The 103,267-nt window shown below is 45.3% G+C and overlaps 1 protein-coding gene across 1 annotated transcript; it reads left to right on the forward strand.

Moving 5' to 3' along the window:
- Nucleotides 1-7,152: 7,152 nt before the first annotated feature.
- On the forward strand, nt 7,153-93,856 carry TCIRG1 (T cell immune regulator 1, ATPase H+ transporting V0 subunit a3). Its single transcript, XM_030185597.1, is given in 22 exon segments — nt 7,153-7,256; nt 36,524-36,643; nt 37,228-37,306; nt 38,569-38,798; nt 39,822-39,916; nt 45,934-46,060; nt 47,996-48,078; nt 48,163-48,256; nt 48,732-48,803; nt 48,805-48,873; nt 48,876-48,947; nt 58,777-58,927; nt 59,401-59,540; nt 62,759-62,904; nt 63,130-63,214; nt 63,315-63,433; nt 74,440-74,656; nt 79,566-79,682; nt 87,212-87,388; nt 91,273-91,390; nt 91,485-91,653; nt 93,650-93,856. Coding segments are annotated over 21 exon segments (2,562 nt in total). The 5' UTR covers nt 7,153-7,256; nt 36,524-36,526; the 3' UTR covers nt 93,735-93,856.
- The last annotated feature ends 9,411 nt before the right edge of the window (nt 93,857-103,267 follow it).

The raw sequence follows: 103,267 nt of genomic DNA on the forward strand, positions 1-103,267 counted from the left end.
CGCCTGCACCCAGGGGCTCAACTCCTGGGGAAGGGTGGTCAAGCACAGGTGAAGTCTAGCTGTTCCTGTCAGAGTTCTGCCTTGCCTCTGGTGTGGGGTGGTTTTGCTTGCCGCTGCCGCTCCTCAGCAGTGGCCCAAGGGCTCATGAACCTAGTTTCTGCCTTGAAAACGTGACAATGGGTTTCCTTGCCTCTTCGCCGGGACGTCCTGCAAGGATGTCCTCAGGAAAACTTGGGCACCCCTTTCAATTATGCCCCTCAGTATGTCTTGGTTACCAAAACAGAGAAATTTGCAAGCATTCTGTAATTTTCCTTAGCTCTGAACATGAGTTCTAAGCCTAATAAAAAAGGGGGGGGGGGGTCTTTTACAGTGAAGCTGGAAGCTCATCTATGGGTGGACGCATTGCATAGAACCAGACTCCTGGTCAAACTCCGGCTTCGCTGAAAAAGGGGCTTTTCTCAGCTGATGTAAAAAGCCTGGATGATGTAAGGACCAGTGATGGACGTATGTATATTATAGCGTATTATTGCATCTTTTCCTGGTCAAGGAAATCCTAGCATTGCTTGGATGTAGGGACCAGTGATGTCATGATTGTTCATAGGTATTGTTTCTTTTCAGTTGTATTCATTGTGTATATAGCCATAGGCGGTCGGTGGCCCAATTGTCTGGGGAGGCTAAAGGGGGCGGGGTTAGGGGTGGGGCCATGGGCGGGGCTTACATCCATAATTGTCTGACAACACACAGAAAAAAAAAGTAAAAATAAAATAAAGTCACAATTAATACATTTTATTAAATTTAGATATTAGATATGAATCATATGTCAATGAATAAAGTGGTTGCTCAAAGCATATACTAACCACAATTGTTCAACTGCAAAACACTATGCAAAACTTTGTTCAAAACACACTCATAACCTTACTGTACCATAAATATTACACTGGTCAGAACCTAATACACCAATATACCACCCATACGGAAAATGCAGACCGTCAACAATATGAAACAAGGGATCATAATATCATGATACATGTAGAGCCAAAAAACACCCTTTTAGGGTGGCTAGTGTTCACAATGATGAGCTCCTTTTATTAACGACCATATGTAGATCCTTCAAGAGGCAGTGTGTCATGATTTAGGCTCTACACCCTTTCTGATATTTTGGTGCCACCTCAGTAAGGCCAACACACAAATCTCTCCACTGCAAAACACTATACACAAACTTGTGCAAAAACACACTCATAACCTTACCAAACCATAACAGCACTAATTCCAAGGACAGGACAAGCTACAACCTTATGCGTGGAAAGGCAGCACTATAATTACACCTGGCTCTAAAACACCAGTACAAAACCTAGTGAAACAAAACAAAAAGGGTTGCAAATACTACACGCTAGCAGAATACTGCATCTTGATCACACATGAAAAACACATGTCACAACAGATATGAAGGCAAAATACTGAACTGGAAAGTTACCTCAAGAAGTCAGACTCATCACAGACAGTTCCAGGGTCCCCCTCCCTACCTCCCTCCCTCCCAGACAGTTCCAGGGTCCCCCCCTCCCTCCCCAACAGGTCCAGGGTCCTCCTTCCCTCCCTCACAGACAGTTCCAGGGTCCCCCCTCCCTCCATCACAGACAGTTCCAGGGTCCCCCTCCCTCACAGACAGTTCCAGGGTCCCCCCCTCCCTCCCTCCATCACAAACAATTCCAGGGTCCCCCTCCCTCCTCCCTCCCAGACAGTTCCAGGGTCCCCCCTCCCTCGCTCCCTTCGAGTTCCAGGCTTCCTCCAAATTTTAAAGGTCATCTATCATACCTCTTGGTGTTAGAGCAGCAGTGAAAAGCATTGCAGGCTGCTGGGCTCTGTGCTTTAGTTGTTTTGCCTTCTCTCTTAGCTCTGGCCCGCCCTTGCGTAAACAGGAAATGAGGGCGGGCCAGAGCTGAGAGACAGAAGGCAAAATAAAGCACGGAGCCCAGCAGCCTGCAATGCTTTTCACTGCTGCTCTAACACCATGAGGTATGATAGATGACTGAGAGAGAGAGACGCTTGGGGCTTGCGGCTGGGGAGTCTTAGCCTCCCCAAGCCTCTTATACTGGGCGCCTATGTATATAGCTTAATCATTGTATATATCATTGTGTATTTTAGAACCTCTAATAAAAGTCTCATTTACCTAATATGAATCCAAAAGAATCCACAGTAATTACTGAGTAGTCTGTGTCAGTAATGCAGGCTGGACACCCTGGAACCTGTGTACTTTTATATTTGGAGGTGCAGAGGCAACATGAGTGGGAATCACTCCTGCCTCCCATCTTAAAAGTGTGCAGAAAGGTCCACAAGAGGGCAGAGGAGGGGGTCCACTAAGCCAATGGCTCTCATACCTGTCCTGGAGGACCTTCAGCCAATCAGATTTTCAGAATATCTCTAATGAATATGCATGCCCATCACCCCCCATTATATGCAAATTCTCTCATGCATATTCATTATACTTCCCCCTGAGTTTCCTTATTTCACTCTGATTAAAAAATATCTAAATGCCTCCTTAAAGTAACCACTCTTATATTAAGCTGCAAAATTATTTTATTCATATACTTATATTTAAATGCTTACAACAATTATATTTAAAATTGTCCTGAATCCTTACTGTCATTCACATGTATATTCATTAGGGATATCTGAAAATCTGACCCCTGGTTTTGTGCATTAACATAGAAAGAAAATGTATCTTATGTTGGATATTTTAGCATTCATGGAGATACTATCATCATATCCCCATCACATGTAGGTGTGGAAGAGCAAGTTAGACTTTGGGACAACACAGAATTATCTAAGGCATTGACACAAATCCTCTTGTTAGGATAAAGAAAATACCTCTTAGGAAACCTGGACTTGGTACAATAATGACTCTCAAGGTTGAAAGTGGAGGAAATTGCAAGATAGCTTTAGTAAGCTAGACTGCAAATTGCCCCAGGCTGTGTATTTGCAAACAGGGAGCTGGGCTAAAAAAGATATTTATTCTGGAATTATTAACGAGGCAGATAATAAACCCAGAGAACTATTTACTGGTGCTAAATATAGTATAGATTGGATTTATTTCTTTTACAGACCATTCTCTCCCAGAGAAGCTGCAAGATGTTTTAAAAAATAAAATCATGATACAAAATAAGAGCAATAAGAAACCAATAGTTAAATTTGTCTCAGAATACAATCAATTTGCGAGATTCTTCAGAGAACACATTTCCAATATTTGCATCAGTGGGTAATAAAATGCCTGCTCAAATGACCTTTAGTCAAACACATAATTCCAGGGGCAGCCTAGTGAGCCTATGGCTAACATGACCTGTGCTGTAAGTGTTACTGCTGGAAGGGCACTCTGACCCCATTACACCACTGGTCCCACACAGAATCATCATGCATGGCAGGGCCAGCAGTGCAGGAGGAACTAGCAGTTCTCCTAATGATCTCTCTATCACCTGCTGGCATGTGCTTTGTAGCAGCTGCACCTATACTGCAAACAAATGGCAGAATGGATCCTGCTCAGCTATGTGCATAGTTTTTTATTTTTTTTTTGGGGGGGGGGGGGGCAATACTCCTCCTAAACAAAGGAATCAGCATCAACACTATGGGCCTGAAGAAGATGCAGACATGTGGCGAGGCATTTTCAAAAGAGCGTCCAAGTCAGAATTGGGACGTCCCACTCACAACATCCAAAAAAAAAAAAAAACCAACTCATCCTCTTCACAGCCATTTTCAAACAGGAAAAACATTGGGGTTTCCTGTTCGAAATATGAAAGAATGTTCATAATGAACAGCCATTTTCGAAAATAAAATGTCCAAATCATGAACGCTAAAAAAACAGGGACAAGGACGTCTGTCTGGCAGCATTTGTACAAAAATGGCCACACAGACATCCCTGCAGAACAGAGGTGCAGCCTAGTGGTCAGTGCAGTGGACTTTAATCCAGGGCACCCAGGTTCATATTCCACTGCAACTCTGTTCTTTTAAATGGTGAACCTTCCAGAGACATCACCTCAGTAGCCCTCAGGCTTGCAGGTGTCTTTAATAATTAGGTATAGTAGGTATATCTCTGATTCTGGAGGGCTCACAATTTAAAGGTAAAAAAAAGAGCATTGAAGTGAGATTTGAACCTGCATCAGGGCCGGCGCAACCTGGTAAGCATGGCAGGGGGGCACCAACCTCTGGAGAGAAGACACAGAAAGGAGATGCACATGGATGGAGGGGAGGGGAGAAATGCTGGACATGGATGGAGGGAAGGGAATAGAGAGGAAGGAAATGCACATGGATGGAGGAGAGGGGAGATAAGAATTGTTGGACATGGATAGAGGGAGGGAAGAGAAAGGAAGTGAGATGAATATGGATGGGAGGAGAAATGCTGGTCAAGGATGGATGGGGCGAGAGGAAAAATGCTGGACATGGATGGAGGGGATGGAAGAGAGAGGAAGGAGATGCATATGCATGGAGATGAGAAAAAAGGAAGAGAGGAGAAAAACTGCACATGGATGGAAAAAAAATAGGCAAAAGCTGGATCCACTCTATACCTCCTCCAATCAAGTCTGCAGAGGACCCAGCTTTTACTTATGGATGTAGTACAAGAAATTAAGAAGAAATTAGGAAAGTAAAGAAATAAATGGAAAGGAAGCCCTGGAAACGGAGTTAAAAGAATAGATAGAGAACAGCAGAATCAGAGACTGTGACCAACATGATCAGAAAAACAAAGTCACCAGATAACAAAGGTAGAAAAAATAAATTTATTGTTAGTGTTTGGAATATTTCCAGTTTGAGAATTTACATCTGCTGTCTTATTTTGCACTGTATAGGAGGAAATGTGTTTCTGTTTTTCTGGTATTCATCTGCATGCAGAGTCTAGCTTCTTAGGCCAAGTGTCTGAATAAGCATAACTGTTTGTTAGATTCTGAGATTTTGATAACATATTGTGTTTCAGATTTGGCAAGACTGTTCTCTTAATTCCTGATCTGTGTGCTAATTTGGTTTGTGTCATTTTGAGTATACTGGAGCTGTAACAACTTACAGAAATTATTTAAAATGAAAAAAATCAGAAGTTATTTTTCTTCTCCTATACTGGTGTAATATTTTAAATGATACCTGTTTATATGCGCCATGGCTGGTAAAAGGGTGTGGCTACTGTAGGGGCAAAGCCATAGTGATCCCACCCCTACGGTTACCCATAATGAGTACCAGTACCTTTTTTCCTTCCCATTTAATTGCCGTAGTCACACCACTCCTTAAAAAACCTTCATTGGACCCTACCTGTCCTTCCAACTATCGCCCCATCTCCCTCCTCCCTTTCCTATCCAAGATACTTGAACGTGCTGTTCACAGCCGTTGCCTTGACTTTTTTTCATCTTCAACTATTCTTGATCCACTTCAATCTGGCTTTCGCCCCCTTCATTCAACTGAAACAGTGCTTGCTAAAGTCTCCAATGATCTGTTCCTGGCCAGATCCAAAGGACTCTATTCTATCCTCATCCTTCTCGATCTATCTGCTGCTTTTGACACTGTTGATCACAGCCTACTCCTTGATACGCTGTCCTCACTTGGATTTCAGGGCTCTGTTCTTTCCTGGTTGTCTTCTTTTCTCTCCCAGCATACCTTTAATGCATACTCTAGTGGATCCTCCTCTACTTCTATCCCACTGTCAGTTGGTGTACCTCAGGGATCTGTCCTGGGACCTCTTCTTTTCTCCATCTATACTTCTTCCCTTGGTACTCTGATCTCATCCCATGGTTTTCAGTATCATCTTTACGCTCATGACTCCCAGATCTACCTCTCCACACCAGACATCTCAGCCGAAATCCAGGCTAAAATATCAGCCTGCCTGTCTGACATTGCTGCCTGGATGTCTTACCGCGTTCAGACCTGGCGAGTGCTTTGTTACACACGCTCGCCGGCTCTGATTCTGGGGTGCAGGCAAACACAGGTGCTAGTCCGGCGCTAATGGCCTCTAGTGCTGGCATTTGCTTTTGATCATCTGGCCTAACAGACACTACTAGTATGAGGTCTTTGAAGAAAAATGTAAAGCGCAAAAAGTTGATCTGATTAACGACATTAGCTGCACATAGAGATCTTGCCTCAGGAATCAAAGCGAAGAGAGAGTTCTTTTTGAAGTTTAGTGCCAGGGCTCAAAATAAACCTCAGGAATTGCCATGTGGCCTAGTAAATAGGGGGGATTGTCATTAATTTTATTTTGTCAGGTGACACAGGTATTTGACCCATCTCACACTCTCATGTGGTAAGACCCTCTCCTCTGACACATTCAGGAAGCATGAGCAACTTAGAGAAGCGTGAGCACAGGGATACTCGTGCTCAAATGCTACTTTGTCCCTCCTCACTTCAGAGAAGGGCAGGACACAGCAGCACTTCAGCTTGGGCTTATACTTACAGGGCTTGTGCAGTGCTCACTCTTCTCTAAGTTGGGCCCAGGTGTAGGAGGTAGGAGTATTGGCAGAGGCCTGGAAATAGGGAGTGAAGAGGGGGGGAGATGCTTGATGTAGAGTGGGGTAGGGAAGAGCAGATAAAATAGTGTGCAACTGGGGGATGTAGGATTAGAGGAGGAAGGGATGATGGTAACAACCTGATGGGAAGGGGGGGGGGGGGGGTACAGAGAGGAAGGGGAGATGCTGCTGTCCACCTTGGGGCTGGGGGTATAGAGGGGAAATGGAAATGCTGGCCATGGAGGGGTGAGGTGCAGTAGACAGGGGAAAGGGAGATACCATGGAGGGGGAAAGAGAGATGCTGGCTGGGGAGGGTGAAAAAATTAAAACCGAAACTACAAATGACAATTTTACATCTGCCGTTACAGAATTTGTTATGCTACAAACTGAACCTCAACAAACTTTAAGGGAACTCATCCCACCACCTCCTCGCTGCCCCTGTCTCTGCAAGTCGTTCTTTGTAGCTCCCCATTCCTATTAATGATGTCCAGAGAGATTGTTAAAGCCAAGGGATACATAAAAAGAGAAAAAAAAACAACAGAAGCAGCAACCCCCCCCCCGAAATACGAGAAACGAACCACTTGGCTCAGCGCGAGGGAGTAGCCAGATTTGCGTAATGTGGGGCGGGGCTGGGAGGCGGCGCTGAGGGCGGAAGTAGGCGACGTGAGGAAGAGGCGGAGCGCGTGGCCCGTCCCGGCCCGGGTCTTCACGCGGCTTCACACGAGTGAGTGAGTGACTGTGCGCGAGCGAAGCGACTGCAGGTGTCCTCCTGCTCCCAGTACAGTGCAGGTAAGTATGCATCTCGGTCCTAAATTCCAAACCAGACTCCCCATCTCCTCTCACCGCTTTTTCCTCCTCCACAGTTTGTGTCTGTTGTTGTTTTACTTTCTGTTTGTAAATCTTCCCAGAGGGCACAGCCCGGATTTTTTGCGTTTTATAATATTTTGGCTTTTCTCGAGGGAATAAGGATTAAGAATGAAAAAAAAAAAGTGTTGTGCAACCTTTTTATTGTACCAATTTAATTGGTTTCTTGTACAACTAACAAGGCTGTTACACGGAAGGAAGCTAGTGAAGGAATGTATTAAGTTAGTTCAGTCGAAAGCACGTTAAATAGCTTGTTCTGTATCTTGTCCATTATTTCTGGGCAGCCGCATCACTTCAAGCACAGGTTTAGACTCTTGAAAAAGCAGAACTGAAAATGGCCTGATGCACGTTATTGTGTAAGAAAGGAAAAACAGACCCACATTCTACGGAATGATAAGTGCAGTGCGGTTACTCTGTGAGACTACTTGCAGATAAAGAAATCACAGGCAACAAAACAAGCTGAGACCTTTCTGTTAGACCACAGCTTATGACAGAGCCAGAAATTAGTGATGTGCATTCACAGAAATTCAAAAGATGAACCACCCTAAAAGGTGAGATTTATCGCTCGAAAGATTGAGGTTTGGAAGCCCACTGTGTCTTTTCATACTGTACATCCAGGATGGGATTTGTGATTTTTAACCTACTTATAAATGATCTGGAAATGGGAACACCACCAAATTGTTTAAACTTGCTAAATCACATACAGGTTGTGAAAAAGTTCAGATATCCAGTCTTCCATTCTCCCAAATGACAAATGAAATTTAATGTGGATGGGTGCAAAGTGAGGCATATAGAGAATAAACAGTTATCAATGCTAGGTGCCCCATTAGGAGACAAAACCCTACAAAAGGACTTGGTGTCATTGTGGACAAATGTAGTCTGGAAATGACTATTATGAGGGTGATAGAAACTGGGTGAAGGCTGGCAGGGTGGAGGGGTATATGGGAGAAAGAGACTGGGTGAAGGCTGGCAGTGGGGTGGGCTGTATGGGAGGAGACTGGGCAAAGGCTGGCGGCGGAGGGGGTGGTATGGGAGAAAGGGTGTTGAAGTTTGGCGGCGGGGGGTGGTATGGAAGAAAGAGACTGGGTGAAGGCTGGTGGGGGTGGTAAGGGAGAAAGGGTGGGTGAAGGTTGGCGGCGGGGTGGTCTGGGAGAAAGAGACTGGGTGAAGGCTGGTGGGGGTGGAGTGGTATGGGAGAAGGAGACTGGATGAAGGCTGGTGGCTGGAGGAGGGGGTGGTATGGGAGAAGAAGGCTGGTGGCGGGAGGAGGGGCTGGTATGGGAGGAGACTGGGTGAAGGTTGGCGGCGGGAGGAGGGGCTGGTATGGGAGAAGGAGACTGGGTGAAGGCGGGAGGAGGGGCTGGTATGAGAGGAGACTGGGTGAAGGCTGGCGGCGGGAGGAGGGGGTTGTATGAAAGAAGGAGACTGGGTGAAGGCTGGCGGCTGGAGGAGGGGCTGTTATGGGAGGAGACTGGGTGAAGGCTGGCGGCAGGAGGAGGGGCTGGTATGGGAGAAGGAGACTGGGTGAAGGCGGGAGGAGGGGGTGGTATGGGAGAAGGAGACTGGGTGAAGGCTGGCGGGGGATCGTATGGGCGAAAGAGTGTGTGAAGGCTAATGGCGAGGGGGTTGTATGGTAGAGGGTGAGTGAAGGCTGGCGGCGACGAGGGTTGTATGGGAAAAAGGGTGGCAGTGGGGGGGTTGTATGGGAGAAGGAGGGTGGGTGAAGGCTGGTGGTAGAGGGGTTGTATGGGAGAAAGACGGCGGGTGAAGGCTGGTGGGTGGTTGTATGGAAAAACAGAGAGCTTGACTTGTTGGTTCCCCGGGTGGGACAAAGAGGGTGGGTGAAGTCTGGCGCCGGGGCTGTTGTATGGGAGAAAGTTGGGGGGGGGGGGGAGGTTTGTATGGGAAAAGGAGGGTGGGTGAAGGCTGGCAGGGGTGATTGGGAGAAAGGGTAGGTGGGGGGTTTGTATTGGAGAAAGAGTGGGTGAAGGCTGGCGGGGGGGGGGTTGTATGGGAGAGACTGGCGGTGGGGGGGAGGTTGTATGGGAAAAAGTGGGTGAAGGCTAGTGGGGGGGGGGGGTTGTATGGGAAAAAGAGACAATATTCTCTTAATTTATCAAGAGGATGCTGTCACACAGCTGATAACTGCTTTGGGAACAGAGACTGCTGGCTTCTGCCATTGATTTGCCAAGGCACCTAAAGGGACTGATTTACTAAAGTTTCTTTGCCCATAGACAGAATAGGAATAGAGCCCCGTCTTTGGCTGTCTTCAAGTCCAAACTCAAAACCCATCTCTTTACCACTGCTTTTGACTCCTAACTCACTTGCCCTGTCCTTTTATCCTCACCTCTTTATTCCCTTACCCTTAATTGTTCTGTCTGTTACCTGTCTTATCTAGATTGTAAGCTCTATGAGCAGGGACTGTCTTTTTTGTCTATGGTGTACAGCGCTGCGTATGCCTTGTAGCGCTATAGAAATAAGTAGTAGTAGTAGTAAAGTATTTGCTTAAAAAGCTATATCCTCCCCCTGACTCTCCCCCCCCCCCCCCCCCCAAAAAAAAAAAAAAAAAATTTCATTGTGGACCGTGTTGGAGGGGTGGTGATGGAGGAGTGAGTGAGGTCTCAGCTGCTGTCTTCTAAGATTTTGGGCTGGCTTCTAGATTTAATAAAATTTTTAAAGCCTGTCAGAATGCCTCTGTATGTAAGTGGTGTGACTACACTTTGAGTATTGTAACCATTTCTGGTTGTTGCATCTAAAGATATAGTAGAATTAGAAAAGGTACAGAGGAGGGTGTCCAAACTATTTAAGGGGATGGAATAACTGTCATATGAGGAAAAGTTAAAGTGGTTGGGGCTCTTCAGCTTGGAGAAGAGATGGCCTGAGGAGAAAGATGGTAGGTAGAGTTCTATAAAATTCTGAGTGGAGGTAAATGCAACTTGATGGTTCATTCTTTTCCAATGGAGAAAATATTTTTCACTTGACACATAGTTAAGCTCTGGAATGCTTTGCTGGAGGCTGTGGTGAAAGCAGTTGGCTAGGTTTAAAAAAGGTTTTGGTCAAGTTTCTGCAGGAAAAGTCTAAAAAAACTGAAAATGAACCAAAATGTTTTGGCTGTGCACATGCATACCAGAAATGTATTGGTCTGATAAAAATGTGTTAACTTATTTGATGCTGCTATTTCCTGACTGATGTAAAAAAGGATAAATCAGTGCATGTCTGAGATTTGTAAGCACTCCAGTAGTGGAGGCTTGAGCCTTGTCTGTTGGTATTATGGACAAGTGGGCTAATCCATTTTTCACACTTGAGGTGTTTGGCCCAGTTGTCCATGTGGCCAGTGGAGACAGCTTGTTCAAAAATCCGTGAAATTAATTGGCTTTTAGCTTAGTCTACTTGTCCATAGGTAGATATTGATGTCTTCATAACCTATAGATCCAAAAGCTGGAAATTGGCAAAATTGAGGGTTAGCCCACTTGTCTGTAAGGCCATCCTTATATATTTACTAGTAAAAAAGGCCCGTTTCTGACACAAATGAAACGGGCGCTAGCAAGGTTTTCCTCATAGTGTGTATGTTTTGGAGCGTGTATGTGAGAGTGACTGTGTGAGAGAGAGAGAGAGAGAGTGAAAGTGTGAGTGTGTGTGTGAGAGAGAGAGTGAGTCTGGGTGTGTGTGTGTGTGTGAGAATGAGTGTGTGCAATTGCGTATGTGTGAGAGTGTGAGAGAGAGTGTGTTTCACACAGATACAGTGTGTGCGAGAGAGAGAGTGTGTGTGAGACACAGATTCTCTGTGAGACTGAGTGTATGAGACCAAGCGAGGTGTGTAAGCGACTGTGTGAACATAGAGAGTGAATGTGATACACTGTGAGACATAGTGTGTGAGAGTGAGAGCCAGAAAGACATTGTCTGTGAGAGAGAGAGTGTGTGTGTGTGACAGAGATACCTCCCTCCCTCCCTGTCTCTCTCTATGGTGTCAGGCCCCCCTCTCTCTCTGGTGTCTGAGATTGCCGCCACTGCACCTAAGCAATTGGTGTGCTGGAGGAGGGGGAGAGAGAGTGTGTGTGTGTGAGTGTGGGGGGACGTGTTGGAGGGGTTCAGCTTGGAAGAAGAGGGGTGTGGGGGGGGGGGGTTCAAGAAGAGCTGCCAGATGAGAGTGTGTGTGTGTGTGTGGGGGTTCAGGAAGCAATGCCAGATGAGAGAGAGAGAGAGTGTGTGTGTGTGTATGGGGTATCAGGAAGTGCTGCCAGATGAGAGAGAGAGTGTGTGTGTGGGGGGGGGGGGGGGGCAGGGGGGGTTCAGGAAGCGCTGCCAGATGAGAGAGAGAGACAGTGAGTGCGTGTGTGTGTATGGGGTTTCTGGAAGCGCTGCCAGATGATAGAGAGAGTGAGTGCGCGAGTGTGTGTGTGTGTATGGGGTTTCTGGAAGCGCTGCCAGATGAGAGAGAGAGAGTGAGTGCGTGTGTGTGTGTGTGTATGGGGTTTCTGGAAACGCTGCCAGATGAGAGAGAGTGTGTGTGTGTTTTGGGGGGTTCAGCTTGGAAGAAGAGGGGGTGTGGGTGGTTCAGAAGCGCTGCCAGATGAGTGAGTGTGTTGTGTGTGGGTAGGCGGTTTATCAAGCATTGCCAGATGAGTGAGTGTTTGTGTTTGGGGCGTGGGTTCAGGAAGCACTGGCAGATGAGAGAGAGAGAGTGTGTGTGTGTGTGTGTGTGGGGGGGGGGGGGGTGAGGAAGCGGGGCCAAATGAGAGTGAGTGAGTAAGTGTGTGTGTGTGTGGGGGGGGGGGGTTCAGGAACGGCTGCCAGATTAGTGAGTGACTGTGTGTGGGGGGGTGGCAGGGGTTTCAGGAAGCGCTGCCAGATGAGAGAGAGAGAGAGTGTGTGTGTGTGTGTACGGGGTTTTAGGAAGCGCTGCCAGATGAGACAGAGTGAGTGTGTGGAGGGGGAGTTCAGGAAGCGCTGGCAGATGAGATTTTGAGAGAGAGAGAGTGTGTATGTTGGAGGGTTGTGGGGGGTGTGTTGGGTGGTTCAGCTTTGAAGAAGAGGGGTGTGTGGGGGGGGGGGGGCTGGAAGCGCTGCCAGATGAATGAGTATGTGTGTGTGGGGGGGCGGTTTATCAAGCGTTTGCAGATGAGAGTGAGTTTGTGGGGGTGGGGGTGGTTCAGGAAGCGCTGCCAGATGAGAGAGTGTGTGTGTGTGTGTGTGGTGGTGGGGTGGTTCAGGAAGTGTGCCCAAATGAGAGTGAGTAAGTGTATGTGTGGGGGGTGGGGGGTTCAGGAACGGCTGCCAGATTAGTGAGTGACTGTGTGTAGGGGGGGCAGGGGTTTCAGGAAGCGCTGCCAGATGAGTGAGTGTATGTGTGTGTACGGGGTTTCAGGAAGCGCTGCCAGATGAGACAGTGTGTGTGGGGGGGAGGGGGGTTCAGGAAGCACTGGCAGATGAGATTTAGAGAGAGAGAGAGAGGGTGTGTTGGGGGGGGGGGGTTCAGCTTGGAAGAAGAGGGGTGTGTGGGGGGTCTGGAAGCGCTGCCAGATGTGTGTGTGTGTGTGTGGGGGGGTTATCAAACGTTTGCAGATGAGTGATTTTGTGTGTGTGTGTGGGGTGGGGGGGGGGGTTCAGGAAGCGCTGCCAGATGAGTGTGTGTGTGTGTGGTGGTGGTGGTGTTGGGGGGTTCAGGAAGTGTGGCCAAATGAGAATGTGTGTGTGTGGGGGGGGGGGGGGGGGGGTTTCAGGAACCGCTGCCAGGTGAGTGAATGTGGGGGGGGGGGGGGGTTCAGGAAGCGCTGCCAGATGAGAGAGTGAGTGAGTGTGTGGTGGGGAGGAGAGGGGGTTGGCAGATGAGTGTGGGGGGGGGGGGTTCAGGAAGCGCTGCCAGATGAGAGAGTGAGTGAGTGTGTGGTGGGGAGGAGAGGGGGTTGGCAGATGAGTGTGGGGGGGGGGGCAGGGTTTTCAGGAAAGCGCTGCCAGATGAGAGACTGTGAGTGTGTGTGTGTGTGTGTGTGGTGGGGGGGGGGGGGGTTAGGAAGTGTGGCCAAATGAGAGTGAGTAAGTGTGTGTGTTTGGGTGGGGGGTTCAGGAACCGCTGACAGATGAGTGTGTGTGGGGGGGGGGGGGCAGGGGTTTTCTGGAAGCGGTGCTTGAAGATGAGGGAAGGAAGTGCTGCCAGATTGCAGGGGTGTGTTCGTTGATTGCCGTCACTGCCTCCTCCGCGCGATGCAACCCCCCCCCCCCCCCCCCGCCATCCCACCCACCGTTGCGTAGTTTTGCTGGCGGGGGACCCAAATCCTGCCAGCAGAAGTCCTGTGTTGTCTGCTGACTCCGCGTGATCTTCGGCATTGCTAGCCTGTGCAGGGCGGGGTTCTGTGCGTCTGACGTCCTGCATGTGCAGGACGTCAGACGCACAGAAGCCCTGCCTGCAGAGGCTAGTAAATGCTGAAGATCACGCCGGAGTCTGAAGACAGGACTTGTGCTGGTGATGTTTCGGGTCCCCACCAGCAAAGCTACGCGACGGTGGGTGGCTTGGGGGGGGTGGCGCGGGGGGTGGGTGTTGCACCTCCAGCATTCTGTGTGCTGGGCTTCTTTTGTACTACTGAGCTTTGTGGTTGTTTTGGGGGGGGGGGTGGCGGTGCATGAGGGGGGCGGCGCGGGGGGTGGGTGTTGGACCTCGGACATTCTGTGGGCGGGGCTTCATTTGAACTCCGTAGCTTTCGGGTGGTTTGCGAGGTTGGTGGCCAGCGTTTCCTAGGCAGGGGGAGGAGTAGGGAAACACGTTCTGCGTGTTTCCCTACTCCTCCCCCTGCCTGGATGCGATCCCTTCTTTCAGTTTTCTTTAGGTTTTCCGCCCTCGACGTCATGACGTTTGATGCAAGGGCGGGGCAGCGAGTCATGGTCAGTGGCTTCACCACCATGAAGTTACGAAACCGTTCTGGGAGTCTGAGTGACTTCAGAACGTCGAGGGTGAGTTTTATTACATTAGATAGTTAATTCTTTTAAAAGAGCTGTGAGTGAAAGTACATTCATATGTGGAGCAGCATTTTAGAAAGAACATCCAAACCAGAATTGAGAAATCCAGGTCAGGGCGTCTCGGGTTCTTCTGGAATTTTACTTTTAAAGCTCTTTTATGGATGAGCATGGCAAACTTCAAACAGCTTTAGACATACCTTCTCAAGAAACCCAATGACTGTTCCATACGCACTAATAGTTATCTGGCCAACCACTGTAAACACAGCATCATACAAACTTGTAAATGTAATTGAATCCGTGTAATCTCTAACAACTGTTAAATGTAAGCCACATTGAACAGAAACTTGGTTTTGAATAATTGTGGGATAGTAAATACTGTATCTTACAACATTATCATAAGACTGTAATTGAAATAATGATTGGACACCAATCTTTTCTTGTTTTTCCCCTTCTGCTAGTACTTTAGAACAGGATTTGCCAACGTAGAAACTGTTCTGAAGTACACAGGGAAATGAATGTTTATGCACTGGTTATGTGCCACATGATTTTTTTCACAACACATGACAGTGGGAAGGTGGAGGTGGCTTGAGAAGAACCATGTACGCAGATTGGTTATAAATCACCAAAACACTTTATTCATGCAATAACGTGCAGCACCGGGTTTCAGCACAGAGTGCCTACCTGAGGGCTCAAGAGATATTAACGTGTCTGAAACAGAGTTTGAGAATAGTGATAGGAAATCACTTCAGTTAAACGTTGCTTCAATGAATGTGTAATCGTTTTTTTTTAGAAAGACCTTTGTAGTTGCGATGTGCCCTGTGGTAAATTGCAGTCTGACACTCTGCAACTCTTGGTTTAGTTTCTGTACTGCAGTTTACCACAGGCACATCACAACTACAAAGGTCTTTCTAAAAAAAACGATTACACGTTCATTGAAGCAGCGTTTAATTGAAGTGATTTCCTATCGCTATTCTCTGTTGTGGACGCGTTAACATCTCTTGACCCCTGAGGCAGGCACTCGGAGCGTGTTGGGTGTTGCATGTGTTATTGCACAAATAAAGTGGTTTAGTGATTTATGATCAATTTGCGTATCTGTTTTTTCTTGAGCCATCTCCACCTTCTCACTGTTGTGTGTTGTGCTGTGTTCTACGTGGGATTTCTTTTGTTTTTCTTCTCCCCACATGATTATTTTAGACATTTGTCTAAAGTAGATATTGATTGAACGGGTCAAAATGGGCACATAAGGAATTCATGTTGGGAACAGCAATATAAGCATTTATATGACTGAATATTAATATTTATCTTAGCTGGGGTTTTTTTTTAATTTCATAATTTTTCCAAAGTACATTCAAATCATTGTTACAAGAAACAAATACAGCCTACATCACGGGAGAATGAAGAACAATTTAAGTCAGAAAACAAAGGTTATTAGTTATTACTACCTACCTGGAGAAAATGATTTAAGGCATTATTATACTTAACCACACATATGATGATACCATTTAACTTTCCTATCTAATAAGTCTTTCCAAATGACCTGGTTCAAAGAAGATGTAATTAACTCCAGATAAAGTAATCAAATGTTTGGAGAAAAACATAAAAAAAAAAAAAAAAGTAACCCTTCAAAGGTATATCCCTAACTTTCAACTGAAGAAATTCCTTACATCTTAACTAAGTTGTTTCTATCTGTATTTTCCCTTCACAATAAAGATATCTTTGCTATGTTTGAAACGTAAATGGTTTTTCCCAGACTGGTCTCTGAGCCTGGTATCCCTTGCAAGTTTTGCTCTCGGGGAGACGCCAGTCCTGTTCCTCCAGTGGGGGAGCTGCTCGGTAGGAGCACTTCTGAAACCTAGATATCAGATGTAAATCCCCAAGTCAGTCTGTTAGGATGTACACATTCGTTCTTTTGAAATGGGGAATAAAAGTTCATTTTTGTAGGCCCACACTAGTTCTACCTAAAATACACCCAGACAATGCTCTCTTTGCAGTTTGAAGGTTGTTCAGTTCTATAACATGTAGATCCCAGCTTGGAAAAATTGGAAGAGCACTTTTTCAAAACTCACTCAGTCCATCAGCAGCAATTTTGAGAAAAAAAAAATTAGTGGCTTTTGGACTGAGTAAGTTTTGCATAGAATATTCAACACAGTCGTTAAAATACCTTGAACTTAGGGGCCCTTTTACTAAGCTGCGGTAAAAAGGTCCCTGCACTAGCGGCAGGAGCTGTTTTGCTGTGCTCTGAGGCCCTTTTTACTGCAGTTGGTAAAAAAGCCACAAAAGTACGTGACCCTGTAATACCTCTTACAGCATGGCCATGCAGGGGCCATTGAGGTGGCGGTAAGAGCTGCTTCAGTAACCTGGTGGTAACTGGGTAGTGCGCAGTGCGGCCCGATTACCACCGGTTGACCCCTACAGAAATATTTTTTTGAATACTTCCGCTAGTGCTGGAAATGCCACATGCTGGGGGTGTAACTGCCACCGGTGCCCGCATTGGGGCCTGTAGTAGCTCCCGACTGGTGCATGACTTGACCTACCATAAGCAAACATAAGCAACCCATCCATTTACTGGTTCATCTAATCATTAACAACAATGGCTCAGACATTACCTCCTACTACATAGTAACATAGTAGATGATGGCAGAAAAAGACCTGCACGGTCCATCCAGTCTGCCCAACAAGATAAACTCGTGTGTATACCTTACCTTGATTTGTACTTGCCTTTTTCAGGGCACAGACCATACAAGTCTGCCCAGCAGTATTGCCCACCTCCCAACCACCAGTCCCGCCTCCCATCACCGGCTCTGGCACGGACCGTATAAGTCTGCCCTCCACTATCCTCGCCTCCCAACCACCAACCTCTCTTCCCCCACCTGCTCCGCCACCCAATTCGGCTAAGCTTCTGAGGATCCATTCCTGCTGCACAGGATTCCTTTATGCACATCCCACCCTCCATGCTCTTCCCCTACCTCTTCTTCATCGCTCCACTTCCTTACCTATCCCTATCCTTTCTGTAATAAGGGGTTGAAATAGTAGTAAATAAAAATAATAAGATTTTTATTTATGTTTACTCACCTGGGGTTTCCGGGGCCGTGGTTGTGGGGTCCGTGGGAATCCGGAGCGTGTGGGCAGCGCTCCGGAGCTGAGATGTGACGTTTTTGGGGCCATGGTTGGTGCTGTGGGGGACTGCAGTCTTCAGGCCCATCGGGGCCGAGAGTAGGTGCGGCCGCGCTACGGGGCCGAGGGAGAGTCCTGAGGTAGGTGGTGGGCTGTTTTTAGAGGGGAGCCGGTGATATTGGTGGCGCGATCCTCGGGCTTGCTCCGGCAGTGTTTGGGTTCCTGGTCGGGACCGGAGCAAGGCCCGAGGAGAGGAGAGCCTGTAGGAAATAAAAAATAAAAAAATAAAAATGTTTTTGGGGCGTTGGCGCCGGCGAGAGGATAGAGGGAGGTTCTGCAGAAGCCCGGAGAATTAGGAGGGGCTGGCGGCATATTCGGGCCCATCGGGGCCGAATTTGTGGTTTGGGGGGGTTGTTTGGCCTGTTTCCGGGGCGCGAATTGGTGGCCAGCGCTGCTCCGGGACGGATGGAGCAGGAAGAAGAAAAAACGCGTCTGACGCGAGTAGCGCGTCAACGCGTATGGAGGATTTTAGAGGTAGGCCCAGAAGCCTGGGACGCGATTTTGAAGGCGAGTTCCAGGAGTTTTGGGGCGTTTCTGGGTGTTTTTTGGTTTGGACCTCCGTTTTTGCGAAACGGAGAGCGGGACCTGGAATTTTGGTGGTCATCATGTGTGGGGGACTTAAGGATACAGGTAAGGGGGTGTTTGGCCCCAAATTTTATTTTTTATATTATTTAAAATGTGATAATAGGTGCGGAGGGGCGTAGAATCTGAACGGTTTAACGGATTTGAATTCTGTTTTCAGATTGGTGTTCAGGGGGGGTTAGTTTAGGTAAATTCGGGGGGGGGGTGTAATTTTAAAATTGGGGTTTAAGGGGTTAATTCAATAGGGGGACATTTTGGGGTGCTTCGGGGGGGTTTAAATGGTCCGATTTTAATAATTTCGACGTATTATGTCCGAGAAGGGGTCTTTTAATTTTTGGATAGGTTTTTGGGGAGTTTTGGGTTTTCGGAGGGGTGTTATGGGGTAATGTTTGATTGTGGGGTGAGGAAAGGGTTAATTTGAATTCTAAAAATATAGGGATAATGGGGGAACTTATATTCGGCGGCATGGAAATTTTGAAGTTAATTGGGAAGGGTTTGGGGATAAAAAATTGGGGAAAATATATGTTTTTAATGATTTTTAATGGGTAAACAGTTGATTAAAATGGAGAATGGAATTTTTGTTAGGGGTTCCATGATGGACAGGTGGAGGAATTCCAAATCAAGTAGAGCAACTGATTGGTTGCCTGGACGGCGGAATGTCCAGGGAAGCTCCGTTGTCTAGGCAACGGCCGAGTGGGCAGTTGGGGAGAGAGCTTCTGAACACAGATGGAGAAGGGTGTGTGTGAAACAGCTGTGCGAAAGGAAGGCCTACAAAGTATGAAAATTGTTTAAATGACAAAGTTTAGTGAAAAAGTGAGTTTTATGGTGAAATGAAAGTGATTGAGAGGAAAACAATAAAAATTTTATGTATGGAAATTTAAATGAAAGTTGAGATAGGGGTTAAGTCTTGAGTGACTGGGGAGTGTACATGGGAAATTGAGAAGAGCTGTAAAGAAGAGTGGAGCTCTCTGTGAGACTAGGAAAAAAGTCAATTAGCATAGGAAATTTAGTCTAGGGTATTTGATTAATTTATTTTTATTATCTAGAATGGCCAGTGTATAATTTAAACCCTTCTATTAGGTATACAGAGAAAAAGTTAAGGAGTAAGGGTTTTCTCTTCAGTTACTTTGTTAAGGACAGGTGTAGGAGAAAGAAGAAAATCCTAAAAGAAAATACTTGACCATAAGAATACTGATCATATCAAGGGCCCCAACGGTTCAAGAAAGGTCAAAGAGCCAGCAAAGAACGAAGAAGACAACAGAGTATGGTAAAGAAAATAAAGGAAAAGAGATAAAAAGAAAATAAACTTAAACATACTTACCGTTATGTTGTATTGAGTGGAGTCCAGGACCTGAAAAACAAAAGTGAAGAAAAGTATCAATTCTTTGAGAAAAGAGAAAATGAAATAGAATTGCAAATAGATAAGAGACAAAGGAGAAACAAACGTTTGAATATTTATCTGATGTTTATAAAATGATGTTTTGTTAACGAATTGAAGAGACGATAACCTAGAAAATAGAAATTAAAGTAGTTATTTTAGGAATATATATATATTTGTTTATCTGACAAATAAATTGTTAAATTTTAAAGTTTATTGAGGGCTGGTTATTTGGTTTAGTAATTGTTGTACCTTATATTTTCCCTTGTTCTATCCTTATTTCCCTAAATTACCTCCTTTCCTATAACCTTTCCTGTATTTTGGGGTGGACACCGTCCTTTGGGAGTCAGACAGCCCGGATACAGGTCACTGACTACAGTTCGAGAGAAATTTTATTTGGAAATTGGGCGTGGTCTGCTCCTGAGGGGCGGAGTGCATAACATTTCTCTCATACATCTTCTATCCCATTTACCCTTGTTCATTTGTCCTGCCACATACCTCCTTTGTTGATTCAGATACTACAGAGCCTGCGATGAGCAGGAAAGCGCGGGATACAAATGTAATAAATGGTAATCTTACTGCTGGTTGGTAAAAGGGCCCCTTAGTCAGTTTTGGCCCAGGAATAAGCTACAGGAAAAGAATATTGCCTTGATGAATGAAATTAATCTCATAACTTAAAACTGACAAAAAAAAATGGACTGAGTGCATTTTGGAAAAGTGCTCTTCAATTGAGACTTTGTTTATGCCATATAAACATCTAACTGCCAGTTTATGTCCATCTAAAACCCGGATGGCACTTCTAAAATGAGCATCTTAATCACATTGTACTTGGATCAGGAATGACTGGTAGTTCTGGCCGCAAATTCTTTTAAAATATTTCTTTGGGCAGTTTAAATATCAATTGGAAGGGGGGGGGGCAGGAGAGGAGGAAGGGGATCGTGGTAGGATTAGTGGCAATTCATGATTTTTGCAGTAATTTTTCTGATTCAAAGGGAAATAGACGGGATGGAGTCAGTCCAGAGTGTGGCTTCTAGAATGGTCAGTGATCATTGTTAAGCATATGGGACAGACTTAAAGATCTAAATTGGGGGTGGGCAATCTGTGGCCCATAGGCTGAATGTGACTCATGAGACCATATGGAAGTATATACAGAAAACCTCATTACCAGAGTTTTGGGGACTTAAGTACTGTATTCCTGAAATATTATCAGAATAACTACTCTAGCAGTTTGTTTTCATTGCTTATAGTTAAGTTTTTACGTATTTATTTATCTATCACAGAAGGCCTGTGGAGCTCTGTGCATTTCCAGTTCCAACGTTACGTAATGTAGTAGCCCACCAGGGATTGTATAGACATTCATGCAGCCCTCCGTGTATAAGGGTTGCCCACTCCTGATCTAAATATACCCTTGAGGAAAGGAGAATAAGAGGAGATACAATAGACATTTTAAAATATCTCCAAGGTATAAGTGCACAAGAGGTAAGTCTCTCTAATTAGAAGTACGTAAGTGTTGCCATACTGGGACAGACCGAAGGTTCTTCAAGCCCAGTATCCTGTTTCCAAAAGTGGCCAATCCAGGTCACAAGTACTTGGCAAGCTCCCAAAACAGTACAATTTCTATGCTGCTTATCCTGGAAATAAGCAGTGGATTTTCCCAAGTCCGTTTTAATAATGGCTTATGGACTTTTCTTTTAGGAAGATATCCAACCTTTTTTAAACCCATCTAAGCTAACTGCTTTTACCATATTCTCTGGCAACGAATTTCAGAGTTTAATTACATGTTGAATGAAGAAATATTTTCTCAGATTCGTTTTAAATTTACTACTTTGTAGCCTCTGTGTTCCCCCCTAGTCCTAGTATTTTTGGAAAGAGTAAACAAGCGATTCACGTCTACCCATTCCACTCCACTCATTATTTTATATACCTCTATCATATCTTGCCTCAGCTGTCTTTTCTCCAAGCTGAAGAGCCCTAGCCATTTCAGCTTTTCCTCATAGGGAAGTTGTCCCATCCCTTTTATCATTTTAATTGCCCTTCTCTGTACCTTTTCTAATTCCACTATATCTTTTTTGAGATGCGGTGACCAGAATTGCACACAGTATTCAAGGTGCGGTCGCACCATGGAGCGATACAAAGGCATTATAACATCCTCGTTTTTATTTTCCATTCCTTTCCTAATAATATCTGACAATTGCTTTCTTTGCTGCCGCGTCACACTCAGCAGAGGGTTTCAAAGTATCGTCAACGATGACTCCTAGCTCCTTTTCCTGGTCATTGACTCCTAATATGGAACTTTGCATCACATAGTCATAGTTCATGTTCCTCTTTCTCAAATGTAGACTTGGGAGTAAACTAAGGAACTATATATTCAGAGGGAATGTGGTGGATGTGTGAAACAGCAGCTTAGTGAAGGTGGTGGGTCAAGGACAATATGCATGGGACAAACACAGAAGATCTCTGAAGGGATAGATTTAGCTCGTGTCTTTTCAATACTACATTCACATGCAGTGGGTATTTTCCTGTTTGCGCGTGGTTTACAATTTGTTTATACTTAAGGCAATGGAAGGTTAAATGACTTGTCCAAGATCACAAGGAACATTGGTGAAATTTTGAAATCTGGCTTCCCTGGTTCTCAGCCCACTGCTCTAGCTATTAGGCTTGTAAGAACATAAGAATATCCCTATTGGGTCAGTCAAATGGTCCATCTAGCCCAGTATTCTGCTTCCAACAGTGGCCAATCCAGGTCACAAGTACAGGGCAGGATCCCAAATAGTAGCAACATTCCATGCTACCAATCCCAGGGCAAGCTCTTAATAGCAGATTATTATATTCTTTTCCTCCAGGAACTTGTCTAAACTATTTTTAAACCTAGATACACTAAATGTTATCATCACATCCTTTGGCAACAAGTTCCAGAGCTTAACTGTTCTTTGAGTGAAAAAAAATACTTCCTCCTATTTGTTTTAAAAGTATTTCCATGTGATTTCATTGAGATGGTATGGATGAGCACACTTGATGGGTCATGTGGGTTTTATTTGTAATCATGTTCCATATATGTTTGATTTTAGCCCCCATCTTCAAGTCAGGATTCCTTCTTAGAAAGTCATATTTCCATGTGAGTCTGTTCCCTCAGTAATAGTTGTAATACTAAGGAAACTTAGTTTCTCCGAGGACAAGCAGGCTGCTTGTTCTCACGACTGGGTTGACGTCCGCGGCAGCCCCCACCAACCGGAAAAAGCTTCGCGGGACGGTCGGCACGCAGGGCACGCCCACCGCGCATGCGCGGCCGTCTTCCCGCCCGTGCTGCGACCGCTCCCGCCAGTTACTTTTTTCCCGCGACTGAGAGAGTCGTGTTTTTGCAACTCTCTCGTTTCAGCCGCCGGAATTTTCGACCGCGTTTACGCGGGTCGTCGCTCTTGGCCCTTTTGGCCTCTTCTTCTTTCAGTTTCGTTTGTTATCCAAAAAAAAAAAAAAAAAAAAAAAAAAAGAATTTTGCGCGTGTGGAGCACGCGCTCCTCCTTTTTCCCTCGCTTTCTAGCGGGGACGCCTCGTTGCGGCCTAGTGGCCGCTCGGTCGGTTTCAATTTTCGTGGTGTGATTTTAGCCACCATTGCCGACTTTGACTTCGCCGACGCGATTTTTCCGTCGATGTCCTCGAAGGTCCCGAGTGGATTTAAAAAGTGTGGTCGCTGCGGCCGGCCGATCTCGCAGACCGACACCCACGCTTGGTGCCTCCAGTGCCTCGGGCCGGAGCACAATCTCAAGTCGTGTGCTTTGTGTCTCGGTCTCCGGAAACGGACTCAGGTTGCGAGGCAAGTTCTGCGGGACCGTCTTTTTGGAACTTGCGCCGGCCCCTCGACGTCGACCTCGACGGCATCGGTATCGAAGGCCGGTTCTTCGGTACCGGTATCGATGCCCGAGACATCGGCACCGATGGCAGCGACCCCAGGAGAACAGGTCCCGTCGGCCCGCCGGTCCGCCGGCGAGAGTGGGGTAGAGAGACCGCGTGGGCAGTCGGCCCCGGTCACTCCCTCAACTCGTGAGCCACGGGACCGAACCCTGTCGGACCCGGTACCTCGAGACCGAGGGGGATCGACCTCCTCCTCCTCCATGCCCTCCGGCACCGGTGACGTGCACCGGAAGAAGGACAAGAAGCGCCGTCACCGGGAGCCCTCGGTGCCTGAGGAGGTGTCGACGCCGAAGCGTCATCACAGAGAGGAGAGATCTCCGTCGGTGGTGGAGGTACCGACGCGTCGGGGTTCCGGCACCTCGGTGCCGTCTCCTGGCCCCCAGCAGCTTCTGGCACCGACACCCTTGCCGGCCCCACCGCCTTTCTCGGCAGCGGGCCTGGACGAGTGCCTCAGAGCCATCCTTCCGGGGCTCCTGGAAGGGCTGATGCGCCAGGCTGTGCCGGCGCCGGGGGTGCTTGCGCCCTCGGCGCCGATGACTGTGGCGCCGGCGAGCTCTAGCCCGGCGCCGGGGCAGTCGACACCGCCGCCGCTTGCGGTGCCGGTCTCGACAGCCACGCAGGTGGAGTCCCCGTCGACGTCGATGGAGGGAGCTCCGTCCCCGCCGGCGCGGGAGTCCACCGCTCGACGACACCGAGGCCTCGGTGCCTCGACGTCGAGCCGGGCCCGGTACCGGACTCAGCTACATGAGCTAATGTCCGATACCGAGGATGAGGACTCGTGGGGGGAAGAGGAGGACCCGAGATATTTCTCCTCAGAGGAGTCTACGGGCCTTCCCTCGGACCCCACGCCGTCACCGGAGAGGAAGCTCTCACCTCCTGAGAGTCTCTCCTTTGCCTCCTTTGTGCGGGATATGTCTATAAGCATTCCCTTTCCCGTGGTCTCTGTGGAAGAGCCGAGGGCCGAGATGCTCGAGGTCCTCGACTATCCATCACCACCTAGAGAGTCCTCCACGGTACCGCTGCACAATGTCCTGAAGGAGACGCTGCTCCGGAACTGGGTGCGACCATTAACTAATCCCACCATTCCCAAGAAAGCAGAGTCCCAGTACAGGATCCACTCTGACCCAGAGCTCATGCGGCCCCAGTTGCCCCATGACTCAGCGGTCGTGGATTCTGCTCTCAAGAGGGCACGGAGTTCGAGGGATACCGCCTCGGCGCCCCCGGGGCGGGAGTCTCGCACTCTGGACTCATTTGGGAGGAAGGCCTACCAGTCCTCCATGCTCGTGACCCGCATCCAATCGTACCTGCTCTATATGAGCATCCACATGCGGACCAATGTGCAACAGCTGGCGGACCTGGTCGATAAGCTCCCGCCGGAGCAGTCCAGGCCTTATCAGGAGGTGGTCAGGCAGCTGAAGGCGTGCAGAAAGTTCCTGTCCAGGGGGATTTTTGACACCTGTGACGTGGCATCTCGTGCTGCGGCCCAAGGTATAGTGATGCGCAGGCTCTCATGGCTGCGTGCCTCTGACCTGGACAACCGCACCCAGCAGAGACTGGCCGACGTCCCTTGCCGGGGGGATAACATTTTCGGTGAGAAGGTCGAGCAGATGGTGGACCAACTGCATCAGCGGGAAACCGCTCTCGACAAGCTCTCCCACCGGGCGCCTTCAGCACCCGCCCCCACGGGTGGGCGTTTTTCCCGGGCACGGCAGGCTGCACCCTATTCTTTTGCAAAGCGTAGGTACAACCAGCCGGCCCGAAGGCCTCGTCAGGCACAGGGACAGCCCCAGCGCGCTCGTTCTCGTCAACAGCGTGCGCCTAAGCAGCCCCCTGCGCCTCCACAGCAAAAGCCGGGGACGGGCTTTTGACTGGATCCACGGGAACATAGCCGCCCTACAAGTGTCCGTACCGGACGATCTGCCGGTCGGAGGGAGGTTAAAATTTTTTCACCAAAGGTGGCCTCTCATAACCTCCGACCAGTGGGTTCTCCAAATAGTGCGGTGCGGATACGCCCTGAATTTGGCCTCCCTGCCTCCAAATTGTCCTCCAGGAGCTCAGTCTTTCAGCTCCCATCACAAGCAGGTACTTGCAGAGGAACTCTCCGCCCTTCTCAGCGCCAATGCGGTCGAGCCCGTACCACCCGGGCAGGAAGGGCAGGGATTCTATTCCAGGTACTTCCTTGTGGAAAAGAAAACAGGGGGGATGCGTCCCATCCTAGACCTGAGAGGCCTGAACAAATTCCTGGTCAAAGAAAAGTTCAGGATGCTTTCCTTGGGCACCCTTCTGCCAATGATTCAGAAAAACGATTGGCTATGTTCCCTGGATTTAAAGGACGCATACACTCACATCCCGATACTGCCAGCTCACAGACAGTATCTCAGATTCCGCCTGGGCGCACGGCACTTTCAGTATTGTGTGCTGCCCTTTGGGCTCGCCTCTGCCCCACGAGTGTTTACAAAGTGCCTCGTGGTGGTAGCGGCCTACCTACGCAAGCTGGGAGTGCACGTGTTCCCATATCTCGACGATTGGCTGGTCAAGAACACCTCGGAGGCAGGAGCCCTCCGGTCCATGCAGTGCACTATTCAACTTCTGGAGCTGCTGGGGTTTGTGATAAATTACCCAAAGTCCCATCTCCAGCCAACTCAGTCTCTGGAATTCATAGGAGCGCTGCTGAATTCCCAGACGGCTCAGGCCTACCTTCCCGAAGCGAGGGCCACCAATCTCTTGGCCCTGGCTTCGCAGACCAGAGCGTCTCAGCAGATCACAGCTCGGCAGATGTTGAGACTTCTGGGTCATATGGCCTCCACAGTTCATGTGACTCCCATGGCTCGTCTTCACATGAGATCTGCTCAATGGACCCTAGCTTCCCAGTGGTTCCAAGCCACCGGGAATCTAGAAGATGTCATCCGCCTCTCCACCAGTTGTCGCACTTCACTGCTCTGGTGGACCATCCGGACCAATTTGACCCTGGGACGTCCATTCCAAGTTCCGCAGCCCACGAAAGTGCTGACGACGGATGCATCTCGCCTGGGGTGGGGAGCCCATGTCGATGGGCTCCACACTCAGGGTCTGTGGTCCCTCCAGGAAAAGGATCTGCAGATCAACCTCCTGGAGCTCCGAGCGATCTGGAACGCACTGAAGGCTTTCAGAGATCGGCTGTCCTGTCAAATTATCCAAATTCGGACAGACAATCAGGTTGCAATGTATTACGTCAACAAGCAGGGGGGCACCGGATCTCGCCCCCTGTGCCAGGAGGCCGTCGGGATGTGGCGTTGGGCGTGTCGGTTCGGCATGCTCCTCCAAGCCACATACCTGGCAGGCGTAAACAACAGTCTGGCCGACAGACTGAGCAGAGTCATGCAACCGCACGAGTGGTCGCTCCATGCCAGAGTGGTACGCAAGATCTTCCGAGCGTGGGGCACCCCCTCGGTGGACCTTTTCGCCTCTCAGACCAACCACAAGCTGCCTCTGTTCTGTTCCAGACTTCAGGCACACGGCAGGCTAGCGTCGGATGCCTTTCTCCTCCATTGGGGGACCGGCCTCCTGTATGCTTATCCTCCCATACCTTTGGTGGGGAAGACCTTACTGAAGCTCAAGCAAGACCGCGGCACCATGATTCTGATAGCGCCCTTTTGGCCCCGTCAGATCTGGTTCCCTCTTCTTCTGGAGTTGTCCTCCGAAGAACCATGGAGATTGGAGTGTTTTCCGACTCTCATTTCGCAGAACGACGGAGCGTTGCTGCACCCCAACCTTCAGTCTCTGGCTCTCACGGCCTGGATGTTGAGGGCGTAGACTTCACTGCGTTGGGTCTGTCTGAGGGTGTCTCCCGGGTCTTGCTTGCCTCTAGGAAGGATTCCACTAAAAAGAGTTACTTTTTCAAGTGGAGGAGGTTTGTCGTGTGGTGTGAGAGCATGGCCCTAGAACCTCGTTCTTGCCCTGCACAGAACCTGCTTGAATACCTTCTGCACTTATCAGAGTCTGGCCTCAAGACCAACTCAGTAAGGTATCACCTTAGTGCGATTAGTGCTTACCATTATCGTGTGGAAGGTAAAGCCATCTCTGGAGAGCCTTTAGTCGTTCGATTCATGAGAGGCTTGCTTTTGTCAAAGCCCCCTATCAAGCCTCCTACTGTGTCATGGGATCTCAACGTCGTCCTCACCCAGCTGATGAAACCTCCTTTTGAGCCACTGAATACCTGCCATCTGAAGTACTTGACCTGGAAGGTCATTTTCCTGGTGGCAGTTACTTCCGCTCGTAGGGTCAGTGAGCTTCAAGCCCTAGTAGCTCATGCTCCATATACCAAATTTCATCACAACAGAGTAGTGCTCCGCACTCACCCAAAGTTCCTGCCGAAGGTGGTGTCGGAGTTCCATCTTAACCAGTCAATTGTCTTGCCAACATTCTTCCCCAGGCCGCATACCCGCCCTGCTGAACGTCAGTTGCACACATTGGACTGCAAGAGAGCATTGGCCTTCTACTTGGAGCGGACACAGCCCCACAGACAGTCCGCCCAATTGTTTATTTCTTTCGACCCTAACAGGCTAGGGGTCGCTGTCGGGAAACGCACCATCTCTAATTGGCTAGCAGATTGCATTTCCTTCACTTACGCCCAGGCTGGGCTGACTCTTGAGGGTCATGTCACGGCTCATAGTGTCAGAGCCATGGCAGCGTCGGTGGCCCACTTGAAGTCAGCCACTATTGAAGAGATCTGCAAGGCTGCGACGTGGTCATCTGTCCACACATTCACATCTCATTACTGCCTCCAGCAGGATACCCGACGCGACAGTCGGTTCGGGCAGTCGGTGCTGCAGAATCTGTTTGGGGTGTAAATCCAACTCCACCCTCCAGGACCCGAATTTATTCTGGTCAGGCTGCACTCTCAGTTAGTTGTTCTTCGTAGGTCAATTTCTGTTGTACCCTCGCCGTTGCGAGGTTCAATTGACCTGGGTTATTGTTTTGAGTGAGCCTGAGAGCTAGGGATACCCCAGTCGTGAGAACAAGCAGCCTGCTTGTCCTCGGAGAAAGGGTATGATACATACCTGTAGCAGTTGTTCTCCGAGGACAGCAGGCTGATTGTTCTCACCTTCCCTCCCTCCTCCCCTTTGGAGTTGTGTTTCATACTTTATTGCTTGTCATTCAACTGGCGGGAGCGGTCGCGCACGGGCGGGAAGACGGCCGCGCATGCGCGGTGGGCGTGCCCTGCGTGCCGACCGTCCCGCGAAGCTTTTTCCGGTTGGTGGGGGCTGCCGCGGACGTCAACCCAGTCGTGAGAACAATCAGCCTGCTGTCCTCGGAGAACAACTGCTACAGGTATGTATCATACCCTTGTTTCCAGTCTAAGCCTTGGGAGAAAATTAAATGTGAAATGTACTCCTTTCATATGTTACCATACTGGAAATATATATGCACACATTTTTCTGTGGCGTAGAAACCTATCTGGGCAAAATCTTCCAAAATGCAAAGAAAATAGCTTTGAAATGCTAGCGAGATTTTAATGTTTATGAATGAACTTTGGAGGATACCACAACAATGGAAAGATAAAAAGATGAGAGCAAAAGGCAGAGCACTGTTAACAAAGGATTTTATGTTGTTGAAAGGTGTGTGTCTTATGCATTTGGCACAACACATTAACTATTATCAGGAGCTTAAGAACTGCAGAATTTAAGCATATGTGGCTTTGCATATAAGTATAGAACACAGAGGCAGGGAAAAGCCATGTTGCCTATCCTGTTTACTCATCTGTGCTATCTGCTAAGCTCTAATCCTATCATCTTTACTGTCCCTTCTCCCATGCTTTCTTGAATTCACATACTGTCCTCATTCCCGCTGCTTCTGTGGAAGGCTGTTCTATACATCCACCACACTTTGTATCCCAGGATCCTCAGCTAACAGGAACAACAAACCAAATTGTTGGTGAAACTAGATTTTAAAAAATATTGGTTAACCATTTGGGAACAAATGGCCTGGCTGGTAACATCTCTGTGGTGAAGAAACTTCCAAATTTTGGGAGAGATTTAAAACCATCATCAACACTGTGGCATTTTCAGAAGTTCTACCTGTTCAGGGTATGGGAGAAGAGAGATTGCATTACACAACCAGCTTTAATATATGACTCCAAGCCTGGTGTATACAAGATGATTTTAGGTATATGGATGCTGGAACTAGAGGACAACGGAATTTCTGCATTGAGACCACAAAATTCAGGTTCGGGTTTCTGTCAAAAATGCCACTGCATTTTTGACTGAAACTCCCTCCACCCTGCAGAAAATGGGCTGTACTGCCCCCCCTCCCCCCCAGGCTACCTGACCACTCTGTAGGCCCTGCCTGAGTCTACCTTAACAAACCCTGATGGTCATCTCATGGTTTCCAGTATCATCTCTATGCTGATGACACCCAACTGTATCTCTCCACACCAGACATCACCGCGGAGACCCAGGCAAAGATATCGGCCTGCTTATCCGACATTGCTGCCTGGATGTCCAACTGCCACCTGAAACTGAACATGTCCAAGACCGAGCTTATCGTCTTTCCACCAAAACCCACTTCTCCTCTTCCTCCACTTTCTATCATAGTTGATAACACCCTCATCCTCCCCGTCTCATCTGTCCGCAACCTCGGAGTCATCTTTGACTCCTCTCTCTCCTTCTCTGTGCATATCCAGCAGATAGCCAAGACCTGTCGCTTCTTCCTCTTTAACATCAGCAAAATTTGCCCTTTCCTCTCTGAACACACCACCCAAACTCTCGTCAACGCTCTCATTACCTCTCGCCTGGACAACTGTAACTTACTCCTCACCGGCCTCCCACTTAGCCATCTATCCCCCCTTCAATCTGTTCAGAACTCTGCTGCATGTCTCATATTCCACCAGAACCGATATACTCATATCACCCCTCTCCTCAGGTCACTTCACTGGCTTCCGATCAGATACCGCATTCAATTCAAGCTTCTCCTTCTTACCTACAAATGCACTCAGTCTGCTGCTCCTCACTATCTTTCTACCCTCATCTCCCCTTACGTTCCTGCCCGTAACCTCCGTTCACAGGATAAATCCCTCCTCTCAGTACCCTTCTCCACCACCGCCAACTCCAGGCTCCGCTCATTCTGCCTCGCCTCACCCTATGCTTGGAATAACCTTCCTGAGCCCTTACGCCAAGTCCCCTCCCTGCCCGTCTTCAAGTCTTTGCTTAAAGTCCACCTCTTCAATGCTGTGTTCGGCACCTAACCCTTACCGTTCAGTGAATCCAGACTGCCCCAATTTGACTGCCCCTATCGGACCGACCATTCACTTATCTATTAGATTGTAAGCTCTTTGAGCAGGGACTGTCTCTCTTTGTTAAATTGTACAGCGCTGCGTAACCCTAGTAGCGCTCTAGAAATGTTAAGTAGTAGTAGTAGTATGGTCTAATGGCCTTTTTGGCAGGAACGGAGCTCACTTGTTTCTGTTTTCTGCTGCCACTCAATCAAGATGGCTGCCAAGTCTGCTGTGGGGGTCCTGGCAGCCATTTTAATATTGGCACCCATCATATGCAGGGTTTGTTAAGGTAGCCCTGGGTAATGATGGACTATGTCTTTTTATGGCAGAAAAAACTATCCTGTTAAAAATTCAAACAATATGTGGACAGTTCAAGTTTCAAGTTTATTAGGGATTTACAGTCCCGTCCATTGCATAGTACATCTGGGTGCTTGGTAATCTAAAAATGTTTGAAGAAGTGGAAGGGATAGTGGTAGATGGAATAAAAGAAGGTGAGGATATCACCCCCAGCAAAAGCATTATAGTAGTGACCTAAATAAGATTCCTCAGCAGGAAAGGGGAAGAGGAGACCCAAGTAAAAACAGTATGAAATACAAACAAGGCATCTAAAATTTGCTGGAAGGCTATATGAGCACATTCTAGGCAACAAAATTCCTAATCTGGAAGCCCTGATGGTAGAAGTGGACTTAGGACATTGTGGCCATTATGAGACTTATAAATGAAGGATTAGCCTAGTGGTTAGTGCAGTGACCTGAGAACCAGAGGAACTGGGTTTGATTCCCACTGCAGCTCCTTGTTACTCTGGGCAAGTCACTTTACCCTCCATTGCTTCAGTTGCAAAATATATATATTAGGTCTATACATCAATTAAAATGTTTATTCTAATGATGAATCGTGATTAAAAGTTTGAATCACATGGTTAATAGCATAAAGCATCCCCTCCCATTTCCTCCTGTAGAGTGTAATATAGGGCCGGTCCTAGGGTCTCTGGCGCCCCCTGCAGACTATGAGTTGGCGCGCGCCCCCCGCCCCCACATCTCCTTTCTCTCTTCTCCCACCCTGCCCCTGTCCAGCGATTCTCCTCCGCCCCCATCTACCTCCCATTTATGGCCATCTGCCCGCCCTCTTCTCCCCCCAACATCCCCCTTTTTCTTCCCTGCGTGGTTTGTCTTTTTTAATTTACCTCCGTCCCAGCAGCCGCGCCATTTGAAAGCCTTGCCCCATCTCTAGCCTTCCCTCCCTTCATGAGTTTGTTCCCTCAGAGTCCTACCCTTGAGGAAATGACATCAGAAGGCGGGACTTTTTGGAAAGAACTCACGAAGGGAGGGAAGGCTAGAGACGGGGCAGGGCTTTCAAATGATGCGGCTGCTGGGACGGAGGTAAATTAAAAAGATTTAAAGCCCCAAGGGCGGTGCGGTATGGCGCCGCAGCGGCGCCCTTGAAGGCAGGCGCCCCCCCTGCAGTGCTTACCCCGCTTATCGTGTTTGACCGGCCCTGGTGTAATATATAGACAGCATGGCCTAGTGGTTAGGGTGGTGGACTCTGGTCCTGGGGAACTGAGTTCGATTCCCACTTCAGGCACAGGCAGCTCTTCTGGGCAAGTCACTTAACCCTCCATTGTCCCAGGTACAAATAAGTACCTGTATATGTAAGCCACATTGAGCCTGCCATGAGTGGGAAAGCGTGGAGTACAAATGTAACAAAAAAATAAATAAATTCTCAAAACTGACATATTTCAATTATTAAACTACAACTAAAATAATTTATCTCACCTTTGTTGCCTGGTGATTTTATCTTTCTAATTATTTTGTTCACTTTCTCTGGTTCTGCTTCCCTGTGCTCTGAACTCTTTCCTGGACCTCCTGTCTATTCACTATTTTTCTTCCTTCACTTCTTGCCCTATATCCATCTTTCACATTCAACCTTATTCCATTATTCTTCCAGCTCAAACCCATCTTTTCCCCTTCTCTCCATGGACACCATCTCCTCCTGTCTCTCTTCTCCCCCCCCCCCCCCCCCCCCCATTGGCACAATCTCCTCCCTTCCATCCATCCTTCCATGATAACTTTCTGTATTCTTCTTTTTCCCACAGCGGTCCCCCTCATCTCACACTCACTGTCTCTCTCAAGTTCTTTTCCTGTTTTTCCCCGCTGTGGTCTGCATCTTTCTCTTCACCCGGCAGCAACTCACACAGCAGTGCCTTCTTGTGCCTCACCTGTCCGAACCTACTGTAAAAGGAAGTTCTGCCCCCTCTGATAGAACTTCCTTTACAAAGAGAGGCTTCGAGTGCGCAGAGGAGATGGGGCTGTCGGAGCATCGGAGACGTGAGGTCCTGGCAGAAAAAAAAAAGGCAGAGAGAGACTTGGTCAAATGCTGATTTAACTTGCGTTAAAAATTTTAACGCATTGGATGTACAGCCCTAATATGTATATAAACTGCTTTGATTGACAAATCCCATCCCTTTTCCCTAAAAATTCTTTAGGAAGGATAGAGAAAGCAGAAAATAGGAGGGGAAACTCTGTCAAAAACAATATTAAAGCAGCTGAAATGCAGAGGGTGTGGGGGAAAGAGGAAACGGAGTGAATTGTCTTTGAAAGAAGACATGGTACTTCCATCTTCACAGGTGTAGTCTGTATACAGATCTTTGACTCAGACTGAAGAACTGAGCAGGGATCTGATCAATGATATGAAAGTGGCAATGAAGAGAGAGGTGACAGTACTGGGCAACATGACTGTACCAGATGTGGTTTGGAGTACATACACCGTCCAGAAAAAAGTGAGCCCCTAAACATTTTACAGTAACAACCGCAAACCTGCACCGAATTAAAATTTTATGTGCACAAATTGACATCTATTTCAAACAATGTCGTATGGTTTTGTAGAAACCCACCTGAGATGTCAGATTTTAAATAACAGTACCGAAAAGCTAGAGTTTCTAACATAATGTCAATCTGAACAGTGCAAACATTTAAATCTGATCTTTTAGTGCCATATCCTTTTTCAGCTCTGAGTATTTTAATTAAAACTCAATCTTCTTTTGACGTTTTGTTTATCAATGCGCAATGACATCACAGAACATCAACGAATAAGTAGTTGTCATGTTGGAAACTGAGATTAGTGACAGCAGTTCGTAAAAATTAAAAATCTCTTAAACGGGTCTAGGGATTCTTATATAATTTGGCATTGGTGACGCAAATAGATGTCACTCTGTGCATGTGAAATTTAAATTAATTTGGTGCAGGTTTGAGGTTGTTATTGCAAAATGTTTAGGAGGCTTACTTTTTTTTTTTTCCCCGGAAACAGTGTATATACCATCTGCAAATCTGGAGAGAAGTAGAAAAGATCTTGGAGGCTTTAAAGGGATTTGCTCAGACAAATGATGGTGGATCCTACAAAGGGAAGCAGTGACCTGATCTAGTACTTTCAAATGAGGAAAGTGTCTCTAACTCTGGGCAGGTGCTTACTTGGGTGGCAGTGATAATCACAGTGTGGTCCAGCCACTCAGTTGTGGATTTTAAACATGCTGATTTCTGTAAAATGGAGAAGTACCTGAAGGGGGGCTGGCAGGATAGGAGAAGTGGAAACAATGTAGGGAAACCGAAAATGGCTTTTAAAAAGTCAACAGATTTCTTTGTTAAGAAATTAAATAAAAGCAAGAGAAAAAGGAAACAGATACAGCTCTTCAAAGAAGTGGCTGCAAATAAGGTGGCATTTGTGCAATACAGAATATCACAAGAATAGCTCAGAAAAGGATAAAGTTGAGAGAGGCAAAAATAAGGATGTCAAAATCACAAGAAAAATGGCCAAAGATGTAAAGGTTTTTTTTTTTTTTTTCCTGGTATACTGTGGAGAAAAGGAAGGAGTAGAGGAGTAACCTAGTGGTTAGTGCAGTGGACTTTGATCCTGGGGAACTGAGTTCGATTCCCACTGCCGCTCCTTGTGACTCTGGGCAAGTCACTTAACCCTCCATTGCCCCTGGTACAAAATAAGTACCTGAATATATGTAAACCACTTTGAATGTAGTTGCAAAAACCTCAGAAAGGTGGTATTTCAAGTCCCATTTCCCTTCCATTCCCAAAAGTGGAACTGTGATACCTGGATAAACTGAGGAACGATGTGTGGAGAGTGACAAGGAACAAGCAGAAATGCTTTAAAAAAAACCCTTTTGTTCATGGAAGAAAATCCTGGAGAAGTACTGCAGATGAGTGACAAAGGTATATATGGGAGCAGAGTAGATATTGCACGGTTCACAGAAGAGAGTTTATGAACAACTTGTAAAAGTAAAAATGGACAGAGTCATAGGGCAGATACATCCCAGGATACTAAAAGCTCTGAGAGGTTCTGGGGGGTTCCTTAAAGTCTAATGTATATTTTAGCTTCATACCATGGCGGCACATTCTGAGGGAGCACCACAGTCAGGCTTCTCAAAAGGCAGGCACGCAAGGCCAAATGTGCCTGGCACAAGACTGTTCCCTATGCCTTCCATTAAATCTCTACATTTCTTTCTGCCTGTGAAGGAATTGTGTATATATTACTACATCTTAAACAGAATCTCCATTCCCTCTTTCCAGATTCACACAGTTGTTTCCTTACCTTGTAAGTCCTGCAGTTCTGTTGCTTTGATATTATTTATAGTACTATGTCCCGCTTCTTACTGTGTCCTCAAAAAGATTATTGTCTGGAATAATTATGTTGCAGTTAGTGTTCCATGTACCACATCTCTGTAACTACCACTTAATCTAAGTATTCTTCCGTAATGACCTCTGGATTTAGGACTTTGTTCTCTATACCAGTGATTCCCAAACCTGTTCCTGGAGGCACCCCAGCCAGGCAGTTTTTCAGGATACCCACAAAAAAATATTCATATGAGAGATTTGTATCTGCATGAAGATCTCTCTCATAAATATTCATTGTAGATATCCTGAAAACCTGACTGGCTGGGGTGCCTCCAGGACCAGGTTTGGGAATCATTGCCCTATACTTTGGGCATTAGTATACACAGCTTTCCAGGTGGTGACTTCCCCCCTCCCCCCCCCTCATTTTCTCTACAACAGGGCTGTGGAGTCGGAAGCAATTTTGGGTGGAATCAAAGTCTGTAAAGAGTGTACCAACTCCAGCTTCAAAATAAAAGTACTAGTAAATATAAGTTAAATTTGCCAGTACATTAGATCCAGAACAAAATATTTAAAGCCTAATAGGAGTTGGGAGTCACACTGTAGAAAAATAGAAGTTGGAATTGAAGGTTTGGTGTACAAACTGCAGAGCCATTGATTTACTTATATGGGGGTTAGTCCACCAGTCCTAGGTAATCCTAGTCTGAAACTCAACATGCATTGAAGAGCCTATTAAATGAGGGATTGATTGTGTAGGAAGGGCATCCAGCACTGGAACAAGGTGACCAGGGGAGGTGGTAGAATCTTCACTGGAAGATGTTAAGAGCAGTTTAGGCAAACATCTGTGCACCTCAGTCCTGATCTGTAGAATTCACTGGCAGTGCAGTTTTGAGACACTGTATATAGTAATTTGTTGTCTTTTTAAACCCATGCTGTAGTGCAGGGTTGTGAGGGAGGCTTGTACCACTGATGGTTGTGTTAGGATATTTTAATGTTTTCTTTATATAAAATGTTTGTAAACTGTTTTGGTTTTCTTTATTAAGGAGGGTGGTAGAGAAAAAAAATGTGCTGCTGCCCTCCAGGGCTGTTTTTGGGGCAGAAGGTGGGAGCGGAGCTGATCACTTCCTGGAAGCCCCTCTAGTGAAACGGGGGATGTTACTAAAATAGAGGTTCAGGGCACCCACCTTGCACCATGTAGTTGTCCGTTTGCTTAACTCTAGTCCTGCTAGCTATACGGTGTGTGTTCTTTGTGGGGGGGGGGGCATCATGTTGGGGTGGGGAGTTCGTTGTGCTTCGTTCACTGATGCTGATAAAATTTGCTGTTTCCCTGCAGACCATGGGCTCGATGTTTCGGAGTGAAGAGGTATGTCTGGCCCAGCTCTTCCTGCAGGCAGGAGCTGCTTACGACTGCGTCAGTGAGCTCGGAGAGCTGGGACTGGTCGAGTTCAGAGACGTGAGTGCTTGTATTGTGTCCTTCCCGCTGTTAATCCCTTTGTGGTAATGTAGAATATGACAGCAGGTGGCCCATGTAGACTTCCCATTTTCTTTACAATTATACTGCACATCCTAATTTGCTGTTCTGTCTTACCTTCACTGTCCAACTGCTGAGGATCCTTTGTTCCGTGCTTGCTGTAGATTTTTTTAAAAAATCCTATCACTTTCATTGGAAGATTGTTCATACATCCCACACCCTTAGGTTGCTATTCTCTTGTGCATTCAGATTATTATATGTTTCCTAATGACAAATGGCTTACGTCATTCCCCACAGCACTTTCTGCTGGTAGAAACTGGAACTCCAAGAACCATGAGCTCTCCCACTATCATCATTTTTGCACTGTTCTCTATAGTGCCTCCTGTTGGGAGAAGCAGAGAATACAGGAGCTGTGAACTCCTCATAGCTGGTTCTCATTCACATTGCCTACAGCACCATCTCCTGGGTGTTCTATACAGTTCTCTTTAGTACTGCTTGCTGGGAAAGACTTGGACTGATGTGATCATTAAAGCACTATAATTGCATCCTCTTTTGTCTCTTTCCAGTTGAACCCAAATGTTAACGCCTTCCAGCGGAGATTTGTAGCTGACGTACGAAGATGTGAAGAGCTAGAGAAGACCTTCAGTAAGTGTCAGGGCTAAAACACAAACCCACATGTGGCTTGTAAAGTCCTAGAGCACAGGACTGGCCAGGCTGTGCAGAGCACTGGGTGGCACAGCTAGGATTAGATGCGCTGGGTTTACACTTTTCTTCTGGCCAGTTTGTACTTTTCAGTATGAGATAATGGCAGGATTCTGTTGACTTTATAAGTACTCGTGACATGTCTTAAATCAAACTAAGAAGTGATGGTTTAGACCAGGAGTTTCAACCCAGTCCTTGGAACACAACACAGATAATGTGGCTTGTGGGTTATCCTTGACTGAAAGATTGCCTTTACTGTGCACAAATTTATCTCATGCATATTAATTATGAATATGCTGAAAACCAGACTGTCTGGTTGTGTGCTGAGAACTGGGTTGATAATTGCTTATTTAGACCATACCACTGTTCTGTGGCTGACACCTGGTGTAAAAAAAAAAATGAACTCTGAGAGTAGTTACTGCTCTGTCTTATAGTCTGCTCAATTTCCAAATAAGGATTCCTGGCAGATTACATAAAAGAAACCTCATTAACACAGGGAAGAGGATAATAATTAAATACATACAGTCAATACAGAGTTCATCAAATTACCTCTCATTAGCAAACAGGTTACAGAATGGCTTGTGTCAGCCTAGAAAGATTTATGGAGCAGGATTCTACAGTTCTCCATCCTAGATCCAGTGTTTTTACTAATGGCTTGGGTGGTATATTTTAAATGCTCTTTATATTTTAAGTGGAGAGAGAATTTATGAGAAACCTGGAGGAAAGGATTAAAATTAGAAAGTTTCCTTCTCGTCCATGCCTGGACCAGTCCAGACAAGTGGGTTATGTCCCCCTGCCAGTAGATGGAGCCAGAGAAAACCAGTTCAGACATTACTTTACTCTCCTTATTGGGACTATTGCTGCCTTCATCTCCTCAGTATTTCTCTGGTTCCAGCAGATGGTGTAGACATGTGGCCTGGTGTAGCAACTATGAGTAGGCTGCTCCTGGGAAGGCTGTAGACCCAGATTCCTGTGGAGCATAGACAGTCTCGGGGACACTGCAGGCAACAGTCCTTTGGGTCTGAATTCCTTTCTATCTTGGGAACAGACTAGAGGGCTAGGAATGGTGGATGCTAGTCCACAGAGCCCAGGGGTACTAAATCTGATTGTGCCAGGTTTTGGCTGAAACCCGAGTGACAAATTTTGGCCGCAGATCTGGTTTCGTCCAAAACTGAAACCAAAACTTTTGCTTGTTTCTCATACAGCGTACTTGGATTTGGAGCTGCAGAAGGCTGGTAAGGAGGTGGAAGTGTTGGAGGAAAACCCCTTGGCTCCAGCACAAAAGGATTTGATGGCGATCCAGGAACAATCGGAGCGGTTGGCTCAGGAGCTGCGGGAAGTGAGCAGGAACCGTGAATCCATGCAAGGCCGTGTGCGGGAATTGCGAGAGTATGCGCACATCCTGCGGGAAGGACAGCGGTTCACTGGACAGCTGGTGAGTGAGGGGAAGGGGCAGGAAAAGGGGCTTCTTGTATTGAATGTCGAGAGGGAAAGACACTGAAGTACCTCAGGGCATGAGGTGAAGAAGCAATACAATAAATGGTAATGATGGAAGGGCAGCTGCACACCTGGATTGCAAAGGAGTTCACTTGATTTCTCCCTGTTCACTGGCGTAAAGTGAGAAATATTTTAACAGAAATAGCTGACAATTAAACTACTTGGACTCAATCAGTTCCAGCATGTCTTTCCGTGTATTGCTGACCCTGCATGATCTCCGGCTTTACCTCTCACTTCCTTCATGGCTGAGTAGTATCTGTGCCAGTCTTTGGCTTTCTTGAAAACCATGTTGCCTTCCTTTGATTCTCTTCCATTGTTGGTAGCAGCACACAGAGGGCAGGGCAGAATTAGGCTTTTGTGGGCCTCCCACTATAATATGAATACATTTTAAACCCCAGCCCTACGACATGTGAATATCAATACATTAGACTTTAACCTTCCTTCTGAAATAACCTCCTTCCTCATTCCCTTGTTCCTCCCGCCCCCCATAATCACTTTTTTCCCCTCTTTGATCCCTTCCAGTCATAGGAGTCAGCAGTCAGTGCTTTGTACCTGCTGCTGCCACTGCCTCTGCTTTCTTCTGCTGGTGAGTCCATCTGGTCTTGCCAGTTTGTGTGCCCTGTATGGGTTCCAGTTGCAGAGGAGCACCAAGGTTGGAGACAGCAGCAGGTAAAACATGCTGCTCTCCAGCTCCACCTGCTGACGGGAAGATAATAAACAGGGTTTAGGGAGCATACACAGATCTCCGAGGGTTGCAGTTGCTCTGGTTCACACCCATTCTGCCAGCAACTGAATTATCAGGACAAAATTCTAGCTTGAATACCTCTGAATTACATTTCTGACAGGACCCCTCCTGGTTTTTCTTTGCCCTAATCCTGCCCCCTAGAGTGTGTTTCGCAGTAAAACTTCCTCAGGGGGAGTTCTATTTGAAAAAATTTACAGTGGTTTTTCTTTTCCTCAGCCAGAGATGGGGTCACCTCGCCGGACCCGGGCCCCCACAGAGACAGACCCTCTATTGGATCCCTCTGTAGCTCAGCGCCTGGACCTCAAAGTGAAGTACGTGAGTTAGAGACAGGAGCCTTAAGGACTGTGGTGGAGGGACTGGGGTGTTTGCTACTGCTTCAGTGTGGGGGTAGGGGTGGGTCTGACTTTTTAATAATTAAAAAAAAGTCTATTGAAATTCCAAACAAAACATACTAAATATGAACAACATTACGCAGTGCACAAAATTCATAGCACAGGAGAGAAAAAAAAGCAAGAGTATGGTACAACTTTTATAACAGTTGCAAAATCCAACAAAGGGGATGTAGTGAAAAGGATCAACTGAACTCGCCTGTAGTCATTTAAAGAGGTTTTTCATATTAACCTTTCCACCCCCCACCCAGTAGGCTACAGGAACAAAAAGAGGGGCAAAGCATCAAATAAACAGCTCCATGTAAACACCCCATAAAAATAAATAACATGCAATAAAGTATAGAAGGGAACAGTGTGGATAAGAACGATGAGACACAAAGGGGAGCCATATCTTTCCCCATTTCGATAGGGTGCCTCCGCTTGGCAAACAGGTGCTCCATATCACATATGTACCAAAGTTTGATCAACATTGGTAGTGATATCATCTTCCAGTGGCTAGCTAATGTCAATTGAGCGGCATTCAAGGCACAATTCATGAAAGGCTACAGAGGAAATTGGAGGGTCATGGGATAGGAGGAAATGTCCTATTGTGGATTAAAAACTGGTTGAAGGATAGGAAACAGAGAGTGGGGTTAAATGGGCAGTATTCACAATGGAGAAGGGTAGTTAGTGGGGTTCCTCAGGGGTCTGTGCTAGGACCGCTGCTTTTTAATATATTTATAAATGATTTAGAGATGGGAGTAACTAGCGAGGTAATTAAATTTGCTGATGACACAAAGTTATTCAAAATTGTTAAATCGCGACAGGATTGTGAAAAATTACAAGAGGACCTTACGAGACTGGGAGACTGGGCGGCTAAATGGCAGATGACGTTTAATGTGAGCAAGTGCAAGGTGATGCATGTGGGAAAAAAGAACCCGAATTATAGCTACGTCATGCAAGGTTCCACGTTAGGAGTTACGGACCAAGAAAGGGATCTCGGTGTCGTCGTCGATAATACACTGAAACCTTCTGCTCAGTGTGCTGCTGCGGCTAGGAAAGCGAATAGAATGTTGGGTATTATTAGGAAAGGTATGGAAAACAGGTGTGAGGATGTTATAATGCCGTTGTATCGCTCCATGGTGCGACCGCACCTTGAGTATTGTGTTCAATTCTGGTCGCCGTATCTCAAGAAAGATATAGTAGAATTGGAAAAGGTGCAGAGAAGGGCGACTAAAATGATAGCGGGGATGGGACGACTTCCCTATGAAGAAAGATTAAGGAGGCTAGGGCTATTCAGCTTGGAGAAGAGACGGCTGAGGGGAGACATGATAGAGGTATATAAAATAATGAGTGGAGTGGAACAGGTGGATGTGAAGCGTCTGTTCACGCTTTCCAAAAATACTAGGACTAGGGGGCATGCGATGAAACTACAGTGTAGTAAATTTAAAACAAATCGGAGAAAATGTTTCTTCACCCAACGTGTAATTAAACTCTGGAATTCGTTGCCGGAGAAAGTGGTGAAGGCGGTTAGCTTAGCAGAGTTTAAAAAGGGGTTGGACGGTTTCCTAAAGGACAAGTCCATAAACTGCTACTAAATGGACTTGGGAAAAATCCACAATTCCAGGAATAACATGTATAGAATGTTTGTACGTTTGGGAAGCTTGCCAGGTGCCCTTGGCCTGAATTGGCCGCTGTCGTGGACAGGATGTTGGGCTCGATGGACCCTTGGTCTTTTCCCAGTATGGCATTACTTATGTACTTACATGTCCCGACAGGGGAGTCTGACATTTTTCACTGCCAGTAGATATGTTTTGACATATTTGTGCTCAAAGTAGCAAGCAACTGGTCAGAACTGGAAGCACATAAGGGCATGATGTGGGGAAGATCAGGAAGTGTTCTCTTTCCCCACAGAGAATGGTGAGTTTGGAATAATGAATATAATTGAACTGGAGCTAGAGGATTATAGAATGATTTTCCAGCAGATGCTTTTGTTCTTGTAACTTTTAAGTGGAAAGTTGAGGGCGAACTCTGCTCTCCCACAGTGCAAATCAAGCCTGTCTCCCCACTTTTCATTTGGTCTTTGGAAGGAATTGAACACTTACAGGGCAATTCTGTAATGAAGCACATGCAGTTACATGCATTTTTGCGCATGTAGGGGGCAGGGGCGTAGCCACGGGTGGGCCTGGGCGGGCCCAGGCCCACCCAGTTTTGGTTCAGGCCCACCCAGCAGTGGAGGCAGCGGAGCGGAGGGAGCAGGCTGAGCTCCGATCCCGCATCTGCCTCCCCAGCCCGCCACTGCCTCGCCCGCCCGCCGTACCTTTAAATATTACAGTTTTGCTGGAGTCGCGGGCAGCCGGCATTGAAGACATCGGCAGGCTTACGCCGGTTCCAGCACCCTTCCCTTCCCTCGTTGCAAGTCGGATGATGGCTCCGCCCTCTTCTGACGTATTTCCTGTTTCTATGAGGGCGGAGCCATCATCCGACTTGCAACGAGGGAAGGGAAGGCTGCTGGAACCGGCGTAAGCCTGCCGATGTCTTCAATGCCGGCTGCCTGCAACTCCAGCAAAACTATAATATTTAAAGGTACGGGGGGGGGGGGGGGGAGGAAGGAAACAGGGCAGACGGGAGAGGAGAGGAGGGTTGCTGCACATGGTGGAAGAAGGGGAGAGGAGAGGGCAGGGGAGAGGAGGGTTGCTGGATGAAGGGAAGGGGAGAGGAGGGTTGCTGGATATGGTGGAGGAAGGGGAGAGGAGGGTTGCTGGATGGAGGGAAGGGGAGAGGAGGGTTGCTGGACATGGTGGAAGAAGGGGAGAGGAGGGTTGCTGCACATGGTGGAAGAAGGGGAGAGGAGGGTTGCTGGATGGAGGGAAGGGGAGAGGAGGGTTGCTGGATATGGTGGAAGAAGGGGAGAGGAGGGTTGCTGGATGGAGGGAAGGGGAGAGGAGGGTTGCTGGACATGGTGGAAGAAGGGGAGAGGCGAGGGCAGGGGAGAGGAGGGTTGCTGGATGAAGGGAAGGGGAGAGGAGGGTTGCAGGACATGGTGGAAGAAGGGGAGAGGAGGGTTGCTGGATGGAGGGAAGGGGAGAGGAGGGTTGCTGGACATGGTGGAAGAAGGGGAGAGGAGAGGGCAGGGGAGAGGAGGGTTGCTGGATGAAGGGAAGGGGAGAGGAGGGTTGCTGGACATGGTGGAAGAAGGGGAGAGGAGGGTTGCTGGATGGAGGGAAGGGGAGAGGAGGGTTGCTGGACATGGATGGAAGAGAGGGAAGGGAGAGAGAAGAAATGCTGGACATGGATTGAGGGGATGGAAGAATGAGGAAGGAGATGAGATGAGGGAAGAGAGGAGAAAAACTGCACATGGATGAAGAAAATAGGCAGAAGCTGGATCCACTAGACAGTCAAGTCTGCAGAGGACCCAGCTTTTACTTATGGATATAGAGCAAGAAATGAAGAAGAAAGGAGGAAAGTAAAGAAATAAATGGAAAGGAAGCCCTGGAAACGGAGTTAAGAGGACAGATAGCAGCAGAATCGGATACTGGGCCAGCATGATCAGAAAAACAGTCACCAGACAACAAAGGTAGAAAAAAATCATTTTATTTTCATTATAGTGTTTGGAATATGTCCACTTTGAGAATCAGGTGCTCAACATTAAAAGTTTATATTTATTTACTTATTTATGGCATTTTATCCCACATTAAACATGAATTAAATTGGAACCTGGGATAATTTATTTTTTTTTTCCTGGAGACAGTAATGCAATTTTGAGGGGAGTTGGACGGGCGCAGAGGTGGACCGGGCAGAGAGCCTGTTGTTAAACATTTACCAGCACACCACTGACTAGTGCCCACCCATCCAACCTGTTGGCCCACCCAAAAATTGACTTCTGGCTACGCCACTGGTAGGGGGCACCGTGATTGGCTCTTACACGTGCACTATGTGCTATTCTGTAAGGTAGTGTACATGGGAATGTACACATGGGCAGAGCATAGGTGAGACATGGATGTGTCACCAAGTAACATGCACAACTTTTAGAAGGTGCACATTGCATGGTGGACTTGGCTGCACTGGCCGTTGACCTGGTTAAGTGTTCTGTAGTTCGGTGCACCAAAGTGGTTTTATGGTAGTATTCTGTAAGGGCCAGGGCCGGTGGAACACAGTAAGTAGGGTATCCACGGCAGGGGGGAGGGCGGCGCCAGAAACTGCTAATGCTTTGCTTACCCATTGCGTTTCAATGGCTGCAGCTGTCGCCACACACTACAGCCCTCCCAAGTCCTACCTTGAAGGGCCTGTCCTGGTGGTGGTGTGGCCTCTGCAGGGGCAGGAAAGAATGCCACTCTTTCCTACCTGCTGCCGCTACTCTGTTCTTGCGCTGCCACCACCTTGTTTTAAAAATGGCTGCCTGTCTTGGCAGCCATTTTGAAAGCAGTAGCGTCAGCAGGCAGGAAAGAATGTTTTTTTTTTGTTTGTTTTCTTTCCTGCCCCTGAAGAAGCCACTAGACCACCAGGGCCCTTCAGAGTAGGACTGGGGAGGGCTTTAGTGTGTAGGAGGGGAGTGTCAACTGTGTGTGTGTGGGGTGAGGGGGGGCTGTGTGCGGGAGGAGGTAGCAGGCAGGTTTTGGCACCATATAAGTCACACATCACTAGGACAAAATATAAGAAAACCAGTGGACTGCATTAGGGGCTTATAGCCCATTTAGTTATGTTTAAACAAATGAGAGATCTGCATGAAACAAAATATTTATTTTTATTATTTACGAAAACCACTTGTCCATGAAACATGCTCAAAACAGAATAATCCGTTTGTACAAAAGAGATGAGGTGAAGATGTGGTTCCATGTGCCCCAATGAAAGGAGAGTTTAATTTTAATTTAATTTCACAGTATATTCCTTCCCAAGGCAGATGATAACAGTTAGGATGAACCCATCAAGTAAACAGGATATCCTCACTGAAATTTGGTGTAGAAAAATGTGCACAAAATACTGACTTTTAGTGCTGTTTTTACCAGCGACAATAACTTTTTAAGGAGTTTTAGTGATATTCTATTTTATTTTATGATATTTATATCTACGTACGGGAATCTTTCAAATACATTAAAAATCTGTCAAATACGTTAAAAAAAAACCCTTTTGTTCTCCACCTTTTAAGGCACTGGGCTGAAAAAGGGAGCAGGGTGGGAGAAGGGGAGAGGGAGAAGAGAGAAAGGAGATGCTGGATGGGGTGGGGGGCACATCGACTGACAAGTTTGCCCCTATGTCATCAGAGAACTGGTTTTCATTGTGCACCATTGTGGTGTAAAATTGCCCCACCTTAGTGTAGTTTTTGCTCAGTCACACTGCCTTTTTGAGGTTGCTGGTTGCTGCCTATGCAGCTTTTCTTTGCTTGTGATTTTGTGATACACAGAGAGAATGCTTGTGACCTGTATGAGCAGAACTTGTAATATCCTTACCTGGTTGTGTCTGCTGCAATAGAGCAGACAGCTGCCTAGCAGAAAACTGGAGACCCTGACTCCCATTCACTTTTCTGCCCGTCACTGGGTGACCTTGAATGTGTCGCTTAACACCCCTGTGCTGGGGTGCACGTTGTAAGCTGTCTGGAATCAGGTACAACCCCGTGCTAGCTGGTGCTGTTAAAACAGTGTAAGGGACAGCACATTGACTTTGAGTAGGGGACTGAAGGCAGAGTCGCACAAAGCTTTGAGGTTCCTTCAAATGCACTGGTAATATTTCTGGACGTGTCTCTGCCTCGAAATCTGTTGTTGGTTTTTGAGGTGAGAGGGGTTGTCTTTTTTTTTTTTTTTTTTTTCCTGATTCATCTCGTGCTGATGACCTTTGATATGGCCACTGAGAGAAGAGGTCATGTATATTATTGCCAAGAGTCATCTCTCTGTGCTGGCTGCTGGTTCAACAGTGTGCATGATTTATTCTCTTCCCCCTGCCCCCCCCCCCCCCCCCATTTGCAGTTTCCTTGCCGGCGTGATCCACCCCTGGAAGGTCAGCACCTTTGAGCGCCTCCTCTGGCGTGCATGCCGTGGATACCTCATCGCCAACTTTGTGGAAATGTCAGAGCCTATGGAGGACCCTGCCACGGTGAGTGACCCCTCGAAGTTTCAGCCTTAATAAACAACATTGGAGTGACACCACACAAGGAAACTGCACAGCGTGTGGTTCTGGCACTTTGGATACCATGGTATCATAGCAGTCACGGTTGCAGCCTGCCCTTAGTTGGAACAGACTTGCAGTTGCTTTTATGCACTTGCAGAGGTGGCTGAGTTCTGCATCTCTCAAGAGGCTTTTTGTTTGTGACATGAAACAGGGAAGGAGCAGTTTCATACAGAGCCCCCTATTCTGGGGAGGCTTCTCTGAATCTACACAGCCATCTAATTTTCCAGGTTGTAATGCTGTAATTTACTAATGGACTTGAGGTTTCATTTCGTTTCATTTGTTCAGTTTGATAAGTACAGACAAAATTTCTAGGTGAGGTATAGTTACAAACGATGTAAAACAAAGACAAAATATATTATCACAGCTGGCATTATAAAAACTAAAACAGTATTACATCATAAAGTATCTAAAAGCTGCCTGAAGTTAATAAATACATTTTAATAATTTTAAAAATTTCAAAAAAGCCTAACTCCTGTTGTATAATTACAGGCAGAAAATTCCAAAAGTGAGGTCCTGCAATTGAGATGCAATGTAAAGGCAATGCATTCTTTTATTAGTGCACTGGTCTAATGCACATTTCCTTAGTGTCCTTACGAACTGGCCCAGAATGTGACTGATGGGTTGTGCACACGTTCCAGCAGGTGGGGACTGAGTCGACAAAGAGCCAATAAGAGCCCTGGCTAGTTAGAGAGAGATCCAGTATGCTGAGTTTCCAGCAGGTGCGAGAATGAAACATAAAACACTGTTTCAGTGCCAGGCAGCTTGAACAATAACATTTTAATAGAAGAATTGCAAATGGAAAAGCTGCAGGTGGGGTTATACGGGCATATTATCATAGATGTTGAAAAGCCATGGGTAATTTATCTACAAAATTATGATGCAGTTTGATTAGAAAGAATTTCAATAGCAATGTCTTAACTAGCATCTGCACCTGTACTTGAAAAAAAGAATGTAGATGCCAGTGAAGTTAATGGAATGGTGATGGGAAAGGAATATTTTTGTGGTTAAGTAGGAGGAGGCAGGGGCGTAGACATACTTCGGCAGGAGGAAGTGGGGGTCCAGGGCCCAAGGTGAAGGGGGCACATTTTAGCTTCCCCCCCCCCCCCCCCACCGCCAACCCTTCCCCGCCATCACCTACCTTTGCTGGCGGGGGACCCCCAACCCCCGCCAGCCGAGTCCTTTCTCCTTTGTTCTGTTTCTGAGTTTGACATCCTGCACATTATACAGGAAGAAGGAAGAAGAGGACCTCGGCTGGCGGGGGTTGGGTCCCCTGCCAGCAAAGGTAGAAGACGGCGATGGCAGGTTGACGGCGGGAGGGGGGGGTCAAGAGGGTCGTCGGCAGGGAGGTCCAGGGCCAAATCTACGGGGGCCCAGGCCCCCGTGGCCCCACGTAGCTACGCCCCTGGGAGGAGGTGGTATAAGGCAGATTAAAAGAAGCTCAAGTGTTCAGGACCTTGAGTGAAGTGATTCAGATGTTTGTGGAAATTATTTTTGCTTATTAAAAATTAAATTGGGGTTAAATCATGACGACTTTGATTTTGGTCTGGTGCACACAGTGTCATTCAGACCCCCTGTCATGTTTCGGGGTATGCTGGAATTGTGCAGGAAATCTTGGGAGTTCCCACCTCCCCTTCAATTAATGTCCTGATTCTCTGATTCAGGGCAAAGAATCATCTGGGTACCCCCTTCACATCCTTGGTGATTTTCATGACCCACAAGCTTATTGTAGTGATATTTGCTTCAGTTGCTCACACTGGTCAGCTTACATAGGTGTTGGAATATGCCACCTAGTGGTAAAACTGAGGAATGTTACCAAAGCTTTATTATAGCTTGTTCTCTTTTTCTCTGTGCTACTGTAGGGGGGAGAATGTGACCTGGGTGATCTTTCTTATCTCTTATTGGGGTGAGCAGATTGGACAGAAGATCAAAAAGATTGCAGATTGGTAAGTTCATTCTCAGCCTTTCTCTGGCATGTCTTCAGCCATCTGATTCTCAGCGCTGAACTTTTCACCCATTTCTCATTGTAGTTTTCACTGCCATGTGTACCCCTATGCAAATAAGGAGTCTGATCGCCTGGAGACGCTGCGTGGGCTCCTCCTGCAGATTGAGGACATGCAGTCTGTGAGTGGATGTGTGTCTCTCTGCTTCTGTGTGTTAATGTGCTGTTAGTGGCCTCTGTGTGTATATGTGGAAATATATCCTCTTTAACTGGGGTAGATATAAAGCAGAACAGGGAGAAAAAAGACAAGAGGGTCAGAGGAGCATCTAGCACATCAGGAAGCAGGCACAGTGTGTCAGCTAATGCTGACCTACAAGGGAAAATAAATCCTGGGCTGGGAATTCCTATGCTGCTGACTCTGTACTTCTATTTATTCAACTCTAATTGAGGGATTCTATTCTTTCTCTCATCAGCCATTTAAAAACTCATATAGTCTGTGCAGTACATGCACTTGAAGCCATTTATAGCCCTGTGCTCCCATCTTCCTCTGGTGGTACCGCCTGAAGGGTACTGCTGGCTTCCTCCCTGGATATGAGATACTGCCAGTGAGGTTTTGCTCCTTGGTGTTAACCTGCCTCTTGTCCCTTCACCATGCAGGTACTGAGGGAAACTGAGGAGTACTTGTCGCAGGTACTTCAGAAGGCTGTTGTGGCACTCTATGCCCTGGCGAGTGAAGATCCAGAAAGTAAAGGCCATTTATCTCATGCTGAACCAGTGCAGTGTGAGCGTGACAGACAAGTTGCCTCATTGCAGAGGGTCTGGTGTCCAGTGGCTGACCTTCCACGCGTACAGCAGGCGCTCGTGGATGCATCGGTGAGATGCTGTCTGGCTTTCTGTGTGGGTTCTGGGGGGATGGGAGGAGGGGTGTGGGGCTTTCTGGGGGAGGGAGCATTAATATCTAGGCTGCCACTGTCATGAAAGGGTCATGATCCACAGATTGATTTTGTCTTCTGTGTTCTGGGTTGCTTGTATTTCCTGTGGACAGCCCTCTGAAGAGATTGAAACATGAGTGAGGAGACAGACAGTAAAAACAACGAGTGGAGGAGAAGCAAGAGAAGACCAGCAGTAGAAAAGGAATTTCTCTGCAGTCTGTCCAGGATATCTCTCACGGAATGGGTTTGGTAAACCTTTCCCATAGTTCTTATACCCATTTATGCTGTCTCTTGTGGCCTTGTGGCAAGTGACATTCATCTAAGAGTCTTTTCTAGCTGTGTGTGAGATTCCAGAAAATTTTGAAAATAGCGGAGTGTCCCATGCTTCTCTGTCCATCGTAGCTGGAGTACTGCCCTCTATCTCCATCCCTTGAAGAAATACATTGAGTTCTTGTCAAATATGCTCCCTTATAGAGTGACCAAAAACATTATGGGATTCCCCTACCAACTCTGGAGCCACGTCCAGTTGTGGCCATTGCTGTATGACTGGCAGTAGTATTTGTGATCCAGCTGGGTGAGGTTAACAATTGTATAATGTCACACATGTTGCTTGCCAACATGGCTGTTCCAGAAAAGCTGGAGAATAAGACAAGTCTATGTTCAGAATTCAGAAGTATGGAATTTTCACACCCTTTGAGTGCAAGAGTAACATACTATGGTAGCTGATGATAGAAAAGATAAGTAGTCCATCCACTTCGCCCCAGTTATTCCTTTTAGTGTTGTTAAGGATGCATCCTAGCTGCCACCCAGACAGCTTGATTGCTTGAAAGGTTTCACACTTTCCAGAACAGTGTTTTTTTCCCCCCTCTGTAGCCTCCAAACTTGAGTAGACAATCATAACAGGTGCCCTAGCTAGTTCACCGCCTGCTTCCCCCTTCTGTCCCATTTCAAGGCTTTGTAATGATTGCCCCAACATCTGACATTTTAGTTCTCCCATGGCCTTTTTGGTTAGTATCCTACCACTATCACCACCAACTGTGTTGATCTAATTAGTATCTGTGACATTAAAGCTTTAATTGCATGATTACAAATTAATAGTCTTTAGTACCAATCATATCGTGCTGTTTATGTAATGGAGAGAAAAAGAGGAGATACAGGCCTCATGAGTATGCAATAGCAAAAAAAGAGGGAGTGAGTCACCAAAACACAGATTTGAATGATACAAAATGCAAAAAGATTTAAAGTCTCAATTCCACGGGAGGACTCGACATGGCCGAGGTTTGGCAACTATGTAAGACTCAAAAGAGAAATTACAGTAGTCAATTCTAGAAAAAAAAATCAAAGCTCGAACCAGTTTTTGCAGATCATCTGTTGAAAAATAAGAGCGTACCTATCGCAAATATCTAATCTTATGATAGGTAGAAATGATTGATTTTCTAAATATGAGTACCTCCAAGTCTGCCAATCCAAACACCTAGGGCCCTGTTTACAAAGGTGCACTAGCATTCTTGTAGGCGTCCATGTTTAGAAATTTCTATTTTTCAGAAAAGAAGAACACCAAAGTGATCATTAACAACGAGAGCTCTCCCTTTTGAAAACCCAGCTGTGGGGTCCCACACGGTTCCTCATTGTCCCCTATTTTTTTAACACCTATTTTAGTCCTTTGGGACAGCTGTTCAAGTCTATGAATTTATCTTACTACATCTCGTGCTGATGATGTTCAAATTATGTTTCCAGTTACCTCTAACTACTTCTGATTTATTTGAACACACCCAGTAGTTACCTTGAGGAAGGAAATGATAGAATTTACCATTTGATCCACATCATAACTGTCTTTTCTGTATTCAAACTTGAGTCGGTTGTCAAGCATCTATATAGAAATTTCTAGAGAAACAATACAGGGTGTGGTCAAATAAATAAGGGACCAATTACAATCATATACCCTACAAGAGAGACCAATTAGAGTCAGTCTAAGTAATAAATTGTGGCCAACCACATTAAAGGCGGCAACTGATAAGTATAACTGCATTAGGATAGAAGGAATACCCTTCTCAACTAGGGTTCTCAATTTGAAATAAGTGCTAAGACAGGTTTCTGTACTGTAGTACTTTGATGACAGTCAAGTATATCAAATGAATCCAAATATTCCTGAAGTTGAGACCCTACAATAGATTCAGATATCTTGGCCCTAAAAAGGAATTTTGCAATAGGTCTATAGTTCGAACAGACGACTGTTGTCTTAAGTCAATCTTTAACTATAGGAAGGAGAATATAGAACTTACACTGTCTGTATAATAGCCCCTTAGAACAACAAAAATTTGGGTGTTGGAAATACATTATTCTCTTGAATGAAATCAATACTGAAAATCCACAGCATGAAGATGTTACTGATATGCAACTGTTTGTAAATGTTCATAAAAGGAAGGAAAAAGCCTCAAGAGCTCAAAAATTGTTCAGATTTAAAGAGCAGATCAAAAAATCCTCTCCATCATTGGCAAAAAACTTCCAATAATAGTGTCTTTGTGAATCTTATTTTAGTTTTAATCTTTTTTTTAATATTATTTTGTTCATCAAAGAAGTCAGAGAAAAACTTTGTGAAGTACTGTGCTTAACCATTTCAAATGTTCAAAGTCAAACCATTAGTATAGGTGCGAAGGTGAGCACTTGTCTTATAAGGCACTTACAAAACAATTTCTTCTCGCCCCCAGGCTGATGATGGCCAGTGTTTTGCTCTGGCTACTTCAGGGTCCTGGTTGGTGGGGTTTCTTTAGGAAACAGAGAAAAACAAAAATAAATACCAGCTCCTCCAATTAAGTCACGCACACAGTCTCATACTTGCACTGACAGCATGTCTGGCTTTAAGTGCCCAGGCCATAGCATTAAATTGACCAGAAGTAATAACCAGTAGATTCCCTCATTTGGGAGATATTTCAACATAAAAGCTGACGAGGGTCCAGATCACAATAACCTTTGCTAAAGGAGGCAATAGCCTTACCCTATCTGATCTAAACTAACCTTCTTAACATCATGCCAATATTGACCAACAGACATCATAGAGTTTAAAACTGGATACATATAAATAGCCAGTGGATGATATAGGTGGAAATTGAGACCTAATATCACAATCTTTTTCCTCAAATATTTTGCAAGGTCTATGACTGAATGAGAAGATTGAACGAGATTATCTGCAGGGTCCTTAAAAGATTATGAACAATTTGAAATAGAATGCGAGAATCATTTGACCCAGCAGCAATCTTCTTGGAATAATATGCTTGTTTGACCTTATAGGTTAACAATTTGTAGTCAGAAGTGCATGCTTTCCAACACATTCTATCGGCGTCCGGTACATGTTTTACCAAGCCCTTCCCAAAAAAAAACACAATGACAAAAGTGAGATTTCCCCTGGTATTTGACTGAATTACTTGTAAAAGCAACTTGAATGCGGCAATTGGAAAGGGCTTGGTAAAACATGCGTTTTTTAGCGCATGCAAATATAGGCGCCTACACAAATAGTGCGAGCTAAAAAATGCTAGCGCGCCTTTGTAACCAGGGCCTAAGTGTTTGGATTGACCGACTTGTAGATTAATCATTTTCTACTTATCGTAAGCTTAGATATTTGTGATAGATAAGCGCTCTATTTTCAACAGATGATCTGCAAAAACTGGTTCAAGCTTTGATTTTTTTTTTTTTTTTCTAGAATTTACTACTGTAATTCTCTTTGAGTCTTGCATCTAAATCCTGACTAAATTCAATGCTGCAGAACACTGCTGCCCATTTCCTTTTTTTCAAATCCAAATATGATCATGCTGCTCCTTTGTTCTGGATTCTTCACTGGCTGCCTGTCCAAGCCAGGATCACTGCCGGTTTTATGTCTGGTTTTACGATTATGAATGTTTTTTTGTCCAGATTAATTCTCTTCCTTAATTGTGTTCCACCTCTAAAAGTAATACATAGATTTCTGCATGTTAAACTACAATCTCCCTTTGTATTTCAAGATCTACAGTCCATAAGCCCATTATGAATGAACTTGGAAAATCCATTGCTTATTCCTTGGAATATCAGCATAAAATCTATTTTTACTCTTTTGGGATCTTGCAGGTTCTTCTGACCTGGATTGGCCGACTGTTGGAACGGATCTAGGGCTTGATGGATCATCATTCTGTCCAAGTATGCAATGAGTACTCTTTAGGAATTAGCTTCTCTGTGGAGTTATGACATCAGCTGTCACACCGAGTGTGGCCTTGACCAGTCAGCCACTGTAAAACACTGCTTTTAGTTTGTTTTTATTAGCTGTGATCCAGTGTGTGTGGAGGCTTTATTGCTGGGAGGTAGTGCGATCTTTCATTATTTAAAGTTATTATGTTCTGGCTTGGATACTGTAGGTTTAGCAAGGGATGCAGACTGCAGCTCTGGCAAACCCAATGGCCCTCCACGGTTCACTTCAGACAACCAACTCAAGTTTTCAGCTTTGGTTTGCCATAACTGCGTTTCAGCAAAAGCTTTCAGACAGTTTCAGTTTTGGTGAAACTGAAAACAAGCTGGACATGCTTGAGGAGCACATGGACGAGATGAAAACAGCATTTTCATCTCGTCCGTGTGCTCCTCAAGCATGTCCAGCCATGCCAAGTTCTCCCCAACCATAGAAACAAGCTGTGCTACCTTATTAACAATAGTCTTGTATCAATACCACTCTGTTTCAGTAGTACAACTTTTCCCATCCTTTCTTGATTGTCTGTACCATTTTCTGCAGGGAGCACCAGCTCTGGCAGGCTTTCATCCTTTAATACGAACAGGAAGAATCCTCTATGAAAATCCTACGGCAACCAAGAGGAAGTAGAGGAAGACACAAATAATGACCAACCAGAGAGATGAATCTCAGAATATGGACCCATCATGGGCTGAGTTTCGGCAGATGCAGCCGCCTGCTTCAGGGGACACAATCAAAACTACACGAAAAAAAGATAAATATCAATAAATATAAACGCAATTAAAAACGACATCCATTAAAAAAAATACTATACCACTTGTCATATTCCATAAAATAGATAAACATACAGAGCGAACATGAACTACTGAAATAAAAATGGACTTCGTGTATAAAAAGGTGAATACAAACTATGATCTATGGTTTGTGTGAAAAAATTGCAAAGCAGTAAAACAAAGAGCACATGCACACTAGAAGGAACAGAGTCACTAAAAAATTATCATATTACGATCAGGTAATCCAAATTAAACGGACACAAACAAAGTAATAAAAATAAAACTAAAATAGCCTACCTCTAGTGGCTAGAGCTGATAGTAATGGTGACTGGTGTAGTAGTGTAACTCAACGTACCGACACTGTTAGCTGTTGAAAAGGAAGGGATAGAGATACGTATGTGTTGAGGGCATGGTAATACACAATAAACATGTCAAAAACACGCTAATGGATGCCAAAATTGGTAATCTAATTGCGAGAAGCTACAGAGTAATAGCTGGTTATATGCTCAATAAAAAACGATTTAAGATGCCAAACTGTTAAGCTTAGGGGCAAAAACGGGGTACCCCAAGGAAAATGTAATGCTTTAGAAGCCTGAAAAGCATGCCACCAAAATATAGTAGTAGTAAAAGACAGAACCGCATGATGAATAACAATAATAAAAAATGATAACTAAGAATAAAACAAATGCCGTGAAATGGAGATAATACTGTTGTGACTTCTGCACCAGTCGGTACTATCAGCTCTAGCCCACTTAGAGGTAGGCTATTCATTTTAGTTTTATAGGAAGAAGAAGTTCATTTTCGAAAAAGAAAGTCTCCCCACCTGCTCCCTGAAAATACCATTGTCGAACAAGGTTTGTGATTGGACGTTCTTTGTTTTTGGGGTGTTTTTTGTTCCATTTTCAGAAAAAAAAAATGAATTAAGTGCAAAACGTACAGATTCATGCCATTGGGATGTAGGAGGAGCCAGCATTTTTAGTAAATTGGCCCCCCAGACATCCTAGGGGAGCAATGGGGGCACCCTAGAGGGCACTTCATAAAAATTGTCCAAGGTACATATCTCACCTTTGTTCCCAGTTATCTTGTTCCCCTGAGGTCCTGCAAAACCCACCCAAAACACACTGTACAGTACCACTACAATAGCCCTTAATGGGTGAAGGGTACACCTATTATGTGGGTACAGTAGGGTTTTTGGGGACTTGGGAGGGGTCACAGTTTCCACCACAAGTGAGAGAGGGACACGAGTCCCCACTGTGCACTGAGCTGATCACTACATTACTCCAGGGACCTGCATGCTGCTCTAATTACACCTGACTTTAAGATCGGAGGCTGGGGAAGTCATATATTTTATTCACTTTCTTTGGGGGTGGGAGGGGGTCAGTGACCACTGGGGTGGTATTGGGGGGGGGGGGGGGGTCACCCATGATTCCCTCCAGTGGTCATCTGGTTGTGTAGAGCACCTTTTGTGCCTTATTCGTTCTGGAAAACAGGTCCTAGACCAAAATGACTTGGTTATAGTCCTGGATGTTTTTGTTCCATTATGGCTGTAAAACTGGGCCCAAGTGTTAGGCATGCCCTTATCCCACTTTCGAAATGCCCCCGGAACACATCCCCTTCTGATTTTTGAACGCACATTTGATGGATTGTCCATAGAAAAACATCTAAAATATGTTTTGAAAAATACCAATTTCCGACTTTTTGTGAGAAACACGACCAAATATGGCTTTTTTAATGGCAACTTTGGGGTGTTTTTTTCAAATATTTAATAAAGCCCCCTTTTGTGTCCAGTTGGATTACCTGAGGGGCATATGATTTGGGCAACCCGTTCCTTTTAGGTGTGTATGCGCTCTTTGTTTTATTCTTTGAAAGATACTATCAGCCTTATTTTGAAAGTGATGGGCGCCCCAGATTTCGACCCAAATCGGGAGATAGGCGCCATCTCGCAAAAGGCGCCCAATCGGTAATAATCGAAAAGCCGAATTTTTGGGCGTCTTCAACTGCACTCTGTCGTGGGGAACGAACAAGTTGACCGAGGCGTGGTGGAAGACGGGACTGGGGTGTGTTTATTCGGCCAATAATCGAAAAAAGAAAGGCGTTTTTCGCGTGAATTTAGGTCCACTTTTGGACCTTTTTTTTTCACGAGCAAGTCCCAAAAAAGTGCCCAAAATGACCAGATGACCACCGGAGGGAATCGGGGATGACCACCCCTGACTCCCCCAGTGGTCACTAACCCCCTCCCACCAAAAAAAAAAAAAAAACTTTAACAACTTTGCTTTCCAGCCTGTATGCCAGCCTCAGATGCCATACCCAGCTCCATCACAGCAGTATGCAGGTCCCTGGAGCAGTTGTTAGTGGGTGCAGTGGACTTCAGGCAGGTGGACCCAGGCCCATCCCCCCCTACCTATTACACTTGTGGTGGTAAATGGGAGCCCTCCAAACCGCCCCCAAAACCCACTGTACCCCCATGTAGGTGCTCCCATTCAGCCATAAGGGCTATGCTAATTGGTGTAGAGTTGTGGGTTTTGGGGGGGATTTGAGGGGCTCAGCACCCAAAGGAATGGAAGTTATGGACTTGGGAGGTATTTGACTTTTTTTTTTTTTTTTTAATTGTTACAAGTGCCCCCTAGGGTGCCAGTTGGTGTCCTGGCATGTGAGGGGGACCAGTGCAGTACGAATCCTGGCCCCTCCCACGACCAAATGCCTTGGATTTGTTCGTTTTTGAGCTGAGCGCATTCGGTTTCCCTTATCGCTGAAAAAACGAAACCGCCCAGCTCAAATCCGCACAAATCCGATGCATTTGCCAGGCACAAACCGTATTAATCGAAAAAAAAGATGGGCGACCACTTTTTTCGAAAATACGGTCTGTCCCGCCCCTTCACTTACCTCGTTCTCGGACATAGATGCCTATGGAGATGGGCGTTCATGTTCGATTATGCCCCTCTATATCTGAACATGTACTCTTTGATGCAGTCTTTGAACTGTGCAGTTCTCTTGTCACATAGTTTATATTTCACTTTTTTATACAAACAGTCCATTTTTATTTTAGTAGTACATGTACATCCTGTATGTTTAACTATTATGAATATGACAAGTGTATAGTTTTTTAATGGATATTCTTTTTAACGTGTGTATATTTGATGTGTATCTTTTTGTATAGTTTTGATACCCCTGAAGCAGGCGGCAGCATCCGCTGAAACATGGTCCGTATCTGGTTCATATTCTGGTGCTCCCATTGAAGAACCTTTGAGATTCATCTTCCTGGTTGGTCTTCATTTGTGCCATCTTCTACTTCCTCTTGGTTTCTGTAGGCTTTCGTCATCTGACAAGGCCTCATCTGAAGCCAGTGTCTTCGCCACTGTTTTCTGTTGGAGTGTTTAGTCATAGCACTGTTCAGGAGCGCTTAGCAGTTCCTTTAGTTATTCTGAGGCGTTCCATGTGCAGAAAGGAGTCCAATAATAAAATTTAAGCCCAGAGAACAGGAACATAAATGGCGTGTGTCCACCCACCTGTATACCATCATTGATCACCCCATTCTGTTAAATTTTTGAAGAGTTATTTTGCCCCAAACAGACATTATGACCTTTTTTTTTTTTTTTTTTTTTTTGTATAATTCTTCCTAATTTGGTTGGTAAGAATTAAAAAGAATATCACAGAGGATCATGTGACTTATTGTAATCAGGGCTGGTCTTAGGGCGAGGCGACCACATAGGGCCTTGCGCTCAAGGGGCCCCGCATGGCCCGCCCCGACCGCCCGAGTTTCCAGTCCCCCTCCCTCTGAATTTTGAAAGTTACCTCATCGTGGAAACAGGAAATGAGGGCGGGACCAGAGCTGAGAAGGGGAAAGGAAGGCTCCTGTAGCGCCGAGCAGCTCGCATGCTCTTCACTCCTGCTGCTGCCTGTAACCCGACGAGGTAACTTTTAAAATTCAGAGGGAGGGGAGGGAGGGAGGCCTCGGAAGGTGGGGATCCTTGAAGCTGGGAGGGGGGCCTTGGTGCTAGCAGGGAAGGAGGGAGGCCTTGGAGCTGGAAGGAGGGGGGGAGCCCTGGAGGTCAGAGGGGGGGCCGGGCCCTGGAGCTTGAAGGGAGGGGGGATGGTCCTGGAGCTCGGAGGGGATTGGCCGGCCCTGGAGCTAGGGTGGGGCCCATCAATTGGTCTGCACAGGGCCCCATACTTGCTAATACTGGCCCTGATTGTAATCACAGTATCTGTCAAACAATTTTTATTTGGATTTGCTCATATCTTTCTCCGTAGTCCAAGGTGAGTTACATTTGGGTATGGTAGGTATTTTCCTGTCCTTGGAAATTTAGTTTTATACCTGAGGCAGTTGAGAGTTAAATGACTTGCACAGCAGTGCCAGTTGGATTTGAACTCTTGCTTCCTTAGTTCTCAGCAGTGTGTTTTTCTAGTGAAAAAAGGTGCCGGTACTCAAATGCCAGGCCAGGGGTGGAGTGATCACTGAGGGACCCACCCCACAATAGCCAGGCCCCCCTGCAACCAGTCACAGAATCTATGACAAGGCAGAATTTGTGTGTAGTGCCTGAGTTCTTTCATTAAAACTTGGAGACCATGGGTCAATTTAGCAGACAATGGAAAAGGTGCCGGTACTCAGTACCCCCTCATAAAAAGCTCTGGTTCTCAGTCTACTGTTCTTACTATTACTACAGTTGCCTGTATGCAGTAAGCCAAGGAGGCCTGAGTAGAGGATAAACACTCAATAATGAGTATCTTTGGACTGTGGCCAGCTCTGTGTTTTCATTCTAGTAACCCTCTCTCTTTTTTTTCCCCGCCAGCAAAAGAGCGCCTCTGGAGTGGACTGCTTTGTGAATCGCATCCCGTCGAGCGAGAGCCCACCTACACTCATCCGCACTAACAGATTCACAGCTGGCTTCCAGAACATCGTTGATGCCTATGGGGTCGGAACCTATCAGGAGATGAACCCAGGTACCACCTGTGAATTAAGGGGGGCCCTAGGCTATGCTTTGGCAGGTATCACTTTAAACCTTTAGAAGGAAAACATCTCATAGGGCAGGAAGGCCAGGGTGCCTTTAAGGAGCTGTTCTGGAACAACCTTTCAATTTTTTTGCTTCTATGTGTTGAGGTGTCTTTTTTTTTTCTTTTTGTATTCCCCCATCTTGTGCTCTGCGTGTCACCCTTTCACCCATACTGTCCCACAGTTCCATCAGTACATTGCTTCCTCCATTCCCAGCTCTTTCCCTGGCACTGACAGTGGGTCCATCTTGTATCTCTCTGTTCTTTAGCAATAACAGCAGTCCCTCCTTACTTCCTGCCTGACCACCAACACCTATTAGTCTCTCTTTTCTCCCCCACCCCCCCTCTGCTTAGCACTGGTCCTGGTATGTATTGTCTGTCCTTCCCCTGGTAGTGACTGCATTGTCCATCTGTCCCTCCTGCAGCTCCGTATACCATCATCACATTTCCATTCCTCTTTGCGGTGATGTTTGGGGATGTGGGGCACGGGCTGCTTATGTTCATCTTTGCTCTCTGGATGATCCTGGAGGAGAATAGCCCGAAAATGCGGAAATCTCAGAATGAGGTGAGCAGCCTAGCCCAGTGTAATATAGGATACCCTCTCTCTCATCCAAAAAGACCATGCTCGGTGAGATCCTCTTCCTTTTCCCCTCAAGTGAAATGCAGGCCTGCTGAGATTGTGTCTGCTCTCGGGGAGCTACAGGGTTGGAGAATTGAGGTTTCCTCCTTTCTGTGAGACCTAAAGTGAGGGATTATTTTAGGAAGCACAGAAATTTGTCCTAGTTGGAGTGAGATTAAACAAGAGATTGGGTTCTTTTTAGTTTGTTCACCATAAAACTTGATTTAAGACTGCCTTGTTTTCAAATGGGTTCTTGTGGTATAGAGGTAAAGTGATTTGTGCAGGGTCATGCAGAGAGCCATGACAGAGCTGAGTTTAGGGGTGAAGAGTAGCCTAATGGTTAGTGCAGTGGCTGAGGACTAGGAGAACTGGATTTGATTCCCAGTGCAGCTCCTTGTGACTGGGCAAGTCACTTAACCTTCCTTTTCCCCAGGTACAAAATAAGTACGTGTATATAATATGTAAACTGCCTTGATTATAATCACAGAAAGCTAGTATATGAAATCCTGTCCCCTTTAGAACTGGCAGAGAAGTATGGTGACTGACTTGCCCAGAATCACACAGTTGGTAATAGAGGAGATGGACTTGCATCTTGGGATTTTTTTTTTTTTTTTTTAAATAAATAACTTTATTGCAGATCTGCTAACAATAGTAATTAATGTGGTGTCCTACAACAGGATACAAAGATAAATCTATGTACACCTAAGGCATAAACCCATACCTGCCAAGTCTCCCGCATTCAGCGGGCCAATCTCCCGCAGTCCTGCCAAAGCGGGAAAGTCTCCCGCTGAATTCTTCTGCTGCGGCCCTGCCGCCACTTCTGTTGAGCAGCAGCAGGGACAAGCGCCGCGCTGAGCCGGAGCACGCTGCCACCGCTTCTCTTCACAGCCAGCATAAGAACAAAAAGAAGCGCAGGGCCGCAGCAGCCTTCAGGCATGCACTGGTCCGGCTCTGCTGTCCTCTGCCCCTGCTGATGTCAATTTCCCGTTCGGGAGGGCAGAGGACTGGCAGAGCCGATGGCGCATGCTTTGAGGCTGCTGTGGCCCCGCGCTTTGTTTTGTTCTTGTGTCAGCGCATGTGAGGGAGAGAGAAACATGGCTGGAAGGGTATGGGAGTGAGGGACGCTGGAGGAGAGAGAAGAGAGTGGAAAAGAGCAGGGGAGAGCAGAGAGATGGGGAGAGAAAGAGGGAACATGGAAAAGAGCACGGGAGAGCCAGAGAGAAGATGCTGGATGGAAGAGGGTACAGAGAGAGAGAGATGAGTGGAAAGATGGGGAGAGAAAGAGGGACAAGGGCAGGAGAGAGAGAGAAACTGAGGGAGTCCCTAGCTGTCAGATGGAGAATTCTGGATGAAAGGAGGGAGAAAGAAAGAGGGAAAATGCTGGAAGGAGGGGGCAGAAAGAGGGAAGACGCTGGATGGAAGGGTAGGGAGGGAAAGAAAGAAAGAGGAAAGACACTGGAAGAATGGGGAGAGAGAGGACATGCTGAATGGAAAAGGGATGAGAGAGAGAACTGTCTAGAAGGAAGGGGAGATAGAGGGAGACAGTGGATGGAAGGAGAGGGAGACAATGGACAGAAGGATTGGGAGAGGGTAATGGGTGGAAGGATGGAGAGAGAAAGAGGGATGACACTGGATGGAAGAGTAGAAGAGAAAGAGGGATGACACTGGATGGAAGGTTAGTGAGAGAAAGAGGAGACTCTGGAAGGATGGGGAGAGAAAGAAGGGAGATGCTGGATGGAAAGGGGGAGAGGATAGAGTTAGTGAAAGACTGGAGAATAAGAAGAAGGGGTATGGGGAGAGCAAAAGTGAGGAAACATGAAAAGCCATAGGTAGATGAAGTAAAAGAGGGAAATTAAACAATGGATAGTAAGAATGAATTAAATGTGGACAGAGTGAGGCAGAAAAATAAATTGAAGAAAACAAAGAAAAAGGAGAGAAAATGGACAGGAAACCCTGGCAAGAGAGTTAAGAGAAGACAAAGGAATGCAGAATCAAGAGACTGGGACCAACACAATTAGAAAAAGTAAATGGCCAGACAACAAAGGTACAGAAAATAAATTTATTTTTAATTTAGGATAAAGCAATGTGGTAGCTGCGTTAAGGAAGGATAATAAATGCAAATAAAACACAAAGTAGAAAATAAGGTGATACCTTCACTGATTTTTAAAAACACTTTTGATTAGCCTTCAGAGACCAGCACTTCCTTCCTCAGGTCATGAGAGGATACCATAACAGCATTATACTGTTCTGACCTGAGGCAGGAGGTTTTGGCCTATGAAAGCTAATTGAAAAGGATATTAGGCTATTAAATACAATATTTTCTGAAATGGCTGTGGGATTGAGGTGTCGGGGGGTGGAGCCATGTAGAGGGGGTGGAGTCAATGCAGAGTGGGGTGGGGTTGGGGCATGTTCTAAAAATCTCCCGCTCAAAAATTGGGATTCCTTGGCAGCTCTGTAAACCCTCTCCCACAATAAGGCAACATCATTCTGTTCAGTGCTTGATTGAATTTAGATTTATGTTCCAGTACTTAGAATTGATCCAGTGGTTGTCTTTCTGTTGTCAATGATTGACTGACAAGGGGTCCTGCCACAAGATATAGGACTGGGTGTGTATTAAAGCAGTGCTTCTCAACCCATCCAGTCAGGTTTTCACTTAAACCTATTTTCTTTACTATTCTGTTGTTTAATATAATGCCAATCTTTAATTTTCTGTTTGTACTGTTTAAATTTACTATTAGTACTGTAGTCCTGATATGCTTTTGTAAGCCACATTGAGCCTACAACCAGTGGGAAAATGTGGTATATAAATGCTTTAAATACATAAAATAAATAAATATTCCACACTGAATATGCGTGAGAGAGATTTGCACACCAGGGACACAGTGCATGCAAATCGATCTCAAGCATATTCATTCTGAATATCTAGAAAACCTTACTGGCTGGGTGTGTCCTGAAGACTGGGTTGAGAAGCACTGTATTAGAGTATACAGATAAACCTCTTCACCGCCACCCCCCCCCCCCCCCCCCCAAATAATAAAACATACAGGTGATGTCTGGTATGAGTCGGAGGTGAAAATATTTTAAGAGGCTGTGTGCAGTCTGTTTGCTGTAGTCAAGTGACTGCCCTGGCAATCATTAGACACATTTCCCTGCTCTCTTTACAGATCTGGAGTATGTTCTTTGGGGGCCGGTACTTAATCCTCCTCATGGGAGCTTTCTCCATCTACACTGGTTTCGTATACAATGAGTGCTTTAGTAAAGCTACAACTATATTCCCCTCAGGCTGGAGCGTGGCTGCTATGAACTGGTCGTAAGTAGAAACCACCGGTGCCTTTAGTCCCTGCCTCTAGGCCGTCATCTCCTTCTTCATGCATGTAGCTTTTTCCACCTTGCGTCCTTCTCTGAGGCTCTTCCCGTTTTTGTTTCTCTCACGTTCACTTGGATTCTTCCTTCCTCTTCTCTCTTGCCACCTTTATCCCTCCCTGTGTTACTGTTGGGTTCTCCTTTGCCTCTAATGCTCTCCCTCTGCTTATAGGTCGCAAGAGACGAAGCCTGCACTTCCCCTGGATCCAAAATATCCTGGTGTCTTCTTTGGACCTTATCCGTTTGGGATTGATCCAGTAGGTGTCCCAGCACACTCGCCTTCCCTATGTTTCCTGCCTTTTACTTTCTCGGATGTCTCTCATTCTGAACTCTCCCCTTCTCTCTCATAAACCACAGGTCTGGAGTATGGCTGTAAATCGTTTGACCTTCCTGAACTCTTTTAAGATGAAGATGTCTGTTATTCTTGGAATAACCCACATGACGTTTGGTGTCATTTTGTCAATTTTCAACTATGTGTGAGTATAAAGACGCCATTTCCAATCATTGTGTCTCATGTAATAAACAGAGCCGCCATGCCACGTGTAACAGTTTTTCTTAGATTGACAATACTGCTTTAAACCATAGCACAGGCAACAGAAGTGCAGGCTTCCATCGCGCATATGCACACATGCATACAATGATCCACCATAAAGCAACTGTATGTTTGTTTATTTCTTGATAAACCACCTTTACATTGATGTATATGTGTGAGGGATAGGGAAGGGCTGAAGCAGGTGTATGTGTGTGTTGGATATATAGTCAAAAGTTTTTATGTGTAACCAGTGGCATACCTACTGTTCTCAGCCGGGGCGGACCACCTCCTCCTCCGAGCAAGGGGAGTGCACTGAGCAGTTGCGTGACTGTCAGCTCTGCCGGTTCCCTGTTCTGGAACAGGGAAGTTGACATCAGAGGGGGCAGAGGATCAGCGGAGCCAACAGCTGCACAACTGCTTGGTGCACCCCCTTGCTGCCTGTTCCCGAGGTGGACTGCCCCCACCACCCTACCTTTGGTATACTAGAGTGTGCAACTCATGAATGGGGAAGCCACAGATTACTAGTGGAGGACTGGCCTAGTGTTTAGAGCAGTGGGCTGGAACCAGTAAAGCCAGGGTTTAAATCCTGCTTTTTCTACTGATGCTTCTTGTGACTTTGGGCAAATCACTTTATCCTCCATTGACTCGGGTAGAAGCTTTAGGCTAGATTTACTATAGTATTACTTCATACTAATATTCATTAATGTGTGTTTTTTTATCTCTCTCTCTTGCTTTCTCTTTTTTTTGTGCTAAAGGACCTTTATACTAATGTGCAGTGATGGTGTTTTGTGAATTTAGTAAATTTCCCTTGAGTCCTCCACTGTTCCTCACACAAGTGGCAGGATCCTAATACTCTGATGCTGTAGCACCTGCTGCATTCAGCCTGCACTGACATGGCCTCATGCTGTCCCCTCATTCGTAAGAACATAACATCAGAATAGCCATACTGGGTCAGATCAAGCCCAGTACCTTGTTTTCAACAGTAGCCAATTCAGGTCACAAGTACCTGGCAGAAACCCAAATAATGTCTCAGTATTAAAGGGGGGAAAAACATCCACTCCAACAATTGAATATCAAACAGAAAAAAAAAGGAGAGAAAAACACTGACAAAAACTATAATCAAACTGTAATCTAATCCAATAGTAAAGGCCTAATGTTAGAACAGTAATAGTAGTAAAATGGTAATAGGGGAGGCATCAGACATTCATTTAAGATGAGCCATTGACCTCTTACAGCCCCAGCTGTTTCAAGTCCCAGCCTACAAATATGTGGTCAGTCATTTGATAATGGTGAAACTGGACTTGTATCCCACTAATACCTTTTGAAGTTCAGAGCGGTTAACAAAATCGTAAGAAACCAGAGACAACCTTCCGGGAATAACTATAAAGAGATACTATATCAATTAGGTATTAGAAACGAAAGGCAACCCTCTAGGAATAACTACAAAAAGAAGTTATAACAGTTAGGTATCAGAAACCAAAACATACTTTTGAAATAGTAGGGTTTTAACTTTTTTTTTTTTTTTTCTAAAATCGAAATAAGATGAGACGGAGTTAAGTAAACCCTTAAAACACCTTCCAATTCTTTGCTGCCTGAAATGCTAAGGACAGTTCTAATAAATGCAATCTTCTTTTTCCCTTGGGTGATAGGAAAAAAAATGCCTCCATACCACCTTAACTCTATGCAGTGTGAAAAACTGGAAATGATAATATAAATATTTGGGTACCAGACTTTCTCCGAGGACAAGCAGGCTGCTTGTTCTCACGACTGGGTGACGTCCGCGTCAGCCCCCCACCAACCGGAAGAAGCTTCGCGGGCGGTCCGCACGCAGGGCACGCCCACCGCTCATGCGCGGCCGTCTTCCCGCCCGTGCGGGACCGCTCCCGCCAGTCTTTTCTTTTCCGCGCCTGGAGAGAGTCGTGCCGTCGCCTCTCTCTCTTTGCAGCCCCGGAAAGACCGTCACGTTTACGCGATTTTGTTGATTTTTTTCGTTTAGTTTTGGTTGCCGCGCGCTCCAGTTTTCTTTTTTCCAAAAAAAAAAAAAAAAGAGAGAACGCGCTCCTTTTCCCTCGTTTTCTAGCGAGGGCGTCGCGTTGCGGCCTTGTGGCAGCGCGATCGATTTATTTTTTCGAGGTGTGATTTCCGCCACCATCGACGACTTTAACTTCGCCGACGCGATTTTTCCGTCGATGTCCTCGAAGGTCCCGAGTGGATTTAAAAAGTGTGGTCAGTGCGGCCGGCCGATCTCGCAGACCGACACCCACGCTTGGTGCCTCCAGTGCCTCGGGCCAGAGCACAATATCAAGTTGTGTTCTCTGTGTCTCGGTCTCCGGAAACGGACTCAGGTTGCGAGGCAAGTTCTGCGGGACCGTCTTTTTGGAACTTGCGCTGGCCCCTTGACGTCGACCTCGACGGCATCGGTATGGACGCCCGGTCCTTCGGTACCGGTATCGACGCCCGAGACATTGGCACCGATGGCATTGACCCCAGGAGAACAGGTCCCGTCGGCCCGCCGGTCCTCCGATGAGGGTAGGGGTGAGAGGCCGCGTGGGCAGTCGGCCCCGGTCACTCCCTCAGCCCGCGGCCCTCGGGACCGAACCCTGTCTGATCCGGTTTCTCGGGACCGAGGGGGATCGACCTCCTCCTCCTCCATACCGCCCGGCACCGGTGACGGGCACCGCAAGAAGACTAAGAAGCACAGTCACCGGTCGCCCTCGACACTCGGTACCGGGGAGGAGTCGACGCCAAAGCGTCTGCGTCGAGAGGACAGGTCCCCCTCGGTGGTGGAGGTACCGACACGGCAGGGTCCCAGCACTTCGGTGCAGTCTCCTGGACCTGAGCAGCTTCCGGCACCGGCGCCTCTACCGGCCCCCACGTCTTTCCCGACAGCGGGCCTGGACGAGTGCCTCCGAGCCATCCTTCCGGGGATCCTGGAAGGGCTGATGCGCCAGGCTGTGCCGGCGCCCTCGGCGCCGATGACTGTGGCGCCGGCGAGCTCTAGCCCGGTGCCAAGGCCGTCGACGCCGCCGCCGCTTGCGGCGCCGGTCTCGACCGCCACGCAGGTGGAGTCCCCGTCGACGTCGATGGAGGGAGCTTCGTCCCCGCCGGCGCGGGAGTCCACCGCTCGACGACACCGAGGCCTCGGTGCCTCGACGTCGAGCCGGGCCCGGTTAAGGACTCAGCTACATGAGCTCATGTCCGATACCGAGGAAGAGGCCTCGTGGGGGGAAGAGGAGGACCCCAGATATTTCTCCTCAGAGGAGTCTGCGGGTCTTCCCTCTGACCCCACGCCTTCACCGGAGAGGAAACTCTCACCCCTGGAGAGCCTCTCCTTTGCCTCCTTTGTAAGGGACATGTCGATTTGCATTCCCTTCCCCGTGGTCTCTGTGGTTGAGCCGAGGGCTGAGATGCTCGAGGTCCTCGACTATCCATCACCACCTAGAGAGTCCTCCACGGTGCCGTTGCACAATGTCCTCAAAGAGACACTGCTTCGGAACTGGATGAGACCGCTATCTAATCCCATCATCCCCAAGAAAGCGGAATCCCAGTACAGAATCCACTCTGACCCAGAGTTAATGCGGCCCCAATTGCCCCATGACTCGGCGGTCGTGGATTCTGCTCTCAAGAGGGCACGGAGTTCGAGGGATACCGCCTCGGCGCCCCCAGGGCGGGAGTCTCGCACTCTGGACTCGTTTGGGAGGAAGGCCTACCAATCCTCCATGCTCGTGACCCGCATCCAGTCATACCAGCTCTATACGAGCATCCACATGCGGAACAATGTGAAGCAACTGGCGGACCTGGTTGATAAGCTCCCGCCGGAGCAGTCCAGGCCTTATCAGGAGGTGGTCAGGCAGCTGAAGGCGTGCAGAAAGTTCCTGTCCAGGGGTATCTATGACACCTGTGACGTGGCATCTCGTGCTGCGGCCCAAGGTATAGTGATGCGCAGGCTCTCATGGCTGCGTGCCTCTGACCTGGACAACCGCACCCAGCAGAGACTGGCCGACGTCCCTTGCCGGGGGGATAACATTTTTGGTGAGGTCGAGCAGCTGGTGGACCAACTGCATCAGCGGGAAACCGCCCTCGACAAGCTCTCCCACCGGGCGCCTTCAGCATCCACCTCAGCAGGTGGACGTTTTTCCCGGGCCCGGCAGGCTGCACCCTATTCTTTTGCAAAGCGTAGGTACACCCAGCCGGCTCGAAGGCCTCGTCAGGCACAGGGACAGCCCCAGCGCGCTCGTTCTCGTCAACAGCGTGCGCCTAAGCAGCCCCCTGCGCCTCCGCAGCAAAAGCCGGGGACGGGCTTTTGACTGGATCCACGGGAACATAGCCGCCATCAAAGTGTCCGTACCGGACGATCTGCCGGTCGGGGGGAGGTTAAAATTTTTTCACCAAAGGTGGCCTCTCATAACCTCCGACCAGTGGGTTCTCCAAATAGTGCGGTGCGGATACGCCCTGAATTTGGCCTCCCTGCCACCAAATTGTCCTCCGGGGAGCTCAATCCTTCAGCTCCCATCACAAGCAGGTACTTGCAGAGGAACTCTCCGCCCTTCTCAGCGCCAATGCGGTCGAGCCCGTACCACCCGGGCAGGAAGGGCAGGGATTCTATTCCAGGTACTTCCTTGTGGAAAAGAAAACAGGGGGGATGCGTCCCATCCTAGACCTGAGAGGCCTGAACAAATTCCTGGTCAAAGAGAAGTTCAGGATGCTTTCCTTGGGCACCCTTCTGCCAATGATTCAGAAAAACGATTGGCTATGTTCCCTGGATTTAAAGGACGCATACACTCACATCCCGATACTGCCAGCTCACAGACAGTATCTCAGATTCCGCCTGGGCGCACGGCACTTTCAGTATTGTGTGCTGCCCTTTGGGCTCGCCTCTGCCCCACGAGTGTTTACAAAGTGCCTCGTGGTGGTGGCGGCGTATCTACGCAAGCTGGGAGTGCACGTGTTCCCATATCTCGACGATTGGCTGGTCAAGAACACCTCGGAGGCAGGAGCCCTCCGGTCCATGCAGTGCACTACTCAACTCCTGGAGCTGCTGGGGTTTGTGATAAATTACCCAAAGTCCCATCTCCAGCCAACCCAGTCTCTGGAATTCATAGGAGCTCTGCTGAATACCCAGACGGCTCAGGCCTTCCTTCCCGAAGCGAGGGCCAACAACCTCCTGTCCCTGGCTTCGCGGACCAGAGCGTCTCAGCAGGTCACAGCTCGGCAGATGTTGAGACTTCTGGGTCACATGGCCTCCACAGTTCATGTGACTCCCATGGCTCGTCTTCACATGAGATCTGCTCAATGGACCCTAGCTTCCCAGTGGTTCCAAGCCACCGGGAATCTAGAAGATGTCATCCGCCTCTCCACCAGTTGCCGCACTTCACTGCTCTGGTGGACCATTCGGACCAATTTGACTCTGGGACGTCCATTCCAAATTCCGCAGCTCACGAAAGTGCTGACGACGGATGCATCTCGCCTGGGGTGGGGAGCTCATGTCGATGGGCTACACACCCAGGGTCTGTGGTCCCTCCAGGAAAAGGATCTGCAGATCAACCTCCTGGAGCTCCGAGCGATCTGGAACGCACTGAAGGCTTTCAGAGATCGGCTGTCCTGCCAAATTATCCAAATTCGGACAGACAATCAGGTTGCAATGTATTACACCAACAAGCAGGGGGGCACCGGATCTCGCCCCCTGAGTCAGGAAGCCGTCGGGATGTGGCGTTGGGCCGGCCGGTTCGGCATGCTTCTCCAAGCCACATACCTGGCAGGCGTAAACAACAGTCTGGCCGACAGACTGAGCAGAGTCATGCAACCGCACGAGTGGTCGCTTCATTCCAGAGTGGTACGCAAGATCTTCCGAGAGTGGGGCACCCCCTCGGTGGACCTTTTCACCTCTCAGACCAACCACAAGCTGCCTCTGTTCTGTTCCAGACTACAGGCACACGGCAGGCTAGCGTCGGATGCCTTTCTCCTCCATTGGGGAACCGGCCTCCTGTATGCTTATCCTCCCATACCTTTGGTGGGGAAGACCTTACTGAAGCTCAAGCAAAACCACGGCACCATGATTCTGATAGCGCCCTTTTGGCCCCGTCAGATCTGGTTCCCTCTTCTTCTGGAGTTGTCCTCAGAAGAACCGTGGAGATTGGAGTGTTTTCCGACTCTCATTTCGCAGAACGACGGAGCGTTGCTGCACCCCAACCTTCAGTCCCTGGCTCTCAAGGCCTGGATGTTGAGGGCGTAGACTTCACTGCGTTGGGTCTGTCTGAGGGTGTCTCCCATGTCTTGCTTGCCTCTAGGAAGGATTCCACTAAAAAGAGTTACTTTTTCAAGTGGAGGAGGTTTGTCGTTTGGTGTGAGAGCAAGGCCCTAGAACCTCGTTCTTGCCCTGCACAGAACCTGCTTGAATACCTTCTGCACTTATCAGAGTCTGGCCTCAAGACCAACTCAGTAAGGAATCACCTTAGTGCGATTAGTGCTTACCATTATCGGGTGGAAGGTAAAGCCATCTCTGGAGAGCCTTTAGTCGTTCGATTCATGAGAGGCTTGCTTTTGTCAAAGCCCCCTATCAAGCCTCCTACAGTGGCATGGGATCTCAACGTCGTCCTCACCCAGCTGATGAAACCTCCTTTTGAGCCACTGAATACCTGCCATCTGAAGTACTTGACCTGGAAGGTCATTTTCTTGGTGGCAGTTACTTCAGCTCGTAGGGTCAGTGAGCTTCAAGCCCTGGTAGCTCATGCTCCATATACCAAATTTCATCACAACAGAGTAGTGCTCCGCACCCACCCAAAGTTCCTGCCGAAGGTGGTGTCTGAGTTCCATCTTAACCAGTCAATTGTCTTGCCAACATTCTTCCCCAGGCCGCATACCCGCCCTGCTGAACGTCAGTTGCACACATTGGACTGCAAGAGAGCATTGGCCTTCTACTTGGAGCGGACACAGCCCCACAGACAGTCCGCCCAATTGTTTGTTTCTTTCGACCCTAACAGGCTAGGGGTCGCTGTCGGGAAACGCACCATCTCCAATTGGCTAGCAGATTGCATTTCCTTCACTTACGCCCAGGCTGGGCTGGCTCTTGAGGGTCATGTCACGGCTCATAGTGTTAGAGCCATGGCAGCGTCAGTGGCCCACTTGAAGTCAGCCACTATTGAAGAGATTTGCAAGGCTGCGACGTGGTCATCTGTCCACACATTCACATCACATTACTGCCTCCAGCAGGATACCCGACGCGACAGTCTGTTCGGGCAGTCGGTGCTGCAGAATCTGTTTGGGGTGTAAATCCAACTCCACCCTCCAGGACCCGAATTTATTCTGGTCAGGCTGCACTCTCAGTTAGTTGTTCTTCGTAGGTCAATTTCTGTTATATCCTCGCCGTTGCGAGGTTCCATTGACCTGGGTTCTTGTTTTGAGTGAGCCTGAGAGCTAGGGATACCCCAGTCGTGAGAACAAGCAGCCTGCTTGTCCTCGGAGAAAGTGAATGATACATACCTGTAGCAGGTGTTCTCCAAGGACAGCAGGCTGATTGTTCTCACCTACCCTCCCTCCTCCCCTTTGGAGTTGTGTTTCATAATTTTGCTTGTCATTCAACTGGCGGGAGCGGTCGCGCACGGGCGGGAAGACAGCCGCGCATGCGCGGTGGGCGTGCCCTGCGTGCGGACCGCCCGCGAAGCTTCTTCCGGTTGGTGGGGGGCTGACGCGGACGTCACCCAGTCGTGAGAACAATCAGCCTGCTGTCCTCGGAGAACACCTGCTACAGGTATGTATCATTCACTGTACATAATCTTAAATAAAAAGCAGGCCAACTTGAACTCAATCCTGGCCAAGACTGGAAGCCAATGTAACTTTACAAAACTAGATGAAATATGTGAAAACTTAGTGAGGCCAAAGATTGAGTTCACTGCAGTATTTTGAATGCTTTGAATCCTTCTAAGAAAGTTTTTGGCACAACTCAAGTATTACAATAATCCAATTGGGAAATCAGGAGTGCTTGTACTAGAAGTTGGAACTGTTCCCCTTTGAAATAGCTCTGAATGCATCTTGGTTTTCTCATTAAGAGGAAGCTTTTTTTTTCACTAAGGAAGAGACTTGACTCTCCAATGATAATGTACTATCAACTAGGATTCCCAAAATCTTGTTGGTGAAAATTCATAAGTAACCTGGCCTATATCAATGGTCCGTGGAAAATTCTCTAATTTAGAATTGAAACACAGGAATTTAGTTTTTTCAGTGTTCAGTTTTAGTTTATGACAAGACATCCATGTTTCTAATAGTGATCTACAAAGTTGGATTCTAGAATGATCTATTTCACAAATAGAATTAGAGAGTATAAGCACCAAAATATCATCTGCATAAATATAGTCAGAAAGTTATTAGCTTGCCTCCGCTGTGTCCAAGCTAGAGTACAAACAAATTTTATTTAATAAAAAAAATTCTTTAGCAACAATTTGATACTGGATACTTAACCCAAGCAATGAAACATAAAAGGACAAAGCAACTGCTTATCTGACTCCAAGAGAGCCAGTGCTGTAACACCTCAATACACCCAACGCCCACACTATAGATAAGCAGCGTTTCAGTCAATTAGACTTGCTTCTTGGGTAGTTAAAGTCACCTAAAACTGTGTCAACCAGCATGACGCCTTGATCCTGGTCCTTACAAGATGGCGTCATGCTGGTTGACACAATTTTGAGCAACGTTTTGGTCAATCGGATGTGCTTCTGGGGTAGTTCAGAAAGTCGCTCAAAACTGTGTCAACCGGCATGACATCATCTTGTAAGGACTGGATTCAAGGCATCGGTTGACTGAAATGCTGCATATCAGTAGTATGGGCATCGGGTGTATTGAGGTGTTGCAGCACTGGCTCTCCTGGAGCCAGATAAGTTATCACTTTGTCCATTTATGTTTCATTGTTTGGGTTAAATATCCAGTATCCAATTGTGGATAAAGATTTGTTTGTCTCCACTGTGCCCAAGCTAGAGTAACAGAGGATTGACCACACATTTGTAGGCTGGGACTTGAATTAGCTGGGGCTGTAAGAAGTCCAGTGGCCTGCCTTTTTTACTCTTTTACTATTATTATTGTTCTAACATTAGACAATTAATATTTGATTAGATTACAGCTTGACTATAGTTCTTGTCACAGTGTTTTTCCCTCCTTGTTTTTCTCTTTGAGAAAACCAAATAGCAACATTCATTGCTACCAATCCCAAGGCAAGCTGTGGCTTCCCTATGTCTATTTCAGTAGCAGACTATATGGACTTTTCCTGCAGGAACAAATCTTTTTTTTTTTTTTTAAAACCCTGATACACTAACCACTGTTACCACAGCCTCTGGCAATGAGTTCCAGAGCTTAACTATTTGTTGAATGAAAAATATTTCCTCCTATCTGTTTTAAAAGTATTTCCATGTAACTTTTGAGTGTCCCTTAGTCTTTGTACTTTTTGAAAGAGTGAAAAATCGATTCACTTTTTACCTGTTCTACACTAGTCAGGATTCTGTAGACCTCAATCATATCTCCCCTCAGCTGTTTCGTTTCCAAGTTTGAAGAGCCTTAACCTCTTTAATCTTTCCTCGTATGAGAGGATTTCCATTCCCTTTATCATTTTTGTCACTTCTTCCCTGAGCACTCTGGTCGCTTGTGCCAAGGCTTTCCCCTTGCACTTCTCCAGCAGTCCTGGGAATCCCTTGAAGCAAAGCTGTCCCAAGGTTATTTGATACACTAGGTGAAGCTACAGCTATGCACTCCATCCCCTCCCCCATGTCTAGCATCTCCCCTTCATTGTTATTCCATTGTCCAGCATCTCTCTACCTCTCCCCTCTTACCTATTCCCTCCAGGGCAGCATTGGCGCAGCAGTCAGCGTGTCTAAAGAAGAATCATTGTGGCTGGTGCAAGGCCTTGAGCCATCCACACATGCTTAAGGCCTGCCGTGTCCTGCTTCTTCCAAAACAGGAAGTTTGGAGGGGGCGGCTTCTGGCAGCATTGGCGCAGCAGTCAGCGTGTCTAAAGAAGAATCATTGTGGCTGGTGCAAGGCCTTGAGCCATCCACACATGCTTAAGGCCTGCCGTGTCCTGCTCCTTCCAAAACAGGAAGTTTGGAGGGGGCGGCTTCTGTCAGGCCTTGAACATTTGTAGGTTTGTGAGATCATGAAACCAGATATTCTCAGTCTCCATCTGCTGGGAGGAGAGCATAAATTCGCATGCCTGGACTGGTCTGGATAGATGAATAGGAAATGACTATTACTGCAGAGCCACATACGTGTGCACACATTCACTCCCTCTCCCCCCCCCATATAGGGGGCAGTACTGGCAGCAGCAGTGCAAGTTTCCCGCACACGCACAGTATTGGTATTAGTAGTTGCAGGCTTTTGTCTGTGTTAGTCTGAGACCTGGACTGAGAGAATCAGATCATGATTCTGATCTTCAGGGCCGCAGAGAAACTGGGCCGGGCCCCCCCTGAATTCAAATCATAGCGCCTCACCTCGACCTCGCTCCATGTGAAAGAAGCGCAGCAGCGGCAGTCTGCAGATCGCCTCCCTTCGGGCCTTCCCTCCCTGTGTCCCGCCCTCGCGCAGGTTACGTCAGACGAGGGCAGGACACAGGGAGGGAAGGCCCGAAGGGAGGCGATCTGCAGACTGCCGCTGCTGTGCTTCTTTCACATGGAGCGAGGTCGAGGTGAGGCGCTATGATTTGAATTCAGGGGGGCCTGGCCTGGTGGTGGACGGAGGGGGTGGGTGGAGGGGACTGCAGCACCGGGCCCCCCCTCTCAGCGACCCTGCTGATCTTTGTATTTCTTTGAATGTCGCTGCAAACCCACTCAGGTATATGTCAACAAATCTATGTAAGCCACATTGAGCCTGCAAATAGGTGGGGGAATGTGGGATACAAATGCAATAAATAAATAAATTTTGGTTGGTGCTGGAAGCTCAGATTCTCATTGCTTTCCCTGGTTTTCTCTGCAGACACTTTAGGACGTTCTATAAGATCTACCTGGTATTTATCCCGGAGATGATTTTCATGCTGGCTCTCTTTGGATATCTTGTGTTCATGATCTTCTTCAAGTGGTTTGCATACTCTGCCATGAACTCTGAGAATGCCCCCAGCATTCTTATTCACTTCATCAACGTTTTCATGTTGTCAGTCAGCGTTGAAGAAATTGGGCCACTCTACCCGGGCCAGGTAAGGGGAGGAAAGATGGCTGAAAAGGGGAGTGTTTGAGAACAGGAACAATATAGGTCGGACAATGAATGTGGGTGGACTGAAGCATTCGTTGATATTACTCATTAACTCACCAGCGTTCCCTTCTATTTTTTTCTGGCATATGTGAGTGTGGTTTACTGCTAAGCACATCATTTTTTTCAGGTGAACAGTGGCAGCGAGGGTGGAGGGGTTCTCATTTCCTCCAGCATTCTTGCCCTTTCTTCTTACACTGCCCCCCCCCCCCCCCCCTCCCCATCTCCCACCGTCCGCTCCTTCCTCCTTCACCAGAGCTGCCAAAGTGGAACATTTTCTAAGATGAAGATTTTCAGGGCACGACATCGTACACACCATCACCAGCAGCAGCCTTCCTTCCCTCTTTCTCCCATGTTCTTGCAACAAAAATACATGACAAGCATTTTTACACACACATCCATACATGAGCATTTAAGTGTTTAAGAAGGTGTAGGATATTACCCACCCTGCACAAAAAGATAAATAGCCTAAATATACACAATTTTTTCACTCTCAGAATCTGTCTTGTTAAAGACATTATAAATAAAGAACTCTCCCTCTTCGTTCTAAGAAAATCTTTGTTAGCTGTGATAACTTTTAAAGGATCCACAAAAGCTCTTTCACAGCCTAAAAAGGTTCCAGTTTTCTTGAGGACCAACTTGGCTACTATGGGCTTGTTCCAGTTTTCTTGAGGACCAACTTGGCTACTATGGGCTTGTTCCAGTTTTCTAATGAAAAACTTCCAGTTCTTTAGTGTCCCTTCAGATGCTGGGTTATGCATTTCCACCAGCAGAGACTGAGAACCAGAGGCTTCAATACATGCCTATAAGTATCCTGTGTAGCTCACAGCCAGCCATTGTTTCTCAGTCTCCAGCAGATGGTAGGTGTGGTATCCGCAGTGCTTTTTTTGAGGGGGTACTGAGTACCGGAACCTTTTCCATTGTCTGCTAAAATTGACCCTTGAACTCCAAGTTTTAATGAAAGAGCTCAGGCTCTACACACCAATTCTGCCTTGTCATAGATTCTGTGACTGGTTGCAGGGGGCCTGGCTATTGTGGGATGAGTCCCTCTCAGTGATCAACCCACCCCTGAACAGTGGCCTTGCATTTGAGTACCAGCACCTTTTTTGCTAGAAAAAACGCACTGGGTATCCTATATAGTCCAGCTCTGGTTGGGCTAGGCTGGAGTGCCAGGAGAGTTGGTAGCCCTTGATAGCTGGGTAGGGGAAGCTGTTAGATGAGTCTAGGGTGCCTCATTTGCTGGGGGGGGGGATCATTTAAGGAGTGGCAAGTTGTTTTCCCCTCCGCTAGAGGCATTTATTTATTTATTTGCATTTGTATCCCACATTCCCCCACCTATTTGCAGGCTCAATGTGGCTTGCATAAAATTTATTAGTATTGTCAAAACAGGATATCAGATACAGTTAGTAGTGTGGAGCGATTGAGGAAGGGAAGAGGGAAGAGAGTTGTTAGGGTATTTATAGAGGTGGGTGTTCGTTGTTGAGGTGACTCAGTGAGGTTGTAGGTTCTCGTTGTAGGCCTTGTTGAAGAGGAATGTTTTCAGAGATTTTCGAAAGATAGTTGTGTCTTTGATTGCTTTCAGGTTTGTAGGTAATGCATCCATAACTGCATGCTCTTGTAAGAGAAGGTAGTGTCATGCACGAGCTTGTATTTAAGTCCTTTGCAGCTGGGGTAGTGTAGGTTGAGAAATTTGCGGGATCTTGTGGTGTTTCTGGGAGGTAGGTCCACGAGATTTAGCATGTAGATTGGTGCGTCTGCATGAATGATTTTGTGTACAATCGTGCAGATCTTGAACGCAATATGTTCCTTAAGTGGGAGCCAGTGAAGTTTCTCTCTTAGGGGCTTTGCGCTTTCATATTTAGTTTTTCCAAATATGAGTCTGGCTTGGAGGTATCGTGCTGGCAGAGTTAGCAAAATGCAGTAGAGTAGGTTTTCCAGAGAGGCCAGCTCTTTCAACAGGGCTGCAGAGGTGGAAGGGATCCAGGGTCAGTCAATCTAGGGCCTGCTAGGGATTCACAGTGAGGCCTTGGAGACGCATCCTCCAGTTCCTCATAATAGGATGAGTAAGAAACCCAGAGGTGGGTCCAGATCACCTCAGATCAGTGGGTTGTGGAGATTATTAGCAAAGGTTATGCCTTATAATTTTCTCTTACCAATGTTTTTTTTTTTTTTTTAGTCCCCTTGCCAGTCACAAACAAAGGCTTCAGTGCTGAGATGTTTGATGCAGCTTGAGGCCATGGTCTTTGTCCCTTTAGAGAAGCAGGAAACGAGGTTAATCTATTTACTTTGTGGTGCCCAAAAAAGGAGGGCACCTTTTCGCCCATCTTGGACTTCAAATGGGTAAACAGGGCACTCAGGGTGCTGAAGTTAGATTCTGAACTTGGTCATAGTGGTGGTTCAGCAGGAGTGTTTCTTGTCATCAGAGGATTTGATGGAGGCATACCTGCATATTCCTATTTGGGACGAGCATCGGTGTTTTCTGAAACCACAGTTCTAGGACAGCATTTCCAGTTCCTCACTCTTCTGTTTGTATTTTCCAAGGATATTTTCCAAAGTGAGGCAGTGGTGGTGGCAGCCCTTTGTAAGGAGGAGATTCTAATTCATTCCTGCTTGCATGACTGGTTAATTTGAGTGAAATCTTTTCAGGAATTCAAGACAGCCACTAACTGGGTGATGCAGTTTTTCCAAGAATTAGAATGGGTTGTCAACCCTTCCAAGAGAAAACTACGCCGTTCTCAGACAATAGAATATTTGGGTTACTTTTACTTTACCTAGAACTTATATTCCGCTCTCACCAAAATATGGTTCAGAGCAGATTACAATAAGACTAATCAGTAACAAACTACTGAGAATATATAAACCTAAAACAAAATTAGTTCAGAAAGTAAAAATCTAGCGTGACATCACATACTTCTTAAACAGGATAGTTTTGCTTTGCTTTGCAAGAAAGACCAATAACAGATGTTGGTAAACTGTTCCATGCCTTAGCAGCTTGGTAGGAAAATATACCAGGAAAAGTTCTCTTCAAATGAAAACCCTTAAAAGATGGAAAAGATAGCCTTAAAGAATACTTTGTACCACATGAAGTTAAAACTGTAATCAATGAAAATATATATGCTGGAGTGAATTCCTGAATTATTTTAAAGCAAAAACATTTTTTTAAATTTCTTTTTATTGAGAGAGAGAGACAATAACAAAAAACCCCCCACAAAAACAAAATCATGTACCAGTACAGCTATAGACCAGTCACTCCAAAAATGAACAATACCAAACATATACATAACTCGCTTACATTTTCCTGTACCCCATCCCACCATCCTCTCCCCGTAAAGGGATCACGCACTGCCATTTCAGATTATGGTGGCACTGGGGGTAGGAGCAAGTGGGCATTATTCCAGCCTTGCCAGATTAGAGTTGTGTGGGGTGGGCGTATGGGAAGTATGATTGGGGGGGAGGGTCACAGGCCACCAGACTACTGGACATTGGCGGGTGGGGATCAGGTTGGCTACCTTCATGTTGTTGGTCAGGGAGGAGGAGTCTGGGGTAAATACAGGCGTGAGACCTTTTTTGTAAATGTCACCCTTTCTGTTACTGCATGAGCCAATCACTAGTACACTGATAGGACGGTTGACATTTCTCAGTGAGCTACAGGTTATAAATAATAAATCAAATCCAGATTACCACTGTGATTTTAACAGCAGTAATTTGCATGCATAGAAGCCATGCAGTCAGTGGTTCTTAACACGTGGATTTCTGCACTGACTTCTATGTATTAAAAAGAAACATGTAGTATCTTACTATGCAGAGGTTATGTGAGCTTCTGTTTGTTTGGATTCACTAAAACATACATGCATTGTTCCTAAGCTTTATTTTTTATTTAAAATATTCAATTTTTTTGTTTTATTATAGATATACTCAAGGTTAGGTACAATTAAACAAAAAAAATACTCATTCATTGAAAAAATGATAAATATTATGCCATCAGTTAACATCAAAATATAAAATAATCGGTCATCAAACAAAAGCGACACCATAATCATAATGCAAATAAAAACACAACAATATCCAGATAGTGCCGCTGGAATTTTCTGGATAGACCAGCCAGTGTCTCTTATCTGGATACGTTCTTTTTAATATTGTGTCCAAAATAGAATAGAATCTGAGAGGAACTGTGCCTAAGTGGTGTTTATGACCTTCTAATATGGTTGTTACAGCAGAGGTTCCCAAACTTGCTCTGGTGATACCAAGCCTGCCAAATGTTCATGATGTCCGTTATGAATGTGTACGAGAGAAATTTGCACATATGCTAGATCCAGTGTATGCAGAGATCATACATATCAGGGGCATAGCTATGGGGGGCCTGGGCCCCCGCAAATTATGTCCAGGCCCCTGCTAGCTGACGCTCCTTTACGTGAAACTGAGAAGGAGCGTCAGCGTGCACAGGACAGGAGGAGCAAGAAGAGCAGGGCAAGAACGTGGCTGCGCCGGAGACGGCACTGAAGGAAGGCTTCAGCTGGCCGGGGGTTGTGGACCCCCGCCAGTAAAGGTATTTGCGAGGCGAAGGGGGGGTGTGCGAGGCGGCGGGGGAGGGAGGCGAAGCGTGACGGTAGGGGGGGTGGCGGCACTCAAAATGTGCCCCCAACCTCGGGCTCTGGCCCCCCTCCCACCGTAAGGTCTGGCTACGCCCCTGATACATATTCATTGTGAATATCCCGAAAGCCCAATTGCTTGCTTATGATGATATGTCACCAGAGCAAATTTAGGAAGTCTCGTGTTACAGGCTGTTTTGTTGTCAGAATGCCTTTTTGATATCATTGAATGCTGAAGGTGACGGTGCCTCTCTCTTTCCTCTACAGCGGTATGTACAGATAGTACTAGTTGTTTTAGCACTCGTCTCCATTCCTGTCCTCCTCCTGGGAGATCCAATCTGCCTATTTCTGCAGCACCGGACAAGGAGGATCAGGAAGACAAGGGTGAGTGTTTATAAAGTCTTGGACATCAGGTTAGATTTCAGGGGGTAATAAAGAAACCTGGGTAGAACAAAGAGACAAGGACAGATGGGACTGAACTCTGGTGTCACTTCAGACACCATTATGCCTGTGGAGAGTCATATATTCGGAAACATAAAATGTTGGTCTGCTGCTCGGATTTCAGGTGTATCTTAGATTAGGAATTGTGCCCAGCAGTAGAGACCTGAAACCTATCCACAGGCAAGTGTGTTATTTCAAGCTTTAAAGTACAGCTTCTTGTATTTTTGGGTGCTTCTCAAGGATAGAGCCAATAAAAGAAACTTATTTTTCGAGTTTAAACATTTTTCCTTTAATAGGGCTGGCGTGATGCTTTGGTGGCAGTGTTGCATATTGCCATGGGGTTTTATACCCATGTCAGATCCCATCAGTTTCTTAACTTATGAAAACTTCTGCTCCTGTGGCTGTCTGTTGCAAATTCTCTTGCCCTTCTGTTTTATTCATATTTATATCTTCTCTGCCCATTCCCTTCCTTTTGTTTGTTAGAATTAAAATTTTGCAAGTACTGACCTTTCTTTACCTTATTTGTAACCTAGGCCTCCCTCTCCTGTTCTTTCCTCTCTTTTATTCTACCCTCCCCCCTCCTTCCCGGTGTATCAATTGTAAACAGCTTAGATATGCTTATGAATTTGCGTTTTATCAAAATAAAATGAAATGTGAAAAATCTTTGCTACCCTGGTTGGCCAGAGCTGGGGATGCTGTGAAGACAGACCTCACAGCCCCTGGAAGGAAGAGAACATCTTAGTCATTGCACAGTAGCAGCACCTAGTGGCCAGATTTAGAGCCTATGAATACAGGCTCCATAATGAGCCCTGATGCATTGCCCTTGGCCCAGGACTGTCACTCGACAGAGCTTTTTGTTATGAAATTTTAATGTATTCATTCTTATGTTTTGTATTGTCCGCATTTTTATTATGGATGTCTGTTTTTGTAACCAGCCTAGAAGGGCTATAAATATTTTAAATAAACTGTAATGACTAGATTAAAGTAATTCTGGAGGCAGGACTGTACTGAGCTATAGTTGTACCCTGGATGACTCACCTGCTGGTGCCCCCACCTTCCTCACCTACTTTGCCACTGCCCGTGAGACGGTTGTAGCAATATGTGTGACCTGCATGGCTGCACTGCATGCATAGCTCTGGTACAGCACTGGTTGGAAGGAATATAAAATCTCACCTATAGGGTTCCCTGGGGCAGTGTTTTTTTCAAGTCTCTCCCTGGAGTACTCCCAAGCAAACTAGATAGGGTAGAAACACTGCCATAGAGTGATATGATAGCTTTATTGATGAACTAGATATAAACTGCATATTTCCATTAGAGGGAGATAACCAGAAGGCCTTGATTTTCAATCTTTATTGCTTTTGCAATCTATCTCCAATTAGCTATTTAGTAACAGTTTGTGTTTTGACCCTCAGACCATGACGTGCTGGTCAAGTGCTCCTAGATTAGTTTGGATTTTGGGATCATTTATTCCTACAAAGGTGGCAGAAGATTTAGGAAATTTGGTTGAGCCTAACTTGCCCCTAAAAGTTCAGGCATCCTATGCCGTTTAAGGTGGTTTTCTTCAATTAAGATTGGTTTGTAAACGCCCTTTGTTAAATAAGGTTTTCCAGATTGAAGTACAAATGTTTTTGTCATCCCTTGTGTTGACTACTGCTAGAGCTGTCTAATAGAGCTCTTAATGTACAGGCAGTTTCAGAATTCAGCCATAATACTGGGAGTGCAGAGGTGGACACCTGTTACCTCTTTTTCACGGATCCCTGTTAAAATCCTTCCAGTAGTGTTTTGGGCCTTATGTAATAATGGTTCTCAAGTATTTACAGGATAGTTAAGAGTGGTATACTCTTGGGAGATATTTGTAATCAAGTCGGGGTATTGTTCAGGGTGCTGCCTTTACTTAAAGGATGTGCAGAAGGTCAGAGTTTGCAACAGGATTTTTTTTCTGTGGCAGCTCCAGTGCTACGGAATACCTTTACCAGATGATTTAGGACAGGAGCTGGATTATGGGAAATTTCAGCAGAAAGTAAGACCCGGCTTTCCCTTGAGAGTAGCTTCCTGGTATGATAAAAGTTTGGGTTCGTGAGTGATTTGCTGCTTTGTTTTGTCCACTGCTTTGGTCTGCTAGCCAGAAAAAGTGGTATAGAAAGTTTAAAAAAAAAAAACAACAACAACCTATGAACTTTTTAAAATATTTGTAATTCTAGTACACCACTTTAAGCGATTCTTGTGAATTGGGAAGAGTCTAAAGAAATGTTAGGGAGGAGCTGGAGCTGAGAGGGGAAAGTATCCCAGTTCTCATTTGTAAGAATGTTTACTTTGTATTGCAAGATTTCTTTATATAAAAACATTTATTGATACAATAAAAAAAAATGTTCCCCAAGTAGCATAATGGAGGTTCATGCTGCCAGATTCTAACAATTGTTCTGATCAAGCTGCTGGACAAAATTCTTTTCATTAACAAAACAGTTCTTCAACATATTGTTTGAATGTCTTTTCTCCTTTTTATTCTTCTTATTCCTTCCATTTTCTTAACTTTCACCTTCCTCCTACTACGCCCTCTCCTTTAGAGTTCTCATATCTTGTCTCCTGTACCTGCATTTATCATTCTCCTCTCTTGACCCCATTGTCTCTTCCTCCTCCTCCTCCTCCTCCACTCAGCTTCCTTTCTACCTGTTCCCTTTCCCTTTTCGCCTCTTCCTCTCCATTAATCTAGGGACTTTTTATATCTGTTGTGATAAATCATTACCAAGTCTACAACAAATGAGCTGAACTCAGTACAGTTTTCCTTAGAAAGATATGAGGAGGGAGTGGGCAGGCAGGAAGAAAGCAGAAACAGAAAAAAGTAAGACCATATGTGGCCATCTCTAGGAAAAGCTGACTAAAGCAGCAGATCCTAAATGCTGAGAATGCCCAGTGTTTCATGTCATGGATCCATAAGCAGTCTGTAAAAGTTACATGGTTGAATTTTTTTTTCACTTAAAAGGAGGGTATTTGGCCTGTTGTATTATAAATAGTTTGCTCTAACAGAATTCATTAAAACCTCATTTTTCTATTTCGTAGCTTCCCATTCCAGAACCTGTGGGATAGCTGTGTCCATCAACTAGCAGGTGGACATAGAGAACTGAAAACTGAGCAGAAACACATCTGTTGGCATCCAGTCCAGCTCCTCAGAATTTTCTTAACTCCAGCAGGTGGATGGACCCACTTTTCAGCATCTGGTTCTGAGTGATTTGCTCCTGGTTTGGTTGGTCACTTGGTCCCCAGTTGAGCTTTGCAGGTGGCTTGAATCTGCAGAGACATATCTTAAGATCTTCAGATCCCTGGCTCTAGTGTCCCATGAATTTAGTAGCCTAGTGGTTAGTGCAGTGGACTTTGATCCTGGGGAACTAAGTTCAATTCCCACTGCAGCTCCTTGTGACTCTGGGCAAGTCACTTAACCCTCCATTGCCCCAGGTACAAAAAATAAGTACCTGAATATTTGTAAACCGCTTTGAATGTAGTTGCAAAAACCTCAGAAAAGCGGTATATCAAGTCCCATTTCCCATTCCCATTTACTTCTTCCCTCCCTTGACCTTTCCTTTGTTTCGTGTGGAGCCTTCCTTTATCCAACACGACAACTTTAAAAAAAAAAAAAAAAAAAGAGGTTTACTGGAGAGCATGAAACTATAGTATCAGTCCTGAGCCTTTCCCATTTGTGGTAAGACTTGTGTAGACTGAGCTTTGGAGGAACAGCTGACAGTGATCTGACTAAAGTTTGACTCTGAACTGCTTGGAGGGCTGCATGATGCAGGGGAGGGATCCTGATTCATCCCTTGGGACACATCTACTGTATGTCAGTTTAACAGGACTAGGTCTCCTATTTACAATGCTACCATCTCCCCCCCTTCTTTCTGGCGTTTCCTGGGAAAGGCAAGACAGATGTTTGGGCTTGTAAACACTCACCGTCCGATGAGTGATTCCAAAATATAGGGTCTGGGAGAATTAGCTAACATTGACAGTGCTACATCAGTACCATCAGTCAGACCAGTGGGAATTTCAGTTACTTTTTTAGCTAACTCATCAGCCTTATGATTACCATTAATTTCAAATAAAAACAAGGGTTATACGTAAATGTTCTATGGCGTTCTTCTAACGCTTCAAACACTCTATTCCACAAAGTGATGTAACTGAAGAGATGCCCAGTGGAAGAAAGCATAATTCAGCAGTCTGGGCAGTATAAGTGTTCGGGAGTCTATATTGTACAATTTCAATAGGTATTTCATCCGCAGTTTAATGTATGTAAGGGTTAACATAAGGACAGACTAACAAATGAAAGACAAAGAATTAAAAGGTTGTAAATTAGATCATGCTATTGAAATGCAGTACTGGGCATATCCTTTAAATAAACATGGTGTTATTCACAAGTATGCATGATAAATTACCAAAACAGTGTCCTAGGGCTAGAAGTACTTCTTATGTTTAATAGCATGGCATAGCTACTCCATTAGTAGGAAAAAAATGTACAGTAGTACTGTTTAAATGCTCCATTGAGATTCCGTATCTCTGCAGCTGATCAGAAATCTCAGTGGAGTGCATTGAAATAATAAAAAAAGAAAATATTTCTTTATATTCCACTGGTCTAGCTATGTCATTTTTTTAAAATAAAGTTTCATACTGGAATGCAAATATTTCTAATATTTTAAATATCCTGAAAATAAAATTGTAGAATTCTTAGCAGGAAAACAAAATTGTTATCTAGAAATCATATACACAATAAAACATTGAAATAGAATTGTATACCAAAGAAAACATTGAAATAAAATTGTATCAAATATTAGATTTAGGCCAATAATTTAGTAAGTTCTTTTTTCTCTAAAGGAAAGTATTTAATTACTGTCTCAAGAGGCATAGCCATTATGTGTATAATAAAAACCTAGTATTTTAAAACACCTATTCTGACAAATGAGACTTAGGACCTACTAGGAACTCTGTGTTATACCCTGATATTTTTTAAACACCCACGGCTGATCAGACCTTAGGACCTACCAGGGATAATTGCTATTTTAAAACACCTAGTCAGACAATAGTGACACAGGTCCTAGCAATGCTTTTTTAAAACACCTAGTCAGACAATAGTGACAGGACATAGCATAAAAATTTTTTTTTAAGATGTCACTTACCAATCTTCGTGTTAAACAACACTGTCGGTGTGTCGGGAATCCTGCAGCTTGAACCCGAACACCATAAAACTCATCCACGTCGGGAGTCAGCAATGAATTAATTCAGTGTAAATGTTTAGGTCTTTTTACCACCTCTCCAAATCTACATATACCAGTTACCCACAATTTGTAGAGATAAAAGACCGAGGCTGCCGCTTATGAGAAAAGTAATTTATTTACTACCCCTTCCCAAATTAGCATGTACCAGCCATCCACAATTTGGGAATAAAAGAAACCAGGGCTACGTGCATATGAGAAAGTCAATTGTTTATTTACTTACCAAAATGCAGATATATAAAGGTACAGATATAATCAAATAGTTTCTCAAAGGAGAACAGCCGTCCAAAGTAATTCTGTGCTTCAACTGTTTATATATCCTTTATGTCAAACAATGCCCCACATAGATTTAACAAATCATCTTCCCCAGAGATCATTCTGCCTTCCCTCAACATCATCTGTCTCCCTTCAAGTTGCTAGACCACATTTTCTTGTTTATTGTAATTGCTCTTTTCCCATGTCTTCTTGCACGCAAGAATGTCTTATCAGGTCATGAGTCTCTGGCTCGCATGCTTATCAGATTTTGCCCGTTGGTCCTGTTCCATGGTGCATGATCTGTGCTCATTATTTACATGAGTCTCCAGATATCTGGAAGTCACGAATGAATTTTGTAAATCGGACAGACTGTTCTTTTTGGTAAACAGAGGCTTGGCCTTATGGCTTCCAAGTCCACAATTGCAAGATGATTGAAGGAGGCTATCGCGCTGGTTTATTTGATTGCAGGGAAGCAGGCTCCTCAGGCCTTGCAGGCTCATTCTACAAGGCATATAGCAACATCCTGGGCGGGAGACCACTTTACTGTCTTCAGTTGATATTTGCATGGTGGTGTGGTCAGAAGCCAGTTTTGAGACTTCTTACTCAGGGCAGTTGTGCCAGGATCCCACCCACTCTAGGGATTGCTTTTGAACATCTCACAGGTTCTAGAATAGTGGGAAGCTACATAATGGAAGGAGAAATTAGGTTTTAGTTCATAATTTCTTTCCATTGTCCTTCCCACTATGCCAGATGCCCACCTGAGGTTTGAGATGTTTAGTCAAATAATGACTGTCACTTTGCATGGTGCTTCCTGCATATCTCTTGTTCTCTACACGTTGTCCAGCGATGTGAGGGGTCCACATGTGTTTGCTCATCTGGTTAGTGTTAGGTTAACGAGTTGTTTATAGTTATTGTTTGTTCTGAGTTTCTCCTTATTGCTTATCTATATAAATATTGAGTTGCTGGACTAGATGCCAAGAGAGATGTTTCAGCTCACCTTTCAGTTCTCTGTCTCCACCTACTGGTTAAGAACATAAGAATAGCCGTACTGGGTTAGACCAGTGGTCCATCTAGCCCAGCATCCTGCTTCCAGCAGTGGCCAATCCAGGTCACGTGTACCTGGACACAACTGTCCCACAGATTCTGGAATAGTGGGAAAGACTAATGGAAAGAAAATTATCAGGTAAGACCTAATTTCTCCTTTATTTCTGCAGACAGTCACTTTTTCCCAGAGATAGTCACATATGTCAGTCCAAAAATACTTAGTAAATGTAAATATAGAAATAGATGCACTTTAAAACAAATGTACATTATAATCCAATATTGTGATGTTTTGGCTGACACCTGCTGCATTAGGGTAACAACTTCTAGTAGAGGATTTATTAAGTTAAAACAAAAAGCATGTATAACTATACAGTTATAACAGATATTAAGTATGCAGGATTATATTTTGTGTACTTCTCGTCTCACCACATATAACAAGAGAAATCAACCTCCTTTCAAACTACAGCAATGACGCATCTTTATTTTTAACTTATAGATCTTCTACTAAAATTTGTTACTCCTCAGGCAGGCATGAGCCAAAGCATGGCCATGTCAGGTTTGAATGTTACATCAATTCTAAAGTATATCTATTTACATATTTAACATTTTTTTGAACTGACATATGGTCTTATTTTTTTCTGATTTCTTTTTACAATACCTGGCCTCTTATCTGTAGTGAGAAAGCAGAAATGAGAAATAGGGCTACAGTGACCACTAAGAGTCAGACAGCCGTAATTAGATTATTTATAGATGGCAGGAATAAGTGTTTGTTTCTTCGTTTGGTCCTTCCGCTGCTGCTGAACTGGGAATGCTGATCATTCAGAATTTTGTAGAGTTGAAGGTACTGTCTGGTGACCAAGCAGTACTTCTGCTAAGTGGTGGCTCTGTGAATTTCACACAGTTTTTGTCCCAATCCAACAGCAGTGCTTTGTCGCAGAGGTGGCAGAGACGCAAGATGAGAGGAAACCGCTGCTGGGCTCAGCGAATTCTGATGAGGGGAGGATTCCAGTGAGCAGACAGAGCTCACGGGACACAGTAGGCTCTGTCAACACTGCTGAGACAGACGTGGAGCAGGGAAACTTGGAGCCGGAGGAAGAGGTGAGAGGCATGGGATATGTGGCATTGGAAGGCTTAATGATACGACTGCCATCAAACCTTTCCAGAATATATCTATCTAATCCAGCAATTGGACATTGTATTTAGTGGCTGAATGTCTCTTGGATCTTTGTAATTACAAAGCAGACCGACGGGCGTGGAAGTAGACAATTTATTAAAACAAACACCCGACATTGCCACGTTTCATCCTAAAGGGTTGCGTCAGGGATAGAGCTGTTAATCCAGACATATATTAAATAAATTAAAAACAAACAAATTATAAAATTATAAAGAAATGGTTTAATTTAAGATTTGCAAATGAATGATTTCAAAATTGACATCCATAAAAATGGTAAAACTAAAATTAATATAATAGTAAAAACTAATTTGAAAAGCAAAAAATATCAAAATGTTGAAAATCGCTAAAGTTTTTTGCTAGATTGATAGAGAGAAATGTCAATCAAGAATACTCACGTGTTTAACCAAAGAAAACCTCAACTGCTGGAGAAGGTCAGCAAATGCTGTCCATCTCCACGTGGCTTCCTGTCATAGGTTTCAGATATCACTCGGCAAAAAAGAGCAATAAAAAAAACTCCCAACAAAAAAAATCTTAAGGGAGAAAAGATTGCTCCCAAAAAGCCTAGTGTAACTATTAAATAATACAAAGATCAAAGTCCTCAAATAACAATCTTTATAAAAATTGGCTTACATATACAAAAAGAGCAATTACTGATTCGCAGCAAAAAACGAGTCACTTATCTGACCACGTTTCTTCCTTATAACTTCAGTCCATCCAGGAATCAAAATCCAAAATTGCTGTAGCTTAGTCAAAGTATCCTTGATAAGACAAGGATCCGCCTTGTTTTGCTCTGCTGCGTCAGGAGGATAGTCAAGCTCTCGTACAGCCTAAGATGGCGCTCAAATCTTATAAAACGCCATGACCAAATATCCTCCCACTAGAGTGACATATCCACTGATGCTCCTAAAAGGTGGTAACATGAACAGACATAAAAGCAAAGGAACAAACCACTTAAATAAGTGTGTATAAAGTCCATCAACAAATCCTATCAATTCAAAGTGTAAAAAGTAGCAAGCAAGGTTGATACCAATAACTCAGCAAACCATTATATTTATTTATGTTTTGCTCACACATTTTTCAGTAGTAGCTCAAGGTGAGTTACATTCAGGTACACTGGATATTTCTCCCTCCCAGGAGGGCTCACATTCTAAGTTTGTACCTGAGGCAATGGAGGGTTAAGTGACTTGCCCAAGATCACAAGGAGCAGCAGTGGGATTTGAACCGGCCACCTCTGGATTACAAGACCGGTGCTCTAACCACTAGGCCACTCCTCCACTCCACTTGTAATGATTACACACAGCCATTTTAAATACAGAGGAACCGAAACAGTACCAAAAAAGGACACACCTAAAAGAGGAATTAAGACAAACCTTCCCCTTGTAAGCAATTGTTGTATCCAAATGAGCCAAAAAAATGAGCATAAAAACCTTATGGACTGAGCAGCATGAAACTCAATGGTAGTATTGAGATCAAAAAGCCATATAGATAGTATTAAGGCTTGGGATACTCACGGCTACTAAATTTCTTGTGCAGAACAGCACTTTCAGTTCAAGGCAGATGTATTTCACCTCCACAGGCAGAAGTGAAGCACCTGCCATGCAGTGAAAAGTGCTCGCTTATAATGTGTGCAGCACAGGTTAAACTACTTGCCATTACAAGTAGTTTAAAAAGCTGATAAAAACAAAAACTTATAATCCAAAACTGTATCAGATCACAAGATTTGATAGCCATAATGTGTAGAAATGCTTTAAAAGCCGTAACATTCCAATTTAAATACTTAAAAGAATTGAATTGCATCAGTCTTTTTGCTGACAACAACATTCAAAACCAATGATGGAATCTGAAGCAGCTCAGTCTGCTGACCTGGAGTCGCTAATTTAAAAAACATTTTTCTTTTAAACACTTCAGTTCTAAGAAGTTAAAAAATCTTACGTTTTCCAGCAGCCATCTGGGATGCGTCCCAATGATGTAAATGACATAATTGAAACTAGGAAATGCTCAAAATGAATGGGACACACTGTTCACTATATAAATATCTTAGGGGAATACACCGGAAGGCTAAATTCACTCAAAAAAATCACATTAAACCTGATATTTCAATAAATATGATCCAAATAATATATACATACAATCAAATAATAACACAAAGATAAAATGCACTGAACATCAATAAATATATATAAATGTATGTAAAACACAATAAATAACGTGATGTGCTCAAAAACTTATACTAATGGATTAAAATGTTAAAACTATATAAAAAGAAATCTGACTGAACCTTAAATAGTGTCCTTTTCAGTCTTTACAAAAATACTGAAAGATCCGACTCCTGATTTACAGTGTTACAATATCACTCTAGCATACCAAAGGCACATGTGGGGGCAGTCCATCCCGGGTGCAAGGAGCAGTTGTTCCCTGCCCCCTCTGAAGATACTTCCTGTTCCATGTCAGGGAACTGGCGGAGCCGACAACAGTTGTGTGACTGCTCTGTACACCCCCAAGTGGTGAGGGTGATGCAGTTTGGAGGAGGTGGAGGTGGGTGATGTGCTTGGGGGGGGGGGGGGGGGCCCTAACCCTAACGGGGGAGGGACGCAGTGGCGACCCGCCCCAGGTGGCAGCCAACCTAGGTACATCACTGCAGTATCATATCTAAATATAAATCTCTGCTCTTCCTACAATAACAATTTGTTGGTGTCCTTTCCTCTCCAACACAGGCCATCAAATCTATGGCACTTGTCAAGCATGTGTGGTGCAACAAGAGGGGTTTCTCAATTGTTTTTCTTTTTATGGCACTCTTGTGTTCAGTGATGCATTTGTTTAAGGCTCTCATAGTTTTGCCAATATATAATAACTTACATGGACCATTGACTTCATAAATAACCTGTCCAGTGTTACAGTTTGAATAATGTCTAAGTTTGTACCAGTCTCCAGGTTTTAAGATTGATGTGATAACCGGTGTGTTCTTCTTTTCTGTCTGAGGCATTGAAAGAGCTGATGGTGCAAAAATGTCTTTTAGATTCTTATGTCTCTCAAAAGCTACTAATGTATCTTTTATCTACAGAAAATGGTATGGATTGAATGATGGGCCAATGTTTTCTGAGTATATGTATTATATTATATCGTAAGAGAAATGGTCAAAAAAACTATGTATAGACCACTTTGTCCTGAGCCTTCTTAGGCTGAACTGTAATCACATTTATTGTTTGTTTTTCTTTTTTATTTAAGTATTTATATACTGCCCAGACTTAAGTGGTTTACAGTTTCTTACAGGTACTAGCATTGTCTCTAATGGGCTCACAATCTAAGTGGTATATTGTACTACCTGGGACAAAGGGAGGGATAATTGACTTGCCCAGGGTTACATGGAACTGCAGAGGGAATTGAACTCGGTTCCCCGGGATCTCAACCCACTGCCGACCATTAGGCAGCAGTGGGAATCGAACCTAGTTCCCCAGATCCGCAACTCGCTGCATACCCAAATATAAAATTCGTTGGTGCTTTATAACAAGATAATTGGTATTGCTGCTGCTGAGTATTGTATAGGTTTTTGCATCTGCAAGTCTAATAGGACACATGACCAAACTTGTGTGTAGTGACTGTTGTTTATAGCAGAGGAGACTAATAGCAACAGTTGTTGACTTGCAGGTATGAGGCAACGACACTGCATTGCATGATTAGAGATTCTTGCATTTGTGCAGTCTGGTGAACACATGATGGGGTGTGGGAGAGAGACCGACTTCCCTCTGCTTCCCGAACAAAGGAGTTCTTTTAACCTTCTATATGTCTTCTGCTTTTTCTCGCCCTTCAGTTTGATGTTGTAGAAGTATTCATGCATCAGGCGATTCATACTATCGAGTACTGTCTGGGCTGTGTCTCCAACACTGCCTCCTATCTGCGGCTTTGGGCTCTCAGCCTTGCCCATGCACGTGAGTACACGGAACATTTACGGAGAACATTAAGGGGCTGATCTGCATTCTCACCATCTTGTTTCCTACAGTGCTGTCTGTCTCTCTCTTGTAGAGCTCTCGGAGGTCCTGTGGTCCATGGTAATGAAGAATGGTTTTTGTGTTCAGTATTACTGTGGCGTTATCCTTGTCCCAATTTTTGCCTTCTTTGCCATGTTGACAGTTGCCATCCTGCTGGTAATGGAAGGTCTTTCTGCTTTTCTACACGCCCTCCGTTTGCACTGGTGAGTCAGATAGAAAAGCTTGCTTTGCTTTGGACAGTTGTGCTGACTTGAAGAGCCATCAGTATGTACTTTCCACCCAGTTTTCAAATAGGCCATTTACCTGGGTAAGGGGTAAATGGCTCTCAGAAATTGTCCTCATTTTACCTCTATCTCTAGATATCAGTCAACCTATGATGTGACAGTTTAGATACTGTCCCCCATATGCTATAAATGGTGGCTAAAGTTGGGCACCCCATTGTGTGCCCAGTTATAGAATAGGGTCAGTTATGTGCATAACATAATTTAACTAATTGAGGCCCTGATGATCAAAACTCTAGCGCTGTTCAGAACAGTGTGGCAAACAGCTCCCTAATGTTCAGCACTAGTGACATGCAAATATAGGTGTGCTGTTAGCGTTGAGTATTAGGGAGCTCAGGAGGAGGATTTTGCCTGGCATGCGTGATCAAGTGTTGTGGGTTAAGCACAGCTCTTGAGTGCATGCCCAGTCAAACTGGAGAGAAGCCCGTGCTGAGGAGTGGAGGCCAGAATAAAAATGCTTTGCCACCCACATCCCAGCAAGAGCTCAGTAACACAACCCCCTGCTTAACAAGGCATTACCTCACGTGTGAAAGATTTCCAGAGAACCTTCCCCCATCTCCATGAGAAATTTTTGCACCTTCAGGACAAGCCGTCTCTCCACGTAAAACGAGACATTGTGCCACAAGTCACTCACTGGAGTTCAGTGGACTGGATATAACTGCTCGTGCCCACGTCTCGTGCACCCATGAGCATTACGATGCATGAACTGCCCACGGACCTACAGCTGCTGGGGTTTAAAGACTGGGGAGGGAAGTTTCCAGTATAAAGATGGGGGCAGAGACCAGCCGGGCTGCTTCACAAACACCCTAACGCTAGCTCCAAGCTGGCGTAGGGTTTTGCGGTGGTAAGGACAACGTTCAGCAGGCTGTTTTCTGAGCACGGGGGAGGAATAGGAAAAGAGCTCATCGGCATACATTAGCACGCTCATTGCGCTTATCTGCATGTTCATTTGTTCCCACTCTCTGAGCCTCTGAACATTCGGTGGTAGTAAATGTGGGCAGTAGTCTGGTACTAAAGGCCTCTAGCACCCGTGTTTACTTCTGAGCATCAGGGCCTTGGTGCTTTTCAACCCCATCCTTGAGGCACACCTAGTCCCATCGGGTTTTCAAAATATCCACAATGAATGGGCATGCACGGTCTTCTTGGTAGGTAAACCTATCTCATGCATATTCATTGTGGCAATCCTGAAAACCTGATGGGACTAGGTGTGCCTCAAGGACTGGGTTGAGAAGCACTGAGCTAATTGTTTGGAGATAAGTAGAAATACTTGGTGTCGAGCACTAATGGGCTCTAATTAGCAGCTGTGCACGTAACTGACTTACACCCCTAAGTTCTATAGCGTGCAACTGTAAAGGGGATGTTACGGTGGGAGGGACATGGGCATGTCAGGGGTATTCTGCGTATTCCTGTGCCACTGTATAGACTAGGTGCATTTATTGCTGCTTTTAGGCACCAGCATTCACGCCAGCCAAAGACAGGGTTTAAAAGTTTGGCTCATAAATGCGGATTTTAGCATTTTAGAACAGATTTAGCGCACGACTCTGCCGTTAGAGAATGCTAGCTTAGCACCCAGTTTTTCTGCACCTAACTTCTAGCACTATTTATAGAATTTTCCCCCTATGTTTTAAATATCAATCGTGCATTTTTATAGGATTGCTCTGGGAAGGGCGATCATGGTTGCAAGCCTGAAGGTTCACCTACACCAGTCCTAGTTTGATCCTTTCCCCTTTTGAAAATATTTTGCAGCAGTCCCTGCCGTTCCACTGACACTCTTGCTATGTGCAGATCTATTGTATTCTGCTGGTAACAGTTTCCTGTTCTTGCCCTCAATAGCAGAGCTGGCACCACAGTGTTTGGCATTAAAATTTCTAATTAAAATATTAAATGTTGCTGACCGCTTCTCTCTCCTGTGTTTCAGGGTGGAGTTCCAGAACAAGTTTTATACAGGTGCTGGGTACAAGTTTTCACCCTTTTCCTTTGTTTCTATTCACTCACCGGTCTAACTGGGCCCAGATTCCTCCAGACCTCACTCTGAAATTGGATTGTTTAACAAACAATGACACTTGAGATTTTGGATTGTTGGGGCTTTTTTAAAAACATCTTTTTGATACTTGAAAAACATTTTTTAAATCTTTTTCATGTTTTTTTTTTCCTTTCTTCCTCTTTGCCAGTCGGTGAAATTATTATTAATTTTTTCTATCAAACAATTGAGAAGAGCAATGTAGCAAGGATATCCATTCAGTGCAGCATCTTTTTCCCTAGCGTCTTGGGCGGCAAACAACTGACCCTTATGGTACTTCCTAGACACAGGCAAGAACTACTATCTGTCTGCCTCCCTGACATCTTACCCTCCACAGTTGGTTCTGTGGTTCCAAGCAAGGCAAAAGAAATGGCCAGGTCACCTTTCATTGCTGGTCAGGATTGGCATATGGAATTCTGCCTACACTTCCTAAAACTAGCAGAACCTCTCAAAGTACCCCTAAACTGTACCTTCTATATATCCAAAAGCAGTGAAGGTATGTCAGCTCTAGGTCTTTTCCAATAGCATGTTCATGGTATATCTCATGTTCAAGGAATGTTCAGTGCCAGCAGCCAAGAGGTGGCATGAAGAGGCTATTTGCATGTCTGGCTTTGCATTAGCCAATGGCAGTGCAGCAGCATTTATGACATCACATAACAGCAACCAGTGATAGCAGCGTTTCACATTGGTAGATGACGTGAGCTACTCTTAATAATATTGCCTTGGAGTGCTGTCTTTTAACTGTGTTGTGGGTTAATGTAATAGCTGGTGTATGAGTTGGTAGGCAAAAGGAAGGCAGTGGGTTTTGATTGGAAATGTTATGTTGAAATGTTCCTTCTGATCAAAACAGCAGGTTGAAGTACCTTAGTAAATTGCTGCTATGCCCAGTACTTTGTGATGTCACAAACAAACTGATGGTTTAATCAGGAGATTGAGTGTCACCTAAGGGGTTTTCAGGTTCAGTCATTTTTCATGGGCATGGCTGAGCCTAGGTCAAAGCTCTCCATTTGTTCTTCTGCTGATAAGACAGCACCAATGAGAAGGACTAAAGGGACATAGATGGTGATCTCATTTGTTGTGCAGCACAGTGGTGCTAAGTAATGATAATGTCTTATAAAGTCAAGGAACGCTTTTCCTATGATGTTAAAAACTTTTAATAAAATTGATGAGGACAGGTGCCCCCCTTCAATAGACTAATAAATTTATTGAGGGGATGAGCTTTTGAGGACCAGAGTCCTTTTTCACATGCATGAAGATGCAGAGCACTTTTCAATACTTTGTGTCCTCACTCCCTCCCCCATGCATCTTCATGTATATATACTTATATCCTGAACTTGACTTTATCTAAGTGGACTCATCCTCAAAAGCTTATGTCTCAAATTGGTTAGTCTACAACGTGCCACCTACTGTCCCTTCTAAATGAATACTGCAATACTGTTTTTATCCTTGAAGGTGTTACTTGTGATATCATACGTAGTGAGCTAACTAGCTGTGCAAACTTTTAACAATGAGACCCGCTTTTGAAGAATGTTATGACGGGGCTAAGTCTAGCCACGTGATGGTATTGCATTAGGCATACAGGAACACTTTACATCTGTAACATTCTAACACAGTATTCCTGGGCTTAAAATAACATTCTCCCAATAAGCTTCTGTATAAGGATGATCTGCGTTGGCATGTCTGTAACCTCCAATGCAAGTTTTGTCTGTATACTGGTTCTAATTCAGTCTTAATTCTCCCTCTCTCTGCTTAGCTACTGCAGAGGGAAGATGGTACCTGAAGCTCAAGCTGTGTTCTTCCCCAGGTTGCAGTAATTAGGTGTTAAATGATAAAACTCATGTTATTAAACACTCATGTCATTAAATGTGGGACAGTCACTTTAAGTGGTTAAGTGGAACATGTTCAGCATTCCAGGCATGTATTTGTAAGAATTGTACTTGTGTAGGGAACAGAGGACTGTTCAGGAGCAGTGTTCTGAGGTGGGGTCAGCCTGAAGGCAATACTTGAAAAGTTCAGATTTTTATAGGTAAATACTCTCCACTCTGGGAAATGGAAGACTACAGCCACAATCAAATGGCCAGTACTGCACTATTTTTCCACTGGTTTATCTAACCTCACTACATTTTCTGCTATTTTTCCTTCTTACTCCTCTTTTTTCTTTTTCTGCTTTATTGTCCTTGGGTTTGCACCGTGGTTGATTCATGCTTGCTTCCCTGGGGTGGAGTCTTGTAAGAACCAAGTCTTAAATAAAGTCTTTTTAAATTTTCAATAAAGATTGTAACACACTCTGTTGTCTCATTTATTTGGGTTTGATTATGGGCCTTTTATTTAACTCGCACCTTTTCAGTAGTATCCCAAGGAGAACTGAATTCAGGTCCATGTTTATTTTTCCCTGTCTGTACAGGCCTTAGACTCTGTTTATACCTGAGGCAATGCAGGGTTAAATAACTTAGCCCCGAGCGATGGCTGCTTAGCCCTCGAGCTTCTCTAAACCCTACCGTAGTTAGTGAAAACTAGCGAGGTGTTTAGCTTCCTCTTGCTTTGCAGACAGCAGTTAGAGTGGTCATTAAAGCTGGCTTGATGGCGAGTCGGAAGGGGAAACCTGATTTGAAGGTGTTCACCTACCAGCCTAGTCCGCCGGCAGAGCAGCCCTCCAGCAATATGGCGCTGGCACATTTGACAGCCTGTTTGACCAGTAGATCATCCGCAGAGTCACCAGAGAAGGAGGAGGATACTCGGCGTTCGTGTTGGGGAGAGCTGCTTGCCTGTCTGGATGATTTAAAAGCTACCTCTGCTGCCGCTCCAACAAGAGTTGTATAAGAGACATGGAAACGGTACGTGGTGTAGTAGAGGACATGGTTCACAGGCTTAACGAATTTGAGGAGCGAGTGGTCGATCATGACGAAAAGCTTGGTGCTTGAAAATAAGCGTGATGAGCTGCTGTTAAAGATGGAGGATGGCGAGAATAGAGCATGCTGGAATAACCGCAGAGCATGAGGGGGTCCCTGAGACCCTGTCAGAGCATTCAGCTCAAGTGTAGATGCTAGCTATTTGTCACCAATTTCTACAGGAAGCCGAACCAGGCATCAAGCTCCTGGACCTGGAGTTTGAGCAGGTTCATCGGACCCTCTATCTCAAACCACCAGATCGGCTGAGGGACCTGGTGATGTGCTTCCTGCACTTTCTGGGGAAGGCACAAGTGTTATGAGTGGGCCATATAACCTAGGAAGGCTCCAAGGTGGAATTGTTTTCTGACATGTCGGTGCTCTCTATTCAAGTGCCATGAATTTAAAGATGTCACCAGTTATCTCACCGCTCATAATATTTGGCTACAGATGGCACCATCCATTTGGTCTTTTCTGCTCAGCAGTCAGTTGCACAAGGTCACTAAGCCTAACAAGGTGCATTCCTTGCTGTCTGAAGGTAACTTGCTATCTATTGTGGATGGTAGTGAGCCTCGAGGTTCTGCGGTTCAGAGACCCCCCCTTGGTCGACCCAGCATTGGAAGTAGAGACCTGCACGGGAATCCTGCGGGGACGGAAGCAGTTCCTGTGGGGACAGAAGCAGTTCCTGTGGAAGTGTATGCTGCAATCACACCAGCCTCTCACTTACTGAGTACCAAGTTCTTTGAGTGCTGTCTCCTCCTCCTCCTCCTTGCTTTAACAGCACAGATGTGGAAAGTCTCTATTAAGGAGGTGGTAGAGATACAAATACCTGGCAAAATCCTAAAAAAGTACAAAACATTTTATACTGCTTATCCCAGAAATAGTGGATTTTCCCAAGTCCATTTAATAATGGTCTATGGACTTTTCCTTTAGGAAGCCGGCCAAACTTTGCTAAGCTAACCGCCTTTACCACATTCTCTGGCAATGAATTCCAGAGTTTAATTACACGTTGAGTAAAGAAAATTTTTCTCAGATTTGTTTTAAATTTACTACATTGTAGCTTCATCACATGTCCCCCTAGTCCTAGTATTTTTGGAAAGCATGAACAGATGCTTCACATCTACCTGTTCGACTCCACTCATTATTTTATAGACCTCTATCATATCTCCCCTCAGCCGTCTTTTCTCCAAGCTGAAGAACCCTAGCCGCTTTAGCCTTTCCTCATAGGGAAGTTGTCCCATCCCCTTTATCATTTTCGTTGCCCTTCTCTGCACCTTTTCTAATTCCACTATATCTTTTTTGAGATACGGCGACCAGAATGGAACACAATATTCGAGGAGCGGTCGCACCATGGAGCAATACAAAGGCATTATAACATCCTCATTTTTGTTTTCCATTCCTTTCCTAATAATACCTAACATTATATTTGCTTTCTTAGCTGCAGCAGCACACTGAGCAGAAGGTTTCAACGTATCATCGACGACACCTAGATCCCTTTCTTGGTCCGTGACTCCTAACGTGGAACCTTGCATGACATAACTATAATTCGGGTTCCTCTTTCCCACATGCATCACTTTGCACTTGCTCACATTAAACGTCATCGGCTATTTAGATGCCCAGTCTCCCAGTCTCATAAAGTCCTCTTGTAATTTTTCACAATCCTCCCGCGATTGAACGACTTTGAATAACTTTGTGTCACCAGCAAATTTAATTACCTCACTAGTTACTCCCATCTCTAGGTCATTTATAAATATGTTAAAAAGCAGCGGTCCTAGCACAGACCCCTGGGGAACCCCACTAACTACCCTTCTCCATTGAGAATAATGACCATTTAACCCTACTCTCTGTTTTCTATCTTTTAACCAGTTTTGAATCCACAATAGAACACTACCTCCTATCCCATGACTTTCCAATTTCCTCTGGAGTCTTCCATGAGGTACTTTGTCAAATGCCTTCTGAAAATCCAGATACACAATATCAACCGGCTCCCCTTTATCCACGTGTTTGTTCACCCCTTCAAAGAAATATAGTAGATTGGTGAGGCAAGATTTCCCTTCACTATATCCATGTTGACTTTATTTATTTTATTTATTTATTACATTTGTACCCCGCGCTTTCCCACACATTGCAGGCTCAATGCGGCTTACATAGTAAATAATTACAATTACAATCACAAAGTCTTTAAAGAGAATATTATAAGCTGTAGTAAACGAAGTGAGAGTGGGGTTTTGAGGAATAAGTGAATTGAGCATGTCAGGGCAAACAAAAGTAGGATAAGCAAAAGGGATTGGGAGGGGTGAAGAGAGGGAGGATGGAGAGGAAAAGATAAGGAGATTGGGAAATATAGTCTGAGGTATAATGATCATCAGGACCTAAATTAGGAGGAAGAGTTTAAAGTTAAGTAGGGTCAGGCGGGTAAGCTGTCTTGAAGAGATGGGTCTTCAGCATTTTCCTGAAGGGTAGATCATTGATTGTTCGGATGGATCTTGGCAAAGCATTCCAAAGCTGGCTGCCCAAGAAGGGGAAACTGGATGCATGGAAGGTCTTATATTTAATACCATTGCAATTGAGGAGGTGTAAGTTAAGATGGGAGGTCAATAAGGTTGTTCATGTAATTGGGGGATACTCGATATATAATCCTGTGAATCATAGTATAGACTTTAAAATGTATTCTTTCTCTGATGGGAAGCCAATGAAGCCTCTCTCTCTAAGAGGTGTTGCACTGTCCCAAAGATAAGTCTGGCTGTTGTGTTTTGGGTAGTCTGAAGCCTCTTGAGGATTAGGGTCTTGCATCCTAGGAAAACACTATTGCAGTAGTCTGCGTGTATAAGTACTGTGGATTGTACTAAGTTCCGGAAGGTGTTCAAGGGAAGATAAGATCTTAATCTTTTCATAATCCACATCATGTTAAACATTTTTTTTAGTGACGGATTTAGCATGGTTTTCAAATGAGAGATGGTTATCAATTGTTACCCCCAAGTATTTTCAGTCTATCTGATATGGATAGTTTAACATCTGGGGTGCTAAGAGTAGCCGGGAGGGGTGAAGGGTATTGGGATGAAAGAACTAGACATTGTGTTTTCTCTTTGTTTAATTTCATCTTGAAGGCGTTAGCCCAAGAGGTGAGTGTGGTCATGCCAGTATTAATTTTATAGGAGATTTTGGATAAATTGGATTTAAAGGGGATAAATATGGTGACGTCAGTGTAGATAAAGGGATTAAGTCCAAGAATCATGAGGTTTAAAAGTATCAGGGAAAGCGGAGATCCCTGTGGTACCCCACATTCAGATGACCATGGGGATGAAAAGTTTGAGGTCCCCTTGACTTGGTAAGATCTTGTAGTAATAAAGCTTTTTTATCCAGTTTATGATGTTGCCACCAATCCCAAGTTTGTCCAGAAGTTTGGTTAGGATAGTATGATCAACCATGTCAAAAGTGCTGGACAGGTCGAATTGAAGGAGGAGGAGGATATGGTTTCCAAGTGCTATTTCTTGTTTGAATTTGGATATTAAGGTAAGAAGGACCGTTTCAGTACTATGAGCCGAACGAAAGCCGACTGTGATTTGTGCAGGATAGAGAATTTCTGAATATAATCATTGAGTTGCATGGTCACTCTGTTTTCCATCAATTTTGTAATTAAAGGGATGGAGGCAATTGGATGATAGTTGGTGATACCTTTTGCAGGTTTTTTTTTTTTTTGGGGGGGGGGGTTGGGTATGGGTGTAAGTAAAATATTGCCATGACTGATGGGGAAGGAGCCTCGTTGGAAAAGGAAGTTCAAGTGGGTGGTGAGATCAGATATAAAGCATGTAGGGGTGTCTTTCAAAAGATAGTTGGGACAAGGATCAAGTTGGCAGTAAGAGCTGGAGAGTTTAGAGATGGATAGTGACTTCTTCATTGGTAAGGGGGGTAAAGTTAGTCCAATATCTGTCAGCTGGTACTTCATCCAATCCAGGGTCCAGTTCATCAAGAAGGGTGTCGACAGTGACATTGTCTATGGAAATTGATTTACGAAGATTGATTAATTTTATCAGTGAAGTATTTAGCTAGATGGTCAGCAGAAGCTTGGAACAACCTTCCTGAGCCCTTACGCCAAGCCACCACCCTGCCCGTCTTCAAGTCTTTGCTTAAAGCCCACCTCTTCAATGCTGCGTTCGGCACCTAACCCTTACCGTTCAGTGAATCCAGACTGCCCCAATTTGACTGCCCCTATCGGACCGACCGTTCACTTGTCTATTAGATTGTAAGCTCTTTGAGCAGGGACTGTCTCTCTTTGTTAAATTGTACAGCGCTGTGTAACCCTAGTAGCGCTCTAGAAATGTTTAGTAGTAGTAGAAGGGCGGTTTGAAGGTGATGATGTTACTGGGTCTGTGTTAAGTAGAGTTTTTATAATTTGAAATTGTTTTTTATGTCTGTGTCGGAGTTAGTAATTTTTTGTGTACAATAATCTCTTTTGGCGCGCTTGATGGCATATTTGTAGCTCTTTTGTGACTGTTTCCATGCATTAAAGTTAGCGCTATCCTTTGATTTGTTCCATGTTTTTCAAGTTTTCTGATTTGTGACTTCGTTTTTCAGTAAGTCATTGAACCATGATGAAGGGTTACGTTTGCATAAAGTCTTGGAGTGTAGAGGAGCAATTTCATCTAGAATCATTTTACTTTGTCTCTCTAATCCATGCTTTTGAATATGCTCTGTAATTTTGTTCTTATAATAGTCTCTACCATTTTGGCCGGCACCGATGTCAGACTCACCGGTCTATAATTTTCTGGATCTCCTTTGGAACCTTTTTTAAAAATCGGCATTACAGTCTTCCGGTACCACACTCAATTTTAAGGATAAATTTACATATTTCTAACAATAGTTCTGCAAGCTCATTTTTCAGTTCTATCAGTGCTCTATTAGTTCGTTATATTGTGGATTAAACAGGTTAAAAGATAGAAAACAGAGAATAGGATTAAATGGTTAGTATTCTCAATGGAGAAGAGTAGATAGTTGGGTTCCGGAGGGGACAATGCTGGGACCACTGCTTTTTAACATAAATGATCTAGAGATGGGAATAACTAGTAAGTGTATTGAGCTGTTTGGTTTTTCAGATCAGACAGCTTTGAATGTAACATTCCCTTATTTTTGATCTAGTAGGGCAATTAGCTAGCTTGTGTCTTGGTTTTCTCACAGATAGGCTTGCTTAGCCCTAGTAATGGGCTATAAACTTTAACAAGTGTCTGTATTTCAAACAGGTTCTGAATTAACATAGGGACATTTTCAGTGAAGGAAATATGAGTGTTAAGATATTCAGGGAGATTTGGAGTTACAAAGGGCAAATGATGAATATTTGAGAAAAATACCAAAGAAACAGAATTATGTGAAGGTGACCTTAGAGGTCAGAGTTGAAGAATACCAGATAAGTAAAAGAGAAAATATAAGGCATTAAGTAATTAGACAAAATTAAGCTTCAGTAGTCTGACAGCTTCTGAAGAAAAAACAGAGAGAGATTTTATTTTCCTTATACTGAAATTTGGACTGATATAAATAGTAATTAAATTGTCTGTAATACTGGGATAAAAGAATTTTTATTGTAACCATTTATTTATTCTAATAAATTTATAAAAGAGAAAAACTGAAACAGTGTTTTTCCTTTGCCAGAAGGGCTTCTTTTTTTTTTTTAGTCTCTTCTGTTCAGCTTCCTTTTAGAGGCAAGAAGGGAGTGCCTTATATACATAAGGTAATGAACGTAATTAAATTTGCTGACGACACAAAGTTATTCAAAGTTGTTAAAGCACAAGAGGATTGTGAAAAATTGCAAGAGAACCTTATGAGACTGGGCATCCAACTGGCAGATGATTTTTTTTTTTTAATTTTTATTTGGAATTTCAACAGAACATTCAAGCATACACTTGAAAATGACAGATACAGAAAGCCCACTTAATAGAGGAAATAAACATTATTCATTAGTCCACAATATTGCTGGAGTCATGAAAGCAGCAAATATAAATATAGAAAAAGAAATAAAACTGTCTCCTAACAGCAAGGCAGAGACATTCTATACAGTGACAGCCGGTTTACGTGCTAAAGGGAACTACTGTCTCAGCCGGACAAGCCTCCAAAAATTCCAACAATTGCTTAGGTTCAAGAAATAAATCACCACCATTACATTTTTTACATGACATATAATGGGAAATTTTAATAAATATGATGCCCTCCTCGCTAAGATCCTTGAGCTATCTCAATTTCACTTGAATGAGCCCATAGTTTTGCTAGTGTTTTACCCACCACTGCATGTTTCTTTAGATTGTAAGTGGGCTTTGGAAATTTATTTACTAAGAACTCACAAGCCAAATAGACCATCTCAGCTTTTTTTTTTTTGATGAGAGACAGAATTAAACCAGTCACTAACACTGGGATTTTATATATTGTGCTGACATTTCCATGCAGAAATCGAAGCATATTCCATAACAATGTGCATAACTTAGTTAACAAGTTAATCAGTACTGACAATTGGATGTTAACCAATTATCAGCACTAAGTGGCATTAATTAGAATTTACATGCATTACTTAATGTATTCTGTAATGTGGTGCATGTAAATATAAGTCGCATAGTTGAAAAGTGGCCATGATTAGGAGCATGGAATG

Source organism: Microcaecilia unicolor, chromosome 1 (genome assembly GCF_901765095.1).
Source record: "Microcaecilia unicolor chromosome 1, aMicUni1.1, whole genome shotgun sequence".
NCBI classification, from domain to species: domain Eukaryota; kingdom Metazoa; phylum Chordata; class Amphibia; order Gymnophiona; family Siphonopidae; genus Microcaecilia; species Microcaecilia unicolor.